General features: G+C 41.4%; 1 protein-coding gene across 3 annotated transcripts; it reads right to left on the bottom strand.

Moving 5' to 3' along the window:
* Positions 1 to 36,645: 36,645 nt before the first annotated feature.
* Positions 36,646 to 100,948, bottom strand: PIK3R1 (phosphoinositide-3-kinase regulatory subunit 1). Of its 3 annotated transcripts, XM_054177909.1 has the most exons (16): positions 100,896 to 100,948; positions 95,387 to 96,141; positions 63,688 to 63,780; positions 61,363 to 61,437; positions 55,807 to 55,938; positions 54,748 to 54,949; positions 54,487 to 54,566; positions 43,591 to 43,693; positions 42,847 to 42,945; positions 42,541 to 42,721; positions 41,996 to 42,121; positions 40,507 to 40,649; positions 40,072 to 40,248; positions 39,890 to 39,958; positions 37,500 to 37,670; positions 36,646 to 37,076 (listed from the first exon to the last, which is right to left on the bottom strand). In XM_054177909.1, the coding sequence occupies exons 2-16, from the start codon at positions 95,718 to 95,720 to the stop codon at positions 36,887 to 36,889; spliced, it is 2,175 nt and encodes a 724-aa protein (XP_054033884.1). In that variant the 5' UTR covers positions 95,721 to 96,141; positions 100,896 to 100,948; the 3' UTR covers positions 36,646 to 36,886. The 3 variants fall into 3 exon arrangements, with proteins under 3 accessions (XP_054033884.1, XP_009905985.1, XP_009905984.1); XM_009907683.2 differs by lacking the exons at positions 54,487 to 54,566; positions 54,748 to 54,949; positions 55,807 to 55,938; ... (2 more) ...; positions 95,387 to 96,141; positions 100,896 to 100,948 and adding an exon at positions 47,199 to 47,499; XM_009907682.2 differs by lacking the exons at positions 54,487 to 54,566; positions 54,748 to 54,949; positions 55,807 to 55,938; ... (2 more) ...; positions 95,387 to 96,141; positions 100,896 to 100,948 and adding an exon at positions 45,050 to 45,250.
* Positions 100,949 to 144,179: the final 43,231 nt, after the last annotated feature.

Raw genomic sequence — 144,179 nt, forward strand, 5'->3', positions numbered from 1 at the left:
GTGGAGGTCTTCTTGCTGCCCCTCTTAGCTTGACCGAATACTGAAAATTCAATTATCTCGTGGTCACTGGCCCCTAAACACCCTCCAACCAACATCACCCACCAGCCAGGGAATGATGTTGCTACCAGAAGTCCCAGGTCTATCAAAAATGACTGCAAGCCCCTGGGAGATCTGGTTGAGGGGTCAGGGGCACAAATAATTTTTTTCAATACCCTTAGTTGCAGGAGGGAATACCAGAAGGAACAGGTCAGCAGCTATAGTCAACAAGTGGCTTAGAGGTTGGTGCAGTCAAAAGAATTTCGGATTTTTCGATCTTGAAGAAATTTCTACTGAACCAGGTCAGCTGGCAACAGATGGAGTACATCTGTCCCAGAGGAGGGGAAAGGTCACAGTATACGAGAATGGCCTGTCCCTCAAAGGTAAAAAGATTCTAGGAAGAGAATTGGCAGGTCTCATTGACAGGGCTTTAAACTAGATTTGAAGGGGGAAAGGGCTGGAACCAGTCCCCCCAGACAGGAGTCTGGGGGTGGTAAGCTGGAGTCAGAGGTGAAACAAACAGCCCAGCTGAAGTGCATATACACTAATGCACGAAGCATGGGTAACAAACAAGAGGAGCTGGAAGCCTTGTTGTAGCAGGAAAGTTATGATGTAGTTGCCATCACAGAGACGTGGTGGGACGACTCACATGAGTGGAGCACTGCAATTGATGGCTACAGGCTCTTCAGGAGAGATAGGCAAGGAAGAAGGGGTGAAGGGGTGGCCCTGTACATCAGGGAGGCACTAGATGCCATTGAGCTGGAGATCAGGGATAGTCAGGTTGAGTGCTTGTGGGTGAGAATTAGAGGGAAGACCAGCAGGGCAGACATCCTGGTTGGAGTCTGTTATAGACCTCCCAACCAGGATGAAGATGTTGAAGAAGCATTCTATAGGCAGCTTAAGGTTGTCTCAAGATTGCCAGACCTTGTTCTCATGGGCGACTTCAACCTTCCTGATATCTGCTGGGATCTCAACACAGCAGAGAAGAGGCAGACTAGGAGGTTCTTAGAGTGAATGGAGGACAGCTTCTTATCCCAGGTACTGCATGAGCCTACCAGTGGTAAGGCTATGCTTGACCTCCTCTTCACCAACAGGGAAGGGCTGGTGGGGATGTGGTGGTTGGAGGGTGTTTAGGGGCCAGCGACCATGAGATAATTGAATTTTCAGTATTCGGTCAAGCTAAGAGGGGCAACAAGAAGACCTCCACTCTGGACTTCCAGAGGGTAGACTTCAGGTTACTCAAGGAATTAACTCAGAAGGTTCCTTGGGAAACAGCCCTCAAAAACAAAGGGGTCCAGGAGAGCTGGGACTACTTCAAGGAAGAACTCTTGAAGGTGCAGGAACAGGCTGTGCCAATGCACCGGAAGATGAGCCGCCGGGGCAGACAGCCAGCCTGGATGGGTAATGAACTTCTAAAAGAACTATGGTTAAAAAAGAAGGTGTATCATCTTTGGAAGAAAGGTGAGGCAACCCATGGAATATTTAAGGATGTTGCCAAATCATGCAGGAAGAAAATTAGGGAGGCAAAAGCACATTTGGAGCTTAGACTGGCCTCTGCTGTGAAGGATAACAAAAAGTCCTTCTATAAATACATTAATAGCAAGAGGAAGGGCAAGGACAACCTCCACTCCTTGGTGGACATGGAGGGGAACGTTGTAACAAAGGATAAGGAAAAAGCAGAGTTACTTAACACCTTCTTTGCCTCAATTTTTGCGAGCAGGACATAATGTCTTCCAGACAGCTGGCCTGCAGAGCTGGCAGAAGGAGTTAGGGAACAGCATAGTTTTCCTCTGTTCCAGGAGAGGGTAATTAGAGATCTCCTCAGCCAGTTGGATCCCCACAAGTCTATGGGACCAGATGGGATCCATCCTAGGGTGCTGAGAGAGCTGGCAGATGTGCTGGCCAAGCTGCTCTCCATCATTTTCCAGATGACTGGAAGCTGGCCTACGTGGTGCCCATCCACAAGAAAGGCCGTTTGGATGAGCCAGGGAATAATAGGCCTGTCAGCCTGACCTCAGTGCCAGGCAAGATTATGGAAGAGGTCATCTTGAGTGCAATCACACAGCACTTAACAGCACAGCCAAGGGATCAGGCCCAGCCAGCATGGATTTAGGAAGGGCAGGTCCTGCCTGACCAACCTGATCTCCTTCTATGATCAGGTGACCGTCCTGGTGGATGTGGGAAGGGCTGTGGATGTAGTCTACTTGGACTTCAGCAAGGCCTTTGACACCATCCCCCACAGCAAACTCCTGGCCAAGCTGTCAGCCCATGGCTTGGAGGGGAGCACACTGCATTGGGTTAGGAACTGGCTGGAGGGCCGAGCCCAGAGAGTGGTGGTGAATGGTGCCACATCCAGCTGGCAGCCAGTCACTAGTGGTGTGCCCCAGGGATCAGTGCTGGGCCCCATGCTCTTTAACATCTTTATTGATGATCTGGATGAGGGCATTGAGTCCATCATCAGTAAATTTGCAGATGACACCAAGCTGGGGGCAGGAATTGATCTGCTGGAGGGTAGAGAGGTTCTGCAGAGGGATCTTGACAGGCTGGGCAGATAGGCAGAGTCCAACGGCATGAGATTTAACACATCCAAGTGCCGGGTTCTGCACATTGGCCACAACAACCTCATGCAGTGCTACAGGCTGGGGTCAGAGTGGCTGGAGAGCAGCCAGGTGGAGAGGGACCTGGGGATACTGGTCGATGGTAGGCTGAACATGAGCCTGCAATGTGCCCAGGCAGCCAAGAGGGCCAATGGCATGCTGGCCTGCATCAGGAACAGTGTGGCCAGCAGGAGCAGGGAGGTCATTGTGCCCCTGTGCACTGCACTGGTTAGGCCACACCTCAAGTCCTGTGTCCAGTTCTGGGTCCCTCAGTTTAGGAAGGATGTTGACTTGCTGGAACGAGTCCAGAGAAGGGCAACAAAGTTGGTGAGGGGTTTGGAACACAAGCCCTATGAGGAGAGGCTGAGGGAGCTGGAGTTGCTTAGCCTGGAGAGAAGGAGACTCAGGGGTGACCTTATCACTCTCTACAACTACCTGAAGGGAGGTTGTAGACAGACGGATGATAGTTTCTTCTCCCAGGCAGCCAGTACCAGAACAAGAGGACACAGTCTCAGGCTGCGCCAGGGGAGGTTTAGGTTGAATGTGAGGAAGAAGTTCTATACAGAGAGAGTGATTGCCCATTGGAATGGGCTGCCTCGGGATGTGATGGAGTCGCCATCATTGGTTGTTTTCAGGAGGAGACTTGATGGGGTGCTTGATGCCATGGGTTAGTTGTTCAGGTGGTGTTGGATTGGTTGATGGGTTGGACGCGATGATCTTGAAGGTCTCTTCCAACCTGGTTTATTATATGTATTCTATGTATTGTCTTCCATAACATCAGGAGTGTGGCTAGAGGCCCTTGCAGTGAAGACTGAGTTAGTCTGTTTCACTCTCCCTCTCTGTCCAGCAAGCCTATAAAAAGGAAGACACTGCAGCCATTTGCTCTTTTGGCACCTACCTTGCATGGAAGAGAAGACTGCTGCCAGCTTTCTGCTTCTCTGCCATGTGTTCAGGCCTGGTCCTCCTCCTCCCTGCTACATCCATGCCTCTTCAAAGAACTTCAAAGGACTGGTTTTGTATAGATATTTTTCCCCATCCATCCTTCTTCCTCACTCTTGTGAACCCTTCCTGTTATTGTTATTTCTTGGTAGATTTTCTCCTTCCTTTTCTTTTTCTCTTGATTGGGAGAGAGGAGGAGGGATTGGGGATGAGGGATTTTCAGCCTTGCCTGCAATCTGAGCTCTTAGATCCTAGTTGAGGATCAAACCACCACAAATGTTCCCAGATTTAGTTATGGCCTCTCCCTTTGTTTTCTCATAGAGTATATTTCAGTCTCCCTTTTCTTTAGCTGGGAGTCCTATATGAGGTAAAATTCACCAAGAAGGCATTTTTGGTGCAATAAAATGGATCAAGAATATCAAATCAAAATATAGTGATAGAGAACAAAGAAGGGGAGGTAAGTATGGTTATATTTAGTGAAACACCCTGAAAGAGCTCAGTCTGAGTAGAATTACACTCAGTGAAGTCAGCATGTTGTTGAAGGTTCATTTTTGCAGTGCAATCCTAGCCTAAATACACTCTTCCTGATGTGGTAATCTGTATTGGATGGACAGAGATTCTTCAAAGAAGATGAAACACTGTTCTCTCCCGAATTTCACATTTATTAAAAGATTTCATCTTCTCCTGTGTAATGTTTGCATCATGACACAAATCATCAGCTTGCTTTGACCCTGACACCATTTTATAGGCTTAATAATAATAAATCTATGTCCTGAAATAGTTTCTGCAGATTACAGCAATCAATCAAAATTCAGGGAGCCTTAAACCATTAATGTCATCGGCAATGATCCAGCACCCTGGGAATCCATCTAAATCAGCCATTATTACTGAAAATGATCCTTAAGAGCCTTAAGATAAAGGTAGTATTTGGGAGCATAAATTGCAGTTCTATTTTTACCAGCCATTGGGGGATGATTTTCATAGTGATGTTTTGTATCTGTTTTGAACAAGAAAAAGCCAGAACAATTCTTTCTTTTGCCTCATGCAACTGTTTTGGTTATTGCAGTAGAAAAATAGAATCTAATACATAGCAGATTGGCTTGCCAGAGTGAAATTGAAGTATTTGTTATGTAAAAGAGTCTCTGGATTTTTTGAAGGAAAGGGAAAGAGCTGTCATCACAAGCCCTTAGCACACTTAGATTTGAAATATTTCTGGTGCAAGGCAATGCCTCTAAAAGAAATCATGCCCACTGTTTTGAACCATGGTCACCTACAGGTTTGGTAATTTCACACTCTGGAATTTTATGATGTGGAAAAACAATGCAAGACTTCAAGACAAAGCAATTCCTACACAGAGAGATGCATCTACAATTCCTTGCCTTGGGATTTTTTGTATAGTACCTGAAAGCCTAGCAATTAAAATCAATGGCAATACTGAAAAACTCCTCAGATACTGGTTTTTTTTCTTTTTTTTTTTTGTCTCTGTGGATAAAACTCAGTTTCCTTTCTGGTTTGTGTGTAGATTTTTAATATTAGTTTTCCTTTACCTATTTTAATTGCATTCATATGTGATTTTAAAATTTTATTTTTTGTTTAGCTGTTTGAGCTGAAGGATTTTAGTGAAACAGCCATACACTTCGGGGTGAGATTTTTTAAGTGTCTAAACTCCGTTCTGCTGTATATTGTGCCTAGTGTGTGCTGATAGCTTGTTCATACCCAGCTGCGAGCACACAACACATCTCGGATGCATCAATGCAGGCTCTGTGATCAGCACTGTCCTGAAAGAGCCATCATGTTATAAAGAACAGAGCTCCATCACTTGGGGGAACAGATACAAAGTGCCATCGAAGACTAGATCTGTCCTCATGGGTTTGCTGGAAGCTAGTTAATTCCCCAACAGCCTAAACCTAATGCAACAGTGCTGAGGCAGTTGAGCAATTTCTATCTTTAGCAATCAGTATCTCAGTAAAGATACAGTTAGCTGCAAAATACACCAGCAAACTCCTTGCTGCAGATAGGAATGGAAACTGGTTAATCAGACTGACCTATCACAAGGCATCTCTGAGAAAGGAACAACTTTTTTGTTTTTTTCCCCCTCGATGGCCTAATTTATCCATAGGTGCAGATACTGTTCTGCTGTTAATGCTTGAATTTCTTCTGGAAACAGAGCAAACATGAACTACATGGATTTTGAATCTTAATATCTAAAAAAAGAAAAGTTGCAGGCAAAAATATCTCTCAGGAAGTATGTTGTATGAGACTCAAGAAAAGCATCTTAAATTTTGATCCCATTCAAGGCAACTATATCTACAGACAGGTGTTCGCTGTCCCATTTCACACCGTAAAGTGGAATATGTAAGAGAATAATTTTCTGGTTCCTACCTGTGGGAATCAGTCTAGTCTTACATTGTGGTTCTCTGTTTCTACAACTGTTATAATTCCCTAATAAGATATTAGCTGGTGTTTCTCACTTGAAATACGACATTGGCATTTTTGTCTGATAATGGTTTAAACCAAGCTTCAGGTATCTGGGGAAAAGATTTTCTCTAGATACTTGAGCAGACTCATTTCCAGTAAGAAATCTCTAAATTTTGCTCCCTGTCATGACAGAAGTCTACAGAATTCTGCTCACACCAGAAGCATGTCAAGTTCCTTTACTTGAAGCTGGATTATAGCCTATGGCCTCTATGCAGAAGAGAGAGACAGATGTAAGGGGAAAATGAACAAATATTGCTCTTTCTCTTATGTTCTGGGAGTTAATGAGAGAATAACCCTATGAAAACCATAACCTAATGAGCATGCTAAGTCACTTTCTGTTGTTGTCCCCCTAACCTTGAATTTCCCAAGAACTATGCAATTGACCTTTTATGTCTTTTAAACTTGATAGCAGTATCTTTCAAATACAGACAGGCAATTGTGACCTTAACAATGTCAAATAATTTTTCTACCATTAGGTGCCAGTCCTTCTCACTTAATTGATTTGCATTCGTGGCTGCAGCTCTGAGCTAGGTAGCTGTTGATAGGCCTACTGCTGTGGCTGGTGATGCAACAAACTATAAAGAACAAACTATAAAGGCCACCTTTTATTTTAGTTTTTACTATGAAAACAAAATCAGCTACTGTAAAGCAATTTGGGAAAATGAGTGACAAAGCCCATCAGCTGAATACTGCAGCTCATTCTATGTCTGAAACTTTTCTACAGGGATTGAAGATAAAGACCAAGGGCGAGGACTTAAAAAGCCCTAAGGCCAAGATTTGGGAAGTAAGTAACTACTACTTCAATGGAGTATAGAAAAAAGCAAAACAGTTTTTATTAGGACATTCCTAAGGTTTTTAGACATATTGAGGAAAACACTTGGCTAAAAAGGAAAAATATGTGAGAAGTAGCCATGTAATTTCATGGGGTTGATGAGATTCTCCAGTGCCATGATTTTGAGGCTGATCTAGGGTCCATCTCATGGCTGCTACCCACAAGGCAAACAGGACAAATGCACATTTCTCTGGGTTCTTCCTCATTTGTGCCTGTATATGTCATACCTATCAAGCTGCATAAGATTACTTCAGGCTCTGCTCCAGCTCTAAAAAATGGCTCTGTGATCAGTATCTAAAGTGATATTATGGTGTAGGAATTAGAATAGAATAGAATAGAATAGAACAGAATAGAATAGAATAGAATAGACCAGGTTGGAAGAGACCTTCAAGATCATCACGTCCAACCCATCAACCAATCCAACCCACCTAAACATCTAAACCATGGCACCATGGCCATAACAGATCCCCAGACAATGATGAAACCTGTGCACCTGGGTACTAGCAGAACTCAAAGGTGTTCCGCATAATGACCTGATCTTCAGCTGAGGAGAAAAAAAGCTTCTTTTTGGTTTGTGTTTTGCCTTCAGCAGAACAAGCAGAGGTTAATGAAATATCTATGTGCTTCAAACAAGTTTAGATCCCCAGAAGCTCTTGGGAGAAACATTTGGACTCTAAATCACTAAATCCTGACAGTATCCCTGCTCTCAAAGGAACATTATCTTACCTAAGAGGAGTCCTAATTTGCAGTAAGCTGTATTTCTATACACTCTAAACAGGAAGAGCGCATTTTGGAAATGGGATGTGTGGCATGTGTAGACTCCCTATACTTCTGAATATTTAGTTTTTTTGCTTAACTTTTGACCTTTCATTCTGAGGGGTTTGGTCTATGGACTCTCATGTTCCACTTAAGCTGCAAATTGAGGCATTTATATAAGCATGGGGAGGGAGAAAAGACCAACAGTATCACCTATATGCACAGTATGTTATATGACATAGACAGTCCTTCTGGCAACTAATTCCACCCCAGAGATTTCTAACTCTCTCTTGGTCCTTTGGAGAATCAGCCCAGATGCTGTCATGTTCCAGTATGGTGAAATTATATGAAAGACATTTGTAAAAATGTCTCTAGGAGCTGAACCTTAATTATTGAATGTATTTAATCCTGTTCTACATTCTCTCAGATATATATCATAAGGAAGAAAAAGCTTGCAAGTGTGACCTTCATGTAGATTAATGAAGACAAATTAGTACAGAAAGCCCTAGCTTAAAAGTATGTGTATCTTGCTAAATAAATCAAACAGGATTTTTCTGAGTTTGGATTAGAATCATAGAATCATATATATATTTAGGTTGGAAAAGACCTTTAAGATTATCAAGATCAGCTGTTCACCTAGCATTGTCATGTCCACCACATCTACACATCTTTGAACACCACCACCACAGAGACTCAGCCACTTACCTATGCAGCCTGTTCCACTGCATGACAATCCTTTTGAAGACATTTTTCCTGATATTCAGTCTAAATATTCCCCTGGTGCCACCCGAGGCCATACCCTCTTGTCCTATCACTTGTTACTTGGGACCAACATTCATTTCGCTACAACCTCCTTTCAGGTAGCTGCAGAGAGTTACGGTAAGGTCATCTCTTAGCCTCCTTTTCTCCAGAATAAATAACCCACATTCCCTCAGCCACTCCTCATAAGACTTGTTCTGACTAGTTAAATCTCAGCAGATACTGGTTTCCTAATTTACGAGTTCACCACCCCAGGAGAGTCAAAACTGTTCTGTTGTTCCAAGCAGTTCAGGAGAGTCCCACTTCCACTGAACCCAGCACCACTGAGAACCTATGCCATAAGGCACCTCTTCATTCCAAGTACACAGCCCAGTCCTACATGTAGTGAATGTTAAGGAAGTTTTCAGGAACATCAAGTACCCCTGTAGTAGCTGTTAGAGTTGTGAGGTCTTGAGGGACTTAAAATAGAGTACAGTTCAGAAATGGTACAGGAAGGGTACCCAGTCATTCCTGCTTACACAAACTAGGCCCTTCAGATCTGCTACATATATAAGATAGAATAGAATAGAATAGAATAGAATAGAATAGAATAGAATAGAATAGAATAGAATAGAATAGAATAGAATAGAATTAACCAGGTTGGAAGAGACCTTCGAGATCATCATGTCCAACCTATCATCCAACACCACCTAATCAACTAAGCCATACAACCAAGCATCCTGTCAAGCCTCGCCCTGAACACCTCCAGCGTCGGCGACCCCACCACCTCCTCAGGCAGCCCATTCCAGTGGGCAATCACTCTCTCTGTGTAAAACTTCCTCCTAACCTCCAGCCTAATATAAAGCAATCCAGCCAACAAGATGGTAAGGTTGAAGGGAAAGATTGGAAAGTGGGCAAAAAAATATTCATAGTTATACAAAAATAAGCATTTGATAGGAACATTTTAACAATCTCCAAAATATCAATAAAAAAGTGTTGGTTCTCCCTGGACTTTCATGAGATTAGGCAGCCTATCTGGTGTCTGGTGCTCTGCAGAATCAAGGGCAGGGGAAATTTGGTAGAGTCATGAACAGCAGGATTACAATTATTTTCCAGGGGAAAAATAAAAGTTAAAAAAAAAAAAAAGAAGGTAGGATCTTGTATTAAAGGTTGTCAAGACTGTAGATGTGTATCTCTGTACTGTCATTCTATGGGGCTGATGTGGAGTCATGGAAGTGAGAAGAGAAAACTGCAATTACAAAACAATGCTGTCTACAGAGCTGTAGAGTAATGATCCATAGTCAGAAAATATTTTAAGCATTTAGACCTGATGTTGTGATAAGGATCAATACACCCAAGGCCTAATGAGACCAACAGAACACATTTGCCACAACAGTGAAGCAACTTCCATCTTTTTTTATTTTATTTTTTTAATGTACATATTATTCTAGGTAAAATGGGAAGCAACCTCAAGGAGGTACAGCTCTGAAGAGTCCAATAGAATTAGTTATAATGGAATTTGAAATGTGAATTCCTTCTTCAAGATGAAATGCCAAGTGGAAGCATTTTCTCTATAGAGGATGATGAATTCTAAGTGCAGGGAGGGAGCAGAGGACTGATAGCTATAAAATGGAGGGTTTCTGAAAATTAGCTGTGGTTTTGAGTCATTAATTGTACAGAAAACTGTGCTTGGTTTGACATTATGTATTGGTATTAGCAGAGATGTAACAGAAAAATAAATCCCATTCAGTGTTTCCTCTTTTAGGGCTTGTCAGTTGTTGTGTAGTTCCCAGCTGGTGATGACAGCCTTCAAATCACAAGGAGTCAGAGGATCAGTAAGTGCCCAGCACTATTCTTCTTCAAAGTCTGAGCCAACTGCCTCCTTGAAAATCAGGTCCCAGAGCAGTACAAGCCGGTGAGTGTGTATCTGCTGGTGGGCAGAGGTTGAAAGGTCTGTATTCTCCCACCAACACCAACCCAGGCAGGTTCAGATGCAGTCCTGAAGCTGAATTTGACTGGACAAGGAGTGAAGTTGAAGTCCCACCCATCCATGTTGGTCCTATGCACATCAGATGCAAAATGGCAGTTTACCATGCTTTCCTGCACAGCAGCACTGCAAAGTGTGTTGTATGTGACTGGCTGGATAGGGATACGCTTGGATTCAGGATTAGAAACCCCACTGAGGAGAACAAAGGGCAAGCAGCTTTTGCACCATTCCTGTACCACAGCTATGACAACACTCACAACCATTTAGAATTTTGCCTGATTATTTTGCAGGGAAGAAAATACAATCGCATAAGCATAAGCTCATGATTTCATTTTGAACTCTCTTCCTGCTGTTTCAGAAATCCTATCTCAGTAGGTTGAAAAGCATAATTTTTCACTCAAGTTAGCTCAAGCAATATAATTCATGCAACACAGAAGCTATGTTAGACTGCAGGCTAATATGCTCAGGAACTTGTTAGCTACCTATATTTGTCACAGGGAAGTATGGGGTGGAGGTAGTCTGAGCTACAGTACTTTGAGCAATACACCTGCAAACTTTGCTTTGCACTTGATGTAATATAAATAGAAGCAGGAAACTCCATGAGTATAATTGGATTCTAAAGACATATACTGATCACTGGTAAGTATTCAAATAAATATACATTGAGCTTCACTCTCTAACTTCTGTAGCAGGTTTCTACTGGCATTCACAGTAGGGAAATGACGGCCCATGCAAAAGCTACTGAGGATTAGAGGGAGATACTAAAATCTTTGCATCTTGCAGCTATGGCCTCTACTGGGCTTTTCATTCAGTTTAGCTTTGACTTATCTACTCCTAAAGTAGACCATGCGGTAGAAGCTACCTATTCTGTATTTCTGACTTGTGGTGAGTGAGTCTTACCTGACTGAAGATTAGGGCTAAATCATCATGATAATTCTGTTTTCCTCAAATAAGTTTGTACAGGAAGTAGATTTTCCTGTTGTTCCAAATGCACATGGTAGTTTGATAGGGATACATCTGTGTAATGATTTGCTTCCTGGCTGCTATTTTCAAGAACAGGCAGAGAATCAAGCCTCAGCTTTTCCAAGAGTTTAGATTCAGGTCAAGATAAAGGTGAAAGCATTGAGGATCATTACTGATTCAGACACATTCAACGCACATAGACACACGAATTGGTGTATTTTTACTACTGCAACCCTGTCCTAAGCATACAACATGGTACAGATTTTTTGCCTCCCAAAGCCTTCTGGCAAAAGACAATGTTCGCTCATGTAGTGGTTCAGTTTCTGTTTGAGGTAAACAGCAACCATAAGACACATTATTAAAATTATTAGAGCACAGAATAACATCCCATGTACACAGGGCAGTTCCTAAACCCTATCCCACCAAGGACCTCCTCCCACAAGACACTCCTGTGTACTAGGCTTTTGGGGTCTGTTACCCCTTCCTCACTCCTTATGCTCAAGCTTGCATGATTTCCTTCTTCATACAGCCTCTACCACTAGCAAATCTTCTTGAATGCTTTTTTGAAAATCTACCAAAAAATATCCAGAGCACTCCCAGTTTTTCCTATTACTCATAGCTTTAAAATATCTAAGCAGTTTATTTTAAGCCACTCCTTCATCTAATTCCACGTCTCTAATCAAATTATCCTGCTGTTAGCTGTTCTCTCAGTAATCCTCAAAAAATTGTTTCTCAGCTAAGCTGATTTGTAACAAAGTCTCTTCCAGAAGCTATATTCTGAAGCCAGGACGCTTGGTCTGTCCGCCCTGACTCTGAGCTTTTAAAGTCTTGGTCATTTCCCTTTGGGGTTGTTTCGCCTGGATGTAGATGAGTAAATGTGATGCCATTTGAAACAGTCCTTGGCCCTCTTCTATACTCCAGAAATCTTTGAAACAGTATCAGATGAGCTGAGGAAAACTACCAGCTGAGATGAAGGGTTTTTGCCATACCAGTGGCAGGCAACGGTTTGCTTTTTCAGGAAAGTAAGTGAAATATCAATAATATTGTTGAGACTAAAAGGGAAAGGAGACCAGTTTTCTGTTCACTTGAATGGCTAATTACTTAATGAACTTCTGTCTCTGAGTCGCTTTAAGAATAAAAAAGCACCCTTTTCACAATGTAGCAAAATATTGTCACCATGATGCTAATAGAAACTTTTTTTTCAAGTGAGATCTCTTGTTAGTGCTATTAAAGTAGATGAATAGTGTCTACCGGGGTAAATAAATGCTTAAATGGATGCTGAAGTAGGATCTTGAACTTTGTCCTCCTATATCCATCAATAAGAGACCTAGCCACTGGGCCATCATAGCCCTTCTAATTCCCTGTTCTTGTCCTGGGCCTGTGAATATTTAACTATTTCTACAGAAAGGAATAACTCCCACAAAATAAACTGGCATTGGAATCTGATAGTGACATCAGTTTGCAGAATTTAGTATTTGGTTATATCTTAATGCTCCTCCAGAAGTGCAATGACCTTGGTCGTTTCTCCAAAACAATGAATATGGAAGTTTAGCAATTATAGAGCCTGTGGAAGTGGCTTCTGTTAAATTTCAGTCTTCTTTTGTATGTCTAATATTTCACATTTCATTTTGTATGGATTGAGTGTTCTCTCATGCCTTTCTTCCCTACCTCAAAGAAGTTTGTGACTTAAATCTAAGAGACTGTCATGGATTAAGTTGGATATTTGCTGCTGTTTTTCATACCCATCCTGCCTCATGCTGGCTTCAAAAGTGCTGGCTGGAGCAAAGTTTAGATTGTAACATGGGAAGCTTCCTATTCCAGTTGCTGCTTTTGGGTTCTTGGGTTTGGCTGTTGGCTCTTTTTCCCGCTGGGATGGTGGCATGATGGGGAAGGATGTAAGGGTTTAGCTTACTGGCTTCTGCTTGCTGCTGCTTTCTGCTGTGCTTTTACTTCAAATAGGCTAAGGTAATTGTGCATTATGCTATCTCATTTGTATTAAACTCCTCTTATCTCCACTCTTTATCTCAACCTAGAGGTGTTTTTGTTGTGGGGTTATTTTTTCTTTTGTTGTTGTTGTTTGCTTGTTTTGTTTTGTTTTGTTTCATGCGTGTTTATTTGGGGGAAACAGGGAGGTTAACCTTTTACAGTGCATTAACCTGTTACAGAGAGTTTTTTTCTCTGCGGAAACAAAGAAAGGTTACCAACTGCAATCACAATCTTGCGTGGGGAAGCTTAATACAAACTTGCATGAATTCCCACTTGTCCAGTACACTGTATTAATGAGGTAGTCAGACAACTGCAAGAGAAGATGTAATAAAAAGAAAAAGGAACCCATATTCCCAGGGAGGGATAAATGAATTTTTAGTACATGAATATTTAGGATGAATCTTGTCCATTTTTCCCTAGAGCCTTCTAGATCAAAGAGACAAGCTGAAGAGGGCCATCACTGGGGTTCCCATGAACAGCCTGGTCTAATATAAAAAAAATAAGAGTTTGCACAGCATCCTGCCAGTTAACTCTTGTTCTCATGCGAAGCCAAAAATGAAGTGAAATGGCTGTGAGGCTACTGAGTGAAACTAAGAAAGTAAAGAGTAGGACAAAGTGTATTAGACCCATGTTACATAGTCTCTCCTATGACAGAGCTTCAGCTAGAGCCTGGAATGAATTCCAAATGTTGCTTCATGTACCACTGAATGGGAGGAACTGGGATATTCACCTTGAAAATTATTCAGAATTATATAGTTTAGTACCAGTATGTCGCCTTATCTAAAAAGCTGGAGGGAAAAATCAGTTTGTCACTGTCTTCATCTGAATGAGGTCTGTGGTGACAGGTTGACTTGATGATCTTTGAGGTCTCTTCCAACCTTGGTGATTTGGTGATTCTGTGATTCTATTTTGGTTTGTTATGTATTTGCAGTGCTTGGAAATAGAGATTTCATGGTACTTGCTAAAGTAATGGAGAATGACAAAACAGCCAAATGGCAGGAGGGAATACAAGTTTAGAAATGGATCAGATGGAAACACAATGAGTGATCAATGATAATTCAGGGATGAATGGGCTGAATCTGACATGATCCTATGGCTTTTGTTTTTCCACTTTCTACTCCAAGACAAAATATGTAATAATGAAAAAAGTCCTAATTCTTTTAATCCTTTTTGGGAAGACTTTTCCAGGCTGGAAAGGAAGAAGAAGCCCTGTTTGAATGACTGGTAATTAAAAGGACTAAATGGTCAGGAAAATGTTTCTAACAAAGCAAATGCTGTTTTCATGCAATATGAGCTATGAATATATGGGCAGGCAATTACACAATCTGTTATAGGCCACTGCATATAGGATGGCAGCTACAGAACTCTTAGCTACAACATATTTGGATAGAACAGTACCTTAATTCTTCTTCCCCTTTCTGTTAATAGGAAGAACAGCAGCTGGGAGAAACATTTGCTGTGGGCAGAGTGTGGACTGCATTAAAGACCAAACATTCAAGGAGAACATTTCAACAGTGATGCAGAACCCATTTAGATTTCAGCTGCAAACATGTTCAATCTTGTTTAAAACTGAGCCTCTTAGAATGCCTCTGCAGAAGCTGAGAAATATTAGAAATAAAGCTTGCATTTACCTTGGAAGCAGAAGTTCATAGAAACACAGAAAGAATATCCCCTTATTCACTTACATTGACAAATATTTGGTGTAATTCTGTGCAAGAAGGTATTGCACTGTACATCCCAGAATTTGAAATGAATGTCACATCCCCTTGTGGACATCGAATTCTGAGAGATTTTTTTCCCAAAAAACTTTTATTACATAGAATACATAGAATACATAGAATAAACCAGGTTGGAAGAGACCTTCAAGATCATCGCGTCCAACCCATCAACCAATCCAACACCACCTAAACAACTAACCCATGGCACCAAGCACCCCATCAAGTCTCCTCCTGAAAACCTCCAGTGATGCTGACTCCACCACCTCCCCAGGCAGCCCATTCCAATGGGCAATCACTCTCTCTGTATAGAACTTCTTCCTAACATCTAGCCTGAACCTCCCCTGGCGCAGCCTGAGACTGTGTCCTCTTGTTCTGGTACTGGCTGCCTGGGAGAAGAGACCAACATCCGTCTGTCTACAACCTCCCTTCAGGTAGTAGAGAGCAATAAGGTCACCCCTGAGTCTCCTCTTCTCCAGGCTAAGCAACCCCAGCTCTCTCAGCCTCTCCTCGTAGGGCTTATGTTCCAAACCCCTCACCAACCTTGTTGCTCTTCTCTGGACTCGTTCCAGCAAGTCAACCTCCTTCCTAAACTGAGGGGCCCAGAACTGGACACAGTACTCGAGGTGCGGCCTAACCAGTGCAGTGTACAGGGGCAGAATGACCTCCCTGCTCCTGCTGGCCATACTGTTCCTGATGCAGGCCAGGATGCCATTGGCCCTCTTAGCTGCCTGGGCACACTGCAAGCTCATGTTCAGTCTACCGTCAACCAGCACCCCCAGGTCCCTCTCTGCCTGGCTGCTCTCCAGCCACTCTGACCCCAGCCTGTAGCACTGCATGGGGTTGCTGTGGCCAATGTGCAGAACCCGGCACTTGGATGTGTTAAATCTCATGCCGTTGGACTCTGCCCATCTGTCCAGCCTGTCAAGGTCCCTCTGCAGAGCCTCTCTACCCTCCAGCAGATATCAGTTATGAGCTCGTGGAGCTTACTGGGGTACAAAACCCAAACAAACAAACAAACAAAACCCCAACAACAAAATAAACCAACCAAACCAACAAACAAATAAAAGGGGGAAAATGATGAGACACAAGTTTGAATCAAAATTCTCAGAGAATCCCAAAGCAGAATAACACCTCACATTTATGAATGTAGAAGTTTAAATGTGGAACTAAACATTGCAGCTGCATTTATAAGGAGCCTAGCATCCAAATCCCTAACAAATTTGGAATTAAAGTCTAAATTATCTAAATAATTTTTTTTTCAGATACTTGATTATTTCCCCTGTAACAGCTTCCTTGGTTTAGCATTGCTTCAGTTCTACCTGCAGTCTAAGGATTTTGCTGCATGTCAGCTGTATCTGCAGTTTTACATTCGGTGGTCTTGGTAGTTTTGACTGCCGTGTATTTGTCTAATCACTCCCCAGCATTCATATTTTCCCAGGTGAAAGAACATCACAGTTCATTTACATATTATTTGTATTCATGTGTTTTAAATCAGCCATCTGTTAAGTTCATCCGATCTTCTTGGGCCTTTTATTCTGAGCAGCAGGAACTGAATTTTCTGTTTGCCTTCTCTCTGACTTTCAGAAGTGGTTGTACCTATCACACCTCCTCTTTGGCTTCTCTCCCAAACTAAATCTCCCTAGTCTATCTTATGTCCTCTCTCAGTGAAGCTACTCCACATCTTCAACCATCTTTGTGCTCATACCTGGTACTTTTGACAGGGTTTTTCATCCACTTTTCTAGATGAAGGAGATCACAATCCTATGTAGTTTAAGAGGTCAGAGTATAGTGTAAGAGTATCAGAGCTGCTAACCAGTTTATGAACTTATCTTCTTCATCTTGGGTATTATATAAGGGCTTTCTCATCATTTCAGGTTTGTTAAGGTAACAAACTGAGGAGTGAATTTCTTCTGCCAAGCTGAGAAAAAGATGTCTGACTGGAGCATTAGTGTCACAGAAACTTACGGTTTATGGTGCTGGTACTTATGGTGCTTATGGTACAAGATGCTGGTGCATCAGAGACAATTGTTTACTGACTTGTTGTATGCGCCTGTCTGCACACACACACAAGCCCTGGGAACGTCTTTGTAAGCTGCACTTTTAGAAGAGGAAATGTACACCTCCCTTCACCCTTACCACTAACGAAAAAACCCACTTCCTCCCCTGCCACTCCCAGAAGTCTCTACAATAAAACAGAGAAAATGTTGAGCCTTCCGGACTCAGGTGAATGCTGTAAGAATATCTTTCAACCAACCCCTGTGAATTTGCTCTCATATTAACACTTTGTCCCGTCCTGAATGTGTTAGCTGATGACCAAGTCAGCCAAGCATCTCACCAGATTGACGCTTTGCCCTCTCTCTTGTCCTCCTTCCAGCTTATTTTTCAGGCTGAGAGACAAACATGCAGAACATTTTTTAAAAAATCCTCCCTGTGTGAACAATATTTAAATAAAGTTTATAGATCATATACAATGGACTAAGAGCTCAAGAAACTCAGGCATCTGTAAGAACAGTCAAGCTCTCTACTTGGGAAATGTAAGTTCTATTTTCCATTGAAAATATCATTCTGGTACATCAGGTGTATGCATTCAGGCATGCAAGGGGAACAGGTTTCCATGACAGTAGTACAAAAGCAGTCCACAGGAGCTTGTGGTAGCAAGATGAAATGAGACTGATAATTTACACTTTCTCACCTGCAAGTGCAGTATCATTAGCGCCAGATAAATTATTGAAAAAGTTGTTAAATAAATTGCCTTAGAAAGATATGATCAACATTTTCCTGGCTTAACAGCACTTGAACAGATGTTCCTCCAGTACCCTCCAACAAGGATTATTTGACTGAAGTTTTAATGTAATTCTTGTTCTACTGAACTTTCTTTAATGAATACCCTGGGTGTAATTCTATCATCTACTCAAGATTTTTGGATGTCAGTACTGCTCCTATGCAAGTGATAAGAGAAACGGTAGGCTTCTTCACCTGACTATATATGTCTTCACAATTAGGAGGCCTGAGCAGTGATTTTTGTCCAGTCACATTTGAAAATATTGGTTAAGAAAGCAGAAACATTTTTTAAAATTTCAGTTTGGCAAGTAGGCAGGGCTAATAACTTCAATTTAACAGTAAAAATAGTAACCTGAATGGCAGCCAAATCTCTTTATAGGGAATGAAGATAATTCTGGGGCGATTCTTGTATTGGAATTAAGTGAAGTTAGTGAACCAGTTAGTGTGGTCACCAGGAGCAGAGAAGTCATTGTGCCCCTGTACTCAGCATTGCTTAGGTCACACCTTGAGTACTGTGTCCAGTTCTGGGCCCCTCAATTTAAGGAGGATAGTGAGACTCTTGAATGTGTCCAGAGAAAGGTAATGAAGCTGGTGAGAGGTCCTGAGCACAAGCCCTATGAGGAGATTTTGGAGAACAGCTGGAGAGGCTGAGGGAGCTGGGGTTGTTTAGCCTGGAGAAGAAGAGGCTCAGGGGAGACCTTATTGCTGTCTACAACTACCTGAAGGGAGGTTGTAGCCAGGTGGGGGTTGGTCTCTTCTCCCAGGCAACCAGTGACAAAAGAAGAGGACACAGTCTCAAACTGTGCCAGCGGAGGTTTCGGCTAGAGGTGAGGAGAAAGTTGAGAATGAGTAGGCCTTCTCACTGACAGGACACACACACACACACACAAAAAAAAAAAGGCAGGTGAAGAGGGTGGTTACTACTCAGACAAAAGCTAGTAGGAAAACAGTGGGCACCCAAACAGAGACCACACACAACCATGCAGATGTTCAGGCAGGTGGCTGCAGTGAGTGCTGGAACCTGGCACTTGATATGGAGGATGGAAGGAACAACTCCTGTGTTAGGTGTGAGCAGATCAGGGAACTGAAAGGGAACTGGCTGAACTAAAATAACAGGTGGAAAGGAAAATTGACTATTTCCATAATATAACCTCTACAAAACCAGAACAGGAGCAACTCTTAGTGGAACAGGGAGTTTGATACCTTCCCATGAGCAAGCCTCTCAACCAACCTGTAGTAACCCACATGAGCAGGGCCAGTGGGAACAGGTCTCTGCCTGACGGAAGAAATGCAAACGGAGCAAGCCTGATACTTTGAGCAGCACACTGCCTACAGTGCACTTACAGAATAGGTATGAGACTCTGCAGGAGGAACAGGTCATCGGTAAGGATGAGGACTCAAGAAGGTCAGAAGCTGCACCAGTGACAGGTTGCCTCAGGCCAGCCATCAAAACTGATCTGGAAAAGAAACCTCATAGGGTCATTGTTATAGGAGACTCCCCACTGAAGGGAGCAGAGGGCCCAATATGCAGACCAGGCCCATTTCATAGAGAGGTCTGCTGCCTCCCTGGTGCCCAAGTAAAGGACATTGTAGGCAAAATTCACAACCTCGTGAGTCCTTCAGACTACTACCCACATCTGGTCTTTCAGGTGGGTAGTGATGATGCAACAATGAGAGGCTCACAGTCAATTTAAGAGACTTCAGAACCTTAGGGCAACTGCTAAAGGGATCAGGAGCTTAAGTTGTGTTCTCCACTATCCCTCTAACATCAGTGATGGATGAGGGAACATTGAGGAAGAGCCAACAGGTCAATTCATGGCTCTGGGGCTGGTGTCATCGACAGGGCTTTGGGTTCTACAATCATGGCTTGGTTTACAGGGCACCAGAGTTGCAAACAACTTGTGACAGTTTTAGGCTGTGCCTTTAAGGAAAATGACAGTCACTGAAACACTCTGGCTGAATGTTTTGGTGTAAAAAGGAAAACAAAGATAGTTCTAAATGAGTTTCATTGTCAGATCGGTGGGAATGTAACTTTAAGTTTTAGTCTGTACAGTCAGTCTCAGCCTGTTTCAGTCAGCCTGGACAGCTGTTTTTCTTTCTGTGCTTGGCGCTGACCTTCAACTAATAGGATAAGAAACTAATTCCTTTATTCACTTAGCATACGCTTGGAACTAACAGAATTTCCCTAATAATTACCTTTTCTCTCTAACCCTTTTTGGGAAAGAAGGGAGGAAGGGGGAAAAGGTTTTTTTTCAGGGAGACCCTCCTCTATCAGGGGGAGGGGCAGGTCTTCTGTGTTATGTTCATTCCTGTGTATTTTTGTAAATACTATATATTGTGTATATATTCATCACATTTCATCCTGCTTGTAATATACAGCTCTTTCCCATTTTGCTTCTCTGACTGAGTTAGCCATGTTTTTTTTCTGGGGGGAAGAATTGAACTCCTCTCACCACCACACAACTTATGGGATGCACTTGACCCAGAGGGGGAAAAGGATCCTGGGGCAGGAATTGGCAGGGCTCATTGATAGGGCTTCAAACTAGATTTGAAGGGGAAAGCAGTTAATAGTCTCCTGCTGGCCAGTGACAAACAGAGGGGCAGCTCACCAGAGGCAGAGGGATGGAGAGCTGGTAAGGGCTCTCAACCTGCCGCCCTGAGGCAAGCCACAAATGATGCACCAGGACATTCTGTGGAAATTGAGGAGAATTGGCACAAGAGGATGACATGGCCAGCCCAGCTGAAGTGCTTCTATGCAAATGCATGCAGCTTGGGCAACAAACAGGATGAATTAAGGGCCACTGTACTGCTGGGATGCCATGACATAGTGGCTATTACTGAAACTTGGTGGGATGATTCTCATGACTGGAATGTAGGGATAGATGGGTATAAGCTCTTTAGGAAGGATAGGCAGGGAAGGAGAGGAGGAGGTGTTCCACGGCCCAGTGGAGGCCAGTGACAAGCGGAGTCCCTCAGGGATCAGTCCTGGGACCAGGCTTGTTCAACATCTTTGTGGGTGCCATGGACAGTGGCATTGAGTGCACCCTCAGCAAGTTTGCTGATGACACCAAGCTGTGTGGTGCAGCAGACAACTGGAGGGAAGGGATGCCATCCAGAGGGACCTTGACTGGAGAGGTGGGCACAAGCCAACCTCATGAGGTTCAACAAGACCAAGATGCAGGGTCCTGCATCTGGGTTGAGGCAATTCCAGGTACAAATCCATGCTGGGCAGTGACTGGCTGGAAAGCAGCCCTGAGGAGAGAGACTTGGGGGTGCTGGTGGACGAGAAGCTCAACATGAGCTCTCAGTGTGCACTTGCAGCCCAGAAAGCCAATCAGATCCTGGGCTGCATCAAGAGAAGTGTGGCCAGCAGGTCAAGGGAGGTGATTCTCCCCCTCTGCTCAGCTCTGGTGAGACCTCACCTGGAATACTGTGTCCAGTTCTGGAGCCCCTATTACAAGAGGGATCTGGAGGTGCTGGAAGGTGTCCAGAGAAGGGCCATGAGGATGATCAGAGGGCTGGAGCACCTCTCCTATGAGGACAGGCTGAAGGAGTTGGGGCTGTTCAGTCTGGAGAAGGGAAGGCTCCGAGGTGACCTAATTGTGGCCTTCCAGTATCTGAAGGGGGCCTACAAGAAGGCTGGGGAGGGACTTCTCAGGATCTCAGGTAGTGATAGGACTAGGGGGAATGGAATGAAGCTGGAGGTGGGGAGATTCAGGCTGGACATGAGGAAGAAGTTCTTCACCATGAGAGTGGTGAAGCCCTGGAATATGTTGTCCAGGGAGGTGGTTGGGGTGCTGTCCCTGGAGGTGTTTAAGACCAGGCTGGACGAGATTCTGGCCAGTCTGATCTAGTGTGGGGTGTCCCTGCCCATGGCAGGGGGGTTGGAACTAGATGATCCTTGTGGTCCCTTCCACCCCTGACTGATACTATGATACTATGATTCTCTGATTGGAATGTGCTGCCCAGGGAGGTAGTGGAGTCACCATCCCTGGAGGTGTTCAAGAGGGGATTGGATGTGTCACTTGAAGCCATGGCTTGCTTAATCTTGAGGTGTTGGTTGACAGATTGGACTTGATGATCTCTGAGGTCTTTCCCAACCTTGTTGATTGTATGATTCTATGATTCTAACCTAAAGAGATATTTGGTGCACATTTGCCACACCATGTGAATTTGTCTATTTGTAGTTTACATGAATTTGTGCTAGGATTGGAGTAGTGTGGAGTGAAAGAGTTTGAAATGAGGACCTAAGGGTGTTTTCTTACTTGAAGCTTCCCATCAGTTAACAGTTAGGCTGTAGGAGACAGAAATGCTTCTAATACATTAATTGGCCTTTTTGTTACTGCTGTGTTCAAATATTCATGCTTCTCATCCACAGTACTAGGCAGTATTGGGCTTTTCAGTAAAAGTGAGCCAAACTGAAATAGAAGATCTAAAATACTTTTCACATCTGGGTGGACGAAGTACAGTTACAAAAACATCAGCCCAGACTGGTTTCTGTGTCATACTTAGATCTGGCTGGGTTTGGTTTCCTGTTCTGTTTTTAAGTTACAATCTGCTCAAAGAAGATGGTTTGTGATTTCTGCAATTGCATGAGATGTTTTTTCTTGGTTTAAAAATCCTCCCAGACTTTGGTCCTTTAGGATTCAAAGCCAGACTCACATTGCAGATCAATCAGACTGATCTACAAGTAGTTCAGATATAGATGTTATCTCTTTGGTTGAAATACTCTAAAGAACCAAGTAATAAAACTGCTTAGAGAAAAACACCACCATCTTTACCTGTCAAATACCTATCTCAGCATAGGCCTGCTTAGCTTTCAAAAAGCTTGAGACTTCATGCTGTACACACGGAGTAATCATTGAAGCAGGGATGTGAGTTCAGCCTTCCCTTGTCTTTGGCAGATGTCATAATGACAGGGCATTAGAATCAGTTTTCTTCATCCCAGTGAATGTTTTCTATGTATATGGAGTAAAACTATCAGTGGATTGATGCAAACTCTTTAGTCTGAAGAGAAAAGCAGTGACATAGGTTGACTTATCTTTGACTTCAGCCACCAATCACTAAAGAGTCTAGTCACGTATGTTAAACAACTACCAACTGACCTTTTATGGATCAAATGGAGTCCTGCTTTTAATTTTGAACATTGAACAACTTCTGCTGAATCCATAATCCTTGTGAAGGCTTCATATTAAAAAGAAAAAAGTGAGATTTTTTTTTAAATGATAATTGTTCTTGCAGAACCATTTTTGATCAACTCTAGTATGTGCATGCTCAGCTTTACATTCTCAGTCTCTGTCAAAGTCCATGACTAGATTAATTTTTAGGAAAGGATGCAGAATGATGAAATCTTGGTGCTGAGTGGGCTATTTATATGATACAGGAATGTACCCCTGGATTATAAAATGTTTCAGAACTAACAAATGTATCAATAACTTTAAACTGATAAAGATGTTGCGCTGACATTTTTTCCCTTTAATTGCCTGCAGAGCAAAATTACAAAGATAAGTAAATCTGAGGTTTCAGAACACTGTGTGAATAGAAGTTAGTCATTAACCATCTCATATCTCTGAATTGACCCTTCCCCTTACATTCAAGTAGGTCACCCAATAAACTGATCCCCTGAAAATGGATGGCTCAGGAAAACAGTGGAAGAAAAGCTTTTTTCCAGGTCTCATGATGTCTCTCTCTCAGTGGGAGCCAGTTTGGTTGGCAGGTTGGTTGGTTGGTTTTGGGGGCTAGGGGGATCATACAGTCAATTATTGCAGGTTCAAGACTGTACAGAGTAGAGCTGACAAAAAAACCCCAAACACCAAACCACAAAAGCCCAAACCACCCAAAACAAACAAACAAACCCCCTACAACCAAAAACAAAGACAAAACCAAACAAAAAGCAAGCAAGCAAGCAAGCAAAAATAATAATAGAAAAAGAACCACAGAGAAAACCAGCCATCTGACTTGTGCAGATGACTAGAAAGCTTTGAAAATGACAGTTCAAATAATGAAGCCTAAATGCTGAATTGGGCAGGGACACACCCATCAGACAAGTCCTGTGTATTAGCAGATATAGGAATGGTTTCTTTGCGTTTCTGAGATAATCATGTTCCTTAGGTGCATCCTCGTGTAATACCATGGCATACCAAGCTAGCCCCAACCTTTGCTTGCAGCCCAGTTGCCATAGAAAATGGCCCAGATATATAAGCAGGAGCAGCTTTGGTCTTCTTCACTAGTTCTCCTGTCAGTGACTGGAATACTGAGATCTGAGGACAGTCAAAAAGACCCCAGGTTTTGTTTTTCTGACTGGAGATAATCCAGCATATCTGATTTAGAAATCATAGATGTGTACAATAAAGATGAGATGGAAGCATGAGGCTGGGCTCCAAGCTCACAGTATCACAGTATCACAGTATAACCAAGGTTGGAAGAGACCCCAAGGATCATCAAGTCCAACCTGTCCCAACAGACCTCACAACTAGACCATGGCACCAAGCACCACGTCCAATCTCCCCTTGAACACCTCCAGGGACGGTGACTCCACCACCTCCCTGGGCAGCACATTCCAATGACGAACGACTCGCTCAGGGAAGAACTTTTTCCTCACCTCGAGTCTAAACCTCCCCTGGCACAGCTTGAGACTGTGTCCTCTTGTTCTGGTGCTGGTTGCCTGGGAGAAGAGACCAACCCCCTCCTGGCTACAACCTCCCTTCAGGTAGTTGTAGAGAGCAATGAGGTCACCCCTGATCGTCTTCTTCTCCAGGCTAAACAATCCCAGCTCCCTCAGCCTCTCCTCACAGGGCTGTGCTCAAGGCCTCTCCCCAGCCTTGTTGCCCTTCTCTGGACACGTTCAAGTGTCTCAATGTCCTTCTTAAACTGAGGGGCCCAGAACTGGACACAGTAGGCCCAGAACTGGACACTCTTGAGTCTCTTTTCTGGAAAAGTCCTACAGCAATCTCTTTCACACATGCAGCATGGTTACTTTGTTACTGAGGCAGTGACATGGATCTCTCAGGCTTCCCAAGATGCTTTCTACCAATTTTCTACCATTTTCAATGGATAAATTAATTCTTAAATTAGAGGAGTGGGTCATTTTGAAGTGAATTCTATTCATTGGTAGAGCCTGGCTTGGAAGCCGAGTACATTCTCAGTCATCTTCTCTTCAGACCCAAGGCTATGTTAATGGTTGTATTCAGCTAAGAAAAGTCAGGTGTGCCCTTAGGTATTGTAGTCACAGTATCTGCAGAATAGACATGTTGAAGGAGCATGTGCATTTGCATTGAAGTTCTGAGAATAAGGCAGGGGAAACCTGCTAAATTAATTATCACAGTTAAACACTTTCCCCAGTAAAAGGATCTTTCCTGAACTATCTTAGTAGAGGATGTGCTCCTCTTCATTTGACAACAAAAGGAATATATTGTGAAAAAAATTCTTAATGAGACTTTCATAGCAATCTTTTACCCTTCTCTGCTCCTGTGCTTTGAAAATGGCTGGTCTGAGCCAGCATTAGCCAGGAGCTGTCACACACAACCGATCACAAGAGAGCACATGTGTACAAGTGACTTGGCCTAACAGAAGACAAATTTGGTGAGCCTCTGACCACACCCTGCTGGAAGCCCATGTGGCCCAAACAGATAAGAGGCTTTTTCTCCACTGGAGAAGTGTGGATGAGACTTTGCCCAGCTGTGCCTCCCAAGATTACAGTGGGAAACTGACAGGCCATGACAAGATTTCAGTTTTAGTAACACTGCTGTCAGTAACAAAGATCAAGACATTTTGAAACACCAACATGATTTAGTTGCATGCATTTTCATACCAGATGTGGGTTTTGGGTTTTGTTTTTTTTTTAATCAGTTTGTCCTCTCATCCCCTCTGAAATATTCACAGCCCTGCAGAAGAGTGGTTGTGCACATTTATTGACCTTCTAGGTCACACATTACTATTTTGTTCAGAAATCACAGTGCCTACCGTAAATAGGTGCACTGATGTGAACTCTTTCTAATGCACCCCAAGATCCAACTGGCCTTCTTGGTCACGACTGGGTATTGCAGGCTCATGGTGAACTCGTCATCCACCGGCACACTCAGGTCCTTCTTTGCAAAGCAGTTTTCCAGTGGGTCAGCACCTAACCTGTACTGGTGCGTGAGGTAACAACCTCTCCCTGAAGTCTGCAGACCCTTCTCAGCAGAGCATTCTCCACTGAAAGGTTTGGTTTAAGTAGGGCAGCTATGAACACACTCTCATAATAAAAAAATATCATATGCTTGCCACCTTCTTTTCCATGTAGCAGAGGCATAGGGAATTTCACACAGATCTCCAGCTTTAAGGTAGTGAACTAGGGGGTCATTTGACCGAAGTCCTTTCTGCCTTAGTTTTACTGTCACAATATGCCCTTCCGTGTTCTTGACTATGGATCAACTGAAAGAAAGTTAAGTTCCCTAGGTCTCCCCAGGTTAAGAGGGGAAATACAAACTGATCTTGGAAAAAAAACCAACAGCATCTTCTTCATCCATGCTATTTCAGCTCAACAAATGACTGGCAAGAGACAAAATCTCCAAAGGACAGGTCTATGGCATTCATAGATACAGACCATTAGAAGGTACCCATAAACCAGGCTTGAGACAGTGTCAGGCAGAGAAACTGACAGTATCCTGATATTGCTATTTACTCACAATCCAGCACCAAAACTCCAAGATACAGCCCATCATCTTTTTGAACCTGTGTACCATCTTCATAATTATTATGAAGCACCCAGCTTCTACAAACCAACTGAACTTTCAGTGCCAGAATTACTTGTCCCTTTTCATAATGCCCAAGAACAGAAGACATCACAGCTGGTACTGGAAAGATTAAAAACTGGACTGCTTATCAGCAGGGAAAACTGAGTTAATCTAACCTTAGGCACCTTAAAGCTGTACCTCTAAGTGTAAGCCATACCTGGACTCTCTCTGCAGTCGATGGTGAGACTCCACGGTGATTCACCACATTCTAAGAATAGTGCCTGAGGTAGGTGGAGTGACTCACCCTGGGGAGTTGCCTGGCTCAATCTGTGAAGAGAGCTTTGCCAGAGGGCTTCGATGACAAGTCTTGCTTCTAGGTGCTTGAAATTAGTTGAGATGAAACCCACCTCAAATGTTTAACCTCATTGGCTTCTTGAAACAGGGAAGAGCTGCAAATCATGCGAGCATCCCAACAGCTGCCTTTAACTGGCAGCTTTTACCCAGCAGAATAATGATCCTGTGTGGATGTCACAGGAAAAGTAGGAGGTGCCTGCAAGGTGCATTCTGCATCCTTGCCTAAGAGAGTACGGTGAGATGTTTGAGACTGACTCAGCTCTGACCCCTGGTAGAGCAAGCTTCCAGCTCTAACAGCTGATGGATCTGTATTCCTCTCATATTTCCACTTCCTACTCTTCCAGTTCTCTACTCTTATTCAGCCTCGATACTTAAAAGCTGCTAAGAATTGCTATGCCTAGCTTTTAGATAGGTAAAGCCTATGCCTCATTCCCCTGAGTGCAGTGACAGGCTTGAGGGCACATGAAAGCCAACATCAGTACAAAGCACTGCTGTGAGTACTGGACAGGCAGGTGTCACCATCCTGTCACATAAACCAGCCATGGGATTCCTTACAGGAATGTCACCAAGTGCTGACTCTTTATGTGTCTATTTCATCTAAGACCACTGTGGTAGGTTGAGAGAGGGCTTAGCTCTCCCTCCTCCACAGAGTAAGAAACCACAGCTAACTCAGTCGAAGAGCAAAAGCTATATATTTACAAGCATATATGGAAAGCAGGTTATATATAACACAATATATACAGGTATTTACAATATATACACAGAAATACACAGCAAAGACAAATAACACAACAAAAATCCCTCCCTCAGGGAGGGATCCCCTCTTTGGAACCCCCTCTCTCCCCCCCTTACCTCCCTTTTTCCCCAAAAAGGGGTTAGAGAGAGAGAAAGGCAAGTTACTAAGGAAAAGAGTTGTTAGCAAGCTTCAAAAGCCCATGCAGGATTAGTGTTTGCTTATCTGAAGGCCAAGTCCAGCAGTTCGCAGAAGAAGCAGGCAGGGAGAACAGGCTGAAACACCAAACTCCCCCAACTCCCAAACCCAACTGAACTGAGGAAAAAAAATTTTCCAACCGCTTCACAATCTAAAGCTGAATTTTTGTTTATCAACCAATGAAATTCGTTTAGAATATCAGAATGTTTTGGTTCTAGTACCAAAAACATTAGCCAGTGTGTTCCAGCAGTGTTTGTTCTTAAAGGCACAGCCTCAAACGACCACAACCACATAGTCAAATCTGCTGATATAGTTCTGATAGTTGCAACAAAAGAAAATTATGAAAAAAACATTAATCCAGCAACCTTCACGGAAAGTTTGTTTTACAACAAACACAATATTTGTGGAAAAACAAAGCAAGCCTTGTAGGGAATAAACACTTGGAGAGGAAGACATGCTCTCAGGAATGAATTAATTATCTTTCTTCTTAGACTAGAGTCTTCCAATGAGTTAAGAATAACAGACACATGGCAGTGAAATCATCATTTGACTTTACTATATTTGTGTCTGGTTTTGTATTGTTTGTTCAAGGTCCTGAGAATATTAAATTCAAGATCCTGTTGTGTGCCACCTGTTAAATTTTTAGAATAGCACAGAATTAACCAGGTAGGAAAAGACCTTCAGGATCATCAAGTCCAACCTATCATCCACCACCATTTAATCAACTAAACCGTAGCACCAAGCACCCCATCAAGTCTCCTCCTAAACTCCTCCAGTGATGGTGACTCCACCACCTCCCTGGGCAGCACATTCCAATGGACAATAACTCTTTCTGTGAAGAACTTCTTTCTAACATCCAGCCTAAACCTCCCCTGGTGCATCTTGAGACTGTGTCCTTTTGTTCTGATGCTGGTTGCCTGCTAGAAGAGACCAACACCCACCTGGCTACAACCTCCCTTCAGGTAGCTGTAGCCAGCAATAAGGTCTCCCCTGAACCATCTCTTCTCCAAGCTAAGCAGCCCCAGCTCCCTCAGCCTCTCCTCACAGGGCTTGTGCTCCAAACCCCTCACCAGATTTGTTGCCCTTCTCTGGACACATTCCAGCAAGTCAACATCTTTCCTAAACTGAGGGGCCCAGAACTGGACACAGGACTCGGCACTTAGATGTGTTCAATCTCATGCCATTGGACTCTGCCCGTCTGTCCAGCCTCTCAAGGTCCCTCTGCAGAGCTCTCTAATCCTCTATCAGATCAACTCCTGCCCCCAGCTTGGTGTCATCTGCAAATTTACTGATGATGGACTCAATCCCCTCATCCAGATCATCAATAAAGATATTGAACAGCATGGGGCCCAGCACTGATCCCTGGGGGACAGCACTAGTGACTGACTGCCAGCTGGATGTGGCACCATTCACTACCACTCTCTGGGCTCAGCCCTCCAGCCAGTTCCTAACCCAGCACAGAGTGCTGCTGTCCAAGCCATGAGCTGACAGCTTGGCCAGGAGTTTGCTGTGGGGGACGGTGTCAAAGGCCTTGCTGAAGTCCAGGCAGACTACATCCACAGCCTGCCCCACATCCACCAGGTGGGTCACCTGATCATAGAAGGAGATCAGGTTGGTCAGGCAGGACCTGCCCTTCCTAAATCCATGCTGGCTGGGCCTGATCCCTTGGCCATCCTGTAAGTGCTGTGTGATTGCACTCAGGATGACCTCTTCCATAATCTTGCCTGGCACTGAGGTCAGGCTGACAGGCCTGGAATTCCCTGGTTCCTCCTTCCGGGCCTTCTTGTGGATGGGCATCACTTTGGCCAGCTTCCAGTCATCTGGGATGTCTCCAGTGAGCCAGGACTGCTGAAAAATGATGGAGAGTGGCTTGGCCAGCTCATCTGCCAGCTCTCTCAGCACCCTAGGATGGATCCCATCTGGTCCCATGGACTTGTGGGGATCCAAGCTAAGGAGATCTCTAACTACTTCCTCCTGGATCACAGGCGAACTATACTGCTCTCTGCCAGTTTTGTATGTATTTGAATCAGTGGCCTAAATTTTTTTTTACTTTCCTTTTTTTTTTCTTTCCTCCAGTATGTAGAAGAAAGAAAAGCACAACAAGAGGTGTCCTTGCAATGCTGTTCTGGAAGGAACGATGGCCTGCCATAGCCCAGGCTTTTCAAAGAACTGTCAGCATGTTTCTGGTTATCTGATTCCCATTAAGAGGTTGATGATCTGGTCTCTGCAAAGATTATCCAGAGTTTTAATAGTGACTGATCAACTGATATCTGTTTCCCCAGAAGATCCCTAGAGAGTTTCTATTTTTGGTAATCTAGGTATTTGAGGACATTGGTCCTTAAGGGAATTAAATAAAACAGAGGCACCAGAACTATGTCCTCAGGAGCACTCCCACATTTCATGCATTTCCTTGTTTCAGAGGTGATAGAAAAAGTGTAGTGCCTTTTCCACAACCCATGTTTGAGGGTTTGGCCCTGCAGGGAAAGCAGGACTGGTTTTTTTTAGCTTACTTTCCAGCCAAGGAAGCCATTAGGACTTCATTTTTTTGTCATTACCCTGTGGTAAATGCTAGGTGTATCCACAACAGGGTCCCCTTGTGAACATGATGGGCTCATCATCATGGTAGAAGGGATGCCTGCTTTTGTAAGAGGCTGTTAACAGGCAATGAGAAACAGCCCAGGGTCTCAGCAGGGCTCTGCCACAGGGGCTCTCCTTAATCCCACTGTTTTGTGCCTCGGTGCACACACCTGTAGCACAGCACTCGCTTGGGCAATGCCTGTCCCCCATACTTGGACTGTTTGCATTACAGGTGCCTGCCAAAGCCAACTCCTGTTCACTGGCTAACTGCTCAGTTAGCATATGATTTACAGTGGGTCCCACTTGGCTGTCTTAAGAAATCTTCCTTCTGGGCATCAGGGAAGCCTGGATGCTAGGTGTGTGGAGATGCTGGAGGCTGATGGGAGGAGATGGGACCTGTCCCTTCAGTGGACAGTCTGGAGATATGGAGAAGGTGAGAACTTTTAAATCACCTCCTGCCTTTTGGGGTTTGTGTCTCAGACAGATTTGTGTGGTTACCTGCACACAACTTAGTGTAAGTCAGGCAGCTTGGGAAGAAAAAAACTCACGATGAGCATTCCCAAATGTTTAAAACTATCACAACCGCTTGTAGCTGTGCAAGGATAGATGTAAGCTATTTTTCTTAGTGCCTACAGGAAATGGCCATCAAGTCTTACCAAGGAAGCAGAGAGTGAAAGTGTGTGTGTGTTTCCCTGCAAATAGCAAAAATAGAATGACATTTCGGCAAACTATTTTTCCAGAAAGCCACGAGTGATTTCTATGCAATATATAACACAGGCAAGAAATCTGCCAGTCTGTAGATTTGTGCAGATCATAATTTTTTATTTTTTTATTTTTTAACTCAATAGCTGATAGGAGACAACATGTGATTTATGACATAGCTATCCTCGTTTTTAGACATTGCGCTCCATGGCTTAAGAAGCATGTGTTGCTCTACATCTCAACATTGGTTCAGGGAGCAGCAACAAGACAGCCTCTGTTTAAAATAATCAGTTTACTAATTGAGAAAGACTGCAGCAGATACGTTCACTGGAGATCTAGCTCCACTTTCTGTTAAGTGGACTAAAACCATGGTAATAGCCTTTAATCTAAGTGGGTATTTTGGTATGAACCTCTAAGGGCCTATGACAATGTTGTGGTTATTAAAAATTATTTCAAGTCTTTGCTATCAGAGTATCTGTCAGGAGGGTATTACATGACTACTGCAAGCAAAATGTGGGCAAAATGTGGGCAAAATGTGGGATGTTAATCTTGGACAAAAAGGGAATAGGAATCTCTTTCTGCCTCCAGAGTGGCTGGCTGACATCCCAGAGGCTCTCTCCTGGGACAAGATATGGATGAACTCAAAGAAGTCAGATACCACATACAAATGAGGGGAAGAAAATAATGCTCAAAATAGTCTTGCCTAATACCCTACACATTTCCTCCCTCTTCATTCTCACATTTTCGCAATTACTTGCAGACATAAAGCTAGTAAATGACTTCCAGCTACAAATGATGACGGGCTGGCTTCATGGTATCAATGACAAAAGCCACACTCATTTCACAAGAACTACATCTGCAGTCTAACCAGACTGATCACAGGTCATGAGTATTGCGATGCTTTTGCAAGAATCTGAGATGAGGAGAACTGTCTTCTCAGCACTGTTTGACATGAGACTACTTTGGAGCTACTTAACCTCTCCATTCAGTTCAATACAAAGGATGGCTGTTCATGAGCTGAAATTATTTGCTCCCTAACTCTCTGTAACATGATGAGCATTTGTGTCCCCTTTTTGAAGTAGGCCACATATAGACAGAGTTATCCAAGAGTGCTGGTAAATAGACATCTCAGTTCTTACTGAAGCCTCAACAACTGAAATACAGTTTCAAAACCACTTTTATTCTGCTTGAAGATTTATTACAATTTTTAAAGCAACTTAAAACCAAGATACAGCTCTACCAATTCTATAGCTTGAATAAAATTTCAAGGAGGCATGTTTTCACTGTTGCCTTGCAAAGGCAATTTACAACCCACTTTACCCTCCACCTCCTCAAAGACCATTTTAAAACAAAGTAATCTTAATGTTTTAAAGACATTTAACAGAACAGAGCTTTATTTTTTAAAATAAGAATTAAAAAAAATATAAAATAGCAGCATCTTGGGCAACTAATGCAGTCTCATTAGGACAAGTGCAATGTAACATTTCCAACTCCTACAGTCCAGGTCAATCCTCAGCTGTAGGAAATACAACAGGATTCTACATTAAATGCTGCATTTTGGAACCTTGTCCCATGGGAGGCATTGTCCTTTCAGCTGCCCATTTCTGAAGTGACCCTGAAAAAAAAATACTATCAGGATTCACTTTCCCAACTTAATACCATGCATAGCAAAAGCACTGTGTGAAAATCGGCAGAAGTTTTCCCCATTAGAAGCATTACCTCAATGCCAATTACAAGACAAAGCCATTTCTTCACTACAGAACAGCTGACACCAAATAGAAAATTTGAAGATTTGGTTTCACAGATTGCTTGACAAGATTTTTTAGATAATTGAACCATACAGACAAGCTTGCTTTTTATATGTATTTTTTAATTATTTTTTTTAAAGTTTTACATTTTTTTAAAGAAAATATCCAACAACACAGAAACTCATTTTTCTAACTGTATTTGGAAACATGCTGTACCCACAGAGGTCTAATGCTTGTGTGTGTGTGTGTGCCTTTAAACAAAGGTAATGTTACCACTTACTCAGTTCAGCAAAATGATGATGTTTGGTGAAAATGCACCTATAATGCAGTCTATTTGTACATAAACACAGCACTTGTGCACACTTACGCACAGATACACATCCCCAACCTTCAAACTCAGATTTCTACTTAAGGAAACCAGAAACTCCTGATTTTGCTTGTGGGTTTTGGTTCTCTGTGTTATGTCTCATGCCTTCCAAAGGCCTCGTGAAAATGCTGCTGTAGTGAAGCATAACTCAGAGATTTAAAATAAAACAAACAAGCAAAAAAATCCCACAAACAAACAAACAAATTAAAGAAGTCCCACAGCTGAATTGCTGTAGATGGGGAAATTACATGTCAATAGAAATACAGAAAAGCACTGTGGTTTCTTCAGTACATCCAATGTGCTTTTTTTTCTCTTTTTTTCTTTTCTTTTCTGTATATATTCATCTGAGACCTAATCAAAACTGGAGTGAACAATATGGTACATTAGGGACAAACGGCTCTGCAGTGAATAGGGCCTTTGGCAGGACTTAGCTCTGTGCATTAAGGAGGGAAGGAAACGCAGAGGCCACACAATACTTAAATACCAAAGAAAACCCACTCATGCCAATGTGAGGGCGTAAGTGATCCTTGCAAATTGCACAGACCCTGTGTAGGCAGAATATCCCCTTAAGAAGCCCTAAGCATTTATCCCCACAACATAGTGCTTATTTCTCATTGTTGCTTGTGCAAGAAAAGCAAGTGCCAAATTAGCACACACACTATTTTTTTTTCTCTTTTTTTTTTTTTCTTTTTTTCTTTTTTCTCTGCTACAACCACAGATGAAGAGAAGTTATACAGCACAAAAGGAACAAATGAAATTCCATACCAGGCTGGGCATGCTACAGATATGGCCCACTGACACAGCCAAGTTTTTCTTAATATGAAGAAAATCAGATCCAAATGCCTTAACTACAACAAAAATTTCTTGACAAATGCTACGTAAAACATCAATTCAGATTACATATATTTTGCTAACAGAGAAAAAAAAATTACAATTTTACTCTTAAAATATTCAAGATTCAAAAATTAATATATGTCCAAAAATATCTTGGATTGCTACAAGTGTTAAACCGTTGTATACTGAACTAAGTTGTAACTTCAAGCCCAGTAGTGTAACTGGCATGCTAGAGCAATCGTTGGTGCTTTTCATAGTAAAAACCAGTTATTAGTAACCCACATTTTCATGGTCCTACAGGCTTGGAAAGAGTGTGGGATCAGGAAGGGAAGGGACAAAGACTACACTTCTATTCAGAAAAGGTATTAAGAATTATTTTGGAAATGATGACTATCACGGAACATTAATGTTGGTTGGATTTTGTTTTCTGATATAAATTCTAATACAGAAATAGATTTATAGGAAAGCAAGGACAACTCACCAAAACAAACAAACAAACAAACAAAGCACAAAATAAAAATAAAATCAAAAGCCTTTCAGTCTCAGAAATGAAGGAATAATGTAAAAATCAAAAGACAATAAAAAAACTACTGCAGACTGGCAAATTTCTTGGTATTATTTCAAACAGCTTAATAAGCACTGTATACTTTGAACTGAAACACATCTATTTCTAAAACCAAACTATGATGAGAGAACTCCATGGGCCTTACTCTTTTGATTATGTGTACAACTCTCTTTAACAGTAATGAGTCTTGGCTTTGCATCTTGGGGGAAGAATAAACTCCTGTGTTTGCTTAGTCAAAACTTTTCCAAGATTTCTCTGAACTTCATTACTTTATCAATCTGTGAATTTCCTCAGTGGTCAGGACAATTAAATAACCACTGCAAACTACCCACAACGAACCCTTAGCAAGTTTGCTTTAGTGGGATTCATGCTTTTTACTTTAACTAAACTGTAGTTCTGTAAGTCTCTGGTGCCTGAAATTATGAAAGTATTCATTTTGATACTGCCTCAGCCTATAACTTCTGTAAATAAATACAAAATGCTAAGTATAATAGGCAATAATTATCAAAGTGTCCTAATTATGTTGTGTCCAAATGTTCTCAGACAAGATGGGAGATTTTTCTTTGCGTGATGCTAATAAAAAATACAAACCTAGGCAACAGGTTAAAGAAACTTCCTTCATATGAAATGAGAATGCCTTTACATGCTGACAAAAATTCTAAGACTAAGAAGTCATTTTTTTACTGTGAAGAGTGGATTCATTCTGAGATCCAAACTACCTACTACAGTAGCCAAATTTCTCCTGTTTTATCTGCAATCATTATCAGAGAAGGATACTCAATTTTTCATCTTTGCAAGACAATCATGACAGAAATACAAAATGCTTCAAGAAGCAAACGTAGAGTGGTACCGTATTCTAAAGATATCTCTGAAACAATATCGTTGGACTCAGTGATATTTCATAATGTTTATATACTTTTTTTATTGAACAAAGCAGCTTTGATGCTTATCAGGCACTGCCCAACAAAATATTCAGTCCAAAAAAGAAAACGATGAACTTTGAAAACTTTTGAGCTAGTAGCTCAATATTCTGTACAAATAAAATCGTAAAATATTTCATAGTTTTAACTCTGAAGCCAACTCTGGCTGACTTCCTGTACACAAAAACAAAAACAGACAAACAAAACAACAAACCCCACACAACACCCAACACAAAAGGAAAAAAAACCCACCCAACAAAAAGCCAAAAAACCCCCAAACCCACAAAAAACACCAACCAAAACCAACTCCCCCTCCCCACCATCAAAAAAAACCAAAGAAACAAACAAAAAAACCCCCAAAATCAAAGCCACCACCACCTACAACAAAATAACCCAACCAAACTACAAAATGGATAACAAAAAAAAATTACCACAAAAAGTATTTTCAGGCAGAAGAAAGAAGCAGACAAGGAAAGATGAATGAGAAACAAGCTTAACCTGTAGATATGCTTGAGAGAAGACTACAGCCTAAAGAAAATTCAGTATTGCATAGCACGGTCTAAGAATTCAGCTTTCAGCAAAGAGAAAAGAGAAGCAGTTTGGTATTGATACTTTCCATCGATGATAGTTAGTCATCCAATCTATGTACATTTTTATATACTGTATGCCATTGAATGTCCTTTTTATTTCAATCTTAAATATATTCTTATAACAGGATTTTAGAATGTCTAAACAAAACACTTCCTGGCACTTTGCTATTACAATTACTCTGAAAAACATACTGTAATTGAAGTCCTTTTAAAGTGTCACTCAGAAATAAAAGTGCCATTCTGCTACATATCATTCACCAGAAACCAAAAAGTCCACAATGCTCTTGGTCTGGATCCACTGAGTGCAGCAACACCAAATCCAAGCCAGGTTGTGATCACCTAATTCCAATTACCGAATGACAAAAACATCTTATACCTTGTATCTGGAGAATCCAATGTTCTAGCTGGTAAAGCTTCAGAAGTGGTCATAAACAAGCACCATGGTTAAAGGCCTCTATGTCCCTGCAGGGAGATCAGGTTTGGATTTCTCTCTTGTGTTGTGTTTTTCTTTTTTTTTTTTTTTTCCCTTACTTTTTTTTTCAAAAAAACAGTTTAGATTAGAAACATACAATCACAGCTTAACACTGTGTCACCTCTCTCACTGCAGTTGTGAAGGAAAGCTCTAGTCCCATCTGAAGACAGACAGCTTTGACGCTGCAGCTCAAATTCTTGAGTAAGGCTGAAAGGAGCCTTTTCTCTCCAGAGGCCTCAATGTTGCAAAATCTCTTCTTTCGAAAAAAATAATAATCAAACCACCCAGGGCATTAAGATCTTCATCGCCTCTGCTGTGCATATACTGGGTAGGCTAGTGTGACATTGAGAGAGTCATTGTGCTGCACGAGTGACGTGTGTTGATAATGTAGCACCAGTTCTTTAAGGGAGTTGTACAAGTTATATGGCTCTGCAAATCCATACCCAGTAGGCGTTTTGTTTATCACACAGTGCTTTACTTCTCCATCCACCCTAAGAAGGAAAAAAAAACAACTAGTTTTTAGTTAGTCAGTACAGTAAAGCTAAGCTAGAAAATCAGGTATTTGAAACACATCAAGATACTAGTCACTACACCCTCCTGTCTGCTGTGGTGGGATAATGGTAAACCCAAATTCTTAGATTATGTCTCAGCTTAAGAAGAGAGGAGATAAGCAGGGCTTAGCAGCTGCACAGTAAGATATGCATGTGTGCTTTGGTTTCCCTTCTTCTGTGTGAGGCACATCTGTGGGAGTGGCACAAGTTAGGGCTATGTAGAGAAAGGAGAAGCAACAAGGATGGCCCCAAGACTTGTTGGTCCGCTTCTAAGCCTAATGGGATCCATGCACATGAGAATGTCTATCTGCCCCTGGCTCAAGGTAGGTGTCTGAAATGTCATCCACAAATCAGGGTACGTACACAACAGAGCAGGCATAGCAGCCTTGTTTGCTGCTCTCTCGAACAAGGAATGTTCCATCTCGCTTTCCTCGCAGCAGACTTTCAGCTTGGCTTCTATTAATATTTCCCACATTCCATGTTCTCTCATCATGGTGGGGCAAGTCCTCATCGTCTTCCACCATAGAGTATTGGCTGATGAAACAGGACAAAATATGTTTGTGAAAAATACAGCTAAAGCAAAGTCCATTAATCAGTAAGTCCTCATTTCATATTAATTGAAAGCAACTAAGTCAGTGATTAGTACAATGCCAAACCATGAAATACTGCACTGTTCAAATCTCTGAATAGAAAAGCAAGGAATAAGTTTCAGTTGTTTCATTTAAAAACACTTGTACATATCTGAAGGATATAAAAGGATGCTGTGTTATATTTCAGAATACATTGTGAGCATGTCAGTACTTCTGCCATTGCTTACTGTTTCCATAAATAGTAAGCCCAGTGAAATCAATACTTTGAGTCAGCTTCACTCCCAAAGATCAAAAGATTTGGTCAGCAGTGAAAAATCATGCCATGTAGCAACTAGAGGTGCTGCTTGAGACAGCTATGCACAGTTGTACAGGTAGACACATTAATTACTGGTAAGGAAGATGGCTTTGCGAAAAGGATGGAACAGCAGAGTACCTTCTCATATCCAGATTATGAGAAGAGCTTGTAATATAGGGTCTTCTCTACCAAAACAACTGCTAACTATATAGATGATGTGGAGTTACAGAAAACCCTCTGACTTAAAGAGAAGAGGGTTCTTTGTAACTTGAGAGAACATGTCTCTGCTTCATTTGTGCAGTCAGCCTAATACCCTGCACTTCCAGAGCCCCCCACTTCCCTAGAAGACTGCCACTCCTGCTTGCCTGGCTAATTCATTTATTCTCTTTGCAACAGATTTTTAACTAGTTTTCCCTGGTCTACAAAAATATGACTTCTCACTCATTCAGAGTGCTAACTTTCAAAAGATTCTCAAAGTAGCCTAGAGAAACCAGCAGTGTCACGCACAGTTCACCTTTTCAGTAGAAGGGTGCTTTTGGTTCAGATGACACGCTTCTTTAAGGCCCTTATCCCACTGCATTCCCTTTGTCCTACACGATACTCAAATGCATTCAGCAGTGGCTCTATCTCAACCAGCATCTAAAGAACGTGATTCCTGCTTTCCCTGCTGCTTATTATATTGCCTTTTTTTTTTTCTACATTAAAACCTTAGGAAAAAGTCATATTCTAGAAGTTTAATGTTTCAGCAAAACTTAGGCACTTACAAGACTCACTGACAAAGGAGACTCAACAGGCTGAGTGAAAAGGAATTCTCTTTAAACAGTTGCACTTCCTGCTTTGATGCTACACTAAAACATGGCCTTGCACTGCTCTTTGCCTAAGGGATAGAGGCACTACAGGAAAGAGGTGCCTATAAGTTCTCCGTCATATCATCTTTGAGCTATGCTGAGTAAACAACATGGCTTTAAAACACATATGTATTTTTATACCCTGCTTCTACCAGTGCAGCTGCAGCCAAGATGCACAATTTTCAGGAAAACAGTCGGATACTCAATAAATCAGGACAAATTAAAATAGATGTGGACAAGGATAGAGTAAATCCACTGCACAGTCATTGTCAGTCTGTGGCTTTTCCTGTGTGTTCAGCCAGGCAGAGTAAAGGCATGTACAAGAAACTACATGGGGAGAGAACATTGATATAAATATTACTCAAACTACTTTGGTTTTCTGTTTTTTCATTCTTCACTTCTACTATACTAACGGTTTCATTTTGTGGCATGCTTTAGTTTGAATTTGGTCTACACTCATATCACCCAGGTGCTCTTTGTTTTTTGTCCAGGAATACAGTGAAACGTATTCATTAGCCAAACCCCTGACAGAACCTGTAGTGAACTGAATTGCTTGAAATGGCAGAAAACTATTCTGCCATCTCCCAGAAAAATTAAATAAGCCACACAATCAGAGAAGAACCACTTTTCAGCATGCACAATTTTATCACCTTCAACACTAATGTGATCTAGTGATGTGGCTACCACTACAGTAAATAGCACCATGGTACCAGCACTTGAAATTTGGAAAAAAGTCTGCCTCTCCATACCTAGGACAGGCATTTGTATTTATCCACACATATGGCATTTCTGTAACTTCATTATACACTTCCCTGAATAATGGAGAATAGTAGGGTGAGACAGAGCCTTTTGTAACACTGACATCATGTAGGCTGACAGGTGTTAACATTGTACACTGTTACTAGAAACTTCTCATTTAATTCCTGGACCTCTCTGTGGTCCAGAAATCAATTTGTTTTACCTCAGTTTTGCCTAAGATGATTTGAAATATCAGGAATATTTAAATCTTTTAATACTTACTCCTCTGTGTTTTCGTTTCCAAGCCATTCATTTAGCTTCTTTTGCCGAACACCTTTTTGAGTCAGCCACCTACACAGCAATTGAAAATAAAATTTATTTGTAGTCACAGAAGTTGGATACCAATTAAAATAAAGTTGTTGTTTTTTTAAAAGAGAGTTTTGTTAATTCATAATAATACTCACATCAAGTACTGATCTCTTGTCTTCCTCAGCTGTATGAGGTCTGGCTTAATGCTGTTCATACGCTTGTCTATCTCTCTATACTCAGCTGCTTGCTTCTTTAAATCCTCTTCTAATCTGCGTCTGCTGTCCACAATTTCACTTATTCGAGACTTCAGTTTTTCATAGTTGTGCATAATCCTAAATGGAATAATGTGGTAAGTTACACTCTGATGATGTGTTACTATGTTATACTGTTTGGTGGTACAGACAAGAAAACAGATTATTTTTCTAGATGTAGCTATGTATTTTGCAAGTTCACCTACTCCAACTGATGATTCTTTGCTTATAACTGAACAACTTCAACCTTGCCATCTTGCTTTAGACAAGCAGAGCTATACTTTGCATTATTACTTTCTTCAAAATCATACAATCTGAAATGCAAATGAGAATACTGACCTTTGTATTTCTTTTTCATTTCCTTCCCGTTTAAATTTTTCAATGTATTCCTTACTATATCTTTCTTGTGTCTGGCACTGCTCTTCAAATATTTTTATTGTTTCATTGAATGCTTCAATAGCTGTTCTTTTCATTTGAATTTCCTGAAAATAAAATACTTATTAACATTGTTGTCAGACAGAGGGGGTGATGTATTGGCTTGTATCACAGAAACACTTCAGTATATTGTAGAAGATCCCTTTATCAGAACTCATTCTGTCTGCAGAGCCTTGTAACACAGAGAGGAGTCCTGTGCAAAAAGCCACCATGATTAAGTTTTCCAAGACAAAAAAAAACGCTAGATAAAGACAAAACAATCTTTGTTTTGTATAAATTTTATTAGTGATGATTAGAGCCTTATACCAATGCACTTTGCTGTTTGTATCAATGCCCTGTATTTGCCTTAGAGGCATATCTGGCTTTCTGAAATAAACATGTATGATATTGGACTGGACAGCTCTCAAGAGGTCATCTAGTCCATCCTCTTTCCTCTACATAGAATACATAGAATACACCAGGTTGGAAGAGACCTTCAAGATCATAGACAAGTTGTCACAGGTTCTGTTGAATCTGTGGTTCACATTTTTTCTGTTCCTTTGCCTGCTACATACAGTGGTTATTTTACTTCATATTATTTTCTATAATCTCATGAATTTTTTTCCTTATGTCAGCCCACAGGGGCCTTTTGTAATGTGCCTCCTGACTCCTCCTTCTCCCAGTCCCACCCAAGAGAGAAGGCAGAGATGGGGTGGTGTACTACTGCTGTGCACTTCTGGTTCTTAGTGGCTCAGTGGTTCAGTCTAACCATAACAGTTTTCCCTCCCTTGCTCCCATTGGTGGGAGTGAGCCTCATTACAGCAGACTATATTATGCTAATGCACAAGTCTTTTAAGTCATTTGTTCAAGTTGCCTACCTGTCTACACTTTTCTTCAATTATTTTTAGGTGTCTTTCCTGCACATCTGAAGAAACAGTCTAGATTCTGGGTCTGTAAACCCAGACCAACCCACTAGCATTTCAAGACATGGCTAATAATTTATGAAGTGGAAAGCAGGACAGAGGTAGCTTTTCATTCCTGCACTGTAGCTACACACATCTCCCTATCCTGCACAGATGAAACCAGACTCTTCAACAACTATTAATAAAATACAATGCTTCCCTGCAAATGTGACCTGGAAAGTGTAAATCAGCTTGATGAAGTCAGTATGCAGAAGTGTTGGTAAATCAACACAGTTTTGTGCTTGCTTTGGATGCAGATGTTAGAGTTGGACACAGAGTAGAGCAGGGGGTGACTGTTCAAACAAGCACAATAGGGACATTCCCTATTTTGGACAACAGTAGTGCTGGTGGAAGAGAGATGGAGGAAGAAGGAAGACAGCCTTATGAATTCGCAGCAATACTCTCAATCTACAGAAGTCTTCCCTCTCCCTTTTGTATCAAAACTATCTTACCTGAGATGTTCTTGTGTAGTCTTCATAGAGTCTGTCATATTCTCGGCTTTTTTCTTGGAACTGTGTATTATATTCATGCAATTTCTTTCCCACTGCTTCAATGCTGTCCTCTTTTACAACTTGATCCTGGAATGATGAGCAGAAGGAAAGGTAGTTCACGAAGAAGCATTATATTGCATAGATTTTTCAGGACAAAAGTGCTTAAAAGTGCCTAGATAGTTACATGGTAAATATAACTCCTCTTTCATAAATATGGAGATACAATATACTACATGCATAATATGCAAAGGAGAGAATTATACACTTACTCAGTAATGAGTGGGATATTTATTAACATAAGTTTATTTCTTAAAGCACCTGGAGTATTTAAATTTGTAGTTATTTATAAGCAAATTGTGAAGACATTTTTTAAACAAAAATAGACATTTTTGTACCCACTTCATTTATTCAAATATTAACAGAGCTAAAGTCATGGTAAGTGACTCCTCAGTCTGCACTAATACCTCTGTATTCTAGTGAAACACAAGGAAAAGACACCAAATTACCTGCTGGTACTTAGATACTGGATACAGTAATTTTACATCCAGTTTAGGATTATACTGGGCCAGAGATTCATTCCGGTAGTGGTTTATCAGCTCAACCACAGAGTTGAACGTTAATGGGTCAGAAAAGCCGTATTTTCCATCTCGATGAAATATTTTGATTAATTTGTTATTTCCTCCTTTCCTGCAATTAAAGTTTGTTGAAAAATTAGGCATACTTCAAGTACTACTTCTTAAAGAACACTGTATTTTAAATGCAGTATGACATTTTACTGCCATGTAATACAGCCCTAGCATAACCACTCTTACCTCAGTGTAAGCGTGTAGTCACCATGCATTTTGGTTGAAGCATCTCGTACCAAAAAGGTACCATCAGCTGTGTCTCGAAGCTTCTCATTTACTTCTTCTCTGAAATGAAAGCAAAAGTAACCAATCATTTCAGTTTCTTCTCACTCATTATGCTCTAAATTCTTCTGGTTTATAGTAAGTAGTTTGTAGAAGACTACTTTCTCTCCATATTAATAAATAACTGTTATATAGCTTATTTAACATTGCTGGAGAGCAACTGGGATATAAAATGGTATATTCTATGTCCTTTTACTGATGGACAAAGTTGTTTTACTGCAAAGGTCTTTCTGCTTGTTCATACAAGTCTGCACAATTGGAGCAGCCACTGTTGGTCAAATATACCTATATACAGTGCAGTTAGAAGTGTTCCTAATATATGGTGCTTTTTAGTCTGGCTTATTAAATGTTGTGCCTACAGTTAAGGCTCTAGATGAAAGACAATAAGAAAATAGTTATTTCTAAGCGTTCTCCTTTCATGATAGGATTTCATACAGATGTCTTAAGGTAACAGAACAATCATTTTATATACTATATTCTAACTGACTGCCAGTAACTTTTTAGTCATATTTGGAACAAACCCAATGGCAAAAAAATTTATTTTGGAAAATGGCCCTCAGAATTGCAGTTGTTCTATACATACAGAAAAAATACATACAGTATAGCATGAACATAAAGTCAAACATAAGAAATACATGTCTTATTTACCTTGAGATATCTCCCCAGTACCATTCAGCGTCTTGTAATGACATGTTGTTATTCATGCCGTTGTTACTTACAGTATTAGGTTTTGGTGGCTTAGGAGGCAGTGCTGCACATGAAAGGGAGGAAAAAAAAGTTCATTACTACTCACTGAAAACCTGACCATATATTCATTGAAATTACATATTATTACATGAATAATCATAATAACAAAAAGAGGTTACAAACCAGAGTTTTCCATCACTATCAGTTTTCAAAAATATTGGCAGAATCAAGGGTATTTTACTGAGAACCATATAATTCATTTAGTGATTCAAAAAAGCACGATACTTTTTCAACAACATATTTATTACAAAATGTAACATCACACTCATTCTCCTCCCCCCATGAATAAAGCATTTGAGAAAAAAAAAAATCTGAAGTTTCCTTTTACATCCTTTCACTATCTTGAGATGAATATAAGTAATAAAACATGTAAAATGTATCTTTTTTACCTATGTAATGATCTTAGAAGAATGCTGCTGCTTCCTCCCTCATCTAGAAGCTGAGTAACGAGAGATGCAAACCTACAGCAACACTGTAGATTTCAAGAACTGTTTTTTTGTGATCCTCAGCATTCTATGCAATGATTATTTATTCAAGAAACCCATCTGTGACCCAAATATCCCTTGTGTTAATCTCAGTATTCTACGGAATAAATTGTGCTCCAAACGCCTGGACTGATTGAAAACTACATCCCCCTTTTTTCAATGTCAGAGCTGCATATATATACCAGTGGGTGCCAGAGAAGATACTGCAGCACTCCTGACTTAGTACAAAACAGAACTACATAGGAATCAGGATTAAACCCATCTCTTTTAGTTCTCTAGTAAGTACATCATTCTTTATGGATGTCCCTGTCCTGTATATTATGACTGGCTACAAAAGACATTGCTTTTAAAGTTGAAGTTAGTATCAAAAGGTAACACATCATTTTTTATAACGTGAAAAAAATGAGGTGCTATGAGGTACTCAATTAATGCTGATAGATTTTAATATATGTTTTTCCTCAAACAATCCAAAACAATGATTTGCAATCATTTCAGGAAATGAAAGTGTTACTACAGCATCTCCTTTTAGTCACAGTGTGAAACAGAGAGCAAGAATAATAAGAGAAATAAATTTTTTTGTGATACAGTTGCACAACTAGAACTACAACTAACAGAATAACATAAAAACTGAAACAGGTTTTCAGTAAAAATTCAATTAAGTAAGCAGGCAGGTAGTTCTACAGGTTAAGATTCTACTTCCTATAACCATGCACTAAATCACAACTCAATTCTAATTTATGAAAAAAAGGAAAGAGAAAAAACTTATATGCATCAATGACAAAGTAAAGAAATCGTACATATCTACTATGTATTTACAGCAGCTATTGTAAAAACAGAAATTAAATAAGTCTTCCATAATAAGACTGTAGTTTTACCTGGTGGATCCATTTCTATGTAAAACATCAAGTCTGTGCCACAATTTATATCTGTCTTAGGATATTCTATATCCAATTCTTCCATATTCCAGACAGTATTGTACATTTGTATGAGTTTCACTGAGTAAGCTCACATACAAGAAAAGAGTCAGGCTCTCTTTGTAATGGTGTCTTGGAATTCATTTTAAAACCTTTAAGGGGCTGCACTGTAACCTATTACATCATAATCCTCAGCCAATCCTGTCAAAATAATGTCACCAGACCACTCCTGTTTCATCATTTTGTTCTACATTAATCTTAAACCAATTTCAGTTTTGGAAAGAATCTGCATTTAGCAGAACTGCAATATAAACCTGGTATTACAAATAAAAAGAGGGAGTGGGTTCTCCTTGCCTGTGTTACTGGCTCGTTTTTCTGACTTTGCAGCATGGTACAGTCCAATCCTGGCAGGATGACAAAAGCCTGATATGCTGCAGCACGTAGCTCTTACACACATGCACACACAACACACGCACACTCACACACACTGAGCAGCTCCTTTCGGAAGTAGGTCGTTCACATCTCAGCTGCATTCACCTCTTGGATGCCTTAAGTTTACCATTCAAGAAGCTTTAAAAGGCTTCTACACCTATTGTACATATTAAAGATGCAGAAATGAAAAGTGCATGACACTGTGTGTATCCATTACAGACATTTTACACAGAGACCTATGTATCTCCACATAATGAAACATGGATGATGTTTTTAATATGTGCAGATTTGTGTTATTTTAATGTACACACAGATCAGATATTCTTGATATTATTACAGAAAATGTGCTTACTGCAGAGATGACTGCCTCCCCTGCACCCTTTATAATTTTGTAATAAAATACAATTCAAATCAATCTAGATTAACTCATCTTGAAATCTAGAGAGAAAATGTAATCTTCATATATCAGACTTGTCTAAGCTGTGCAATTCAGCCAAACCTCAGGAAAATCTTGAAAAGTGATTTTACTGGACATAAAAGCCTGGATACAAGAAGATTTAGTTTGCCTTTTCACACTGTTTCTCTATTGTGTTCTCATTCAGATACTTATCAAGGTAATTGTTTTTAAAAGCAAGAATGCCTTTTTAGTGTCTCCATCCTCACTTGATTTTGTCATCAGTATTCTCCTACCATTTACAAATAGTCCTCCTTAACTCCCCCCATTGCTGACTGTAACTCTCTCAGACCTCTTAGAAGAAACATGCACAGAATAGACTATTAATTCTGGAGCAGAATGCTATGTAAAGCCATGTGAATACTTTATACTTGTTATCATCTATGGGGGCAGAAAACCAGATGCCAAAAACAACACCACAACAAAGAGTAGCTGTAGCAAATATCTGTGCTTACATCATAAGAAATCCTAGGGCAGCTGAAATGCGCTCAATCTCACAAATAGTCATTAAAAATTAACACAATTTCTATCCTTCCTAAAGATTTCACATGTATCTACTCCCTCTCTGTGCCCCTCAGCAGCCTAGCCTTTTTAGAAAAGCATTAACATAAAGGAACATGTCTACAGTGGCAACGGCTAGTTTGCTTTCTATAAAGTTAACAGGCTTAAATTCATGCTGAAGTAGACTCTCCGCTCCCTGTTTAGGTAGACATGCTCCAAAGATTCCTTCCATTTCCAAAATGAAATAGGATACTTAAAATTATCCCAGACACAAGTCCAAACACTGAACTTGGAAGTTTAGCCCACCTGCTACCCAAACAGTGGAGTTGCCAAGGTAGTTATTTTAAATAAGTTATAAATATTTCCTACACAGGCTACATTGCTGCATGTAGGTCTCATGGAAGATCAGTAAGATTCTTTTATTCCATTCAATAAAGGCTTTAATGAAAAATTACTTCCCCAGGGTTTAACTGGCCAAATTTTGGGCTGCCCACACTTGTATAATCAGGATAGTGCTCAGCTCAGACTAGACCAGCTCGCAGGGCTAGAAAAGACAGGAGGCAGACAGGTGATTCCCCATTCCCTATATAACCTGGAGAGGAAATGTGGTAATTGACTTTCATTCATATAGCTTAAGACCATGAAAGCTCTACCTGGTAATCATTTATAGTACAATATTTCCATAAGATGATCAAGAAAACACATAAATTCAAAATCACTTACTTTGTACATTATGCATCACAAATGCTCGCCCTTGAAATACAGCCTGAAAATATAATCCAATAACCTTAGAAATTGATTGATTTCCTCTTACAAAATTCTTGTTCCTTTTACTAGGAAGCCTCTCTGAAGAAATGAAGAAAAAAATTTTCTGAAAAATAAATTGCTCTGCTTTCCAACCACTGCTCCACAAAAATCCCTACAAGAGCTGCAACATGCAGTGAGAAAACCCAAGCCTTCTCTCTCTTCTTATGTGCTTAAAGCTCTGTGCTGTGCAGGAGGTATCCACTTACTCTGGTTCATCATTAAAAATGACCTGACTTTAGTACTGGGAAAAAAAACAAACCCAAACCACCACCCTCAGTAGCTTGCACGTCTCTCTCAGATAAAGATCTCAGTTTCATGATTAACTTGGGCAGGTTCAAATATTTGCTGAGCTAGGGATTTCAGGTGGGGGAAGGGGAGCCAGATTCAAAGTAAAAGTTGTCATCAGCTAACAAGTGGCCAATGCAGGGGTAACTATCATTTTAGATATGTAAATGATCAGACTATTGTAAGAGACCTTAAAATAGTCTCTGTCACTGGCTGCTGAACGCAGTATTAAAAAACACTATGAAGACACAAGTAAAGGAAGTGGCTAACTAACTTACTGCAGATAAAACCCAAACAAAATCAAAATCTTTACTGAAAAGAGCTGATCTCTCAGAGCAGTCCTGTGCGAGCAAAATAGCCTGCTTACAAGCATAGGATCACCTCCTACATATTCATGCTGGGTCACAAATACAGGAGCTGCTTGAAGACCTTTAGCATGACACTGTGAGGCATTTTATCCGTTTCCTATGAACTGAAAACAGCAGGAAAAACACCTGTCTGTATCCATAGTGTTTTCCAGAATGTCAGCATTGCTCATTTCTACGGCAGGCAGGCAGGGAAGGGGACTGAAATTTAGGTCAAATACATTTCCCTTGCCTTAATGTTTAGTGGAGATCGGACTTGCGAAAGGAGCGAACAGAGCAGCAGCTGAAAAGTCTGCTCTGCTCTGCCTACAGAGGTTAACTTCTTTATCAGCTATACTTTTTGCAAAGAAATAAATTCAAAGAGAAAGAGGCAGCAGATCACAATATTTAATTCACAGAAAGCAGAGTATTTTCCTCCCACTTGCTGGAAACAGTGAGAACTTCCAATAGCTGTGTTCTTTGAGATCTGCCTGTGTGCCTTATGGTAGACAAATGGCATCAAACAGCTTTCACCTCCTGAACGCACCACCTAATAAAAACTTCCCATTCTACAAAATACCCTTTGTGAAATCCCAAATATCTGCAGTACATTTTTGACATTTTCCAGCTGATTAATTTATTCTTTGCCTACTTGAACAATTGTCAGTCCTATTTAAAATTCAAAGTAGCAGTCACAAAGGTACAGCCTGACTTCTAAAGGAGGCAGTAACCTGTGTTTCTGACATAATCCAACTTCTTACAGTAACTGATAGAGCTCCTATTTACTGTTAACATTACAGAAACAGTAGATAACACTTCTTGGATTATAGGGCCACAATACAGAAACATATTCTCAAACGAGAAAAGACAACCAAACCTAGTTCAATAAATGTTTACCACTTTATAAAGCCCAAGTACCCACACAGAGATAAAAAGATAAGCCCTTGCTCTTAAATCAGATTTTCTTTTGGCTTCTGTTGCCTTGTGCAAAAATGAGTTCCTAATCACCCTACAGAAGAGAATCAAGTCCAGTGTCTTGCCACAAAAGACGCTGGCCTGCACACCTTTGCATTTCCACACAAACCTCGAGTAGTACCAGCGACTCTATAGTTTCATATTTGCAGAAAGTCAGCAGCCTGCTAGTTCTCAGTCATACTCATTGCTTCTTCCATCCCTAAAGTGGCAGGAGGGGAGAGGGGAGTGGGGGGAGTGTTGGTTTGTTTGTGGTTTTTTAACAAATGATGTATAAAGCAGGAAAAGAACTAATCGGGTTCGACAGGCTTGCGGGTGTGTGTGCTGCACATACTTACATACGCACACACACACCAGTCTGTCTAAACTCCAGCACCTGGAGGTCGGCTCCTGAGCACAGCGAGCTCGGAGCACTGCCCGGGCACGGGCTGCGCCGGGAGGGCGGGGCGGGCAGATCGCGGTGGCTATTCCCTGAGAAGGGGCGCCCCCTGCCGGCTGCCGCGCGGACTCGCAGCACCCCTTCCGCGCGGCACGAGCTCCGCGGGAGCCGCGCCGCCCTCACGCTGCTAGCCGCGCTCACACTCGAGCGCTAGGGACGGTCCAGCCGAGCCCCGCGGCGCGATGCAGCAGCGTCACAGACTCACAGAATGTTAGGCGGTGGACAGGACCTTCAGGGATCATCCTGTCCAACGCCTTGCCAAAGCACGGTCACCTCGGGTAGGCCGCACAGGAACACGTCCAGGCGGGTTTTGAAAGTCTCCGCAGAAGGAGACTCCACAATCTTTCCGGGCAAGCAAGCCTGTTTCAGTACTCCGTCACCTTCACCATAAAGTCTTAAGAAGCCACAACGCTGCTATACCTCTGTGTCCCCAGGACACTGATCTGAGAGGGCTGTGGGCTGAGCCCGTCCACCGGAGTAGTCCAGTGGAACTGTGAGTCCAGCTCCACGAGGAACTGATTAGCTGTTACAATCCCCCTGCTCTGGCTGTTACACTACCATGCCTGCTACTATTTTGTGCAGCAAAAAGCAAGCATCTAGATCTTGGTGATACTGTCAGGACTCTCGCCCCATCCCCAGCAAGTATGCAATTGCGTGTAAAGCACTTGTTCTTAGCTGTGACCCTGTGAGTAGTAAAACCTATTCATGTTTGCAATTGCAGTATTTCACAGCTGGAGACTTTATTTACAATGTTACTTACAAGCCTGAGAAACAGGAATAAACTGGAATAGAAGCATCATGAGTTTGTGCAGGGACCACTGGAGGCTTCAGTCCACCCGTGCAGGATAGCAGCTCCCTCCCACCACTGTCAACTGGTGTACATAGAATGCCACTAACTGCCTATGTACCCATGCTTTCTTAGCCATTCTAAAATAAAACGTTAACTTACTCCCAGACCTTCAATGACACTCCATGTTCCTTAACACCCTGACCTCAAGAAGACACTCATTTCCCTGACTTCCATGCAAAAAAATCACCTCCCAAGACTCCCAATTACTTCAGTTTCCTCTGTACAACTTGCCTTCCCAGCTACCAACTTCAAACCTGCTGTGCTGCTCTGAGCCTGCACCCAGCCTCATGGACAGCTCTGTGACCTGCATCTAGGCCACCACTCCCGCAGATGGGAAAGCCAAGAGCCTTCATGATCCTTGAAAAGTAACCCAAAAAACCCCCAGTCTTCTGTATGCACAAAAATACCATATTTTTCAATATTTACTTTACATGCCTTCACACCTCTGAATGGTATCTGAGATTCCATGGGCAATAGGCAGCACTGTAAGCTATAATCTGTTAAGATATTGACTGGGGTCAGAGTGGCTGGAGAGAAGCCAGGCAGAAAGGGAACTGGGGGTACTGGTTGATAGTAGGCTGAACATGACCCAGCGGTATGCCCAGGTGGCCAAGAAGGCCAATGGCATCCTGGCCTACATCAGGAACAGTGTGGCCAGCAGGAGCAGGGAAGTCATTCTGCCCCAGTACTCAGCACTGGTTAGGCCACACCTTGAGTCCTGTGTCCACTTCTGGGCCCCTCAGTTTAGGAAAGATGTTGACTTGCTGGAAGGTGTTCAGAGAAGGGCAACAAAGCTGGTGAGGGGCCTAGAGCACAAGCCCTGTGAGAGAGGCTGAGGAAGCTGGGGCTGCTTAGCTTGGAGAAGAGATGGCTCAGGGTCTACAGCTGTCTACAGCTACCTGAAGGGAGGTTGTAGCCAGGTGGGGGTTGGTCTCTTCACCTAGGCAACCAGCACCAGAACAAGAAGACACTGTCTCATGCTGCACCAGGGGAGGTTTAGGCTGGATGTTAGGAAGAAGTTCTTCACAGAAAGAATGATTGGCCATGGAATGGGCTCCCAGGGAGATGCTGGAGTCACCATCACTGGAGGTGTTGAAGAGGATGAGGCACTGGTGCCATGGTTTAGTTGATTAGATGGTGTTGGGTGATAGGTTGGACTCGATGATCTTGAAGGTCTTTTCCAACTTGGTTAGTTCTATTCTATTCTAATTTTCTTCTAATATTACTGCTTTGAATAGTGTATTTAGAGACATGCACTTTGATTCTAACTGTAAAACCAGAATTACTTTTTACTTTAAAGTCTATGTAGCTGTTTATCATACAGGGTGTTAAAATGGGATGCTAAATCACCTTGCTTGCCCACTAACACCATCTTTGGCTTTCCTACTGATCAATTTGAAGAATGATACAGCTAGTAGAAAATGGATCCCGTTAGCAATTGTTCAAAAAAACAACCATTACTTTGTCTTCACCTGCTACACACATAAGAACAGCAGGTATTTCTACATTACTACTTTAATTTTTGTAAAGAGCTAAGCACTATTCTAATTCACAACCTAAAATGCATAGTTGTTCTGAACACCAGAACAAAGACGGGAAAAAAGTAAAATCAAACCAGAGCTGTTCTGTGATAAAAAAAATTTTAAAAATCAACAAGTAGTGACCTAGGAGCAGCTCTTGGTTTTGCACTGTGGTGTGTAATTTATCACTCTAATGTGCCCAATTAAAGATATCCAACTTCAGATATTAATTTTATGACACATCATATGCAAGTTCAATTGCATGCTTCCCACTGTGTTAAGGCAAGTGGGTGAAGTGGCAAGAAAAACTGTCACTGTTGTGCAAAAATCTTCTCCCTGTTCAGATTGGTTATCTCCAACACTACGTCTCATGTATCTACATATGGCATAACACATCACTAAAACAGTAATCACAGCTCATTTTAGAATGTTTTCATCCAGGCATAAGAATAACAAAGGAAAAAAGGAAGAAACTATCACTGCATTGACTTCCCTGTTATCACTTAGCTGTCATTGTTTTCAACAAGTAAAAATGTTTCAGCTTAAAACCTCTTAACTTCTGTACTTTCAAAATTCTATTAAAAATTGTACTTCTCAGAACACTTGTATGACAAATATGTTATCTTTTCTAGGAGTCTTCCTTTTGTTCACAATGTCTCTAAACAATTTTTATGGAAACTCAAGCTCCTAACAAGCAATAATCTTGAAGATAATTCTGAAGAATACATCTTAGAGTCTTGCACGAGAACTGTAAAAACAGACCACTTCAGATGATTAGGTCACGGAATTATTTTGATGTGTAAAACACACTTTATATAACATTCCATTAAGACTCAATATTTGATTTTTACAGGCTTTACAGGCCTAAGAACAGAGGCTGGCTAACCACAGACTACAAAGCTTGAAATTTGTACCTATTTTTCAGTATATTAATAGATGTGCAAATGTTTTACCAAAAAAACATTCTGCTGCCCAGGATGGTCTTTGAAATGCATAGGGATCTTTTGTATGAGAGATGAAAAGATCCTATGATCCTTTGTAACAGATCACATTGAAAAATCACAGAAGGAGCTTCAAAACAAACTACTACATTACAAAATATTAATTAATGCAGAAGGTATACAAAAAGCATGCAAATGTTAGATGAGCATTATTAATATAGTGCCGAACCCTATAAATTTGATGGATACAGCCACACTGCCTCAGGCACTCTGATGATACTATCACAATGACTCTACTCCTTATCCTCATTAGTAGTTCTACCATCAGTAATGTGGGTCAGTTTTACTTTCCTCACATGAAGCAAATCAAGACAACAAGCAACCAAATGATCTCTTAAGTGCATCTTAAGAAACTCTTACTCTGAAACTTAAAAAACTCTCGTTGTTGACCATACCTTTGTAATCTCCCAGTCAATGCCTTTAGCCCTACAAATTTAAATACTATAGAGCATTTGCACACATGTAATTAAAAACCACTACACTATTATCAAACTGTTTAGAATATTAGAGGATTCAATAATGCATTTTCCATTTCAAGGTTGTAACAGGTGCCAAAGAATAATTCTTTAAAAATTGCCTGTTATTTGCTCAGTCTTATTGAAATAGGCCAAATCATCACTAAAAATCTGGACTCTTGGTTGTTACAAAGCATTAGGAACAAAAATACACAGTGTTTCTGGAAATACCTCCTTAACTGTTTTGGCAAAACTGAAGAAAACCAAATAGGTATAAAGCAGCTGAAAACAGATGTACACTAAATGCTAGGGAAAGGTCTGGCAAGGTTGGAAAAGCCTTCCACTTAAAGCAGCAGGAACAAAAATCTTAGCCATTTTAAATTTATCTTCATTATTTGAAGAACAAAATTACACAATCTGCCTACCTGAAATACTAAGTATTTTTCTGCTCCTGTGTTCTAGCTCTTTGAATCTCAAGCAGCCCTACAAATCCTACTGCCATGAACTTTATCCTATACATTGAATAGAAAGTCAGGACAGCTACAGCCTGCTCAGTGTTTTCATTAGCACTGCCCTATCCCTTGTTTAGATATTCTCTGTTAATGCACTATACAAGGAACTACTTTAAGTTAACACCTGAAGTCCTCTGTGTTAATTTTCTTTGCATGTGGTTAGTAACTCTGCTTTGCTCCCACCATATACCTGACTTAAACCCATGGACTTTTTCATAAATTAGAGGTGGGTTTTACTGTTCGTTAACCAAACTAGATGCTAACTCACAGTACAAGTGTAATCTAACTTTCCTGAACGGAGTTTTAATATTTTACACATTGCTTATTGATATTGACAAATAAATCTTTTGAGTCTCTGGACCGAAAAAGACACATATCTAAATGAGGGGGAAAATCTTACTTTCTTCTGATGACCGCTCTGAGGTATTGTACTCCTAAGAAAATTTGTCTGGGAGCAAAAAGCTAAATAAAACCTCCACAAAATAGCCCCCCCACCACTGTATGATGTGCCTCCTATGGGTTTATAGGTCTTAAAAAAGTACAAATTCATATTCACTGTTTACTGAAAAAGAAACTGAAGTCCCAAGGCAGTGTGAAATATAGGTACTAAAATAACACTAATGAAAGAGACAATTTCTTCTTATGTAACGAAAGAGACACAATTTGCATATGTTCTAGTAGTTACACATTAGTTCTGTAATGACACATTTTTGCATTACATTTTATTAAAAAAGACAAAAAACCCCAAACATTTATTGTCCTTAAGTTGCATTTTAGTATTTTAGAAAACAATGGCATATATCTTCAAAATTAAAATAGTTTTTACCTGGTACAGGCTGTCGCTCATTCCATTCACTTGTGATTAAAACCTCGATGATTTTTATGTGGTGTTCTATATTATCAGAGCTGCAAGAGATGGATTAGGCAGTAAGAACTAGGAAAAATGCAAGACTTTACACCAGATTCTTCAAAAAACACTGGGGAAAATTGTAACAATGCCCTCCACATTAGAAGGTATGAAAATTAATTCATTAAGCCTACTAACTCATATTTACACTATATGATATCATAAAGATGATCCACATACCTTGCTACCTGGATCTTGAAAAGCAGAGGGCTGAAAATTTCAGCCAGAGATCTTGCATTCAAGAGATTTTTGCTGGAGGCTTGACAAACTCTGAGGAAATGTTTGAGCAAATACTGGAGTGTGAGCCAATACTGGGGAGGTATATTTGGAGATCGGAGGAGTTTCTTCAACAACTGAGCATATTCCTCTGAGCTCTGCACTTCTGCAAGCAAAGAGATAAAAACCTCTTGATATCAGCAAAGGAGCATTCAACAAGTAAAATGAAACTATTTATGACTCTCATCGATTTTACGAAAGAAAAAAAACATGCAATTCTGTCCTTCTTTAGTGCCATAAGACTTCTTTTGAAAAACCATGCTCAGGGAAGAGTGAAGAATACAAGCCAAAGAGAAACAGACATGCATTTTGGTAAAAACCACAATGTGCTCAAAGTGTACTGGTAGAAGTCTGTCTTGTGTTTAGCATCACACATGATTGGCTAATTTTGAGATGCATTAGATAAGTCTCACAGGTGCTGTTCTGACTTTGAAGGTTACCAGTAACAATATCCTGTCCTAAGATGTGTAACAGAATACTTGGCACATAAGCTGAAAGCCCACAATCTGTACTTGTTTGAAATGACCACTGTAAATGATGAATCTCACATGCATGTACTTCTCACTTAATAATCTGCAGCTCCCAATGCACTGCAGAACACCGTGACCTCTAATACATTTACTTTGTCAGCACTGATAAAAAGTTAAAAATTAGCTTTCTGCATACAGACAAGTCCTTGATTTTTCCTCCCCAGTTTTTCTATAGTCATTTTTCTTACTAAATGGAAGAGAACTGTGTTATCTCTTATATTTTTCATTATGTTTTCATTAGGTAACTAAATAATGCATGTCTAAATCTGAATGCAAAAGCTTTCATCAGAAGTGGTGAAGGTATGTATGCTTTCTGAGACGCTACCCCGGTGTGTGGAATTTTCCCTTTTCCGTGGGTAACAGCTGGATCACCCGGTATTTAGAATCCTAAATGCCCTTTTGTCTAACTTTTGATGTAATGTGATAATCATACCTTGAGCTAGAGAAATCATGTCACTGTAAACAGCTGCTGGAATGATGGGATTTGGCAGGTCCAGGAGATACCTCTTTAGAGCATCTGCTAAAGTATGCACATCAAATGTCTCTAAATCCAGTGAAGAGGCATCTAAATGAAAAGAGCAAAATACTTTTTTGGACATCAGAAACTGGAAAAAAATACACAGGCTCATAATAATAGGGCTTTATACCAAACCCAAACTGCTAATTCATATCTCATTTACAAAGATTAATAAAGAATGTAATAATAAAGGATGTAAGACACCAAGAAACATGTTTGAGATGAAGAACATACAGTGCTCAGCACTATGCCCAGGCCCTTGGCATCTGATGAAATAGCTTCCATAGCTTCTGTCATATACAATAAAGGGCTGAATTCCAAATAATGCTAGTGACTTGCTGCATATTGGCAATGTTATGGAACATCAGAATATTTTTAATGCCTCTGTCTTACCTGTAAATATTTTGTGTAAGAGGTAAGTACTAATCAAGGATTTGGACAAACGCAGCTTCTCTACTAGTAGCTAATTCTGTTATGACTGAAAGTTTGAGTAACAACTTTGGGCTTCAAATCTGTAAATATTTGTGTGAGTAAGTCAAAACAAATACACACATGCAGAATTGCATGCCTAGTGTTCTAGGATTCAGGATTTATCTTGTAAAACCTGATATCCTTCCAGGATAGTTATCACTTGAGACTGTTAATCTGTTAGTTATCATTTGAGACTATTGCATAAAGGACTGCTTCCTAGCATTGGAGCAAGGAATAACAGCCAGAAAAACAGAAACAGGAAAATATAAAAATTCTTAGTGTACTGCAAACAAAATTTGAGTTAATCTTAAAACATGAAGCTCTGTCCCAGAGAAGTCCTAGATATTTACAGGAAGATCCATGTTTGGTACAAGTATTTAAGGTAGCAATGCTAACCAACTTTTCTTGTCTAGCCAAGTGTCCTGTAACTGCTGAATTTATCTGGCCTGTTTAATCCAAACTCAACAGGGAGGCAGAGGAATCAGACAAGTGGTGTGTCTACATATATTGTGCAAAAAGGCAGTGAAGAGTGAGTAGTGAAAAAACTAAGCGCTTCTGTCTGTTTTCCCCAACGGAAAAACTGCAGTTCAAGCTCATTTTTTACCAGACACCAAAGAATTTGTACAAGAAAAAATACAGTATGAATGGCTCAGATGATAATAAACTTGCAGTGTGGGTATGAATTCTACAAGAGGAATTATGTATCACAGAATCTAACCATGAACTCCTAAGAAATAGTTTTCATTACTCTTTTTGCTCAAAGGATTTTATTTTGTATTTTGTTTCATATTTTATTTCAATAAGCCAAGTTAAATCCTTCTTTTATCAATGTTGAGCCATTCTCTGAAGCACAACATAAATTGTTATCATGAATATGTTAAATAAGAATAAACTTTTGGTACTCTGCAACTCTTTGAGTGCAATTCCCATCTGCTGACCTGGACAGATCCAAGTCATCCATGACTTTGGAGCTACACAGCGCTGTATTGAAGCTAACAGGCAATTATCCAATTGGTATGGAGAGTGTTTTAACTAGAAGCAGAACAGCACACTAATGCAGTTCACAGCTTTGAGACCAAAGCCATCTTAGCTCTCTGATTTAACATTCTGTTAATTCAAAGAGAGTAGGTGGAGGAGATGAGATCTGTCTGTATCCATGTATCTGGACATCCACTGCACTGGCTTTATCCTAGAAGATTCTTATCCTATCTTAAAGAGTGATACTAAAGAGTAAAGTCTTGTTCTCTTTTCTCAAAACTAAATACATTTTTAAAAAGAATACATATATCTCAGGATATAGATAAGCCATTCATAGCCTCAGTTACACCTCAGTTTAGAGATTAAAAAGGGATTAATATAAATTAAGAGATACATTTGTATGGTGCCATAGAAATCTGGATTTATCTGGACTGAAAGATATAATTGCAATACTAAAAATATGGCATAGGCTGCTAGCACCATATGCACGTCTCACTTCCCTGTCTGCCCCCCTTCACTGCCTCCACGAGCAACAGAGGGCAGGATTCTCTTTTGATTTGAAAGAGTGGACAACTCTTCATATCATCTCTTGTTCATTTTGTTAATATTTGTAGTTACTAAAATTGAAACGAGGTATTTCACAGTGTTTCTTTTTTCTGTTTGGTAACATGGCATGTAACTAGTTTCATTTTATAGCCCTTGGAGGTTTTGTGCTTTTTTTTATGCAGGTAGAACCTCACATCACGTTGCACCCTGGCTTGAAAAAGTGTGGTCACACACTCTCCCTACAATAGCTACTGATCTTTAAGACCACAACTGAATGTTGCCATGCCAGTATATTCTGGCCTGAAGTAGAAACAAAGAGTACCAAAAAAAGAAAGTAAAGTATTTCAGGTAACTTGAACAGGTATGTGGCATTAGCAGATTTTACTGTCCAAAACATGAGAACTTAACCTACTACATCAATATCAGTTCAATTCTCTCTTTGCTCTCCAGATCATCTCTGTAGCAGGCAAGGAATGTGCAGCTATTGTCTTCCCAGGTACTAGACCAAAAAAATGCACACAGAGAATGGTATATAAACAATCATTTGTTTACAAAATAATAATGTGCAGCCTTACAGAAATAGTCAGTCTTGCTTCTGAGCAAAACACCTTGTTTTTCTCTCTACAGCTACATTGTCAGTCCTTGAACAAGCAAGTGACGAAAAAATTATTAAAATGCTTATTCTTGGGAAAAAAACATGAAATGGAGCAATGGAAAAATATAAAAATTAAAAATATCTTTCATATGAAGTGTGAAAGTTAGAAATCTTTTTTACTTATAGGCTTTTTTTCATGTATTGTTTAGAACCAGGACATATACATAAGATGAGGAGGGGAGCAAAGGAAAAAAGAGCAGTCTGACTACAAAAATCTGTCTAGTGCCTTATGAAATTGTAATTGATAGCCACAGGCTCTTCAGGAGAGACAGGCAAGGGAGAAGGGGTGGAGGGGTGGCCCTGTACATCAGGGAGGCTCTAGATGCCATGGAACTAGAGATCAGGGATGACCAGGTTGAGTGCCTGTGGGTGAGAATTAGAGGGAAGGCCAGCAAGGCTGACGTCCTGGTTGGAGTCTGTTATAGACCACTCAGCCAGGATGAAGAGGTTGATGAATTACTTTATAGGCAGCTAGAGGCTGTCTCAGGATAGCCAGACCTTGCTCTTATGGGTGATTTTAACCTGCCTGGTATCTGCTGGGAACTCAACACAGCAGAGAGGAGGCAGTCTAGAAGGTCCTTAGAGTCCATGGAGAATAGCTTCTTATCCCAGCTGCTATGTGAACATACCAGGGGTAAGGCTTTGCTTGACCTTCCTTTTACCAATAGAGAAGGGCTGGTGGGAGATGTGGTGGTTGGAGGCTCTCTGGGGTCCAGTGACCATGAAAGAATTAAGTTTTCAATTTGCAGTCAAACTAAGAGGGGCAGCAACAAAACCTCCACTCTGGACTTCCAGAGGGCAGAATTCAGGTTACTTAAGGACCCAACTCAGAAGGCACCTTGGGAAACAGCCCTTAAAAAAACAAAGGGTCCAGGACGGCTGGACCTACTTCAAGAAACAAATCTTGAAGGCACAAGAACAGGTTGTGCCAATGCACTGGAAGATGAGCCACCGGGACACATGTCCAGCCTGGATAGGCAAAGAACTCCTGAGTGACTTGAGTTAAAAAAGAGGGTGTATCATCTTTGGAAGGAAGGAGAGGTTACCCATGAAATGTTTAAGGATGTTGCTAGGTCATGTAGGAAAAAAATTAGGGAGGGAAAAGCCCCTTTAGAGCTTAGACTGGACACTGCTGTGAAGGACAACAAAATATCCTTCTACAAATATATTAATAGCAAGAGGAGGGGCAAGGACAACCTCCACTCCTTGGCAGACACAGAGGGGAACGCTGTAACAAGGGATGAGGAAAAGGCAGAGGTACTTAACACCTTTCCATCAATTTTTAATAGCAGGATAGGTTGTCTTCCAGACAAGTGGCCTTCTGATATGGCAGATGGGAGTCAGGGAGCAGTATAGTTCCCCTGTGATCCAGGAGGAAGTAGTTAGAGACCTCCTTAGCCGCTTGGATCCCCACAAGTCTGTGGGACCAGATGGGATTCATCCTAGGGTGCTGAGAGAGCTGGCCAAGCCACTCTCCATCATTTTTCAACAGTCCTGGCTTACTGGAGAGGTCCCAGATGACTGGAAGATGGCCAATGTGATCCCCATCCACAAGAAGGGTCGGATGAAAGAACCAGGGAATTCCAGACCTGTCAGCCTGACCTCAGTGTCAGGCAAAATTATGGAACAGGTCATCTTGAGTGCAATCACACAGCACTTAGAGGATGGCCAAGGGATCAGGCCCAGCCAGCATGGATTTAGGAAGGGCAGGTCCTGCCTGACCAACCTGATCTCCTTCTATGATCAGGTGGCCTGCCTGGTGGATGTGGGGAAGGCTGTGGATGTAGTCTACCTGGACTTCAGCAAGGCCTTTGACACCATCCCCCACAGCAAACTCCTGGCCAAGCTGTCAGCCTGTGGCTTGGACAGCAGCACTCTGCACTGGGTTAGGAACTGGCTGGAGGGCCGAGCCCAGAGAGTGGTGGTGACTGGTGGCACATCCAGCCATTAGTCAGTCACTAGTGGTGTGCCCCAGGGATCAGTGCTGGGCCCCATGCTGTTCAATATCTTTACTGATGATCTGGATGAGGGGGGCAGCTGTTGATCTGTTAGAGGGTTGGAGAGCTCTGCAGAGGGACCTTGACAGGCTGGACAGATGGGCAGAGTCCAAGAGCATGAGATTTAACACATCTAAATGCCGGGTGCTACACATTGGCCACAAGAACCCCATGCAGTGCTACAGGCTGGGGTCAGAGTGGCTGAAGAGCAGCCAAGCAGAAAGGGACCTGGGGGAACTGGTTGATAGTAGGTTTAACATGAGCCAGCAGTGTGCCCAGATGGCAAAGAAGGCCAATGGCATCCTGGCCTGCATCAGGAATAGTGTTGCCAGCAGGAGCAGGAGGTCCTTGTGCCCTTGTACTCAGCACTGGAACGTGTCCAGAGAAGGGCAACAAAGCTGGTGAAGGCTTTGGAGCACAGGCCCTATGAGGAGAGGCTGAGGGAGCTGGGGTTGCTTACTCTGGAGAAGAGGAGGCTTAGAAGAGACCTTCTTGCTGTCTACAGCTACCTGAAGGGAGGTTGTAGCCAGGTGGGGGTTGCTCTCTTCTCCCAGGCAACCAGAACCAGAGGATACAGTCTCAAGCTGCGCCAGGGGAGGTTTAGACTGGATGTTAGGAAGTTTTTCACAGAAAGAGTGATTTGCCATTGGATTGGGCTGCCCAGGGAGGTGGTGGAGTCACCATCTCTGGAAGTGTGTAGAAGGAGACTGGATGAGGCACTTGGTGCCATGGTTTTGGGTGATAGGTTGGATGCGATGATCTCGAAGGTCTTTTCCAACCTGGTTAATTCTATTCCATTCTATTCTGAAAGACAACTGTACTTACCGCATTCGAGCATCTGTCTTAATTCTGTTAAGCTGCTTGAACCTTGCGTTCCATACAAAGTTGAGCACTCGAGACCTTCAGAACAAAATTGATGAGATATATTCACATTTCAGTAACTGTCACCATGACACAACATACCTCTGTTCTCTTTTTACAACTACTCAGAACATAAATTTACAGCAATCTCCCACGACCACCCACCTACGAACACACTGTGAAATGAGATTGGGTTTTAATGCTGTAGGAAATCGCTTTTTACATGCAAACTGCTGTGTCTGCAGAATGAGATGGTCAAGGAAGATCGAGCAGTTCCACTTATTCTGTGGTACTTTCCATGGGTTGACTGTAGAAGGCCAGGACTATGAAGCCACTCTGGTGAGACCCCACCTGGAGTACTGTGTCCAGTTCTGGAGCCCCTATTACAGGAAAGATCCGGACATGCTGGAATGTGTCCAGAGAAGGGCCATGAGAATGATCAGAGGACCGGAGCACCTCTCTTATGAGGACAGACTGAAGGAGTTGGGGCTGTTCTGTCTGGAGAAGAGAAGGCTCCAAGGACACTTTATTGTAGCCTTCCAGTATCTGAAGGGGGCCTACAAGAAAGCTGGGGAGGGACTTTGTAGTGATAGGTAGTGATAGGACTAGGGGGAATGGAAAAAAACAAGAAACGGGCAGATTCAGATTGGATGTTAGGAAGAAGTTCTTTCTCTGTGAGGGTGGTAAGGCACTGGAACAGGCTGTGCTGGGAGGTCGTAGAAGCCCCACCCCTGGAAGTTTTTAAGGCCAGGCTGGATGTGGCTCTGGGCAACCTGATCTAGTGTGAGGTGTCCCTGCCCATGGCAGGGGCGTTGGAACTAGATGATCTTTGAGGTCCCTTACAACCCTAACAATTCTATGACTCTATATCCCAGGGAAGCAAATGGCTTGCAGGAGCAACCTGGGAACTAGATATTCCTTTACACTCTACGTGCAGGCTGGAAACACCAGGTCTTTCAGGTAGATAAGAACTGACCAAACTAAGAGGCCACAGGAGCAGGACAGGGATATGACAAAAGTTTCAACATATCCTCATTAGCTTTCAAGATTTAACTGAGACTTTGAAGGTAGAAGTGTACCTAACCTTTGACACTCATTGCAGCAAAGCGCAACAGACTGCTCCTTCTATGGGACAGGTAACCCTTAGGTCACCTTTGACGATGCACAGAGCCCATAACCTCACACTGCTAGGGTTTCACACTACTGGTGTGAGAGAAAATGTCTCTGTACATCACAGAATTTTGATAATCCACCCAAATAAAACACATCAGTACAGTGTTTCGATGTGAAAGATACTGCCTACAACTTCCCTACTACAGAGAAAATGGGAAGACTCAAGTAGAGAGACCATAGCATGGGATGCTGAGCACTTGCAATTTAATAATATCAGTGGTGATTTGTGGAAACAGTAGCTGCTTATGCAAACTGTTGTTAAATATGGGTCCTTCTGGTTCACACTAGCAAGCTCCCACTCATGTGAAAAAGGCCCCTGCTTTCTTAAGGTGTCAGAGCAGTATGTGAGAACCTATGTTCAGAAGGACAGCAGCCTGAGTCTAATGAGAATACTTTTCCTCTTGCTCCCCAGCTGTAAGGTTACTGAATGGTCAAGACCCACTGAACTGGTCCTTACTGCATCAGAACTATGAAGGTGACATTGGAGAAGGAGTCAGGAGGAGGGAAATACAGAAAAAAAGAGGCAGGACATACTAGAAGAAAGGAGAAAACTTCAACGGCTTGGAGAGACATCAACACAGGAAAGCAGGAGAGAAAAAAAACCAAAAAACAAAGAAACCATAAAAATAACACTGGCTGGCTCAGCATACACCAGCAATAGAGAACTGTCTCATGAAGCCTAAAAACAGTTCTTGTAACTTTTTCATATTTAATCCTTTTTTTCTTTTCTCCTTTCTTTGGGTAAAAATATTAATTGGATATACAGGCAAACAAGTAAGTACTATGACAGCTTCTCCATAACCAACTTGGAGTGCTTATAGGTTAGAAAAAATGAAGCAATACCAAACCCCTTCCCTTCCCTTTAATGAACACTTTTATTAGTTGAGTTAGTAAATGTCCTATGAGGTAAGCTTTGGTTTTGATCCTACAGTTCAAGTAGCCTCTATTGAGCTGAAACCAATTCAACAAACCTTAAATATTATTACTTCATATCTGTTTAATTAATGGGATGTATTCACAACTCTAGAATTGGGAAATGCCAGCTCTGGATCAGAATGCAGCCTTGGATTACATAAATTGAAAAAAAACAACGTAGAAGATTGTTCTTCAGCCTACCTTTCTTTTCAATTGCTTCCACTATCTTCATGAGAATCGGTGGAGCAGTATTAGGAGGTGCAAACTGCTCTGTAAGATCTGGAAGGAAAAAGGCTGTAAAAGAAAAATAAGTCAAGCTACAGGTGAATACAATTGCTGTTTACAAATTCATGATATGTAACACAACCAGTTAATCTTTAAGTAAGGAACAGACATCCCATTTGTTAGGCCTAAAGAAGAACACACTACAAGTAATCAGAAAACGGAGTAAGAATAATGAGCATTGCATTTTTATAGCACTTTCTTATAGAGGCCTCCACCATTCTTTGAATCATTCTGTCTACTGCCCAGGAAAAGAAAACACTACATAAGTTTGCAGTCTATGGATGAACTGAGATAGAATGCAAAAAAACCCCATCTTTTGGTCTGAGACACTTAGATCTAGTGTGCACCACGTGAGGGAGCTAAATACATCACCATCTCGCAGCTGCAGATGCCCTGGTGAAAAGAGACTTGCAAAGGATTGAAATAGCTGTAGAAACAAGTATTTCACACTTAGAAAAGTTCAGCAACTTCCGTTTGCTTTCAATTTTCAAGCATAATACTACTTACGTTGTAATCTTCTTGAAGTAAGGCTTTTCTACAATGACTAGTTAAAAATGAATAGCAGTATGAATGGAAAGAGACATTTTGCAGATTCAAACAAAATCTGTAAATAGATTTGATATGGTCAGTTTATACATGATCAGCTTTCATGCAGTCCAGTTTCTTCATGGAGAGAACATACCATATAAAGAATGTTCTGGCTCAGTGACGTGAGGGATGACCTCCCTCTAAATGCACCATAATTGCCAAAAGAGTAATTCAGAAGTTTTAGACCAGTTTTGGAAATCAAGAATGCTTACATAAAGATACTAAAATACTGCTAGAAACATCTGGCAGAGTCTGATGTATTATGACTGATAAAGTTTAATCACTTAAGTGAAAGTTGCCAGTTGCCTAAGCAACAGTGATATCTGCCTGATTAAATTCACCATGTACAAATAGTCATTCTTAAACACATGCATGCATGCATGTGCACTCAAGTCTATTTCTAAAAGACTGAAACTGAAAAAACTGCAAAGGCAACTAAGAAGAAAAAAAAAATCAAACAAAATAAAACAAAACCCCTGACCCCCCAAATAAGAACAAAACCACACAACAATAACGGACACGTAAGGAGATTGTAATTCAAAATTTTGTGATATCAGAAAAATGTAGTATACTACAAGTGAGAAAAAGAAAATAGACAATTAAGGCTGAGAATTCACTTTATTTCAGAAGTTAAACAGTTTTCTGAAAATGCAAACAATTGAGAAGTAGTAACATTAAAGAAGGTACAGAAGAAGTTAAAACTGAGGAAAGACAATAAATTATTTACAAGCTAGTAATGGAAGTGGAGCATACTGGGACACTGAGATATGCTCCTTGTAAAAAGAAGCAGAATGATAGTATGACAATGACAGAATACTTTCCAGCCCACTCATAACTGAGAAGGATGTTAGAGAAAACATCTGTTAGTCGTAGTGATTTAACTTCGGAGGCTCAGAAAACAAGCAGTAGAGTCCCAAAAGAATTGCCTAAGCAGATCTCTGGACTGTTGATGTTACTTTTAATGACTTCTGGAAAATGAGAACAATTCCTGGGGATGAAAAGAGGTGCAACACCACAAGCCCTTCTTGTTATCTTTTACTTCCCTAGACAGGTTTAGTTCCAAGAGAGCTTTGGCCTTCCTTGATGCACCTTGACATGCTCTGACAATATTTCTATAATCTTCCCAACTGAACAGACCCTTTTCCCAGTTATTGTAGACTTCCCTCTTCCATTTGAATTCTTTTAGCAGCTCCTTGCTTATCCACGCACATCTTCTGCCTCCACTACTATTTTTTTCTCAAGGGTATAAATTTTTCTTGAGCTTGGAGAAGGGGGTGTTTGAATACAAACCATCTCTCTTGGACCTCCTTACCATCTAGAGCCCTAGCCCATGGGATACTTTTAAGTAGTTCTTTAAATACAATAAAGTTAGCCCTCCTGAAGTCCAGGGTCGAAAAGACAGAGCTGTAACCAACAATCATCTGCACAGCTTTTCAGAGGACAGGTTCTGTTTAAAACCACACTACTTCCTTCCTTGCTGACACCTTAGTTATCTGGAAAACACAAATGAGTACACCTAGTTTTTTCAGATAGTTGACTTTATGTAACACTGTGATTAAAACATAAATTGGAGGGAAAAAAAAAAAAGAAGAAAAAAAAAAGGCATGTTATATAGGTGCCAGCAGATCTCCAGTTAATGAAGCCAAGGTATTCAGGGAAGGCTGGATTTCATCTTGTTAAATCTTCAAAGTACTTTCAGGTTCCGTCTGGAACATTTCTTTTAGCATAACATGTCAACTTTATCTCACACAGTTGTGAAGATGCTACACTTCAGGAAGCCTCTTGTGAGGCATGTTAAAACACACACCACTTGATTTGCACTTTGCAGGTCATACTATCATAGTATCAGTCAGGGTTGGAAGGGATCACAAGGGCAGGGACACCCCACCCTAGATCAGACTGGCCAGAGCCTCATCCAGCCTGGGCTTAAACACCTCCAGGGACAGGGCCCCAACCACTTCCCTGGACAACCCATTCCAGGGCTTCACCACTCTCACAGTGACGAACTTCTTCCTCACGTTCAGCCTGAATCTCCCCACCTGCAGCTTCATTCCATTCCCCCTAGTCCTATCACTACCTGATATCCTGAGAAGTCCCTCCCCAGCCTTGTTGTAGGCCCCCTTCAGATACTGGAAGGCCACAATTAGGTTAAATAGTTCCTTTGAACCCCAGACTCTGAATTTATCTTATGGTGAGGGCAAACCTATTGAAAGAATAAATGAAAGATCAGATTACAGTTTTATAAAAGTGTATGCTATGAAAACACTCAAATTATGACTTACTACTAGACTCACAGGATGCTAAGGGCAAAAACTGCATTCTGTACATGGCAGCAGATGAAGAAGAGGTTTTGAGAACAGTTTATATACTTTTTTCCTTATGAAAGTAACTTTCTGCTCCATTAGTAGCTAGTTACATTAAATACCTTTCATTGCATAACAGCAATGAAATTGCATAATCTCTGGACAAAGATGCTTCCCTCCCAATTCCAGCTGGAGGCAGCATTAACCAAAAATCCAGAAACAGCATAAACAGTCAACAGAAACCAAGGAAAGAAAGGGGAGTCAAAGAAAGAGAAATGGAGACAGAGTACAGATGACAAAGTCAATAGACATTTGAAATCTTTCAGGCAAAAGCTCTGCACTTCAAGGCATCATCCATGAAGGCTGCTGAGCACCAGAGAGAACTATGCTTTCCCACATTAAAAACTACATCCCCTTTTTATCAATGTCAAAGCTGCACATGTACACCAGTGGGTGCTGAAGAAGATAGTACAGCAGTGAGATGGTGCAGTATGAAGGAAAACTTAGAGCAAATGGGAAGTAATCTCTACCAGCAGAAACACAAAAAACCCCATGCACACAGACAATAGTAGGTATAAAACCTGGAGTTACCTTCAAAGCAGAAATAGCAGAATAAGTCTAAGTCACACACAGTGCACAGCAACATTGAAAAAAATATGCACTTTATCAGCATGTAGAAGATGCCATTAACAAATTAACGTCATTTAACCTATTACTTGTTCAGGATTTCCTAAACATACCGCACCATGTGCAATATAATTAACTCATAGCAAGACACTCACTTGGAGTTTAAACTTCTCAACATTTGCACAAAATAGAAAATTATGTTCATTTAAAGGTGAAAGGCCTCATGAGACATCTGTCAGAAAAAATTTGACAGCACTTATAGAACTGAACTCAGTTTATAACATTTACACAGAAGACAGAACAGTTTGGGAACAGTACCATTCAATTTAAAAATGCAGAGAGGAAATGGCAAAGGGTAAACTAAAGAAAACTACACCTGTTTTTGGAAGAAAACAATCTGATTCCAGGTGCCAAAATACAAGTTATCTTTATAGAAGTCACGATTCTAGGTTAGGTGTTTCTGAAGAAAACTCTCCATGCCTATGAAGATCTTCAAAGGGAAAGCAAAACTTTTCAAACAGGTCAGTTTTTTAAAAAGAGAAGTGATACAAAGCTTGCATGCAACCTGCATTTAGAACCTGATTTTGAAAATATCTTTGGCTTTGAAGCATGGTGTAGGACAGCACAGAGGTTTGGAGAACCAAATCCACTCTTTAGAATCTGAGCAACTTTGCAGATCCCTTTTCTGCAATCCAGTACCTGTTTTTCACTTAAAGCAATCTTTCCCCCCCCCAGATTCCTGTATTTATTTTTAAATTCCACAGTATTACAGCTTTTGAGAAGCTGAAAAGTCATGCAGTTTTCTTTTCTTCTTTCTGATCACAAACCTGGTAGTGGGTCTCCAGATAGTGAAGAAGCTCCTAATGACACATGATAAAAGCTGAATTTTAATCTTGTCACAGCGAGAGCCAATGTGATGAACTTCTGGAAACAAGGGTTTGCTCCAACCTGCAAACTCTTCCCTCTCCCTGACACAGGCCTGAACAGCCCTAAGGTAATGGCAACATGTGGGAGATGAGGGCATGCCTTACATTCAAGGGCTGGCAACACAGCTATGAAGTGCAAGATGAAAGCAAGATGAAACCAGCACACGGTTGCACCTTTTGGAAAGGCTCTCAGTAAAAAAAAATATACTTTAGAGTTAGTACCTGGCCATGAGAAGTGGAAATTTAAAGCTTCAGACACTTACTGAGCCAAATCCTTCATTACTGATGGAAGAAGAATGAGTATGAAGATTAAAAAAAAAAAAATAATCAGTGAAACGTAAATTGTAACAAAACACATGATGCAAAGGAGAGTTAATTTCTACATATTTTACAAGAATAACTAAAATTACTTGAATTTGGCTTTGAGTCAAGATTACTCCAGAAATAGCATTTAAGTCTGTACATACATACTACACTCAACAACAACAAAACTCCACATAGAAGTCTAATATTTGGGAGCTCAGGTATTAAGGCGATCCCAACTGCCTGATGTGCATGCAGATACACTCTTTATGCATGCAACTGTACCCATTAACACAGTGAATGATGCATTCATAGATTTACAGATATCCGTGTTTGAAAATCATACAATATATGGAGAAGAGGAGGCTCAGGGGAGTCTACAACTACCTGAAGGGAGGTTGTAGCCAGGAGGGAATTGGTCTCGTCTCCCAGGCAACCAACACCAGAACAAGAGGACACAGTCTCAGGCTGTGCCAGGGGAGGTTTAGGCTGGATGTTAGGAAGAAGTTCTTCATCGAAAGAGTGATTGGCCTTTGGAATGGGCTGCCCAGGGAGGTGGTAGAGTCACCATCACTGGAGGTGTTTAAGAGGAGGCTGGATGAGGCACTTGGTGCCATGGTTTAGTTGATTAGATGGTGTTGGGTGAAAGGTTGGACTTTTCCAATCTGGTTAATTCTATTCTATTCTATATCCAAATGTTAATGTTTTGACCAGCAATGAAATTAACTAAAACACAAACAGAAGAATAAATGCAAAGGTAAAGGCCATTGTCAAGCAAGTTGCAGGAATACCTGCAACAAGATTAGCCAGCAGCTGATCAAGCACCTAAAATACTTCTGCCAGTGGCAACATCAGTGGTATAATGCACAATAAATAGCAGACAATGAAGCATTTTCCACAAAGTTCAACACCTGTGCATGCTACTGAGAATTCTGAGAAATGTGGGAGTTTGATTTCTTGACTGAAATGCTGTTATTTCAGCAGTTATGTACTCTACTAGGTATGAGAAATGGGATTTTAAAAAACATCCCACTACTATGACCCATTTTTCCTCAAAATATATCCAAATTCCAATAAGGATCCATAATGGCAATTTTAACCACTTGTCAGCATACAGTAGCACATTCAAGTGAAGACGCACTGAAAACAAGGGCAGCTGGGCATTCCTGCACAGCCTTTAATGAAGTGGTATAAACTGAGGCAACAGCACTGTGTGCTGATTGAAGAAGAGACTGGATGAGGTACTTAGTGCCATGGTCTAGTTGATTAGTTAGGGTTGGGTGATTGGTTGGTCTTGATGCACACAGACCATGGTTTGGGTTCAATGCCAGACCAAGACAGAAAAGGATTAGTCTGGAATGACAAATGAGTATCAGAGAGTCTTGTAACCTTGTCTTAGCATTTGCAATTTCAGAGTTGAAAGGCATTTACCAAAAGAACAGGCAGAACTGCCCAACAGCTATTGGCAAAAGGTTTTCACAGGGCAAGGATAAAATACGAGAGTGAGATCTATGAAGCTGATGTTGTGGGTCTCATATAGACTGAGGACTGGAATAGATAGCAGATTCAGCTACAACTGTTGGAATTAAAACTACTTCTCCTTAGAGCCTGACATGAGATAATTTAGTTTGGTTATAGTTTCTCCTAGAGGCTGAAAGCATCACTGAAAACAGCAAGTATAAGACCTGTTCACAACTCAACCACCTTCTTCAGTACTGGTTTCATGAGAAAGATTTTAAAACACCACACCATTCATGGAAAAATACAAAAGGGATTTAATCTTCAGTAAATTTGACACACCATTGACAAGTGGCTTAGTAAGTGTGTCTGTGTTACTTTTATTTTTATTGCATGTCATCCATCGATCAGTCAGACTCAGAATACCACAGAATCCTTGGCAACCAAAGATTAGATGTGGGAGAAATGAAGAAAGATTAAGACTATCCAGGACTAAAGAAGGGAATGGTTTGGCCCACCAACACTATCAAGATTTCAGGCTCACAAGAAGCTCATTTTCATGGGGGCAGAAAACTTTCTACAAGTCAAGATTTATACTGATATGAATGATTCTAGAGTTACAAAAAGGAATAGGGAAATGATGCCTGCTGGCAACCTGACATTACTGGAGTACAACCACGAAACCGGATGGAAATACTGCCAATTCTAAAATACTTCAATAGTATGCAGCCAGTGCATTCTAGTTCCATCATTCAGTAGGTGCTGGGTATGAACTAGGAGACAAAACAACAAAAGGAGGACATCGAGATACTTGCACATGACCAGAGAAGGGGAATGAGGCTGGTGAGAGGTCTTGAACACAAGCCCTATTAGGAGAGGCTGAGGGAGCTGGGGTTGTTTAGCCTGGAGGAGGCTCAGGAAAGACCTAACTGCTTTCTATAACTACCTGAGAGGGGGTTGTAGCCAGGTGGGGGGCTGGTCTCTTCTCCCAGGCAACCAGCACCACAACAAGAGGACACAGTGTCAAGCTGTGCCAGGGGAGGTTTAGGCTCGAGGTGAGGAGAAAGTTCTTCACAGAAAGAGTAATTGGCCAGTGGAATGTGCTGCCCAGGGAGACAGTGGAGTCACCATCCCTGGAGGTGTTCAAAAAAAGACTGGATGTGGCACTTGGAGCCATGGTTTAGTTGTCAGGTGGTGTTAGGACTTGATGATCTCTGAGGTCTTTTCCAACCTGGTTGATTCTGTGATTACATCCCTTCTAGGGCATCTCAATGACAATGTTTAACTCTCGCAGATAAACAGTACTCTGTTAATACACTTCTGGAACTCAAATAGCTTTTTAAAGCAACCACATTTCTGCTGTGATCCTAGATCAGTAATACAGAGTGACAAGAAATTTTCCAAGAGGCTTATTCCAAAGGACTGCAGGAGTTTTCACTAACATGACATTCTGAACTCAGTCTGTTCCTGTGTACTGCCTACAACACAAACCTTTTACCAACTCCTCCAAGCTCAAGAACAGAGCATCCTGAAGAGTGAGTAATCAAAGAAGGGAGCCAAACGATCTGTATCACTGCGCAGAGAGTTACTGAATAAACTCAAGCAGTAGAAGAAAATTTATAGAACATGGAAGAAATGGCTGACTACTTGGGAGGAACACAAGAATACTGTCAGAGTATGCAGAGATGCAATGAGGCCTCCTTAGAATTAAATCTGGCAATGAAGGTTAGGACATCAAGAAAGGCTTCATCCAATATATTGGAAGCAAAAAGAAGAGTAGAAGAAATGGGGGGCTGCTGTTGAATGAAGTGGGTGCTATGGTAACAGAGGACACAGAAGGTAAAGTTACTGAATGCCTTCTTTGATTCTGCAATCTCCAGAGTTGCCTGTGTGAGGCAGGTACAGAAGCATCACCTATAAGCTTGAAAAATAGCATTTCAAACTGACTTTTGTAGAAAAAAGGGCACAAATTGTTACAATATAAAACAGAATAAGGCCAGGCAGTCATTCTTTCAGAATGAAAAATACCTGCCTAGTATGATTTGAGCCTGTATAGTCCAACCCCACAGAATCCTGGAAGGTTGAATAAATACTGAATGCTATGCCACTTTATCCTGGCTACACATAATACGTCAAAAAAGACAGTTACCTCTACAAATCAACCCTGTACAAGCAACAACTCAAATGCTTTGCCTAGATACTTTCCAGACAAAACAGTACATATATGCAAGCAATGATCTGAATGATGAAATATCATGTGCATGGTAATTATGCAGAAAGTTTTGGGGGCCGGGAGAACTAATTCCTCTCTTCATCCCCATTTATGAAGTTGCACCACCTAAGGAGAGCAAGGGGTAACTGTAGGAACAGAGGTGAAACAAGCCCAGGCAAATACACATTAGTGCAAGAAAGTAATCTATAAACAATAGATGGCATAACTAAGCAGACCAAAGCTTTGATTAGAAAACAGCAGTTTACAATATACCAATTCTCCTGAAAGCAATCTAGGGTCTTTTGACTCTACTCTGACACCACACACACAGAGAAAAAGAAAAGGTGGTGCCCCATCACAGTACTATATTCCTTTGTAATAGTTTAATGCTTTCAATAGTGACCGCTAATCATGTGTCACACATTTAATGTTTCATAAAGCCCTATTTCTATCACCTGTTGGAAGGGAAGTGATACTGTCTGTACCAGGAAGGAATTCTGTACATAATATTCCATCAGCTTAAACCTCAGTAACTTCATGAATTATGAGCTGTCAGGCACTCTTCTCATCTGCTATAGTGTATACTTCTTAGAAATAGGGGCTATAAATAAGACAACAGATGTTATTTGTTGGCTTCAACTGAAGCAAAGATAGGTTTTAAAAAGCAGACTGTAGTTAAGACTGTTGCAAACAGTATTCTGCCTCCCTCTATGGGTGAGCTTTTGCAATACTCCTTTTCAAACGAACTGAATTTAGGATATGAAATGGCTGCAACTATTTACAATTAGTATAAAGATAATTAGAAAAAGAAGCAGGCTTGTTCTGAGGAAAAAAATTAAGGCTTATGAAAAAAATACCAAGTGCAATATTCTGGCATGCAGTACGCTGCATTAAAAAGCTTCACACAGTATATAAAATGTTTTGCATAAGAAAAAAACTTAAGAAAGTGATGGGGAAAATCACTGGCCTATTTAACTGTTCTTTGGAAGAGCTGCAAGATAAGGAGAAATAAGTGTGAATGCTGTAAAAGATGCTCTCCTGCTTCCAAGCAGAAGGAGGCAGTCAACAATCTAAGGAGCACAGAAAGGGCCCAGGACAGACACAGTTGGAGTTGAACCTGAAGCAGGTTAGCACTGATACTTTGATACTGCCAGTCTCTGGAAGAGGTGCATCTCATCTCCTCCCTGCAGTCTGCATCACAGGGGATGAGTAGAGGATTCCCATGCTCTTCTCAGAGATGGCAGACTAATGTGTAATGTCCTCTTACCTCTCATTTTCAGGAATCACCCCTAGCCCTGTGCAACAGGCAGGAGCAGTGTCCTCACAGTCCCTAAGAGCATCAGTTTAAACCGAAGAGCAGGTTAATATCCCTACACAGAATAAGCCTGTATGGTACTCAGATCATGACTCCCAAGAACAGGGAACAGAAATATTTTACTAAGCCAGCATCTGTTTTCCTCACATCTTGATGTCTGCATCAAGGCAATCTCTTAGAGCTGATGCTTTACCACAAACTCTACCTCACCATTTTCTAAAGCTATGGTATTCCATTAACTTCTGCACTCTAGACTTCTTTTTTAGAGCAACGAAACTCTAGTAAAAGCATAATTTATTTTATAGAGGCTACATCTAAGTTGATACATTTATTCAATATTTTACTACAGACACACTAGAAGGGATCGGTGGCAGAGCTCTGGTCTGTTGGATGCACGTAACAAGACTGTGTTGAAAAGGTAGTAAGACCACAAGATCAAGCTTTCAGAACTTCAGACAACAAGGAACTAAGGTTGCATATGAAATTTCAGTTCTTGCCTTTGTTTCTTTCCACATGACAAAGCATTTTTCCAAGAAAATTACCCCACTCATTTCACACAAGACCTGGTGCTCTCAAGGGATGGAATCTAGCTGAAGAGCTGAGATATTAATGGGAGCATTATCCAGATTGTACATGGTCATCAAGTAGGTTCATATTCTCCTGTTTATCCTCCTCTTCAAATCTCAGTTTTCTCCTATCTCATCTCAACCCAGCTTCCCATGCAAAAGTACTTTGCTCCATAACTTTTTGCAAGTTCTTCCTAGTAAGTGGGGAAGGAAATACGTATACACCTGTTCCTGGAAACCACTGCCACCTAAAAGATAGGCATCTGCCTCATGCTTATGAGAAAAAAACCCTAAGATCCATCTCAAGAGGCACTTGAAAACTTTGGTTCTGACCAGCCCGTGAAGAGTCATGGTGAGTCCATTTCAACAACTCCCATCAGGTAAAATTTCACAGATCAGAGGGACCTCCCATGATGGAACTGTTTTGACCTAAAAAGTAGTGATATGTAGTTTCTTCTGAATAGTTTGGCGCTAGCCCACCAAGACTGCTAACCTCATTTCACTTTCTACATAACTAAGATGATGGTTAGTAATGCTGCTCTAGCAGCACCTACTGTTTGCTCCTGAAACAGAACTGCTGACTGGATGCTCACTGTGATATACTGGGGATGCTGGAACTCTCTTCATAATCAGCTGTCCCACCTGCAAAGGATTCCTGCTCCTGACTGCAGTGGGCTTTTTTTTGTACTATGAAGTTGTTTCTTATGCAAGACCATCAGTGTTTTGTGATAACAATACGCTTGGGAAACATATTTTAAAATCTTTTTGTTCAGTAATCATAAAACATAAAAATTCAGGACAGCATGTTGTTTTACTCTGAAAGAATACTTTGTTTTGCAATACTTTTTGCTGTGGCAAAACTAATGGAGGAAAAAGTGCGAACAAACCCCCCATTAACTATCTACAGGCAAGCAATCTAGAGGAAAAGAATAAGCTCTTCACTACAGCAAGCAAAAGATAACGTTAATTACTGTGCTTGAGAAGTCAGTTGTTTAGATCTGGAAGATTTACATAAAAAGTATGGCAGAAGCCTCTGGCAGATAAAACCAAACCAGCTCCTCCATCTGAGAATCGTGAGAAACATTTGTAGGTACACAAAAAGTTAATGAGTGTGTAGCAGGCACTCAGAAAAAAATCTGCAAACAATGATAACAGCAATCCAGCATCAGAAGGATTTTTTTGTTCTTTAAACTAACATATTTCAAACCAAGCCTTTTTCTTCCTCTTAGAAACAAACAAAAAATCCCCAACCAACGAAAAATAAGAAAATTGTTCTAGTTGTCACCACAGTAATACAGCAATGCTGAAAGACAATCTTCTAAGAAAGTAAAACTGGGTTAATCCTTACAGCCATTAAACCATGGGCTGATCTGACACACATACAGAAACAGTAAGATGATTAGAAAATTCCTGAACCTGATCTACATAGAGTTAATCCCACCATCACATTTAACTTCAGACAAAGAAGAAAACTCTAAGTCTGTGTACATAGTAAGATTTTTGACCCATACCATACACCTCTCAAGCTTTCTCTGTATAGCCATGTCATAGTTGATTTCTCACTCTAAGATGTTTCATGTTACGGAGATGCTGTACAAAAAGGACTTCAGAGAACATGAAGTACAGGTACTTAATACCTGAACTTACAGGACCTCTCTTCCACAAATGACTGTTCACACTCTACTGATGAAGTACCTTTAATTTAGAATTCATCAGTAAAAGCAATGAATTTCATGGATATTTACAAAGCAGTCTGGAGCTCAACTGACTGGCCAATGGCAACTGGACAAAGACCATCTTTGTACTACCTAGCACAACCACATGGCTGAGATTTATGTACTGCAAATCTGTTTATGGAAAGTGTAAATAAAGAACTGAAAATAACAATGAAGACAGTGCTAATGAAAAGCTGGCACAAAAATATGTGTTAAATTTTTAACACCATTGCCTGCAAGCCCAAGATTGACTGAAGTCAGAGTGAGGTAGAAGAGGTTTCTGTTTGTATTTGGAGTATTCATTTGCTAAGAGACTGAAAGCAAAAGACAAAGTCTCTCTTTAAGACAACTCAAGAGCAATTCCAAACTTCAACTCAAGAAAGATTCTTCTGCAGCCTCTACAGTGTTAAAAGAGTTGCTGATGATGAGTTAAAGATAAAAATGTGTCCTTCCTGAAAACAATCAATCTGTTATGAAGCAGCAAGACTCAGCAGAAGAGGCTGAAATTACTGCAGAAACTATTAAGTGGTCTTAGAAAGTGTAAAACTGCAGGGAGGCTGTGCAAACTGAAAAAAACCCATAGGCATCTAGCTAAGAACTGACCACATGTTCCCTATGACTTTTACTTCAGGTGGATCAAATTAAAGCCCTCTTACAGGAAAGAAAATTAGGGAGGCAGAAGCTCTTTTTATGTCCTCCACAAAGACAAGAAGTGATCAAGAATCAATCCAAACTGCTAATTAATTTCCTTGCCTCTGCCACCAGACAGCTGCCCTACATGCTGTTGATGTTCTCTGACTTCCCTGTAGAAAATCCATGGGCAGCAGCTCAAGATGACTGCCTCTGAATTTAGGGGAGTACGGAGCAGGTCATGAAATACAAAGCAGTTGCATATTCAAGTGTTGAAAGTGTACACAGCTTCAAAGTCACATTCATAAAAAAACCAAAACATATTTTCCACCATCCTGCTCCTGCCAAGAAAGTTAGATAGTCTTCCAATTAACCCATCCATACCTGAAAATACAATGGCACTATGTATACATCTATCTCTACTTCCACCTATGTACAAACAGAACATAAAGCTACAATCCCTCAGTTGTTTCAGAATGTTATCTGACTTGAATGAGATGTGATCAAACATGTGAAGATATTCCAATATGACTCATTAAGAAATGGGCAGAAGTTTGTGAGGCTGCAAGTAAGCCTTCTTCCACACTGATCAACAAGGACTGGGTATCAGCTGCTCCTGTTAAAAGGAATTTCTTTATTTATTTAAATGTAAGCCATGCCAAGAAGGGGAAGGATGTCTCAGCTGACTCCCAGATGGAGAATCTAATCTAAAAAACAGTTCCCTGTTAAGAACAGAAGAAAGGGGTATGCATTAAATTAAATTTACCTGCTTTTTCTAAGAGGCTTATTACTCCCTGTCTTTAAACGTAGTTCACATGAACTACCCAGTTGATCAGAACAATCAACATCCTTAAACATTCCATGGGTTGCCTCCCCTTTCTTCCAAAGATGATACACCCTCTTTTTTTCCCTTAGTTCTTTTAGAAGTTCATCACCCATCCAGGCTGGCCGTCTGCCCCGGCGGCTCATCTTCCGGCGCATTGGCACAGCCTGTTCCTGCGCCTTCAACAGTTCTTCCTTGAAGCAGGTCCAGCTCTCCTAGATCCCTTTGTTTTTAACGGCTGTTTCCCAAGGAACCTTCTGAGTTAGTTTCTTGAGTAACCTGAAGTCTGCCCTCCAGAAGTCCAGAGTGGAGGTCTTCTCAGGCTGCGCCAGGGGAGGTTCAGGCTAGATGTTAGGAAAAAGTTCTATACAGAGAGAGTGATTGCCCATTGGAATGGGCTGCCTGGGGAGGTGGTGGAGTCGCCATCACTGGAGGTTTTCAGGAGGAGACTTGATGGGGTGCTTGGTGCCGTGGGTTAGTTGTTTGGGTGGTGTTTGATTGGTTGATGGGTTGGACATGGTGATCTTGAAGGTCTCTTCCAACCTGGTTTATTCTATGTATTCTATGTATTCTTGCTGCCCCTCTTAGATTCACTGAATAATGAAAATTCAATTATCTCGTGGTCGCTGGCCCCTAAACTGCCTCCGACCACCACATCACCCACCAGCCCTTCCCTGCTGGTGAAGAGGAGGTCAAGCATAGCCTTACCCCTGGTAGGGTCACTCAGCACCTGGGATAAGAAGCTGTCCTCCATGCACTCTAAGAACCTCCTAGACTGCCTCTTCTCTGCTGTGCTGAGATCTCAGCAGATATCAGGCAGGTTGAAGTTGCCCATGAGAACAAGGTCAGGCATTGCCGAGACAGCCTTTAGCTGCCTATAGAATGATTCAGCATCTTCATCCTGGTTGGGTGGTCTATACAGACTCCAACCAGGATGTCTGCCCTGCCGGTCTTCCCTCTAATTCTCACCCACAAGCACTCAACCTGACCATCCCTGATCTCCAGCTCAACGGCATCTAGTGCCTCCCTGATGCACGGGGCCACCCCTCCACCCCTTCTTCCTTGCCTGTCTCTCCTGAAAAGCCTGTAGCCATCAATTGCAGTGCTCCACTCATGCGAATCGTCCCACCACATCTCTGCGATGGCAACTACATCATAACTTTCCTGCTGCAACAAGGCTTCCAGCTCCTCTTGTTTGCTACCCATAGTTCGTGCATTAGTGTACATGCACTTCAGCTGGCTGCTGGTTTCTCCCGATTCCAGCTTACCACCCTCAGACTTCTGTCTGGGGGGACTGATTCCAGCCCCTTCCCCCTTCAAATCTAGTTTAAAGCCCTGTCAAGGAGACCTGCCAATTCCCTTCCTAGAATCTTTTTCCCTCTGACGGATAGGCCATTCTCATACACTCTGATTTTTCCCCTCCTCTTGTAGGAAGAAAATTAGGGAGGCAAAAGCATATTTGGAGCTTAGACTGGCCTCTGCTGTGAAGGACAACAAAAAGTCCTTCTATAAATATATTAATAGCAAGAGGAAGGGCAAGGACAACCTCCACTCCTCAGTGGACACGGAGGGGAACGCTGTAACAAGGGATGAGGAAAAGGCAGAGGTACTCAACACCTTCTTTGCCTCAATTTTCAATAGCAGGACAGAATGTCTTCCAGACAGCTGGCCTGCAGAGCTGGCAGAAGGAGCCGAGCCAGGGAGCTGCATAGTTTCCCTCTGTTCCATAAGCAGGAGATTGGAGTTCTCCTCAGCAGCTTGGATCCCCACAAGTCCATGGGACCAGATGGGATCCAACCTAGGGTGCTGAAAGAGCTGGCAGATGAGCTGGACAAGCCACTCTCCATCATTTATCAACAGTCCAGGCTCACTGGAGAGGTCCCAGAAGACTGAAAGCTGGCCAGCGTGGTGCTCATCCACAAGAAGGGCTGGTTGGATGAGCCAGGGAATTATAGGCCTGTCAGCCAGACCTCAGTGCCAGGCAAGATCATGGAACAGGTCATCTTGAGTGCAATCACACAGCACTTAGAGGATGGCCAAGGGATCAGGCCCAACAAGCATGGATTTAGGAAGGGCAGGTCCTGTCTGACCAACCTGATCTCCTTCTATGATCAGGTGACCCACCTGGTGGATGTGGGGCAGGCTGTGGATGTAGTCTACCTGGACCTCAGCAAGGCCTTTGACACCATCCCCCACAGCAAACTCCTGGCCAAGCTGTCAGCCCATGGCTTGGATGGGAGCACACTGCATTGGGTTAGGAACTGGCTGGAGGACCGAGCCCAGAGAGTGGTGGTGAATGGTGCCACATCCAGCCATTAGTCAGTCACTAGTGGTGTGCCCCAAGGATCAGTGCTGGGCCCCATGCTCTTTAACATCTTTATTGATGATCTGGATGAGGGCATTGAGTCCATCATCAGTAAATTTGCTGATGACACCAAGCTGGGGGCAGGAGTTGATCTGCTGGAGAGTAGAGAGGCTTTGCAGAGGGACCTTGACAGGCTGGACAGATGGGCAGAGTCCAACGGCATGAGATTGAACACATCCAAGTGCTGGGTTCTGCACATTGGCCACAACAACCCCATGCAGAGCTACAGGCTGGGGTCAGAGTGGCTGGAGAGCAGCCAGGTAGAGAGGGACCAGGGGGTGCTGGTTGATGGTAGGCTGAACATGAGCCTGCAGTGTGCCCAGGCAGCCAGGAGGGCCAATGGCATCCTGGCCTGCATCAGGAACAGTGTGGCCAGCAGGAGCAGGGAGGTCATTCTGCCCCTGTACACTGCACTGGTTAGGCTGCACCTCGAATACTGTGTCCAGTTCTGGGGCCCTCAGTTTAGGAAGGATGTTGACTTGCTGGAACGTGTCCAGAGAAGGGCAACAAAGTTGGTGAGGGGTTTGGAACACAAGCCCTATGAGGAGCGACTGAGGGAGCTGGAGTTGCTTAGCCTGGAGAAGAGGAGACTCAGGGGTGACCTTATTGCTCTCTACAACTACCTGAAGGGAGGTTGTAGACAGGCAGAGGTTGGTCTCTTCTCCGAGGCAGCCAGTACCAGAACAAGAGGAAGCAGTCTCAGGCTGTGCCAGGGGAGGTTAGGCTGGATGTTAGGACGTTCTTTACAGAGAGAGTGATTGCCCATTGGAATGGGCTGCCCAGGGAGGTGGTGGAGTCACCATCGTTGGAGGTGTTCAGGAGGAGACTTGATGGGGTGCTTTGTGCCATGGTTTAGTTGTTCAGGTGGGTTGGATTGATAGGTTGGATGCAATGATCTTGCAAGTCTCTTCCAATCTGGTTTATTCTATTCTATTCTATCCTAAACTTTCTACGTTATCTCTCCCTCTGATTTTGGAGGGGTAAACTTGTGCATGAAGCTGGAAAAGGCTGTATCCTAATTAGCTCACGTGCAGCACTTTCAGAGAACTTAACCAAAGCTTTCACAAGCTAAATCTCCTCAGAAAGGGTAGATGCAGTAGATAACTGGTGGAACTTGCTTAAGCTCTGCTATGCCATCACCAGATACCTAATCCTTTCAGGATTTGGAACTGCCAATCAGCAACCTGTCAACTCCCAAAGGCTTCTAATATTTCATTGTAAATGTGCCACTAGTAGCCTCTTCTAAAGACACCAGTATAAGCAATCACATAAATCTAAGTCTTGTTTTAAGGGAAACACTGTTTCACAGAATGACCTGGGTAGGAAGGGACCTCCAAAGGTCATCTAGTCCAGCCCCCTTTGCAGTATGAAGGGGCATCCTCAACTAGGTCAGGTTGTCCAGAGCCCTGTTGAGCCCGACCTTGAATATCTCCAGGGATGGGGCCTGTGGCAGTACATCTAAAACCCCTTCCACTCCCCTGCAGAACTGAGATGGGGAAAAAAGAGAGGTGTGGGAAAAAGGAGCAGGGGAAGGCACCTTCTCCTCCCCAAGGCTGTGGTTGGTGGACCCACATGGGGTCTTTCACCAAAGCCATGTGCCAGGGACAGGCCCCCATGCTGGGGTAAGCCTGGGCATGTTTAAGTGGAAAACTGACAGTAATCAGTTTTCTGCCCTTTTCAGCTTTTGGGACATACTTTCTGGTACTGTTTATGACACAAATTAGCATGGGTGTTTAAATGGGTAAGCTTCAGAGCACTCTCTTCAGTTTTGTGTGCCCCCCCCACGCTGCCCTGTGTGGATTATAAACAGCAGCAGTTCCAGGAGGATTTTCTGATAAAGAGACACCAGAGAAATTCCCACAATGGTAGAGCTAAATTAATAAGCAATTTGTATTTTTTAAATTCCCTGCCTTACCCCTCTTTATTCATAACAGGACCCCAACCACCTTCCTGGGCAAATTGCTCCAGGGCTCCACTACCCTCATGGTAAAGAGCTTGCTCCTAACATCCAATCTAAATCTGCTCTTCTCTAGTTTGAAGCCATTGCTCCTCATCCTACCACTACAGGCCTTTGTAAACAGTTTTGCTCCGTCCTTCGTGTAGGCCCCCTTCAAGTACTGGAAGGCTCCTATTAGGTCTCCCTGGAGCATTCTCTTCTCTAGATTTAACAACCCCAGCTCCCTCATCCTGTCTTTATAGCAGAGGAGCTGCAACCTCCTGGTCATTTTTGTATCCCTCCTCTGGACCTGCTCCATCAGGTCCATGTCCCTTGTTTGGTTCTTTTTGTTGTGTTGTTTGCTGATTTTTGGGGGGGGGGGTTGGGGTGGGTTTTTTGGTTGTTGTTGGGTTTGTTTTAAAAATAGTGTATTTCTTGATCTCTCAGGGGAGTCAGCCCTTCCACTTCTCTTTTTCATGTGTTTTACTAGAGCTTTCTACCCGTCAGATTCCTGCATTTCAAACCTTGCTCTCAAACTCAGAAATCTTTGGATAGAGAGCAAGACTACTGATTATTCTAATGGCATTAAGCTAGGAATAAATAATGCAAAGGGATCAAATAAGTATTCTAATCTGTGGTGCCTGAGGTTGTGCAGGGACTCAACTCTAGCAATGAAGCGTGAGGCCACAGGTGTAGATTTCTCTAGTCACATACTCAACTTGTTTGGCTGCTGCTTCCAAAACCTTGCAGGATAATTTAGTTCTATAGTACTGTATATAAAGACTGGGTTGGGTTTTGTTTTGCCTTTCCCCAAAATAGCTACAAATTATGTAATACTAAATTACACGCAGACACAGTACATACACTGGGAGTCAATACTACAGTCTTGCATCAAGTTAGCCCAGACTAAGAACAATTTCAGAGCCTGCTAGAGCCACAATTACACTACAGTCTGAGAGTGCTTTGTAAAGGTTCAAAGCAAGCTGCTTTTTCCTTTTTCTTCTCTCTTTTAGAAAATAAGCATGAATTAAAAGATTTCTGACAGGCTGCAAACTGGCAACTGCATTATACTTAACGTAACAAAAACCTCTCTACTTTCCAGAAAATTAAATTCATACTGAAATGAAAACTTCTTGCTTTTACTTCTGCATGGCCATCAACTTGAGTACCATAGAACAAATTGGGACCACATTTAAGTCCGCTTTTTCCTGCTGGCTGTACAGCTTCCTTGTGCTTTCTGTATACTGCATATTCTCTCTCTCTCTCAACATTTGATCTCTTTCTCCTTCAGGCATTCTGTAATCCTGCCAGTCAAAAAACCTTTGCTTTTAGTAAGTAGATCTGCCAACTTAAAACACCAGTATCCTAAGCAATCAAATAGTAAAAAACATGTATGAACTTGCACATAATCTGTCAAATGCCTCCCTAGTCCACTATGACGGATTTTTGCATTCTGAGCTTTTCATAGGAGCATGCATTCATGCACTCCTAGTTTTCAAAGGTCAAATGCCATTGTTCTTCAGACTCCTACATTTTGTTTGTATGAACCCTGCAATTTCTACATCACTATCTATAAGATATGAAATACAAAATATCTGTCCCCATGAAGGTTTAGATTCACACTGAATAACTACATTTTTTCAATTTCTCTAACTCATTGTAGAGGTCTGGTGCAAGACAGCATAGATCTCCACTGCTGAACGCTCTTCCCATGTTTTTACTGTTTCTGTAAAGTTAATGAAAAAAAACATTCCAGGTGTCAAGACCACTTTCCCCCCCATTATTCATCATCCACACTGAAGGTGTCTTGATTTTTCACTGCATAAATTACTATTCCACTCCAAAAGACTCTAATCTATAATGCTAGCAACAGCGTAACCCAGGAAAAAATTCTGTCACACTTGGATGAAGTTGCAGTGCCACACCTCCTGATTAAATAAGGTTGCAGTTTAAGACCTGGCAAAATAAGGATGGTAGCAAAAGCATCTTTCAAGTAGTAAGTTATTGATTGGTACTAGAAAACTAAAATCAGGTTTCAAGGACAGTAATTTACTATATAACATCATTAATTGTGGAAGTCCATGTATTGTGTATCACAATTACAAAACAGTGAAAAGAGGAAAGCTACTAGAGATGCGCCACTAAAATCTAAGGCAGAAGGTACTTCAAATATACGTCTCAAAATGTGTATTTTTATTGCAAGATATGTACAAGAAAGTACTGAAAACTTGAAAACTTTGAGTTCTCAGGTTCTCAGAATTGGAAAACAAGTGAGACAACACTAAGTTATGTCATCACACCTGTTGAATCTGTGCAATTACACTGGAGTAGTTCTCTTGCTTTTGATGCTTGTATTTGGATTCCAGCTACTCTATAAGGAGTTGTTTTGGACATCCTGTGAAGTGAGTAGATGATACTCACTCCTTGTGGCAAATCACGCCTTACACTGTCAAACCTAGTGCAGTTCTGGTTTCTAGTTTTTGTTATGTCAATCAACATATAAACGCTAGAGCTAAGAGTTCTTAAGTTCACAATTCTGCCCCCAGATTCAGGGTTTTGGTGTTTTTCTACAGGACTTTTCCTGTTGCTAACAGATTAACCTTAAGATATCTTAAAACAGCAGGTTTTTAAATTTTCTTTTTGGTCTACCTCATTCCTCACAGGAGTCATGATACCACCCTTGTTCACAACAGTGTCCTAAAGATGACTAATCTTTGTGATTGTGAAGTTCTATGAAGCTGATACTAGCCACATTACTGGAAGGAGAAGAGACAATGAAGGAATCTCTTTCCAGAAAGGAGCCTGAAGGCTGTGAAGAAAAGGTGGCTTAAGACCACAAGCTAAACTATCAGCATGAAGGAATTCTCATTCACTGAAGACCGCAACAATGAGCAAAGCAAGGATAAATGGGAAAAGGCGTCAGGTGACTGCATATTTTAAAATTGTATCAGAGGGCACACACTACAAGAAGGTGCACTTACATGTACAAAAAGTTTTACATGAATGATTTTGGATTTTTAATGTTATATTATAACGTATAATTCAGTGCATATGTGCATGTGTCAGAGCAACTACTGGAGAGAGTCGAGGCTACAAAGATGATGCTGAAGGGACTGAAGCATCTCTCTCACAAGGAAAAGCTGAGAGACCTGGGGCTGTTGAGCCTGGAGAAAAGAAAACTGACAAGGGATCTTCTCAATGCTTACTAATACCTAAAGGGCAAGGGGCAAGAGGATGTGACCAGACTTTTCAGTGACAAGGGGAAACAGGCACAAACACGAGGAGGACAAACTTCTGTCTTGTGAAGGTACTGAACCAGGCTGCCCAGAGAAGTTGTAGGCTTCTCTGGAGAAATTCCACACCCTGGGCAGCACGCTGTAGGTAACTCTGCTTTAGCAGGGGGATTGGACTAGATCATCTCCAGAGGTGTCTTCCAAACCCTACCATTCTGTGATTCTGTTTCCCTTCCATGCCTTTGAAGTCCACAAAAGGACAGTCAGACATTGTTCTTAACATCTGTATTTATCATGTAGTATTTCACACATATTCACATTATATGCAGTCTGGTGTACTGGATTCTTTTCAGAGGAGAGTTCCAAATCTACAAGGCAACAGGAATTTTGCCTGAGAGAAGCAACAGTAAGAACTGTTGGATTTGTCCCAATGCTCCTAAACTCTCACCTATAGGTTAGATCCCCTTCCTTCTGAAGTCAAAATGAGGTTTGCCACCAGTATAAGAAAAAGCAGAACAGAAGCCTGATGCTTCTTGTAGGAACAAGTCTTCTAAATAAACAAAACAAACCCAAACATGTATAACATTTTCAGGAATACTAGTGCTTTAGAATAATTTTAGTTTCATTTTGCATACAAAGAGTTTTTTAATAAAACATTTTAATACTCTGTTTAGAAGAGAGCAACTCACATTCACAAGCATGGGCATGTTCCACCTAAACTACTGGATAATTTACCACAGTATCAAACAGACAATGGGGGAAAAAAATTTTAAAAAATTAAAAATAAACCAAACACACACAACCCAATCACTCTCATCTTACTAGTGTGTTCTGTGTCGTAATAAAACCCTAGATATTTGTCTTAGAGGAAACATCTGGAGAAAAAGCATAACAGTTGGTAACTCTCTTCCCCTTTTTCGCTAAGCTGTATATGCAGCTCTTAAGTCCTGCATCTTAAATGACTGGGGAGAACACCCACAGCCCACTATCCTTTGCAAGCTTCAAGATTGAAGATGGATAAGGCTTAACTATCACTACAGGAGCAGTCCAAAGCAATGTTTAGTATTGCACACAACAGATAAACACCAAATGCCCCTCTAGCAGATAGTCGTAATTCTACCAAAGACCAGAAGGCAGCTCAAAAGAAACAAGACTTCATGCTAATAGGTCAGTACTAAAATTTTTAAACCAGTGATTAAATATAACCCCTAAACTGTCCTGATCATAATGGGATTGTGAAAATCCCCCACTAAATTTAGGGGGCTGCATCTTACACAGATTACCAGCAGCGGTTTGGGGTTGTCAGCACTAAGTCTGGCCCAAGAGGAAGTTAGAAAAACATAAAAGCAGTGGGGAATGCACGCTCATCTTTGAACCAGCAGTAATAAATTATAAATACAGCACAGCAAAGAGAGTTCAAGCATTCATCCCTCTGTGCCCTTGAGGACCCCTTACTGAGTGAACAAAGATCCTTTATCTCCAGATATTTGATATGAAGTTCTTACTAGTTGCTGTTCTGAATATGCATTCCTTAACACTGTCTCAATTGACCAGGCATGATTGTGAGCTCTTTGTTCTTGGAACCGGCTTGCAACAGAAAACAAAACAAAATAAAACAAACCTTTCCTAAGTCTTTCTCTCTATAAGAAAATTGCTTATGTAGGCTAATGGCTAGATATGCTGTTCTGGCTTCAGAGTAAAGGAGTAGATTTGGACTGGCAAGAATATATCCTAAATTGTTCTCAAACATCTGTACAGATTTGACTCTAAAGTACCCAAAATAACTTGCCTCAAAATGTCATGGGATGACATTCTCTGGTGTTTTTTCTCCAGGGAATGGTTAGATTGCAAACAGTACAATGAATACCAAATGAAGAATAAAAGGCTGTATTACAACAAAAGGGATAAAGGCCTGGTCTACAGAGGGTCTCTTCCCCCTCTGTTCTTACCCTAGTTAGACCACATCTGGAGTACTGTGCCCAGTTTTAGGTTTCCAAGTTCAAGAAAGACAGTGATATGCTACAGAGTTCAATAGAGGGCTACAAGGATGGTTAAGGGACTGGAACATCTGACTTACGAGGACAGGCTCAGAGACCTGGAGCTGTTTAGTCTGGAGATGACTTAGAGGGGATCTTACTAAGGTTTACAAATATCTGAAGGGTGGGTGTCAAGAAGCAGCGGACAGCATTTTCTTAGTGGTGCCCTGTGATAGGATAAGGAGCAATGTATGCAAACTGGAACACAGTAAGTTCCACCTGATCACAAGGAAAAACTTTACTGTAAAGATGACAGAGCACTGAAACAGGAGGCACAGAGCCGCAGTCTCCTTCTCTGGAGACTTTCAAGCCCCATCTGGACATATTTGTGTGTGACCTGCCCTAGATGATCTTACTTTGGCAGAGGGGTTAGATTCAATGACCTCTGGAGGTCTCTTCCAAACCGTGCTCCTATAATTCTATGCTGTAGAGTAAGTAACATGCTTAGAAATTAGTAGATTCTGGTTGGATGTTAGAAAGAAATTCTTCACCATGAGGGTGGTGAGACACTCGAACAGGTTGCCCAGGGAGGAGATAGAAGCCCCATCTCTGGAGGATTTTAAGGCAAGGCTGCATGTGGCTCTGGGTAACCTCAACTAGTGTGAGGTGTCCCTGCCCCATGGCAGGGGCATTGGAACTAGATGATCCTTGAGGTCCCTTACAACCCTAACAATGCTATGATTCTAAGTATCATCTGCAGTGCCTGATACCATTTAAAGTTTCTTTGCCAAGAATAATCCTCCCTGCTTAGCTGATACCTACCAATCTTGCTCAAGTGAGATGAGCAGATCTAGGAAGAAATCAGTGACAGAACTTAAGTTTTCTGTATTAACTCTAACAAATAAATCCCACTGTCATATCCGTAAATGAGACCAAAAAAAAGGTGCATCTCCTGGGAGGTGCACTCCCTTCTCAGACTACAGGTGTCAGGTTGTGCTACTATCTTCCTTCCCAGATGCTGAAGGACAGGAGTGCTTGGACATGCCACATCCAAGAAATCAATCCCACAGGGGAGAAAAGCAAGGAAGAGATGCCTTGAATTACACTAATCTGACACATCTAAGTGAAATAGTTTGGCTTTTGGACAGAATTTTAAATTTTTAAGCGTGTGTGTGTGTGTGTGTTTTAGAAGGAAGCATTTAAAGAAAGCTTTAAAGAAAAGCAGACAACTCTCTGGTTTTCTAACACCCAGAAAATCCACTTCCTTTCCTAAAAAGAGGGAGCAAGGAAGCCACAGACAAAAATAAGCCCCATCTATGTTTTGCCTACTTACTGAAAAATACAGTAGCTGCTCAACAGCTTCTGAAAGTTCAGTGGACCAGAAGTAACTGCACTTTCTGCAGCAGGTCTACCTTATGCAGGAGCATCTTCCCATCCCACACTCCCATCACGTGATCTGCCAGCACAGATGGAAACTGGCATGTTCAGACCTGCCAAGGGCAGATCTTTCTTACTGCCCTCAGCATTCACAATCTCTAGTAAAAAATAGTATCTCAGACATTAATCTGTGGGAACTGCTCCAGTACAGAAAACGATGCCAAGAGTATACAAACAGATCCAGCAGATTATACAAGCAACTGCTTGACAGCTAACTGAGCTTGCTAAAGATACGTCTCTTCATTCACGCCATAGTTTACATAGTAGTTTTGAAGTACAGGATAGTTCTAAAAGATACTTTTAAAGCATAAAACGAACATGCAAGTACATCTTTCCTTAGCTAAGGGCAATAGTGTCCTGAGGATTTTGATTACATACCCATATTATCTGAAAAGCTGTCAGCTCAAGCATTATTTTTAAAGTGCTTTCTTACACACAAACTGTGAAAATACATGACAGTTTTTGGGTACAGCTCTTGTGGACTGCTGCATACAGCACTCATGAAAGACTGAATAAAAAGTAGCCAAGTTAGTACAAAAAGTTACACCTGCTAACATTCTACCAAAAGACTTCAGGCAATGTCCAAGGATGCATACAATTCTATAACATAAGCAAAAAAAAAAAATATAACACAAAACAAAAACAAAGCAAAGCCCCCCAGGCAAACAAACACCAAACAAACAAAAATATGTATGGTGTGGCTCAGTTGGTAGCACATAAGACCTTTAATGGGGAAGGTCGTGAGTTCAAGCCTGCAGTGGGCACTAGTGTCCTCCCTACTCTAGTCATGAGGTCTGTGGTGACAGGTTGGACTCATGATCTTTGAGGTCTCTTCCAACCTTAGTGATACTGAATATCAGGTGACACAAATAATACTGAAAAAACATATCCAGTTTTTCAGAACAAGAGGACACAGTCTCAGGCTGCGCCAGGGGAGGTTCAGGCTGGATGTAAGGAAAAAGTTCTATACAGAAAGAGTGATTGCCCATTGGAATGGGCTGCCTGGGGAGGTGGTGGAGTCTCCATCACTGGAGGTTTTCAGGAGGAGACTTGATGGGGTGCTTGGTGCCATGGGTTAGTTGTTTGGGTGGTGTTTGATTGGTTGATGGGTTGGACGCGGTGATCTTGAAGGTCTCTTCCAACCTGGTTTATTCTATGTATTCTATGTATAAAAACCCCCAATCAAACCAACAAAAAAGCCACCACTCCAAACTCCTCTGTTAATGAAATCACAAAAAAGGATTGCATCTTAGAGACTTTGTTGAAAGCATGAATGGAAGTCAGTAAATAAAATATTAACCATACTTTTTTTTTTCTTTTTGATGCTGCTTTGTTTTGGTTTTAATCCTTTTTTTTTTTTTTTTTTTTTTTTTAAATTCTCTTAATTCCTTAGATTCTCACCAAAGATTTCTCAGGAACAGGACTCAGGACTTGAAATCCTTCTCCAGTTAAAATAAATATTTCCTTCAAATCCTGTAATTCCCCTTGTCATTCTTTGCTATGAAAATAAAGCAGTTCTTTGTATTCTAGCCTTCAGATTGATTTCACGGATGTTCAGCATGGAAAGTAGCTTTGGAGCACGATGCAGATGTGATAGCACAGCCAGCTGCAGTTACAACACCTGTGTTCTTTCACGCAAGAAAATCTGAATGTGTATATGGCATCACACAAATATTTAAGTGGGCATGGTTATTTTCTCGGGGTGCAGAATGACCCATTCTTGGCAAATACTTAGCACCATGTGTTGCTGAAACTCTCAAACTGATGTTATCATATGCGAGCCTAAGTAAGAACTATTTGCTAACCCACGTTTTTTTCAGATATTCCTGGATCACAGCTACGGGAACAGATCAAGATGATTCCAAGGTAGAGGAGCAGGCCATTTCACCTTTGACTTGTTTTAAATCTGTCTCAATAGCACTGGTGTCAGCAAAAGGTATGAACAGACTGAAGCGGTATTAGGAAATAGCAAAGAACGGTAAGCAGAATCACTCAACATAATGCCAAGGCAACTATAGAAAGGGATAGTAAAATCCATGTGATACAAACCAGACCAATGTTTCTTTCAGCATCCAAATAGAATTGACTCATTCTTTCAGTTCCTTAAAGCAAAATTTGTAACAAAAGGCAGTCATTTTTAGACTAATTGATTGATAAAACTAGGGATACAACAGATGCATTTCAGCCACACACGGTCTGAGGTGATCTCTAACAATCAAAAGGGGGTTCTGTATGCCACAAGTAATATATTTTTCCATAAAATACTAATTGATCAATTAAAATATTACTTTCAAAAGTGCTCTCTCCTTTTTATTCTTATCCTATGACAATTAAAACACAACATGGAAGATGCCAGGTTTGAAGCTCCTTTCTCCTTCATGATGATTCCTCCTCTACCAGCAGGTGGGGCCACGCACCAACCATGAAGTTGCCCAGAAGCTGGCTGTTCTGGTGCAAATTTTACTACAATTTACAAGCGTATCCCTGTGCTCTCTGTGATGCTTACAAAGACTTTTTTAGTTACTGTCATCCACATTTTATCACTGTGAAAAAAAATGCCATGCCTCACTTCGGTGCAGCTTGCAAAATCTGTTTTCATTAGCAATAAATCAGGTGGCAAGAACTGTTCTCAGCAGCATGTGCACCTCTGGCAGCTAGAAATTTGCCTTGTACACCAAGAAATACCACCACAAGTAGCTGGTGAGGCTCTCTGGCATGAACCTGCTCCTTCTCTCAGTGCAAGTCTAAAGTAACCAACTTGTGGAGTTCATGAGAGCAGGACAGTGCTAACAACTGCAGGAGGACAAAGGCTTATGCTCAAACTGGGCATTTTACAGTGAATACAAGGGCTCTGGCTTGAATGGCATTTACCAAATGCATTTACCAAATGAGACAGTGACTCATCACTTCACCCCATAATTTCCTTTTTCCATTTGCCTGAACCAAGAGAAATGGTGACTGTTTCTGTTCCAGGCTCCCTGCATTCCACACACTCACGGCCCCTAATGTGCAAATGTAAATAATTTTCAGAAACACAAACACTCTACTGGCTTTACAGGAAGATTAAAGAAAAAACTCCTACAGCATATTCAGTTCAAACACGCACAAACGGTTTTATGCTCTCTGTCATTTTGGATCTTTGTCAGACATTGCGTAACTTGGTCTCTGAAAGGAAAGTTTCCAAATGTTCCACACCATTATCTTTGTCTAATTTGCTGATCAGTATCTGCTCGAGGAGAAAAGCATGAAGAAAGTTTGGTTGGTTTTTGTTGTTTTCTTTAAAACAAAACAAAACAACAACAAAAAACCAAAACCCAGAAATCTATGTTATAGTTTCAGCACAAGAAGGAAGAGCGTCAGGTTATTTTTAGGCTCTAAACCCAACGAAATGGTACAAAGTGTCAAAATACACAACTCTCTTAAAGTTACACAGGAAGCTCTAAAACACAAAATCAAATTATTCATATAGAGTCCTGATCTGCCCTTCTGCAATTGGACCCTCATTTCAGAGGGGGAATTTGTAATTTTAAGTTACATCTGAAAGTATTTCTCTGTTAATCCATCAAAGCTTTATGCTTAAATTTAGCCCTCACACTGAATCGAAGTTCACAAACTCAGATGGCCCCAGTAGAGCTTATTCACTTATCTTTTCCAAGGAGCTGAGTAAGACAGGAGTAAGTGAGAGGCACCTGCCTATACAGCTTCAATTAAAAAAAAAAAAAAAAAAAAAAAGGCATTTCCAAAAAATTAAAATCATATTATCAAATCTTTACTGCTTTACATAAACTTCAGATTTCTAGTGGAGGGCATAAATATGAACCTATATTGGGTGTCTACTCTTGAAAGTGCCTTGAGCCCTCCAACAGCAGGCTGTTAACCTTGCCTGGTGAGAGAGGAAACCTGAGGAAATGTCAGGCTGGACCAGTAAAGGCCTCACACTGCATCACGAATTAAATTTACAGCTCTGACCTGCACCAGGCCTGAAACTGAGAAGTGCTAGTCTTCCTGGGGCTCCTGCATCCCCACTAATTCCCTATCTTTTCAGACATAATTAAAAAACACAAAGCCCCACAAACTCAGACAAAATCTACCTCTTTATTGACAAAGGCAGGCGAAATGCAACACTCCTAAAATTTCAGTCAAGGAGCCCCAGTTCCGGTCTTCATCAGTAGCTCTGGAAATTTAAATGGGTCACGGATAAAATAACAATCCAAAGAAAAAGTTCACCTAAGTGTTGTTAAAAAGGAATGCTTTAATGGAATTTGAGACTGCCAACAGTTTTGTTTTCAAATGGAATTTTAATATCTGAAAAGCTCCCTATTTTTAAGCAAGACTGTGATTGTGTAAAACACTGGCTCAATGTACACCTTCGGCCATGCTGCTACCCTCATTGACTGCAAAGTCTGTTCAGATGTCTATGAGTAGTTGTGCGTAAGTACTTCAGCACTGCGCCTAAATATTGCAAATTTATCTAATGCAAAGAAATCTGGACATGGACAAGCAAGTGACCGAGCTTAACAAGGCCAGGGGAAAGAAGAAATTAGAATAAATTATTAAGTATTAAAAAGAGTATTGAAATTATTAAAAAGTATTTTCTTAGAAAAATAAATCTACGTACGTGGCACAAAATCTCCTATGACTATATGCATAGTCTTTAGAATCTCCAGCAAGTTTCTGATATTGTTTTTCAATATACACAGAACAGGGGTACATATAGAACTGACTCTTCACAGAATGAGAAAAGTATATGGATGACAAATAACTGAGGCACATTTAGGAAGTCTGCTTCAGTTTTCCCTTGTCATTTTGATCCACAGCAGTTTCCAATCACCCAGTACTGAAAATGTAAACTTAACTGTATTTGGTCAAGCAGGTTTCATACTATGCATTAATTTATTTGAAATACACTCTAGGGGTGTGGAAAAAAGTATCATCCTGGGAAGAATCTTCTGGCCTGCTGCCCATTACCTTGGCTGCTGGACAGTATTAACTGTTCTATTCCCTGCACCAAATCTTACATCGAAAAACAGTGAAGCCATCCTTAAGTCAAACCTACACTGCTATATTATTTTTTGTCTGAACTGGACTTCTGCCCACACCTCTGGTATATTTTTTTGTATCATTTTGCTCTAAATGTCACCTTCATTTCTCTTTCAGAGCAGTATTTCCCAAATTTGTTTCTAAGATTTAAAGGACTCTTTCCTTAATTCTTTACAGTTAAAAGATCCGTAAGTAGACTACCTACTATACCTTTTCCCAATTTCTTTTAAACATACATTGCTTTAAAAGTAATGAAACCTAACTCTTGAACAACTCTGAGTTCATATTTCAGCGTTTCCCCTAATTCTGTTGCAGGGGTCTAATCCCTAATCGTACGGCATTATTGAAGGTGTCTAGCCTTTTACATGAAGCTTAAAAATCTTTAATTCAAAAGAAGTTATGGGGACTTACGTTATTTTAATCAGAAAAATGCAAGGCTGTATTACAAATTGAGTCTTAAAACATTCCGGAGCACACTAGGATCATGTGTGCAGACTTTGAGATCATGATTCCCAGTTAAATTTGCACATTTTCTTGCTTCAAATCCCCAGTCCCAAACTATTGAAAAGCAACACGTTGTATGCAAATAGTACTCTGCCTATATGCAATAAACTTCAGTTTAGGAGAGATCTTGTCACTACAGTTTGGCACACTGTCTCATCCCAAGGAAGCAGAGAAGCCTGTATTTAAGCAGAGCCCTTTCAAATATGCAGTAGAACCTCCCAGAGTAACACTCAGCAGCTATAACTCCCCCAGGCATCAGTTACAAATGCAGACCCAGGGTCCACTGTGAGATTAACGCCAGGACTTCCCAGCACACTATGGCTAGCTCACAGCATGAAGCTGTGAACAGGAGCATAAGGCAATGATGAATACAGAGACCACGCAAGCTACAAAACACATCTCTTAAGTTTGAAGCCTAGCATGCTGGTTATTTCACCACAGCATGGACACGTAAAGAATGAGGCTTTTTCTTTCCACCCTATGATGCAGACAACCATTTCAAGGGGATTAAGAAAAAAGTCACTATTACCCAATCAGCACATGTTCATATCCATATTAATATCTGAAACAAGTAATGGTAAAATAAATAATAGCATTTTCTTAACAAATGCAAATTCCCCATATTCAGAATTAACCTCTACAAGAAACCACGGGTCACCAGTGACTAGAAGATGAGAGTTTGGGACAGAGTAACAGGGACACAATAACCTAAAATGCCACTATGCTCCCATCTCTCCCCACCCCCATTCTAACAGTGATGCACACCTAGGCATTATACACTTGCAAGCAATTTCTGAGTGCTTAAAGATGTCACTATATAAAATAGTTCACATTCACCCTTTACTAAGCAACTACCATTCCAGAAATGATTCTGCCAGGTTTCCACATAGTTGCCATACACCATTTTCTGCATTTCTGTTCTTATCTTCACTGAGTATCAGCACATCTGAATATAAACTCTTAACAGGCACAGTGGGATTGAAGGTCATAACTGGATACCACAACTTTGCCAAGTGATGCAGCACACATTTCTATAGAGGCAGAGGGTGATGATACTCTCCAGGACTACGGTGTCACTGTGAGAATCAGGATCACATACTGCAATTTGTATTTCCTACGGCTAGAAATACTAAGAATTTAATAATAATTTGCTGCTCTTACCTTTTAATGCCACAGATAAGCCCCCATGTGTAGATTTTTTGCTATTAGAAGGAGATTTTTTGATAGGAAATACTGTTTGAGTTCATACTATCAGATTCACCCAGAAGTTTCTCACTTGAAGAGTCTGATGAACCACAGAGGGAAATACTTTCACTAGCTTCTCAGAAACCTAAAATAAACACTATCCTGTTCATTCTCCCTTTAAGTCTTTACAGTTGTAAATTATAAGCATACTTTCCAAACTGTGAGATGTATCTCACAGTAAGTTATTGGTTGCTGTGGTGCCTGACACAAAGCACATGAAATTACAAAATGCACAAATTTAATATAATGAAGAAGAAATAATTCTTCATTGACTAAAATGAGCCATGTACTTTAAAGAAAAAAATAAAAGAGTTGACCATCAGGTGTTATGCACATAAATATACAGCTAGACAAGTCTACAAAGCAACAATATCTGAAAAACACAGGACATGCTTTCTAAGAATAGTACTGACCTTGTTGCTCAGTTTCCACTTCAACTTTTGCCGGACTTGGTGCTACAGGAAGGGGTCGAGGAGGACGAGGCTTTGGAGTTGGGGGAGATATTTTTTTTCTTCCAATGTACTCTACATATGTTCCTGGGAAATCTCCTCTCTCCCCTGTGGTTTCATTGCAGCCATTTAACCAGCCAATTTCTTCAGGTTTTGCTTCTTCCCCTTCACTGAATCCAAGTGCTAGCAAGGTACCTTTATTCACAGTTAATATATCTCCTAAGTGCAAATCAATGTCCTCTTCTCGCTCTTTTTTGTAGTCATATAAAGCTCTGTATTGATACCCTTCAGCACTCATCTTGGCAAACAATTTAACATTCAAAACTGCTATTAAACAGAGTCAAAATGCAACTGTCCAGTTATATTTTCATGCACAGAGTCAAGCTGTATTAAATGGAATAATAATGTCAGTAGCAATGAATAAGTAATAAAATCCACCAGAGAATCAAAAAGCACCAGGATCTGCCATTTCAGTGCTGATGGTTTTACTGATGTATTTATTCAGTCAATGATTGCTGCAGAAGTATGTGTTCCACTTCTTCTATGTCTAGCAATATTCTTCCAATTAGCTCCTTTTCTAGGCTTGCTGGCACTTCTGGGTGTCCATACTCAACTTCAGCTAATTCTTGCAGTCAGTCATACCTTCTTCAGTTGTACTTGCTGCCAATTGCCCACAAACCTTAAAAACTCTGTCACCAAACTCTGAACACATGCTCTTCCTATAAAGAGAAGAGAAAACTGGTGAAATTCTTTCAGATTCTTTAGAGAACTGTAAACAGGAGATTTAAGCTTTCTGAAATGCTGTCAGAGGTTGTGTCCCACCAAAAAACCAAACAAAACCCAACCAAAAATCCAAACCCTGATAACAACAAAGAGCTATCACTCAAACAAACAAAAAGTCTGCCAGCTACTGCTTTCACTTTATAAAGTATTTATGTCAAGCCACTGGAACAAAATATGCACCCCTGCAGTATGAGACATGCCTTCCTCTATGGCTTATGGATACTAAAGTCTCAGAGGAAGAGGGCTGAGCCCTGAAGCTATCCCTGTAGTGCAGCAACACTAACCTGGTGGCAAGATTTTACATGTTACCTCCCTGAAGACACACGGCTACAACACTTCTTCACAAGAGGTCTGCCAGGACAGAGGAGATCACTGTAATTCGCACTTACTCTCATCACTGTGGTATTCAATGTGCTGTTTATGCAGAGGGTGAGGATGGATGACAGACCTCAGCACATAGTCTCTACTCCATAAAAACCTACTGCAGGGAAGGGGTCTTTTCATCATTTGCAGAAGAACCAAAAATTCCAAAAGGGTTTTACTCGATGAGTACCTTACTTGTTTTTTTCTGATTAAAAGGGGCTGCCATCTTTCAGATGTTTTTTAATGTGTTTATGGTATAACACTAGAAAAAATAACCAGCAACTGAAACAGGCACACCCAGACCACCTAAGCAATACCAGCAGATACAAAATATCAGGGTGTATGCTTAAATTACCCTAAAGGCAAGAGAATACAAGTAAAACAGAAAAATATAACTAAAAAAAAGAAGAAAAAATTTGATTTAGGAAACAGTAGCTTAAAGACAAACAGAATAGTGAAAGTTCCTAAACATTAATTCAACTATTACTCATTTTCATCACTTAAGACAAGCTCAATCATGATTTGAAATGCTACCCTGGGAACTAGAATCAAAGCACTAACTACTCAAAGTTGCATTGAAATTCCCAAACTACAGATCAATAAAAAGCCTGAGTGAGTTATCTAATACCAGCAGATAAAATATTGTCAGTACACAATACACTTAGAGTATGGAAAGCTCCTCTGTTTTTTTCCTCTCTCTTTGAGAAACACTCCATTTTGCATTGTAGGGAGACACCAGTAGCAGGGTTGGACCAGGAAACCTCTGACAGCTCTTTTCCACACCATTTTCTCTAATGTCTCAGTCATAATGTCCCTTGAACATGTCTAACTGACAAGCTGAAAAGTATTTCAAAGAATGTATATGGGCTTCTTTTGCCAGTGAACTACCCTTATTCCTAATTTGTATGCAGCTCCTAGTCAGTCCATCAGGTCTGATTCCCTGTAGCGTACTGCACAACATCTCTTAGAACACAGAAGAAAATCTTGTAAGTCCTTGAAGAATCTCTTTATCATCTCTTGCAACCAGTTTTTGCTGTAGAAAGAATTACAAGCCTGAATTGGACTTCTCTTTTCAAAAAGCCTACTTGCAAGTATTTACCTTAAAACTTGCAAATCTATCCACATGGATTTGGCATCCAGCTCCCACCAAAATTTTAGTAAGAAATTCCCACTGCCACTTCTAAAAAACCAAACTATGCACTTGGTTTCCATCACAGACTTTGCAATTAACATGAAAAACATTTCACTGGTATCTCATTTGCCTCTTCTACCAGAGGAAAGCATACAGACAAGAGAAAAAAAAAAAAAAGAAATCTAAAGCACAAATATCAAATAAATCTTATGGAAGGGTTTTCAAAAGCCTGGGTTCCTCCCATTTCTTATAGCGATGGAACAAAATGCACTTACACACCTTCAACCTAACTGGTAGAGCCAATCTAAGTGTTTCCAATGAAAACCAACTAAACACGGTAAAAATCTGATAGAAAATTACCATCTTGACTACATTAAATACTCCAAAATAGTTAGTTTCTTTTTAAGAGAAGTTCAACAAGTATTTTGCTAAAACTACTCATTTCACTCAACTGCCTGTGGGCATTTTGGCAGTCAGTGAAGTACATCTTCTAAACACTGCATGATTTAACTGACTCGACCTACTCCACTGATCTTTTATTATCAAATACATTATAGCAACTTTATGGCTACATATTTAAAATTAGTAGTTTTGTCTATTACACTTGGTCTGACAATACAGATCTGGAAATGCTGTAACATAAAAAACTGTTTATGACAGTTTTTAAGCCTATTTTAAAATCTCAAAACCTGAGTCAGATAGCACAAAAGGTCCTGTTTACTTGCATGTTAGAAGAACTTAATGCAGTTACGATAGCAAAGTTTCCCTAAACTCAGTTTTCCTGGGGCTCAAAGTTGCAGTATCAGTTACTACTCACTCCTCATTATTGCCCTCAGTACAGAACCCCCAGCATCCTATCTCCTGAATGATCTATAGCTTGTGTACCCGAAGACATTCCTGCGGGTGAGCCATGATGAATTCTTTGGATTTATGCCTTTTTCTATTCTTGATATCCACAAAGTTTGGGGATGGAGGCAGACTCAGACTCCAAGAACCTTGCAGACAGCCACTAAGCAGGGACAGGCACTGCTTCTCCACACCAGCCTGGTAACACTGCAGCATCTCCCAAGAGCCCTCTTTCACAGTTCTTACTGCTTTACTAAAGACCCAAATAAACAAATTCCCTTTACCCCAAGTGAAGTTACATAGTCTCTACGTTCAAGGCATTTTGACTCAAAATTACTTAAGCTGATTAATCTTGAAACAAATAGTCTGGAGACATCTTAAGCAGAAAGAAAAAACAAACAAACAAACAAGCCCCACCAAACCAAACACTTTAGGCAAGAAACATGTTATATTTGAGATGATGTATTACTGGATTTCCATTTGGCCAGTGGAATGGAAAAGGAGGAAGAAGCACTGTAAGGGAATCAAATGCTCATTTGTTTTTTTATTTACTGTCTTAAGAACTTGATTCCAATGAAAGACTTGAGTTCAGGAGGAATTCAAATCTCTCAAAAAAATGGTTTGTTAGCCATTTTCCACAGTTAAAAAAATGTAAAATTCAGAAGAAATATACAAAAGACTCTTGTAAATTTAATTGGAAAAGGAGGGGAACATGAAAGCTTTTTCTCCACCCGCTTTCAAAAATTATGTCTGGCCCCTACTCCACTGAAAGCCAAGCAAGCACTTCCTACTACACTCGCTAGCACTCTTTTGGTGACTGACAATAAAAACTGTTACGTGAATCCATGTTATTACCAGCTCAACCAGAAGGGTGTTCCTGGGTTACTGATACAGCACCCCTAAAGACAGAAAATATTTTCTTCTCATTTGTATTGACACATTTAATAACCATACCTACTCATATTGCCAACTCTCCCATACTTATTCCAAAAATCCCTACAGAAACAGTGTTTAACCTCCCTTCCACTGCAATTACGAGCTTCATTAATGGAAGAGCAGACTTCACATGTTCAGAGAGGCACCGAAATAACGAGTTTAAGTCGAGTGCTTGGAGAAGGATTCTTCTTCCCACTAGGTGTCTACACACCTGTAACTCAAACTGCAGTTACCTCTGAAGTATGAGGCTGCCGCTCTCCAAGCGGCGACGACCAAGGTTAAGTATCACATCGAAATACTTATCTGCAAGAAAATAAGGTCTATGACATATCGTTAAGAAGGAGATGCATAGTTCTAATGCCTTTATACCACTTAGACTTTGAAAGAGTCATTCTGAACCTGTGGAGATACTACTGACAAACGCGTGTGAATACACACACAGGGGAGAAGTGCATTAGCCTCACTGCGGGCACTGTAAAGCACGGGCTATTCTGAAACATCTCAAAGACTAACGGGACTAACTCAAAGACTACGGGCTCTAACGCTGGTTGCGGCGCACACCACCACCACTTGAGAAAAATTATTAAAATCATAGTAACAATTAAAAAGCCTAGGAACACACTGATCTTCTATCCTGTTAAGTACCCGGGGAAGCTAATCCCTCCGGGCGTCTCACACCAATACTAAACCCAGCCACCGGTGCCCGCCACCGAACAGCCACTCCCGAAGGGCTGCATGGAGCTCAGTCGCTGCGCTTCGGCCCCGCTCGGAGGCCGCAGCCCCTCCGCCGCCGGGGAAGAGCTGCGCTGAGCCGGTGTTCCCCGGCCCGGTGTCGGCCGCAAAGCTGCCGGAGCCGCCCACAGCGGACACCCTGTGAACAGGCAGACTCGACGGCGCGCCGCCCGCTCCCCGGCGACGGCCGCCTCAGTGCTTCCTACGGACACTCCACCCGCCGTCCCAGGGACGCCAGTCGTGCAGGGGGACCATCCCGGCTCCCAACGCCGCACAGCGGGGCCGACGCTCCTGGCCAGCCCCGCGGTCGCCGGGCCTCGCCGCCGGCACGTTGCGCTGCCCGCCCTGTTCGACCAGGAAGCACCAGCCCGGGCCGCCCCTTGCCGCGGGGGAAGAAGCTTCGCCTCCCCCAGGGCTCGGCGCCGGCCGTAGCGGGCGGCCTGCCCAGGCCTGCTGCGCCGGAGAGCTCGGCGGCGCCACTATCAGCCTGGACGGATGAAAAAGTTGCCCGGGACTGCGGCGGCTGCGCTCAGGCTCGGCCTGTCTCCCTACAAGGGCGGCTGGTCCCCGGGTGCCGGGCGGCCGCACGGCCCGCATTGCCCTGCCCTGCTCTGCTTCCCCGCCCGGTGACCACCCGCGGGGCAGCGCCAGGTGAAGCGACCGCGGCAGCATTCGCTTTACCTGAAAGCAGCGGTGGCGTCACCGCCACCGTCTCTGTCCCGTCGCCGGGCCGCTGCTGCTGTGTTACCCCGCTGGCCACGGTGCACCCGTCCTACTACACCGCTCGAACCCGCTTCCCCCAGCCGCACTCGCCGCCCCACTGCCTCCGCGGCGCCGTGCCCGCCGCCGGCGCTGCCTCCGCCACGCCCCCCGGTGCGTCCGCCAATCCGCGCAGCCACCGGCAGAGTGCCCTCCCGCTGATGATGGCGGCTGACAAAAGGCGCTTGCAGCCGCCTGGAACTTGCCCCGATCGCCGACCTGTCACAGGTTGGCCCCTGCGGCTGGCGGCAGTGTTGGGCTGTTCGCAGCTCCCGCCCGCGGTGAGGGCGGCCTGGGATCGCTGCCCCGCTCGACGGCGCTGACGAGGCCCGGGTGTCCCGTTCGGCCACGGAAGGGCGGACTAGGCCGGGGAGCGACAGTAAGAGGAACATGTGCTTCTATCTAGTTCCTCTTTGGGGAAGTTTTGCCGTGAAATTGTTACCTTGGTGGAGCATGCCCACGCAAAATAGACGTCTCCGTTACCTGGGCTGTGGGTGTCCAGCTGGGTTCAGATGTAGCCATCTCTCTACAGGCTTCATGGGCACCAGTTCTGGGTCTGTGTCCCCAGGGACAGCCTGGTAATTGTATGTCTGGGGTGATGAGCAAAGGGCCACTGTCCTCCCCTCAGCTCTGTCCAGCCCTGCATCATGACAAATGCTCCTTGACCCCAGCATAGCCAGAGCTGGCTTGCAGCAGGCACAGTTGGCTGGGTGGAGGTGGTAGCTGTCAGCAGCAGCCCAGATCATCGGCTGATACCATAAATCGCCATCATGGGGTGCCCAGGTTTACTAGGCGCCGTGCAGTGCAGAATAAAATTTCATATTCCCTGCCCCAAGGAGTACACAATCCACCGTAGAACTGACAACACAAGGATGTAACACAACATTGTGAGGGTGAAGCGAGAGTCCTGCTGCTGAGTTTGAACAGATCTGTGTTTAGATACTAAATATGCATACATATGTTAATGTGATACAGTCATTGTAGATGTCGCTGTGAAAGAGGAGAAAGTGATTTAAGCAAAGATGAAACACATCCAGGCTAGCAAGGAGTGAATGCCAGGACAGCTGTGCAAGAAGCAAACTAAAGGTTTGTTGAGACCCCTCTGCAGTGAATTCAGGCGCCAGGGGTTGACCTGATTGAAGGAAGTCAAATAAGAGACAGAACCTCAAAAACATTTACTCCAGACAGAGTACAAGGATCAGATCTTGAAATACCCAGTCAGGTAGGACTGAGTTAGGACTGGTTAAGTAAGACAGACTGAAGTCATGATTGAAAGCAAAGTATGTGTTGGTTGGAGGAGAGGGAAGTGTCCTTTAATTTGACAGCTGGGCATTCTGAAGCAGTGAATTATGTTGCAGTCTGATCATGGATAACAGAGAGAAAAAGTGGAGCAGTTTTACTGCAATAAATGCAATATGTCGGTGGGCATGGTTTTGGAATCCTTAGACTTTTGGACGTATTTCTCCTGAAAAATGTGCTAACCCAAAGTATTTTGTTTGTACTAAGTATAGGGGGAATGTGGAAATCTTTTATCATCTATAGTTTCTTTAAAAGATGCTCATCCATGGCTTCTTTATGCTTTGGAGAGTATTTCCCTTTGAATTCGTAACTTCACAAGTTTCTGAGAGACACTAGAATTATGTTTCCTCATGCATCAGTTCTACATTGTTTCTTTAGGATGCAGTTCACTTCAAGACTTCAGGTAAGAGATGACAGCTCCTAAGGCCTCCTGGGTAACAGTGTGGATCTGACATTGAAGGGTTGTGCAGAGCACTGCAAGCACTGTAGCTTTGGAGTTGCAGGATCCAGTCCCCAGAAAATGGTAAAAATGCCTTCATTAGACTGTCTGCTGATCTAAACATGAAGAATTTTAAACTAAACAATCCTTTTGGAGCAGAGGCTGCTGTTTCTATGTAAGAAAAAAAACATCACTGTGATTTAGATACTAAACAGTACCATTGTCGAGGGAAAAGGCAATACTCATCTCATACATTTTTTGTGGACTGAGGATGCAGGCAGAAGCAGAGTTAAGAAAGAATGTTCCATTTCTTCTGTCCAGACTGTCGTCTCTGGCATTTGCTGTTGCTGAGGGCAAAAACAGCATGGATTTTGAAGGGGATTAGACAGACTGGCTGCTTGGAATGCCAATCCTGGACCATGGCCTGACAATAGGTGAAACTAGACTTGTTCCACAGGTGAAATGCAGAGCTAGACTTGATTACTGTGCTGCCTCTGTGCCAGCATAATGTCCCTCATCAGAGGGGAAACTCTCCAGAGCAGCATCTGAGACCTTCTTTCTGCCTCTGTAGCAGCTGAATGTCTCTGCTTTTTTTACTTTTTCCTCTCTGGACTAGACTTCTGATTTCACCTTGAGAACCTCACTTTCTGCTTTCTCTGTCAGTCAAGGAGAGAAATGGACCCAAAAGAGAGAAAGCAGGCAACAGCAGTAGGTTGCATTGTTACACCTCTTGCTGGCTTTGCTGTTACGCAAGCTCAGTCCAGCTCCCTCACATCCCTTTCCCCAGCATTATCCCAGAGTCTCCAGGGATAATTTCTTATGTCTGATCTTGGTAGGTGAAGCCTATGCAATAAGAATTGCTCTAGGAATGTTACAAAGCAGTGCTTTAATGTAAAGCTTGATGAAGAGGATTTTTTAAGTTGAAAACTTGGGTTCCTTCTTCAGTCAGCTACTTTTAAGGTCTTAAGAACTGCATAAAGCTTTGCATGTAAAGCTTTAAATGAGCAGAAATGTGAGTAGATGTGTCTGATTAGGTCTAGATTTGTTGAGAAGGATATTCTAGAACATCTGAAAGGTTAAGACATTGCAGCAACATAGAAACAGGATTATCAAGGCAGTGGTTGGTGGAAACTAGAAAAGACAGAAGGGTGGAATGTGGGTAGAGGGTAGGATTTTCAAGGTACAAGCCATACCCATTTGTGTGGCATTGCTATTGACGAGCAGTGCGAGCAATCTGGCAGTGTAGGCTTAGAGCCTGACATGGTGGTAGGCCATGCTCAGCCTAAAGGCAGAAGTGGCTAGCAGTGTAGCAAAACAGTGCTGTGCCTGCAGCATGTAACTAAAGCAGGACACTGGTAGCTATAAACATAAAGAGTTATCTTGGAATAACAGGACACGCACCTGCATCAACAACCTCGCGTGTCATTAGTAGTTTGACCAATAATCTATAATAGTGCGATGTGTGGTCACTCGTGGGGAACCAATGAAGCTATGCCAGCGATGCTCTCCGAGTCTATATAAGTTGTAGAAGTTCCCTTAATACGCTCTTTACTTTGCTATACCATACTCACTATGCTCGCACAATAGTCGTGCAATACTGGAACAATAAAGGAACAATACTAGATCATATTGGTCGTCTGTATTGACTTCAGTCTCCGTCGCCGACACATTTGTCCTTGCTAAAGAAGACAACTGTAGTCTCCATCTGTCAGGAGATGTCTTGAGCATTTCTGCCAGAAGCTGCTTAGTGAAATGCAATACAAAAGTAAGCAGGTCTTTTGTTCGGTACTAGTAAAAGTCAAGTGATTTGAGTCTGTGCATCTTATCTCTGGGTAAATTTTCTGTAATAAAGATCATGCAGCAAGGGAGAGAATCTTCTCTGGAAGTTCCCTTTCCTCTGGCAAAAAAAAAAAAAAAAAGGTTTGATCTTGGAAAGGAAGTTTTAAATTGTGGAAGTTGAGAGGAAAAAACATGCGCATCAGAGGGTTTATGAGGAAAGCAGAGTTCCCAAAGCATCAAATCTCTTCCAAGTGAGCTGCAAACTCCATTTTTCTTCCTTACTGGCACAATTTAAGCAGTGAAATGTTCTTCTATTCCTCCTGAGATATCAAATCCACTTGTAAACTAACATACCTAGATTAGCAGTTATTATCAGTGCTGAATATGATCTCCTATGTTAGTGTGGGCAAAGGTGGAGGAGGCTGAGCATTGGAGTTGTATTTAAGTATACCTTAGGTGTGATGAATGCTAATGGTATAAGTGATTTACTATGTTCAGAACAGAGTCCTGTGATTTGTGACACAATATCATACCATCCTGCAGCAGTGGGGTTTTCAGCCAGCTGATGTGAAGATTGAAGTTGAAAGTGAATCAACACTAACATTCTTTCTTACTCTCAAAGGTGAAAATTAATTCATACAGTGTAACTACGCTGTTCTACTACCACACATCACTAAATGACTCATGTAAAATTCCCAGGGGAATGACTGTAGTGAGAAGTCAGGAAAACAACAGGAAAAAATGTCCACAGCTATTGTAGACATGAATTAAACACAAAATAAATAAAATGGATCACAAGAAGGACAAGCATCAAAGACAGTGAATGGTGATGTTTTCCTGTCATAGCTAGGATAAAGAAAATATTGCTGTTTGAAAATGTGGTTTTAAGCATGTTCCAGAAGCTGAACCAGTAACATGAAAAGCAAGTATTGTAGCATAAAGATAAAACTAAAATAGAAGAATGCAGGAAAGAAAGAAGCAAAGCTTGCTATCAGGCTTGCTAAGCCAAATAATCTTCTTGTTAAAACTAGAAGGAAGCTGCTTATAGAATCACAGAATTAACCAGGTTGGAAAAGACCTTCAAGATTATCATGTCCAACCTATCACCCAACACCATCTAATCAACTAAACCATGACACTAAGTGCCTCATTCAGTCTTATTTTAAACACTTCCAGGGATGGTGACTCCACCACCTCCCTGGGCAGCCCATTCCAATGGCCAATCACTATTTCTGTGAAGAACTTCTTCCTAACATCCAGCCTAAACCTTCCCTGGTGCAGCTTGGGACTGTGTCCTCTTGTTCTGGTGCTGGTTGCCTGGGAGAAGAGACCAAGCGCCACCTGGCTACAACCCCCTTTCAGGTAGATGTAGCCAGCAATAAGGTCCCCCCTGAGCTTCCTCTTCTCCAGGCTAAACAACCCCAGCTCCCTCAGCTGCCCCTCATAGGGCTCATGCTCCAGACCCCTCACCAACTTTGTTGCCCTCCTCTGGGCACGTTTGAGCAACAGCAAATCATGCTGGGCATCATAGTGTGATTTGATCTAAATTTATTTCAGTTCTGTGGAAGGACAGAATGGATTTTATCTGGCAAAATAAATTACATCAGCAATAAATGTTGGTATCTCAGCTAATCTGATTAATCTCACATTATAGATATTTCCAGTGTATGATTCAGTTCATGCTATAGGGAACATCTAAGGCTTTCTTTCATTCTTCAATATACAGTGTAACTGAGGAGGTGTTGGAATCTCTGTCTCTGGAGGTTTTTAGGAAGGCTAGTTGAACAGCTGCTTGGCAGAAATTCTAGTTGTCCTGCCTCAGCCAGAGAGATGGAATATATGACGACTGAGGCATTTTATATGTATGTGCATATATATATATATATGTGTGAATTATCAGAGGCACAAACATGAGAAATCATACTTTCCTTTGATTAGATTTTCCCACCAGAAGCAAAGTGGCCCAAAAATATCTCCCCTACTCAGATAACCTTGATATCTGAAAACCAGATGACAGTAGTTGTAAAAGCAGAGGGCCTTACCTCTGCAATATGATCTGTTAGCAAGGAGTTTGTCCAGTTTGCTTTGGAGCACATTTCGAAAACATAAAACTAGTGGAAAACAAGATTTCTGTGTGGAAATCACAGCCAGAAAATACTTTGTGTTCTTGAAAAATCTTCAAAATATTTTGCTTAAAACCCCCAAACTACTTTTTAGTCATCTGAAAGTTGACCTTTTTTATGTATTGTTTTCCTCTAGCTTCTTAAGTTTGACTAAATATACGAAAATTCACATTTTGTCAAGAAACCTTTTAAAATCTGTAAAGAATTATTTAATTTTTTTTGTAATCTACAGACTATTAAGATTAATAAATGGACAGTATTTTTCCATGTCTGAGGCACAGCGTAATTGATAAAATAGTGTTATAAATATGAGAACTGCAAAAGCAACATCTGTGTTTATCTTTAAGCCATGTAAAATTACATAAACATAGATTCTGCTTTCTGTGAAGTCTATGAGTAATTTCTCTTCTGCTGTTTCAGTGCTTGTATGCTAAGTAATAGAAAGTCTAGGTTTGACAGCCTTGCAAGACTCCTGTGTTCTGTGTAGACAAGTGGTGTGGCATGAAGAGAAATCTTGCAAGTCCTCATATGCACTGTGTTATTTGTGCACCTAAGTCTATCAGGACCTTCTGAATAAGACTACTAAGAGTAATAAGACCCAACCTGAGTAATAATGTATCTAAATTTTCAGGGTCATCTGTAGATGTGTTTTCTACTGAGTCTGTTTTCCTAAAGATGCCCTTTGTAGCTTTTGGTACTGACATCTGATCACAGGGATTTACATCCTGCAGTAATGAGCTCAGTCAGAAAAGCAGATGCAGGTTAATTTAGGTTGAGATGATTTAGTAATTTTCTGTCAGTTTGTATAAAGGAAGAGTTATCTAGTTTCTTCCAGTAATGTTAAGGTGGAAGAGGTCACACCTTATTACCAGTTCTCTGAGTTACCCTGCACTCATAAATCAATTATTCATAGGAGTCACTCACAACAGTAAGTTTCAGTATGGGTACTTGATAGCTGACACCTACCCTTCTATTGCAAAGTGCAGAAGATACAAGACCAAGTCTTGGAAGCTTGCCGATTTAGACATGTTTTTGTAGAGCCTGTTAAATTTGCTGCAATATGGGCATGAATAATCCAAATTCTGCCAGGCAGGAACATGTGCTGTTGCTCCTACATAAAATACATCTTGAGTGACATCTCTAACAATTACAGCACTAGGAAGAAAATACTAAATTAGAGCTCATCCTGTGAAGCTAGTAGGAGTTCAGGGCCAGAAGAAAAGTGTGTGCAGTTTCCTTTTGCTGCCTGGGCTAGGAAAGCAGCTCTCTTTTATTTCAGCAGTAAATGAATGACTTTTCACTCTTTATTCTTATGGGCAAGAGCTATCATTTTTTTTTTAACATTGAGACAAATTTGCAACATGATTAATTAGCTGTATCATAGTATTTTATTGCTAACTAAAGGCACAGCTACAAGACTTCCATCTTTTTGTTGCAAATACTATCATTCATGACTGCTGCCATTCTAGCAAGCTCAAAATGACAGTAAAGGTGCTGTAGGCTGCATCTTAGAAAGTCAGATTTCCTCAAATCTTAGCTGAGAAGGCTGAGGACATTTTCTTCTCACTTTCTCAAGTGGAAATGCATGGCTGCAAGTTGCCTTTATTATGCCTACTTACTCCTCTTCTGTGGTAGAAACAGCAAGTGGAACTAACAGCGCTAGTTCCAGCTTCCAGCTAGAGGATGTGCACATGTGTGCTAGAGCATATGCAAGTGTAATTGATCATTAGCTGGTAGAGTGTTTGTGTAGTTTTACGGCTACAACATAGTTTCCCTACTACAAGAAGATATGTCTTATTGTAAAAACGTTACACAACTAGTAAATGGGTGTCAATGGAAAACAAGGAATTATATGAGGAATTAGTGTTTGGAACCCTTATTTGATGATGTAATATCCAAGCTAGCCCTGCTTCGAGCAAACTAGAAAGGCTGGGTTAGGGGGCCTTTGGAGGTCCTTTCTAACCTGTATTATTCTGCAGATCTGTGATTTTATGAAAGCTCAATTGCTTTTATTTTAATTTGGAATGCAGTAGAGTCAATATGTGACATTTCTAGAAAAACATTCTTTTGACGTGTTATTTTAATAATCTAAAAATAGGATTTGACATACGCATGTGATGTAGTCTATTTCAGTATAAATGGAATAGTTCAGAAATTACTTTCTTTGCAAAAATAAAAAATAGGGAAAAGAAGAATGTTATTTTGATGAAGAAATGAAGGTGAAACATTCAAGAGCCTCATACAATACAATTGCTAAACTGTGCCAGGGGAAGTTTAGGTTCGAGGTGAGGAGAAAGTTCTTCACGGAGAGAGTCATTTGTCATTGGAATGTGCTGCCCAGGGAGGTGGTGGAGTCACCATCCCTGGAGGTGTTCAAGAGGGGATTGGACGTGGCACTTGGTGCCATGGTCTAGTCATGAGGTCTGTGGTGACAGGTTGGACTCGATGATCTTTGAGGTCTCTTCCAACCTTGGTGATACTGTGATATGTGAAAAAAAAAAAAAAACCAAACACAACAAAAAACACCGAAGAAGACCTCTGTTACTGGCAGAACAAGAAAATACTATCCTTGGTGTTCATTTGTCATCTTCATACTATCAGCGAGCTTCAGAATAACAGAATAATGTAATGTTTTTATACTCAGCAAAAGTGGTGAAACCTCCTTCCATTCTGACTTTATCTCTTAAACCACCAAGAAAGGGAGGGGGGGAGAAAACATGTGCAGGGTAGCCACACTTTTAAGGTAAGGGATTAGAGCATGAAGAAAAGAATGGAAATTCAAACAGTAGTAGTGTTGGCCCATTACCCATGAGTTGTACATTCTCATTGCACATTTCATGTGAGAAAAAGTATTTCACTTCTGTATGATGTTGGAAAATAAATACATTTTGGAAAAGCACCACCTACCAAGTAACTTTGCAAGAGAGTGAAGTGTGCCTAGAACAGAGCCATGTTGTCTGTGGCAGCATTTGTTACTAGTGTAGGGACCTGGTTTATTTTGGGGGGGGGGGGGGGTGAATAAGCATAGGGATGGATGGTGAACAACAACTGCCATGACACCCTTCAGATCAAAATGAAAGAGAGTTACGTTGTCTGGACTGGTTTGGTCTATACGCTGCCCTTGTCTGAGTGTGCTGGCTGCCCAAAGCAGAATCTTTTATGAAGTGCAATTTATTCATGCGACTTGCTGATGAGAAGGGATCCCTTGATGTGATGCAGCTGTGGCTTATGGTAGAGTCACCAGTTTCATAAGAGATAGGACAGTGACAGCGCTCTGGCCTGTTTCCTGAAGAATCACTTTTTAAAAATAGAATAGAATAGAATAGAATAGAATAGAATAGAATAGAATAGAATAGAATAGGACAGAACAGAATTAACCAGGTTGGAAAAGACCTTTGAGATCATCAAGTCCAGCCTATCACCCAACACCATCTAATCAACTAAACTGTGGCATCAAGTGCCTCATCCAGTCTCTTCTTAAACACCTCCAATGATGGTGACTCCACCACCTCCTTGGGCAGCCCATTCCAATGGCAAATCACTCTTTCTGTGAAGAATTTGTTCCTATCATCCATCCTAAACCTTCTCTGGCACAGCTTGAGATTGTGTCCTCTTGTTCTCTTGGTGCTGGTTGCCTGGGAGAAGAGACCAATCCCCACCTGGCTACAACCTCCCTTCAGGTAGCTGTAGACAGCAAGAAGGTCTCATCTGAGCCTCCTCTTCTCCAGGCTAAGCAACCCCAGCTCCCTCATCCCCTACCCGCAGGGCTTGTGCTCCAAACCCCTCCCCAGCTTTGTTGCCCTTCTCTAGATGCATTCCAGCAACTCAGCATCTTTCCTAAACTGAGGGGCCCAGAACTGGACACAGGACTCAGGGTGTGGCCTAACCAGTGCTGAGTACAGGGGCACAATGACCTCCCTACTCCTGCTGCCCACGCTGTTTATCATACAGGCCAGGATGCCCTTGGCCTTCTTGGCCATCAGGGCACACTTCTGACTCATATTCAGCCTACTATCAACCAGTATCCCCAGGTCCCTTTCTGCCTGGATGCTTTCCAACCACTCTGACCCCAGCCTGTAGCACTGCATAGGGTAATTTGCAGAAATTTGGAGAACTTCAAGTTCATCAAGTATGCCACACCGTAAGTCGTATCTCAGAAGAATCTTGTGGCAGCTTTGAAGGTGTAAAAAATAGCTTAACTCAGTACAGAAATGGGTCAAGACAGTAACCAACATTAGAAGTCATGAATGTGGCACAGCGGAATGCTTTGCTTATCTTTGGAACAAGCATCACAAAGATACCCACTGTGGAGAGCTGGATGGTAAGAGGTAAAGCCCTTCGGTCAAACAGTGTCTCCTATGCTCAGTACTATTGTAGTGCTGTTCCTGTTCCAAGTTTTGTTCTTTTTGAAAACCATTGTTGGAGTTGACTTGTGTGCATTACAGTGATTTGATGGTACAGGGTGGTAGAGCATGAAAGAGGTAGCCCACAGGGTTGTCACTACAAATGGACAATTTCCCTGCAATTCTGATTTCAACTAGTGGCAGTAACTTCTGTTTCATAATGCATCAAGCAACACACAGATCCACTGAAAGAGAGCAGTGAAAAGCTGAGACACCACTGAAGAGTCTGCACAGCATGATCTGTGGCAGGTGAACTCATGCTTTGAATAATAACGGTGTCTGATGCATAGCAGCAGGAAAAGCTTGTGATTTCCTTCTGACCACACAATGTACATGAATATAGGCCTGGGCAGGTAGGTCTACATCTTTACCAATTCAGCAGTCCTGGCTTCTCACCAGCCTTTGTTTATGCATCATCTGAGCAGAAAATACAAAGTTCAGTGCCTGCAGTCTGTTTTGTGCATCTCACCTGGCCACAGCCATTGTGCTGGAGCCTTCTCATCTGCAGAAGAGCTGGACAAGATTGTAGTGGGGTACTGTGATGGATCATCAATTAAGTCCAGTGGGAGCTTGATCCATGAGTAAGAAAGAAGAACATTTTCTGGGATGGCTTTAATGTTTGAATATAATTTTTAATTCACTAAACTGAAGCTTTAAAAGGGAAGTGAAATCCTCTGTCCTGCTATTTTATTTACTTATGTCCACTGCCTTATATGGTTGGTGACTTTGGATGGAATACATTCCACTGAATGTTCCTTTTAATTTCAGGACCTAATTTACCTGTGTGAAAAGATATTTTATGCTTTCAAAAGCTGTTGTAATTTCTACTTCCACAAAGGAGCCAAACCACAGAGTTCCATGCTGAAGACTGCTTGTTCACTTGAGGTGAACCATCATGTGTTTAATGCTGGGTTATTTATTTATCTAGGTTCATTGATAGTAAAAGGGTGTAATGCAGACAGATTTGCTTAAAGGATTCTCTTTCTGGAATGTTATGAAGTTAAAGTTTTAAATATTCTTGTTGTAATTATTCATTTTGTCAATAGGTAAAATTTCTTTAGATTTTATCATCAGATTACCACACAGCTTTCTCAGTCAGGATTGCATGTAACCATATTCCTGTGTCTATCAATGAAAGTACTTTCCACTATAGGAGGGAAAAAATACAGTCTTAGTTACAAGGGTTACATAACACAGAAACTGTATCCTAAATACTCTGATCCTTTTTTGTACCACCGTGCAGGAAAATAAAATCTTCAGCAAATCTTTTTTGTATTAAGACTTACGAAGAATTCTGTGAGAAATGAGCTCACTGCTAAATTTTAAATACAGTTTATTATAAAATAAAGGCAAAACAGCACTGGGTGCATAGCAGATTCACGAGAGGCACACCATAACAACACGAGTTGAGCTTATATAGATGTCAAACATACATATTCGTAAATACCTCCACAAATCCCTTTACATTTGCCAACCATGTTCCCACCCCCTACATTTCCAGTCCTGCCTGTTGCTGGCTAGGACAGGGCTAGGACAAAGGTTTGCAGTCTTGACTTAACCAGTCTTCAGACATCTTGATGCCTCATCCTCCATCCATTTCTCTCCCAATACACATCCTACACAACACAGACTACAACCAGCCAATCATCTTAAGGATTGAACCTTTTGGTCCCCAGCAATGCCGGCACCCACCGGCACCCACTGTCCCCTTCTGAAAGCCAAATATAACAATTTCTCATAATCCCTCCCCTTCTTTTTACTATATTTGGCTTGAGCCATAATAACCTAAGAAATCCTTCCAAGAGGATGCCTTTTAGTCATGTGTGTGTCCTCTCCCCTCCAAGTTCCACCATTTCACCTGTTTCAAATGTATGTGTGGGAACAGTTACATAACCTGGCCACAATTCTATAACAAGCAAAAAGACTCTAATTTCAACTTCCTGGTAAAAGGAGTGGGATAACAACTGATGTTCCTTGCCTGAGAATATTTCCTCTCTTACTTTAATAGGTACCACTGTGTATGGACACAGTGAGTGAGTATAGTATATATACCAAGGTCTGGGTGACAACTTTCTCCCTCTGAGTGGTTAATCCCAGGAATTAGGAGTCCAGTTTGACTTGCAATTCCATTTACATGGCCTATGAGGTTGCTGCCCACAGCCATGGTTCTAGATCTTCTTCGTGTCAATTACAGAGGTCTACCCAGTCTTGCCTCCTTCAATCCCCACCAATACTCTGCTGGGATTATGTCCCTTTGTCCAGGGAGGTTTTATCAATTTCCCTTCCTGACTTGTTTCTTGTTTGTTATGTTTTCAGGCAAGGACCATTACCACTCCTATTCTGATGCTGGAACTCATCTCATGACCATCTTTAGGTCCTTCATTTGGGGTACCACAGTCCATTTGGTGGGTGGATTCACAGGTCCTTTAACTCTGGCTGCATGTGTCCATCCTTTCTTGGCTATCCATACTGCAGTCTCTGTGGTAAACAAGACCTGAAAGGGACCTTCCCATTCAGGTGTAAGTGTTTGTTCTTTCCACACTTTCATCATAACCCAGTCTCCTGGTTTAAATTTGTCAATTTGGAAATCTAAAGGAACTGATTGAGATAACACTCCTTGAGCCCCTAAATGTTGTAAAGTTCTCCCAATTATCATCACATAATTTCTAATGGTTTTGTCCCCCAATTCATAATTAGCTGTTTCCTTCCTGCCTTGTAAATAAGGTAACCCAAACATCATTTCATAGGGTGATACACCAACATCAGATCTCAGCTGTGTCCTGATCCAGAGCAGGGCCAAAGGTAGGCACTTAACCCATGTCATGTGGGTTTCAATCATTAATTTGATGAGGGTTTGTTTCAGAGTTTGGTTCATTCTTTCTACTCTCCTTGAGCTCTGTGGGTGCCAGGGGGTATGAAGTTTCCAGTGTATGCCCAACTGTCTATTAATTGTTAGACCACCTTTGATGTAAAATGAGTGTCTTGATCAGAATCTATCCAGTTCACCAACCCATATCTGGGAATTATTTCTTCCAATATCACTTTAGTTACTACATTGGTGGTTGCTCTAAAGATTGGCACAGCTTTTACCCAATGTGTCAAATGATCCACTAGAACTAGGAGGTATTTCCATGTGTTAATTTGAGGTAGTTCCTTAAGGATATGGTACATCCCCCACATGGAACCTGTCTCATGACTCTCTTACTTACTTTTTGACATACTAGGCATTTCATTTGCCTAGCTGTCTTGTAAACTCCAATACAGCCATAATCCTGTAGGAAATGGTGACACAAAGCTCTTGTTCCCCAATGGGTGTTAAGGTATAATCACTTGACAAATTTTTGGGCTAAGGCTTTTGAAATCAATTGTCTCCCATCCTCTAATTTCCAGACCCCTTTATCATCTTTCCTTCCCCCTATCTTTTGAAGTGCCTGTTCCTCCATAGGAGTGAATACTGGTGATTTCTCCTGTTCACCTTATGTCACTACCTTTACATGGAGAACCCTTTCCTCTCTTACTTCTGCTGCTTGCTTAGCTTCACTGTCAGCTGTTTCCCCTAATGATTAGTGATGTTCCCTTCTCATGTCCTTTTACAGGAACCACTGCTATTTCTTCTGGTAATTTCAATGCCTCTAAGGCTTCCCTGATCAGTGCTTCACAAATCCAGTTTTTCCCTTTTGAATTTAACATCCCCCTTTCTTCCCAAATTTTTCCAAATGTATGAACTATTCCAAAAGCATACTTAGAGTCTTTATATATGGTTCCCACTTTATTCATTAAAAGGTCCAAAGCCTGATTCAGTGCATATGATTCACAATTTTGGGCTGATCAGTGATAAGGTAATCTCCCTTTTTCAATCTTTTCCATTCTTAGCCCATCAATTACTGCATACCCCAATAAGCTTTTCCCATTTACACACCATGAGGACCCATCCACAAAATATTTCTCCCCTTATGGTAATTCCTGTTCAAATAAATCTTCCCTTCTCTTTGTCTGGTGTTGGATAACCTCCAGACAATTGTGTGCTAAAGGTTCAGTAGGTTCTCCATATAAAAATTGATCTGGATTTAAACTTTTGCTAGTGGAGATTGTTAAATCTGGGCCATCAATCAATATTGCTTCATATTTTAAAATTCTAGAATCAGCCATTTTTCTGCTTTTTGGTTCAGGAGGCTCAAAACTGGAGCAGTAGTCAAAGCCAGTTTAATTGTTTCAAATTTCTCCTCATCGTCCCCTGTCCAAATGAAGTTATCATTCTTACTCATTTTTCATATAAAAGCTTAACTAACTGACTATATCCCTTGATCCATAATCTACAATGTCCCAATAATCCTTATAATCTTCTGATTTGTCTCTTTGTTTTAGGGGCTTGAAGAGATACAATCCATTTTACTCTTTTGGGATCTATCTTCCTAGCTCCGTTACTTAACCATTGTCCTAAATACTTAACCTCAGGTTCCATAAATTGTAATTTGTTTTAGATACCCTTAATCCCAAATTTCCTAGGAAATTCAAGAGGTTTATGGTAGTCCTTCTAATTTCAGTTGCCCCTTCTTCTGAGATTAATAGATCATCTACATATTGGGTGATTAAAACATCCTTTTCCTGTGGAAATGACAATAATAATTTTTCCAAGTTTTGACCAAATAGATTTGGAGACTCTGTAAAACCTTGGGGCAATCTGGTCCACCTCAATTGTTGCTTTCTCCTGGTGACTGGATCTTCCCATTCAAAGGCAAAGATATCTCTACTGTTTTCAGCTAATGGGCAGGCCCAAAAGGCATCCATTATGCCTTGGAGGTATGTGACCCAACAATGTGTAAAGATTAGAAACTACAGGAAAACGAGTTATGGTTCTCTTATTCACCTCCCACATGTCCTGCACCAACCTGTAAGTTCCATCCTCTTTCTTTACTGGTAGTATGGGGGTGTTATGCAGGGACACGCAAGGTTCCATCTTTAAGGAGGCGGTCTATAACCAGCTTTAATCCCTCCCTTGTTAAGGCACATCCGAGTTGCAATTTCTGGACTATAAATGCAGTACCAAGGAGAGATTCCGCAAAAGTTCTTTGTTCGTGAGTAAACCAAATATTTCCTTATGAAGTTTCTGTCAAGATTTGTGCCAAACCGCTCTGTTTTGTGGGTTTGCTGGTCACTGACAGGTGCCCTCCCCTCTACGCCCCTGCCTCTCTCCAAATTAGTTTCATTTCTAGATTTCTAAATTCCCTAATTAATTTAAACTGTTAAAGTGCCCATATATATGCATTCTGTAGAGATAGTTCTTCCAACTGAATACTGGTACCTGTAAATAGCGACTGTAAATAGTTTGTGGCATAGTTTGTACATAAATAACTTACTAAAATTTTATGTAATGTCTCTGCTGCTCATTCGTGACAGGGATATTTCATAACATATGGGAAGGGACTTCAATCTTTCATGAGAACATCTTGGCTGTGTGTATGCTTATCTCTGAGAAGGAGAGATGGAATTCTTCAGTGGGCAATGTATGAACATTATCTGAGGCAGTGCTGAAAGCAAAATTAATTGAGCAAGAAACCAGTAACAATTTCCTCTTCTGTGTCTAAGATTTTTATCAACCACTTTCCAGACAAATTGTTAGGCCATATGGAACTGAGTGTTATTTCAGAACTATAACCATTCATTTACTAATTCAGAATTTATCTGCTTCTGTTATAGGATTCAAAGATCTGTTTCTGCTAACAAACTAAGAGAGAAATTTGGCTAAATTCCTAAAAACAGAATTTCATGATGACTATAAGTGTCACTGCTACTTGAGTTAGAATTTCAGCTGGTTGAATCATTATATTCTGGTTCCATTTCCCGTTGTCCTGCTTTTATTTGGTGGTGACTCTACAGACTGTAGGGACAAATCAATGCTCTGTCCTCACCACTAGCACTCACTGGTGCAGGAAATATTTATGCAGCCTCCTTCACAGGTGCAGCTGGTAGGCAGAAAAAGAGAACAAAGCCTTGGTCAGCTCCAGCAGTCTCAGCAATCTATCTGCCAGGTGTGAAGCCCAGAGCCCCACTCTCTCGTGTATTTCCAAGAAATAAGTAAAGCCTGTTGATCCTGGATCTATTACCCAACTTGAGCAGTGAAATACTGTGGCTAAGTAATTTAAAGGGCTGCCACTCTTAGACTTTTGGCACTACTGTTGATGACATAATGGTCAGTAAAGAAATGCAGGGACCAACAATGAAAGATGACATGACCTGTTGTTCACACGTATGCACACACGCCCACACTACCTGCATCACTGTCATGCTCTTTAGTTTTCATGGTCAGATTCTCCCTCTGTATAAGTCACTCTTTGTCCAGACAAGGAAGTCCAGAACAGTATAAGCTAAGTGGTCATGACTGTCTTAAGAAGAAATAGTTATTTGAGACCTGTGTCTCGGTCCCTTTCTCTTAAGTGATCTCATAGCATTTCTCTCCTCTTAACAGAAATGTAGAAACAAACATTCTGTACCATTTTAGCAGTTTGTCTAACCATGCAGTTTCAATTATATTAGACTGTGGTGAAAGAGGAGATGGAAAAGATTATATTTTTAGTGCATGCTCTTTATACAAAAATTGTTTCATATAGGCTACTCTGAAGTGCCATGTGCAATATCATTGTAAGTGGTTCTCCCACGCTTCTATTTGGAGGCTTTCCATGTGCCTGTAGATGTCACTACTAAAAACTTTTCCTGGTATGTCACCCTAATTTAGTTCCACTTCAAACAAGTCACATCCCTATTTTTGCCTACAGTAAGCGACTTCCTTTCTCTTTGTTTTCAGGATTCTTATTCCAATAACTTTCTGCAGTGAATAGTCCAAGCTTAACATGTGTGAAGATCTACAAATTCAAGAAATCTGGGTCCTAAGCAATCCCAAATTCAGATAATAGAAAGTATCTGGTATCCTCCAAAGACAGGGGATTATACTATAAAATAGAGAGAAAAGTAGGGTACCAAAAAGTCCAGTTCTTCCAGCAAGCAGGCTATCTTCCCTTCTCAATTCTCCCTTCTCACTTCTCCCCACATGTACCATACTGATACTGTGCTGCTTCAAATTGCTGAAAAGAATTTCCCTAGGAACTGGGGAGAAGAATTACTTAGTTTCATTTTCTTCCATTTCCCCCCAATAGTTTGGGGAGTGACTGGAGCAAAAAACTCTAAACTGTCAACTGTCTTAATTGGGTTTGCATCAGGAAACTGCACAACATGGGTAACAAAGAAGAGGAGCTGGAAGCCTTGTTACAGCAGGAAAGTTATGATGTAGTTGCCAGCACAGAAATGTGGTGGGACAACTTGCATGACTGGAGCACTGTAATTGATGGCTACAGGCTCTTCAGGAGAGACAGGCGAGGGAGAAGGGGTGGAGGGGTGGCCCTGTACATCAGGGAGGCTTTAGACACCATGGAACTAGAGATCAAGGATCATCAAGTTGAGTGCTTGTGGGTGAGAATTAGAGGGAGGGCCAGCAAGGCAGAAATCCTGGTTGGTGTCTGTTATAGACCACTCAGCCAGGATGAAGAAGTTGATGAATTGTTCTATAGACAGCTAGAAGCTGTCTCAAGATAGCCAGAACTTGTTCTTATGGGCAATTTTAACCTGCCTGGTATCTGTTGGGAACTTAACACAACAGAGAGGAGGCAGTCTAGAAGGATCTTAGAGTCCATGGAGAATAGCTTCTTATCCCAGCTGCTGTGTGAACATACCAGGGGTAAGGCTTTGCTTGACCTTCTTTTTACCAATAGAGAAGGGCTGGTGGGAGATGTGGTGGTTGGAGGCTGTCTGGGGTCCAGTGACCATGAAAGAATTAAGTTTTCAATTTGCAGTCAAACTAAGAGGGGCAGCAACAAAACCTCCACTCTGGACTTCCAGAGGGCAGAATTCAGGTTACTTAAGGACCCAACTCAGAAGGTACCTTGGGAAACAGCCCTTAAAAACCAAGAGGTCCAGGAGGGCTGGACCTACTTCAAGAAAGAAATCTTGAAGGCACAAGAACAGGTTGTGCCAATGCACTGGAAGAGGAGCCGCCTGGGCAGATGGCCAGCCTGGATAGGCAAAGAACTCCTGAGTGAATTAAGTTAAAAAAGATGGTGTATCATCTTTGGAAGGAAGGAGAGGTTACCCATGAAATGTTTAAGGATGTTGCTAGGTCTTGCAGGAAAAAAAATAGAGTGGCAAAAGCCCATTTAGAGATTAGGCTGGACACTGCTGTGAATGACAACAAAAAAATGCTTTTACAAATGAATTAATGGCAAAAAGGAGGGGCAAGGACAACCTCCACTCCTTAGTGGACACAGAGGGGAATACAGTAACAAAAGATGAGGAAAAGGCAAAGGTACTCAACACCTTCTTTCCATCAAGTTTTACTAGCAGGATAGGTTGTCTTCCAGACAAGTGGCCTCCTAAGCTGGCAGATGGAGTCAGGGAGCAGTATAGTTCCCCTGTAATCCAGGAGGAAGTAGATAGTGACCTCCTTAGCTGCTTGAATCTCCACAAGTCCATGGGACCAGATGGGATCCATCCTAGGGGGCTGAGAGAGCTGGCAGATGAGCTGGCCAAGCTACTCTCCATCATTTTTCAACACTCCTGGCTCACTGGAGAGGTCCCAGATGACTGGAAACTGGCCAACGTGATGCCCATCCACAAGAAGGGATGGAAGGAGGAGCCAGGAAATTCCAGTCTTGTCAGCCTGACCTCAGTGCCAGGCAAGATTATGGAACAGGTCATCTTGAGTGCAATCACACAGCACTTGCAGGATGGCCAAGGGATCAGGCCCAACAAGCATGAATTTAGGAAGGGCAGGTCCTGCCTGACCAACCTGATCTCCTTCTATGACCAGGTGACCTGTCTGGTGGATGTGGGGAAGGCTGTAGATGTAGTCTGCCTGGACTCCAGCAAGGCCTTTGACACCATCCCCCACAGCAAACTTCTGGCCAAGCTGTCAGCCTGTGGCTTGGACAACAGCACTCTGCACTGGGATAGGAGGCTGGAGGGCGGAGCCCAGAGAATGGTGGTGTATGGTGCCACATCCAGCTGGCAGCCAGTCAATAGTGCTGTCCCCTAGGGATCAGTGCTGGGCCCCATCCTGTTCAATACCCTTACTGATGATCTGGATGAGGGTATTGAGTCCATCATCAATAAATTTGCAGATGACACTGAGCTGGGGGCAGGAGTTGATCTGTTAGAGGGTAGAAGAGCTCTGCAGAGGGACCTTGAGAGGCTGGACAGATGGGCAGAGTCCAGCGGCATGAGATTTAAGACATCTAAGTGCCGGCTTCTACACATTGGCCACAACAACCCCATGCAGTGCTACAGGCTGGGGTCAGAGTGGGTAGAGAGTGGCCAGGCAGAAAGGGAGCTGGGGGTATTGGTTGATAGGAGGCTGAACATGAGCCAGCAGTCTGCCCAGGTGGCCAAGAATAGTATCAAGAATAGTGTGGCTTTGGAGCACAAGCCCTATGGGGAGAGGCTGAGGGAGCTGGGGTTGCTTAGCCTGGAGAAGAGGAGGCTCAGGGGAGACCTTCTTGCTGTCTACAGCTACCTGAAGGGAGGTTGTAGCCAGGTCGGGGTTGGTCTCTTCACCCAGGCAACCAGCACCAACAGAAGAAGAGGACACAGTCTCAAGCTGCACCAGGAAAAGTTTAGGCTGGATGTTAGGAAGAAGTTCTTCATAGAAAGAGGGATTGGCCATTGGAATATGCTGACCAGGGAGATGGTGGAGTCACTATCAGTGGAGGGGTTTAGGAAGAGACTGTATGGGGTGCTTGGTGCCATGGTCTAGTTGATTAGATGATGTTGGGTGATAGGTTGGACTTGGTGATCTTGTAGGTCTCTTCCCACCTGGTTAAATCTATTCTATTCTATTCTATTCTATTCTATTCTATTCTATTCTATTCTATTCTATTCTATTCTATTCTATTCTATTCTATTCTATTCTATTGTAAAATTGCATCAGAGCACATACAAGATGAAAGCTTTTGTGCTTGTATGCAAATGTACATTCTATGTACATATATGAGCCTTGCTGTTGACCTGTCAGCTTTATGCTGCAGAATGGATGCAGATTCAATTGTCATCTGGGTCTGGAGTCTTCCAGCTCATGATTTAATCTTTACAAATGCTGGGGTTTGGAAGTCTGTTTATATGCACTGTAAATTGAAATGTTCAATCTGAAATGGTTTGAGACATAAATGCTTATCAAAACATTTTATGGTTGAACTATACCTGCTTCCACTCTTTTAAAAATTCTACTAGTGAATCACATAGTAGTATTCTAGAATAGATGTCTAACACTTGCTTGTTTGTGCAGTTCTTTCACACAGACAAGCCACCAGGTTCAGTCAGCTGGACTAAGGACTCCAAAAGCACAGGTTATTTCTGGAACACATCAAATTAAGTAATGCCATTAGTATTATCATTTCCATTACAGGCTTAACACTGGGGAATTTGTTAAAGTCAGTTGTCACCTTTAATTTGGTAGCTGCATTTAAAGTTCATGGAATTCCTTTTAACATTACAGAATGGGGGTCAGTGATCTTTTGAATGTTCCAGTGGCCACAGTTCTTCCCACTTAGAGATTCATCCAAGTCCTGCTACAAGGACTGGAAAGACACCCATTGACTTCACTGGGAACTGGATGAGGCTCTAAATGTCAATAAAATCAAAGAGGTCTCACAGTGAATCAGCCTGTCTGGCACACATTTAAAAAAACGATTGTAGATTTTGAAAATGAGTCTTCTTGCAATGGAGGCCAATTGGTCAGCTGCAAATTTGGCACAGCTGAGAAGCATGTGTCCTGGGCAGTCTGCAGGAACATGGTGTTCTTTTTCACTTCTAAGAGCTTTGGAGACTGGGGGGAAAAAAAAAAAAAAAGAAAAAAAGAAAAAAAAAAAGACAATATGCTGAAGACTAAATGCTGAAAGCACAGAGCTAAATATAGAAACCAACAAATACTTCACAATAGGTAGCACTTCTTTAGGAAAAAGAGATTAACAAATACCCTAACAGTTGAAATGTTAAGGCAAGTGTACTGCTTCCTTGTGTGTCCTGGAAAAAAAAAGAAAAAGAACAAAATTTAGAAAATTCTCTGGCAGAAGCTGGTGGAATTTGACCTTTGTATCAATGTACTGTAGAAATGAGGCAGAATTCCTGGAGGAAAGAAAAAGGGAGAAGAAATAAAAAGAAATGTACTAGGCATGTAATTTTCATCCTTTAGCCATCTGCGAGGGAAGGGAAATTCATGCAAATGCAAGAGAAGCTACTGAGCTCTAGGCATCTGAAATGCTGTGCTGAAATGTTCCTACTCTGTCTTCAAGTAGGAGTATGATTTTGTAGCACAGATTCTTAGTTGATGCTTTTAAAGCCTTGTGCAGCAGGTACAAACTCTAAAAGAACATGTGGACTTTTGACTGCATACAAAGGCACAAAAGCAAAAAATAGCAGCTGAATTTTGTGGTTGATGTAATGTGCAAACAGAGCACAACACATTGCACATTTAGGCTTGAAAGCAGCCACTGCAAAACTGGTTTTGATTGCCCTGTTTTCCCACAAAAGAAGCTTCTCATGCTTAGAAAGCAGGAGTAGTGTCATTAATGGCAATGGAGCTACACCACAATAAAAGAAATGTAAAGTTCAGTATCTGTGGCACGCTGTTAAATCGTAATCTCAAGAGACCTCAAGTCTAGCATTCTTACAGCTCAGCATTCTGCAATTACATAGCTAAAGATACTTTGGAATTCCTTTTTTTCATGTCTTTGGGGGTAGCCTGGCTGGTAAAACAACGTATCACAGTATATGATTAGTACCACGGTATATGATTTGTAACCAAATATCCCCGTGACCTAGATTGCTGCTTCTGTCTTGTAATTGCTCCATCCCAAGGAAAGTGAATTCCTGAAGAATGTAGTTGCAGTTGTTAAAGAGACTGGGGAATTTGTTTTTCAAGGATATTTTAAAAGTTTCAGTTAAATAAACAAGTTTATTCAACTTTAAATTACCATTTCAATTTTGGGGTTTTAGAACCCCAAAGTTGCATCTGCCTTTTTTTTCCTTCTTTTTTTTTTTTTTTCCTCCTTCCCCCTGCTCCCCGCCCCCCCCTCCCCTTCCAGCTGTAACATGTTATCTGGGGTTCTCATCCTCCTCCTCTGCTTCTCTGTTGGCTCCAAGTGCCTTTCTGACTGTGTTCCACAGAGACCTAGGCAGACAAGTGCAGAAAAATACAGTACAATTTTAAGGCTCTCATTTTAACTAATCCAAGCTCCTTTTTAATGTTACAGTTTAAAGTGACTCATAGATGTTAATGGTCCATTTCCATCTCTATGTCTGTGGAAATTGTCAACTTGAAGAGGGGGGAATGATTTTAAACATATGCTTCATAAAAGTTGTCACCCACCCAATGTCCTTTTTCACTATAATCTGACTTAGGTTTCTAATAGCAGAAGCAAAGCACTGCTGACTGGTTTAAATTGTTAGTTGAAGACTTGACATGAAAATACATTTGTCAAATCTATATAAAACAAAATTCCTAGTCCACTGGCTTCTGGATCCTGATTTGTCACTGTCTTTTACCCTGTGCAATAATTCACTTTATCATAAAAGTGTATTTGTAATGCTCTAAGGATGGGAGAATAAAGCATTACCAAAGTGAGATGAGATTGCTTTGCACCTGCATTCAGTGTTCTTGTAAAGAACAAGGTATGATATGAAGGAAACAGAGAAAATAATGGCAGATTTTAAATATCTCCACTTAAAAGGAGTACAGTGTTGGGCACCTTGGCTCTCCAGAGAGGTTTGGCAAGCAAAGTCCAATGCAACATTTCTTTCTATAAGGCATTTGCTTGCAGTACCATTTCCTTAGGAAGAGTAGGGTAGTTGTTTTTGTGATTTGGATAAAATTCTGCTTGGTTCAACAGATAGCAGTGATTATGTAACTGAGAGCTAACTTTGTCCAAAATATATAGATAAAGTGTAAGAGACTTTCTTCCTCCCCTCCCCCCCATAAGACTGAAACTGCTTATGCTTCACTGAAAAAAATTGCATCCCTGTGCACACGATTTCCATCTTATGTAAAATACCAAGAAAGAATATGGTGTGGCGGTTTTAGGCTGACACTTAGGAAAATATTCCACAGATTGAGTAGAAAAGTGATAGAATGTAAATAAATTACCATTGGATATACAAGGAAAAATAATGATAAGGTCTAAATAATCACATTGGTCTGATAACTAACATAAAGTTAGTTATATAAACTAGCTCTCTTTTCAGATTCTTTGCTCTAGCAGATACTGGCTGGTGCTTTTGCTTGACTGTTGCTGACCTTGGCTGCATTCTCGTTGTGGCTAAGTAGTAACAAGTTACCATCTGCTAGGGGGAGGCTGTTGGTAAGCCCCTGGTTTTGTCCAGGGGGGTTCTTGTGTTGTTTATAAATTGTAAATACGTGTAAATATTGTATATTTTGTACATATTCATTGCATTTCATATTTCTAGATTTTAGTGTGCTTGTAAATATAAGCTTCATTTGCTTTCCAACTGAGCTGGTCTGGCAACTTTATTTTCAGGATAATTTCAACCCACCACATGTGGAATGAGTATTAATATGGCAAATAGTAGTGACTCTACCCCTTCACTAATTAACTTCTCTGGCACAGTGTGTGGAAGCAGAGAACAGCTCTCCTGGTATGTGTGCTGTTTTAGCAGGTTTTAGAAAATTGCCACACTCTATTTTCATGACTATTTGATAGGCTCTCCCATTGGCCATCACCTGTGTTCAGGTTAATACAGTCAGATACAGCATGAATATTTGATGTCTGTAACTGGGCATACTGCAGAGTTCCAATAGTGTAGTCCCTGACAGATTTAGCATAGTGAGCATGACCCATGGATTCCATATGTGGTTCTGGTCATCGTAAGGTCCTGCCCTTAATGCCTCTCTCATTGCGTACTTTGTCCATTCACTCCATTGATCAAGTGGCAACATATGTCATTGGAGATAGAGGACTGACCAGTTTGCACCTGGCTTGAGCAGCTGACTTTATATTGATCCCTTCCAACCCTTAGCAATTCTATGATTCATGGATATAGAACTTTCTGACAATTTGTCACTGTAATTTTATCTGAAGAAGACATTTGTCCTGGATCAGTTCTCACCTGGAAGGATGGCTCACCATTATTTGGCAAATTTGGACCTTCAGAATCACTGGAATGGACTAGAGATAATTTTTCTTTTTAACTGATTATTCGAATGCTTTTGAAAGTGTGGTAAGAAAAAGAACCTTGTTCTTCCGCCCCTCTGTCTTCCTCCGCCCCCTCAAAAACCAAAAAATGCTGTGGTGTTGTCTGAGATAATATTTCTTTTCACAGGCTACAGTCCTTTAAGGGGTCACGCTTCTGTCACTGAGCTGCTAGGATATGTCACAAGAATCCCTGACCGTAGTACCACAAATGAAACTGAAGTTCCAAAAGAATATGAGCAGGCTTAGCTTCTATTAGATCAATCAGATTTGGCAATAGTGAGAAAAGAAGGGATTCAGCTGAAAACCAACAGCATATTTAGCATTATGTTTAAAAATCATATTAGTTGAAAAAAAAAGTTTTCTGTTGAAATGGAGTTTGGACAAAAAACCCAAATCAAACCAAAACAAAAGCCCTTGCAAATAGTCATATCTGAAAAGCTAACACTCTGCTGATGGCAAAGTATTTGGTTGCTGCTTTTGTACAGATGGCTGCATAACATTCACAGAAGGAATGATTCCAGGAGCCAGTTTTTCAAATGTCATCTTCTACATATGTAAGTGCAGATGGGTCCCTGCATATCACTTGTGCATGCAAATGATAGACATAGTATTTGCACATCAAGCACAGATCAGCTTTGGGCATTACCCTGCAGATATACAGATAAGGTGTGAATTAGATTTGTTCAATAAGGGCAAGTTACAATCCCATTAAAAGGGTGGTCTCTGAGGTTGTCTATTCCCAACAAGACAGAGTTGTTTAAGTAAACAGTTAATTCTACCCTTTTAGTGAAGAGAATGTCGGTAGCATTTGGTGAAGGTTGGCTTTGCAGAAACAAAGGCAGATTCTAAAATTAATATTGGTCTAGTTGTTAATAATTAGCCACCTACCTCTGGACAGAAACTGTCAGAAAGAATATATGTTTGGTCCATACTGGGAGAGGAGATTATTTAAAAACACTTTGTGACATCTTTGTCTTTAATCTGTCCTTAAGTTATTAATGATACATCTTTTGCTGGGAAGTTACCTTATTGTGCTTCTGATTAAATATAGTTACTGCGTGATGTTTTGTTGTTGTTGGGGTTTTTTGTTTATTTGTTTTTCTCTACTTAGTGATAAGAATATATTTATTACCAAAATAAGTAAGACTAAGAAATTTTGGGCCAGGCTTTCAGCAAGTCTAAACTGGTTCCATTGACTTCTGTAGCAATTATTCAGTCATAGACTGAAAACAAACAGCTTCATTGAGGCTCATATTAATTTGGAATAGCGTTAAACTGCTAAACTGCTAATAGACTGCTATATATAGATGTGCAACTACAAATGTGTTAGCTGGACATGCATCAGATACCATATTGAAAGTTTTATCACTCCTTCACTGAGCAGTAGAGAAGTAATGATGTTTTATGCATACTTACTTGGAGTAGCAGCAGTTCTTCAAAATAGTATCACTTTAAATGCGTAACATGCAATAAATTCCCTTTTTGCCTGACTGATTCTACTTAGTATTTATATTTCAATGGAAAAATGTCACAATCCTTTTCTCTGTTGAAACATAACTATTTCCATACCTTCTTTCTGAATTTGATGGGGAAAGGGAAGTAGAACATATATTTCTTAGTTTTTATGGATATTTATAAATCCTGATTTCAGTGTTCTAGTTGTACTTGGTTGATTGTGCTCTATTATTAGTTCATTTGATGACTTACCGATACCAATAATGTTAACACAGGTGAAGTGAAGTTCATGGAAAGTATTGTATTTCTGAAAAACATCTTGGCAAGTTCTCTGCCAGTCGAATCATGTGAAAAAGGGGGACTTACCATGACACACTTGGTTTTCTGATTAGAGGTTAACCTTAGAGTTGAGCTATCTGACTGTTACAGAACTGTTATGGATAGTGGGCCATAAACAAGTTTGTTGCATTTTGGATATATAAATAATTGAGAACACATATAATTGCCCACAAAGAAGAAGATCTGAGTGCAGATTTTGTTTGGATTCCATGGGAGCACAACTTAGATGAGTATTAGCTTTCTGATTAAAGGCAGTGCTTTTGTTTTTAATGCTTTTATGTCTTTGCATGTGCATGGATAACTTAAGACAGTGTCAGAAAGGTAAGTTTCAGAGGCTTGGTGCTCTGTTTTGGTTTTTTGTTGGGTTTGTTTGATTGTTAATTTTTTATATATATTGATGAAACTCTAAGGTTTAAAGAATGGAGGGTATGGAAGACACTGAAGGAAACTACTTCTTGACCCCAGAGAGAAGAACCAGAAGACCCAAAATTCTGCACAGCAAAATTTTCCTAGAGGTAGTAACACACTAATCAATAAAGTGTGCTGCTGTAAAGCTGCATGTAGCAATAGCTAATGCAGCTGTTTGTCTTCTGAATGAAAGGAGTGAAATTAATAAATTTAATGTTTCCTTTCTGTCCTTTCCCCCATGAACAGATGGAAGAAAAAGGGCTTTAGGACTTTTTTTCTTCCCCTCCGCACTTAAATCTTCAAGGCCTTTTTTCCCTGTCTTTACATTTCTGTAGCCATCTGTGTAGTCAATATCACACAAAGCTTTGCTCAGAGAAGTTAAGAAACCAGGCCTCATTTTTAGCAATGAATAATTTTGAGCGGAACAGAAATAGATCAAAGAGGTACTGCAGGACAATTAGTGTTAAGACATGAACTTCCATGTTTCACTACAAAGTCTTCTCCAAAGAGTGGAATTTGTAGTGGATGGCATCCTATAATTCAGTTCTTATTCAGCTGAGAAGAGTATTTCCTTCTGCCATTCTCACTAAATTCTTCTCCCACCATGCATTTACGTGAACATGAAAGACAAACATTTGATATGAACAATGAAAGCAGGTTTTTCCTGCTTTGAAGCAAATTCGCTAGGCAAGGTAAAATGCATTTGTAAAGAAAATGGTCCCTGCCTCTGCTTGGATCAATATCTCTGTATTGCCTACAAATTCATTCCTTGATATGGAGATACAGTTTCTTCTTTCTGCAGTGCAAATCCTAGTTCAGGTCTCTTTTTCTTCTCCTTTGCTAGTGACAGTTGATTGTTGTTGAATTGATATTTGACATATTTGCAGCTAAGCAAATTCAAGGCTGGTTCATACTGTGCTACGGAACTGTGCAGCAGTCCTGATTTCTATGCTGGGCATATAATTTTCAAGATGACTGACTCATTTCAGTTTGTTTAATCTACTTTTTGCTTATGGAGTGTGGACATTTCTCTGGTGAAGTATCCACAAAAGGTGGAACTGTATGCAAGAACTGACACCTGTTCAGAAAGGACAACACATTTGTGGCACAGGACACACCTGGCACACATTAACATGAATTTGTCTTAAAGTCACTAAATGCCAACTTACTGAAAATCCGCCACATTTACTGGATGCTTAATAACTATGCTGATGCAAACCAGGTAGCATTGGGCAGGCAGACATGCTCTTAGAGAGCAAAGGCTTCTCTTCCTCTTTCCAGTGCTGTTGCTCCATATGGTGGCTATACGAACATTGAAGTTGCAGTGGCATTTCAATATTCATAGCCTTTTCACATACTGCTGAGTGCCCAGTTTCTTACAGACAGCTCCAGACATGGCAGGTCAATAGTTAGATCTATAGTTACTGTCCAGTTTTCTTGTGTTCAAGTTCTTTGACTCACAAGTGGCTATTAATGGCTTCAGGACAATTTCAGGGGGAAAAATTTGTAGTAATATATGGAAGAATGATGTTCTGAGATAATATGACACTGCTCCTGAAGAAAGGTAGATCATAGAATGGCTTGAGTTGGAAGGGACCTTAAAGATCATCTAGTCCAACCACTGCGCAAGGGGCAGAGACACCTCAGGTTGCTCAAAGTCTCATCCAGCCTGGTCTTAAACTCTTTCGGGGATGAGGAGTCCTCAACTTCTATGGGCAGTGCATTCCAGTGTCTCACTGCCCTCACAGAACTTCTTCCCAATGTGTAATCTGAATCTACCCTGCTCTAGTTTAAGGCTGTTGCCCCTTGCCCTATCACCATGTGTCCTTCTAGAAAGTCTCTCTCCAGCTTTTCTGTAGGTCCCTTTCAGGTACTAGTAGTCTGCTATCATGTCTCCGTCGAGCCTTTTCTTCTCCAGGTTGAACAAACCCGACTCCCTCAGTCTGTTCTTGTAGGATTGGTGCTCCAGTCTTCTGATTATCCTTTTCACTGCTTTTTAAATGTGTGTGACCATTTTAGGCTCTGCCTTTAAGAAAGGGACAGTTGCTGGAACACTCTGGCTGAATGTTTTAGTGAAATAACGAAAACAAGATATTCTAAACGAATTTCATTGGTAGACTGGTAGAATGCAACTTTAAATTTTAGTTCAGTTTGAATCTCAGTCAGTTCTGTCTTTTTCAGTCTGTCTGTTTCAGTTTCTCTTTGAGCAACAGCTGTGCTGGACGGAGTTGACCTTGAATTAACTGAACAAACAGATAAGAAACTAATTCTTGCATCTGCTATATTCTTAATTTTTTAATTGCTACCCCACATAAGCCCTTTTTAGCTAGTTTTTGGCTTTGGGAAAGGGAAAAAGAGGTCCAATTGCAGATGTAATAAGCTTTGAGTGCTAAGCAGAATTTTTTTAATGCAGTATAGCTTGACCAAAGAGAAAGCCTCTCTTTCTGGTGGAAGACAGCTTTTTGTCCCTAATTTGTGCCAAAGCATTGGTTGTTTTCTGTTTGATCTGCTTGTTTTAATTTAAGTCAGCTGTTATAAGTCAGAAATGTCAGGTGACTTCTCAATTTAATTTGCTTTTCTAAACCTGGTTAGGGATTCTACTTATCAAGTCTCCTGGATCCTGTTGTAGGGCAAAGGTAAGGCAGAATGAAGCCTCTGGATCTGGGGGTTGTGATGAGCTGCACATGTCCCACTATGTAGGTTACATGTAGGCAGATGTAAATCCCATGCCTGTTCATTCAGGTTTTGTGCACAAAGGTGTGGATTTTATTAGGAACAGATGTTTGCCCTAATTTGAATTGTTTGATGCAATTTACCACACCTTCAAAGAATGCAGAGCCTTCCTTTCTTTTCCATAGCAATGGAAGGACACTGAATCTCAACTCCTGCTGCAGGGCTCTGTGCACCTCAGTTTACTGCTGACCATATTTCTGCCTCAGATTTTCTGCTGTTTATAGATAGATACTTCCCTGTTTAAATTTTGTTCCTCTGACTTTGATCCCATTGCCAGGAGTTTCCATCATCAGTCTATAGCAGAAGTATACATGAAATAAGTTCAGCTTTCAGGACATATGTGAATCCATCAAGCTTGTCAGGTGGAAGAATGGTTGACAGGTTTAAATAAATGCTATAAATAGTGCTCATTAAAAAGGCTGCTCCTATCTAAAATGTTTATTTGAAAAATGTCTACACTTTTCTGGCACTAAAAAATGAAGTAGAATGAGAATTTCAAAGCAAAGTGGACTATTGCCTGTTCCTTTCTGCAAAAATGCTGCCATAAGTTTATAGAGCTTTATCCACTGAGGAAGCATAAGACAGGGCAGAAAGCATTAACCAACCAACTAGAGGATAGCTTTTTATGTGCTGACTCTCTAATTGAGTTTGGAAATATCCCTAATAAAAATATGATAGCCAAAGGCCATAAGCACAAATCAGCAAGATGGGTAGGAATCTGACGGGAAAATGAAAAAGGACATGTAAAAGTTATTGTGGTGCAAATTCTGAAACCCCCAAGACGTGCTTTTATCCCTGTGTTAATTTCAGTCATATCACAGTGCTTCATTCTAACTTTTTTTTTTTCCTAACTAGAAAATAGGATGCTTAATACAAAATCCAGTTGTTACAGTAGAAAACTGCAGAAGCGCAATGAACTACAAATGAAGTGTTTTGCTTTCATTGAATTGGCATGTTTTGACAGAACATGAATCAGTAAGGAAGTTTCACATCTGCTGTAATATTGATGCAAAATTTATGAAGTCCCCTCAACAATAGCAAGCACTCCCAACTTCAATTTTTCCAGCGCTGTGCTTTCCCTGCATTGCATCAGATAGCATAAACAGTTGTTTCCAGAATGTTCAAGTTGTTCTACAGCAAATACCTCTTTGTAGTTCTGGGTGCTTTCAATTCCTTGAAACGGTTTGTAAAGGCAAGACAACTCTTGTTGAGACATTTATCTTCCCTTTGCAAATTTATCAGAATGGTGAATAGAAAGTATATAATCTCCATTGTTTGGAAAAAAGAAGTTGTCAAAGAGAACCTGACTTGTTCATTTGCAGGCAGAGTTCATAAATGTAACTGCAGAAATTGGAGCTGAAGAATGGACACTCACCCACTTAAGTCATTGGCAAGTATCCTGTTGCTGTTGGAGAGAGTACAACTAGGCAGCATCTAGCACACTGTGTATCGTCTTTAGCTTTCCCAACTGAATGACTAACAATGAATGGCTTGAGTCTCTGGCTTTGCGAGTTCTGAGGTAACATCTAAAAGTAGATTACCCTTCCTGACTGTCCGTAGATAGTTAGAGAATGGCTACATCAAACTCAGGTGTAGTATTTGGTGATTGAGTCTACAGGACCTACATGGCTAAGTCAATGAATCTGTTTATATATCTTGTCAGAAATGTTGGACTGCAGATACACAAATTCTCTACACCTCTATCCATGTGAAGTACTTAACAGCCCCAGGCTGAAGTCTTCTAAACTGTGAGCTGCATCAAACTCTGTATATATAATAACTACAAAAACTACACCCTGTAGGTTATTTAAGCTTTTATCCTTAGTGCAGCAGACATTAGTATTTGCACATCTTTCCCCTGATCAAAATCAAAAGAGATACCCATTGTAACCTGTGTGGACGTAATTGAATCCATCTAGTAACACGACTTAAGAATTACTTTATTGCTACAGGGCAAATCCACATTAACTTATTTTCCTCTGGTCATAGGCAGTGTTAGCTAAACATCAAAATAGCTTTGAGGTCCTGTTATAAGGCCCTTAGCTAGTTTCCCTTTAAATGTCACCTTTATCCCAATGCAGAGAGCCTTTCTACATGTTTGGTAGGTTTTGTACTGCAACTGTGTCTGGAGCTGAAGTGTTTATTTATTTATTTTCAATACCATAAGACAAAGTACTTTGAAACACTTTTAGATCTTCCACTAGAACCACCAACCAAAGTTGCTCCTTGCCTGAAAGAAGGACTTACATTTTCAAAGCTCAAAGATTGATGAGAAAAGGATCTGAGTTTCCTGTTCATATTGCTTTCACTTGCTTTTCTCTCTGTTTCTTAGTAAAAAGATATTTTGCAAACATAATTTATCCCATTTATCTTCAGGAAACTTTTGAATGCTAGCTAACAGAAAATATACTTGAAACTTCTGAGTGCTTTTTTTTTTATGCTATGGCATTTTAGTCGATCTTCAATTGTAAAATAAAGCCAGCAAGAAAATACCATTTGCTTATTGTACTTCTAAACTAACACAGCTCTTTCTAGCTCTACTTCCAAACATTTCATTTGGTTTGTTTCTGCTGAAAAAGTTAGTAAACCATTAGTAAGCCAGTACTTTAAGCTTCTCACCATTCCTTGTCTGCATCATGTAGTTCCTAGTGCAACATTGCATGAATGATGCATTACATCAGCCATTCATAATATTAGAATTTTGTGGTGACTTATTAGCACAATAAATCGGAATTCATCAGTAATACACATTCTTTAGATTTGTTTATTTTATTTTATTTTCACAGTACCACAGTATCACAGTATAACTAAGGTTGGAAGAGACCCCCAAGGATCATCAAGTCCAACCTGTCTCGATAGACCTCACGATAAAACCATGGCACCAAATGCCATGTCCAATCTCCTCTTGAACAGCCGCAGGGACAGTGACTCCACCACCTCCCTGGGCAGGCAGCCCATTCCAATGACGAATGACTCGCTCAGTGAAGAACTTTCTCCTCACTTCGAGTCTAAACCTCCCCTGGCGCAGCTTGAGACTGTGTCCTCTTGTTCTGGTGCTGGTTGCCAGAAAGAAGAGACCAACCCCTTCCTGGCTACAACCACCTTTCAGGTAGTTGTAGAGGGCAATGAGGTCCCCCCTGATCCTTCTCTTCTCCAGGCTAAACAATCCCAGCTCCCTCAGCCTCTCCTCATAGGGCTTGTGCTCAAGGCCTCTCCCCAGCCTTGTTGCCCTTCTCTGGACACGTTCAAGTGTCTCGATGTCCTTCCTAAACTGAGGGGCCCAGAACTGGACACAGTACTCAAGGAGTGGCCTAACCAATGCAGAGTGCAGGGGCACAATGTCCTCCCTGCTCCTGCTGGCCACACTATTCCTAATACAGGCCAGGATGCCATCGGCCCTCTTGGCCACCTGGGCACACTGCTGGCTCATGTTTAAGCGGCTGTCAATCAGCACCCCCAGGTCCCTCTCTGTTTGGCAGCTCTCCAGCCACTCTGACCCCAGCCTGTAGCTCTGCATGGGGTTGCCGTGGCCAAAGTGCAGCACCCGGCACTTGGACTTGTTAAATGCCATGCCATTGGACTCTGCCCATCTGTCGAGGTCCCTCTGCAGAGCCTTTTTACCCTCTAACTGAGCAACATCTGTTACCAAACTGGTGTCATCTGCAAACTTGCTGATGACTGACTCAACCCCCTCATCCAGATCATCAATGAAGATGTTAAAGAGGATGGGGCCCAGCACTGATCCCTGGGGGACACCACTGGTACCTGGCCTCCAGCTGGATGTGACACCATTCACCACCACTCTCTGCGCTCGGCCCTCCAGCCAGTTCCTAACCCAGCACAAAGTGTTGCTGTCCAAGCCACGAGCTGACAGCTTAGACAGCAGTTTACTGTGGGGGACGGTGTCAAAGGCCTTGCTGAAGTCCAGGTAGACCACATCCACAGGCCTCCCCACGTCCACCAGACAGGTCACCTGATCATAGAAGGAGATCAGGTTGGAGAGGCAGGACCTGCCCTTCCTAAATCCATGTTGGCTGGAATCCATGTTGGCTGGATTTATTTTATTTTATTTTATTTTATTTTATTTTATTTTATTTTATTTTTAACTAGTAGAAGCAGTAGTTGAACAAGATTTGCAAAGTTCATTTGGTGAAAACCACTGAAATTTTTTTCTGGAGAAGAGACACAACATCACTTCTTGATGTGAGTAAAAACTGAATTTTGAAAATGCTCTGAACAATGCAATGAAATTTATTGGCCATTAGAAATGCTTAGCATTGACTTCAGCAGCAAGCAAGATGACATGAGAATTATTCAAGCAGAAATGGATTGCATACAAAGTGTTCTTCCTCCCTTCATGTCACACATAAATTATTAACATTCCTAAAAATTCCTCTCTCCCTCAGTCATCTCCTGTTAATGCAGGAAGACTTGTATGTTTTCTAATGCTTTAATTTTATGCACTTCACAATAAGAGACTTAGCTGTCAAAATGGGGTGATTGTGCCAGCAGTTAATTGCAAGTACAATAAAGTTCCTTGCTTTGAAGAATGATCCAAGTTATCAAACATATTCTATGTTGCATAATGTTGACTCCAGTACCCAGCTGAATACACAATTCTGGAAATAAAAACATGCCCTAATTCTGAACTTTCAGATAAATCATAAACAACCCTTTCCTGCTCCCTTCTACCTGCCTTCCCCCACCAGTGAAGGGGAAAGGTATATTACTCTTTTTTTACCATCAGCAGGCATGTGTGATACACTCCGGTAGAGTGTGTGCTGTTGCCCATTGTCATCCTGTATGTGGACAAATGCTAACCCAGTGCAGTTACCAGTTGCTTCTAAGTGCCAAGTGGCAGATCCAAATAGTCGAGCAGAAGCCTGATGCAGTGTCGTGCTTTCCAAACTGGCAGCATACCCAGCAGTATGGAAAATGAGAGTTGAAAAGAGTTAGAAATTGCACAGTCAGTACTTTTGTTCTGAACTAACAATGGTCTTCTCTGCTCACGTCAGTGATTTGTTCATCTCAGAACCTTACTTTACCTGGAATTTTCATTACTGCTATTAAGCAGTAGTGCTAATCACATGCAGAGTAGTTAAGCAGACAGCTTGAGATGATATTTTAAAACCTACAAAGTGGTCTCCATGTAATTCAAGTGTATGAATTACACTAAGTTCCTCCATTAGGTTCTTGGTTGTGTAGAATGAAAAACTCTACAGACAGCTGGAACTCCAATAGGAACTGGCCTCAGATGTATCCCCTATAGCTAAGGCAATTCTGGATTCAATCATTCCTCTTAAACTTCAGTTTGCTATGTGACAGCATATTGCAGAGAGTCTGAACCAGTACCCTCCTCCCCAAGATGTTTTGGTGTTCTGTTGTGGTCGTGGTTCACATTGCACTGCACAGAAGAGAACTCCCTGCCTGCCAGCTATGATGATATCTGAGCAGCAGCACTTCTCATTTTGCGGGTTTCCTATCAACAGCCAGCAGCTGCCTACTGGACTCAAAATACACCTCAACACTACTCAGCCATGTCTCCACACATATACTGCTGCTTATCTCAGCTTGCAGCAACAGCAGCTGGTTTCCCCATCCAGCTGCAATCAAATGGCTTGTGGATCAGGCATTATAATCACAAATATGGCAGTTAATGGCTGACCCTGCAGATACTGCTGCTTTTTTCCTCCTTTGGTAGCATGGGGTAATTTCTTTTCCCCCATACACAGCAGCTCTGTCCTGCTTTCTGTTTCCTCCTTCCTGCTTCCTACTTCCTTTCCTTAGCATCTTCCTGTCCTCCTCCAGTAGTTTACATTTGATCTTGTTCCACACTAGTAAGAGCTACTCCTTAAGCCTTTTCCTCAGCTGTCCTTCTTCCTTTGAAATTGTCCTACAGGATACAATACATTTTTTTCATTCCTATAAGGGTGACTAATACTTTCCTCAAACAATCTGATCTTTAAATAAGAAGCCCTTAATGTCTTTGAAGTCAGGCACAGAGAATAGGTTTCTCACCTCATTAAAATTTGTCTTTTTTTTTTTTTTTTTTTCATGTTTGGTTTCACTTAAGTTGTAGAAATCTTCCTGTACTACACTTTTGTCCAGGACCACATTATGCAGACAGACATCTATAACTGTCTCTGCAATAGACTGAGGGCTGATGGCAGGGCCTCAGGTGATTCACAGTCTTTCTTAGTCTCACAGCAAGACAATAAAAACTTTTGATTTTTACTTTTCATCTCCGATGGCTTGCTGCCCTTGAAGGCTCTGATCTTTTTTCGTATATATGCAGAAGCACTTGTTGAAGACTTGAGATGTCCACTGAAGCTTTTGCTAAAGTCTTTGTTTAGTAACAGTAAATGTGAAGTCCAAAAAGCAGACTAAGTTGCAAGGGGGGTGAGTAAGAAGGACCTGTATTTGTGGATGTGCTGTATATGTAAGACATTTTGTCTTTCATAGGTGATTGCACACTAATTCTGCTGTAACTATTCCAGACCAAACTGCAATGAAATCTTAGTCCCAACAATATTATAATAGATTTTTACAACAATAGATCTTTTTTTCCCAACTGCATCTATATTGACACAGCTGGGAACAATTTCCAGTTTGTGCCTCTCACTCTGATTTAATCCCATGTGAAGGCAAGACACAGATGTTGGTGGGGAAAACCCCTTTCCTTCCCTCTTCTAGTTCTTACATCATACCTCAGGCAGGCATAATGCTATGCTTCTGCCACCCTCCAGCATTTATCAAAGTAAGTGTTCCCTCATAATTTATTTGATGGTGTGATGTGGCTGAATGACAAGCATGACATGCCTTTCCTCCAGCTGGGTACAAAGCTAGCCGAAACAAGCTGCTGAGATGCTAGATGTAATACAACCATCATAACGAGGAGTTTATCAAGCTTCTACTTGCAAAGATAGCATGACGTGACTTGCTACATATCTGTGCTATACATAAGCTAAAAGCAATTTGCTGCTAATTAATCACATTCTTTCAGAGAATTACAATCGGATCTTTATTTGCCTTACTTATGGCTCAGGCAGAATGCAGGTTCCTTCATCTGCTCTTCTAAGGAAATGTCTTCATCCATTACCCTGTTAAGAAATCACTGCCAGAACTCAGCCTACACACCAAATCTAGTTATAGTCCACTATCATCTTTGATCCTTGAAGAAAATAAACAGTCTGCTTCTTTGAAGACCCACAGAATCTCCTCTGTTATGAACTAGTTGTGCTATATGCTACCTCACTTCTCTTTTTAATCATAACTATAATTTTTTCTTGTTCTCTTCAAGCCAATTTGGAAAGAGTAACAGTGGAAAGTGTAATGATCCCAAATCTGTAATGCCTCATGTATTTCCCTGCCCACATGGATAAACAGCTGTCTGTGTTGTTTGCCACTGAGTTCTTACAAAGTCACAGCAAGATAAGAATGCTGTTTAAACATATTTTGCATCTAGGAGTAGTATGAAACAGGAATATCCATAGAAACCCTTCATTATAATGTAAAAGCAAACTCTGTCCTTTGAACTTCACTGGGAACTGCCTTCCTCTTTCTCTCCTTTCCTGCTGCAGGCTGCTTCACAGCAAATTAATGAACCACAGGTGGTTGTGACCTTTTCCAACTGACCTTTGCCTCTCCAGGTTGTAGCCATAAGACTTTTTACCCTGATCATGCCCTGGCAATCAACCTTGCCACACGTGGTTAGCTCATCAGTTCCATTACATATTTTAAATCCTTCTGTTAGATGATAGCATCAAACCTGGCACCACCTACAAGTACTTTCAGCAAATGAACTATGGATTCACCTTTAATAAAATTGTGGTCTTAAAGGCAATAGTTTGATTATTCATGGATTGAGAACATGCAAGGGCTGCAGATGCATCTGAGGAATTAGTTAATGAGTTGTAATAATATATTGGTGGGAAAGTTTACTGCTGCTTAGACTGCACTAGACTTTGTCATAGAATATTATACTTCTTATATCACATATGGTAACCATAATGTGCTTGGAGATAGGTGTATCTATTTTGGTCATCCTTTGTGCTGGACAGCTCTCAAGATGACACCAAATCATTCTTCTGATGTTATGGATTACTGTGGAGCTGTTTCTCAAACACTGATCTAAGACATATGAGAAGAGTTCCTGTTGGAGCAGTATTGTCAGGCAGCATATGGAAGTTACACTAAATGTAGCTCAGCTTTACCCCACAGAATCAGATTCATTAAAGGATTATCCAAAATCCTTAAGTATCTGAACTGCAGGTGTTTGAGCTCTGATGTGCATGTGTTCTGAAGCCAGCCAGCTTCCCTCACAGAGAATGAGGGCTGACACATTTATTGAGTGAAAGTACAATCTCCAGAAAAACAGACTTGAAAATACCTCCAGTTAATACTTTCTGAAAACAATTAATATGTGTGGCACACTTTCTGAGGAAGCTTGTATTTGAGCAAATCTTACTGTCTCTCAGAGGTCATCCATGACAAATGACTGGAGCTGTGTACATCTGGCCTGAAATATATTTCAAAGTAGGAAGGCATTTGAACAAGAATGAGGTAACATTTTTGGCTCAAAGTATGTGTCATATGAAAAAACATATCTGACAGCAATCTTTGGTGTTTCACATCTCCAATATAAGGTGTGTTTGGAAATTTGACTCAAATGTGCTAAGATTGCTGATATAAGGTGATGACTACTAGGAAAGCTTCATTGAAGTGGAAAGACAACACACAGCATTGCCAGTCATTTGCAACATGTTAATAACCAGAAGGAGATTATCAGGACTATGGGTCTAGTCAGTTGAGACCATGGTCCGACAGAGCACAGTTTGTAGTAGTCAGCTGAAAGCTGTACCTTCTCTGATTAGATATGTCTGAATATTTTTTAGCACTGATTGAACAAAATGTATGCAAAACTAGGTGATATTACATATAACTGTGAGTTGAGTGTTCCTTTCCTGGTAGATATAAAAAACTTCCTCATGGGAAGATTAACGCTTTCAAGAAGCATCAGAATTAGTTTAGAAGATTAGCAAAGGAAAAAGCTTTGGCTGGTGCAATGTGAAGAACCTGACTGGGGACTGAAGCTCAACAGGAGCTGTGAACTAAGGTATGCGAGAGAGGAAAGAATCCAGTAGATGGTCTGCAATGAAAATTAATTGATCCAGAAGAAAATCAAGGGAATCTGAGATAAAAAGAAATGAGAATAGAATAGAATAGAATAGAATAGAATAGAATAGAATAGAATAGAATAGAATAGAATAGAATAGAATAGAATAGAATATACCAGGTTGGAAGAGACCTTTGAGATCATCGAGTCCAACCTATCATCCAATGCTATCTAATCAACTAAACCATGGCACCAAGCACCCCATCAAGTTTCTGAATAATGCAGGATTTTATGTACCCAGTTTTACTAGAACTGCTTGGAAATTTCCAAGAGGATCTGTCTATTAAAAAGTGTGTGATAAATAGTGTAAAATTATCTTACAGGAAAATACTGACCTGGGAATCTGGGGACAGACTGCGAACTACTCCTACAAAGAGAGCTATAGAAGTTGCCTGCAAGACAGATTTGTACCAGAAATCTGCCAGATTGCTGAACTCTGTGCAACTGAGTTGCATGACTCTATGTACAACTCTATGTACAACAATTATGTTGTACAAGCTTCACAAGGTGAGTCATATTACACTGACATGCCTGGAAGCACCAATCCTCTGTGCTGACCTAAAGATCAGCAGTCCAGCATAGCCCTAGCACTGGGTATACCCCTAAGAACCGGGGTATTTTCTTTTGTTGGTAGAAATTCAATTTGCAATGCCTGAAATTAAATGCTCATCATGATTTAAAAATGAAATGTGGTGGGAATTTCCTCTTTTCAAAGAATCTTTGAAATTTCTGAAGATATTTTAGAACAAAATGGAATACCTTTCTCTTCCACTTTTGTAATACCAAATGAAACTTATCTACACATTTTATAATAAGATGGCCAGCGCTCCTTTACTTACTTGTTTTAGCATCAAAATGGAGTTGTATCAGAAGGTAACCTTGTTGGGTTAGCAACACAGGCCATTCTTGGCTTTACATAGCTTGCTTTATGTATTTTTTCCACTTTTTGCCCCTTCTTTTTTCCCTTTTCTTTCCTTAATATGCATTAGTCCTGTCAAGACCTTCTTCCTGAAATGTGAATGCATAGCCATTGGGAAAGCAATTAACAAAGAAGAAGAGAAAAAGGCACCAAAACAGGGAAGAGGTGAATTCAAGCTAAATGTAGACCAGGAAGAGAAGTTGCTTTTGAAAGGATGGTTTATCAAATTTAAACTTTCCATCCATTACTAGCTACTACATTTTTAATGTTCTAAGCACAACTTTCTTTCCTAGATTTGCCTTAGCAATTTTAGAGAGAATGAGGTTAAGGGAGATTGAACTGCTGAACTATTATGTATGGGAAGAGGGAAGAAGTAAATGTTATTACCAAATTAATTAAAAACAAACAAACAAACAACAAGGCAACAAAACACAGAAGAGTTTCACAATCATCAAGGGTTGAAGCCTCAGCAGTATGAAATATCAAAATGAGAAGTTGTGGCAGATTGATTTTATCACACTCCCAGAAACCAGACAATGCAAAAGCCATGTGCTTACAAGGGTGCAAGCAATCACCAAACATCTGGAAACATCTTGTGCCCCGTGCCACCACCTTTCCTTGGGCCTGGAAAATCTAGAATTATTATGGTGTGTTGTGGTTTGAGAGGAAAAAAAAACAGGGAAGAGAAGGGGGGGAAAAGGAAGGGTAAGAAAAAAGGGGAGGAGGTAAATCTACCAGGAAATAATTTGGAGTCGATTTGGAAGTAGAGAAGTAAATTATTTTTTTAAACAGTGTATATATATATATATATATATATATATATATATATATATACACTGTTTATATATATATACACACACACATATATATAGATATGTAAAATAAATATATATATACACCCACATATATATATATATATGTAACAATAACAGGGAGGGTTCACAAGGGCAAGGAACAAAGATGAATAGGAAGATATACAGAAGCAAGTTTGGATGGCCTTGTATTTCCCCCCATGTATGTGGATTGCAGTCCTTTGGAGAAATGTGGGAGAAGACCAGGCCTGACCACGTGGCAGCACCAGGAAACCAGCAGCAGCTCTTGGTCTTTTTGCACAGGCAAGGCAGGAGCAAAAGGGAGGAAATGGTTGCTGTGCCCTCCCCTTTATAGTCTTGCTGGACAGGAAGGGAGAGTGGAACAGACTTAGACCCGGGGACCCCTCCGGGGGAGGGGGGGAAGGAACCGAGTCCCTCTGGATCAGGTTTCCTTAAGCCCTGGGGAGAGCAGGGCTCTCACAACCCTCCTCATCTTCAACCTGCAGTCTGTGATGATAGGCCACACCAGATACACCAGCTGTGAGCTCTGGTTGCAGCATGCAACAATCTGACACCATCTCTCCCATCTTGAAAGACTGCTACAATAGATAGTATGCCCTAAAGTCATGGATTAGATGAATCAAGGATAAAAGCTTCTAGATGCAAGGGAATAACATCTCTGTATATGCGTATGTAGGACAAGTAAATAGTTTGGAACTGTAGAATCTCGACATGATGTAGGTGGTGTAGAATAAGAGGTGGATAGTGTCCTGAGTTCAGTGAGAACAGGGTTAATTGTCACAAGAAGCAGTGAGGGGGCACAGCCAGGATAGTCCAAATGAACCAGACAATGGGATATTTGATGGCATACATGCCCAGCATAAAAGGCAGGAGCTGGCTAGGGGCTGGTAGCTGGGCTGGATGATGGATTCCAGATAGTAGGCCGTTGTGTTGCACATTACTTATTTTATATAGAGTCATAGAATGCTTTGGGTTGGAACAGACCTTTAAAGATCTGTGTAGATCAAACCCCTGCACTGAGCAGGGACATCTTTAACTAGATTGAGCTACATTACTTCGTTATTATTATTACTGTTGTTCTGGGTTTTTGTTGTTCTATTAATCTGTCTTTACATAGAATTAGAATTACATAGAATAAACCAGGTTGGAAGAGACCTTCAAGATCATCGCGTCCAACCCATCAACCAATCCAACCCACTTAATCAACTAACCCATGGCACCAAGCACCCCATCAAGTCTCTTCCTGAACACCTTCAATGATGGTGACTCCACCACCTACCCAGGCAGCCCATTCCAATCACTCTCTCTGTATAGAACTTCTTCCTAACATCCAACCTAAACCTCCCCTGGTGCAGCCTGAGACTGTGTCCTCTTGTTCTGGTACTGGCTGCCTGGGAGAAGAGACCAAACTCCGCCTGTCCACAACCTCCCTTCAGGTAGTTGTAGATAGCAATAAGGTCACCCCTGAGTCTCCTCTTCTCCAGGCTAAGCAACCCCAGCTCCCTCAGTCTCTCCTCATAGGGCTTGTGTTCCAAACCCCTCACCAACTTTGTTGCCCTTCTCTGGACATGCTTCAGCAAGTCAACATCCTTCCTAAACTGAGGGGCCCAGAACTGGACACAGTACTCGAGGTGCAGCCTAACCAGTGCAGTGTACAGGGGCACAATGACCTCCCTACTCCTGCTGGCCACACTGTTCCTGATGCAGGCCAGGATGCCATTGGCCCTCTTGGCTGCCTGGGCACACTGCAGGCTCATGTTCAGCCTACCATCAACCAGCACCCCCAGGTCCCTCTCCACCTGGCTGCTCTCCAGCCACTCTGACCCCAGCCTGTAGCACTTCATGGGGTTGTTGTGGCCAATGTGCAGAACCCGGCACTTGGATGTGTTAAATCTCATGCCGTTGGACTCTGCCCATCTGTCCAGCCTGTCGAGGTCCCTCTGCAGAGCCTCTCTACCCTCCAGCAGATCAACTCCTGCCCCCAGCTTGGTGTCATCTGCAAATTTACTGATGATGGACTCAATGTCCTCATCCAGATCATCAATAAAGATGTTAAAGAGCATGGGGCCCAGCACTGATCCCTGGGGCACACCACTAGTGACTAGCTGCCATCTGGATGTGGCACCATTCACCACCACTCTCTGGGCTCAGCCCTCCAGCCAGTTCCTAACCCAGCGCAGTGTGCTCCCATCCAAGCCATGGGCTGACAGCTTGGCCAGGAGTTTGCTATGAGGAACGGTGTCAAAGGCTTTGCTGAAGTCCAGGTAGATTACATCCACAGGCCTCCCCACATCCACCAGGTGGGTCACCTGATCATAGAAGATCAGGTTGGTCAGATAGGACCTGCCCTTCCTAAATCCATGCTGGCTGGGCCTGATCCCTTGGCCATCCTGTAAGTGCTGTGTGATTGCATTCAAGATGACCTGTTCCATAATCTTGCCTGGCACTGAGGTCAGGCTGACAGGCCTGGAATTCCCTGGCACATTCAACCGGCCCTTCTTGTGGATGGGCATCACGTTGGCCAGTTTCCAGTCTTCTGGAACCTCTCCAGTGAGCCAGGACTGATGAAAAATGATGGAATTTATTTCAACCGACAAGATTTTATCTTTTTCTGCAAATTGAGTGAGTAAGCAGCAGTGTGGTGTTTAGCTGCCAGATGGGCTTAAAACATGACATAGGTCAATAATGATATCAAGAGCCTTCTGAGGCAAGCCTATCTCATGTCTGTCCTCTTTGCTAAGCAGTGTTTTATTAAACAAATTGTTTAGTCTTGAGAAAAGGATGCTGAAGGAGGAAGTTATTCTCTGTGGTTCCCTGAAAGGAGGTTTCAGTGATGTGGGTGTCAGTCTCTTCTCCCTAGTAACAGAATACAGGACAAGAGCAAATAGCCTCTAGTTGAGCCAGGCAATGTTTACATTGGATATTAGAATAAACCTCTTCACTGAAAGGGTTATCAAACACTAAGATAGGCTCCCCTGGGAGGTGGTTGAATCCTCATTGCTGGAGGTGTTTTACAAGGTACACATGGTGCTAAGGTTTAGCACCAGTCTTT

This window comes from Dryobates pubescens, chromosome Z (assembly GCF_014839835.1).
Source record: "Dryobates pubescens isolate bDryPub1 chromosome Z, bDryPub1.pri, whole genome shotgun sequence".
Taxonomy (NCBI): Eukaryota; Metazoa; Chordata; class Aves; order Piciformes; family Picidae; genus Dryobates; species Dryobates pubescens.

Excerpts from the sequence above, each read along its gene's own strand:
- PIK3R1 (XM_054177909.1), bottom strand. The coding sequence starts at position 95,720 with ATGAGTGCTGAAGGGTATCAATACAGAGCTTTATATGACTACAAAAAA. Across the intron at positions 61,438-63,687 it reads GGAAGCAATTGAAAAGAAAG|GTCTCGAGTGCTCAACTTTG; the intron begins GTAGGCTGAAGA and ends TTTGTTCTGAAG. Across the intron at positions 37,671-39,889 it reads GGAAACGAAAACACAGAGGA|CCAATACTCTATGGTGGAAG; the intron begins GTAAGTATTAAA and ends CTGTTTCATCAG.